Source organism: Aquarana catesbeiana, linkage group LG07 (genome assembly GCF_042186555.1).
Source record: "Aquarana catesbeiana isolate 2022-GZ linkage group LG07, ASM4218655v1, whole genome shotgun sequence".
Taxonomy (NCBI): Eukaryota; Metazoa; Chordata; class Amphibia; order Anura; family Ranidae; genus Aquarana; species Aquarana catesbeiana.
In genome coordinates this window covers 336,985,607-337,128,742 of record NC_133330.1, presented here as the reverse complement: position 1 = coordinate 337,128,742, position 143,136 = coordinate 336,985,607, and the positions used below count along the sequence as shown (strand labels likewise).

At 44.7% G+C, this 143,136-nt stretch overlaps 3 protein-coding genes across 3 annotated transcripts; all 3 read right to left on the bottom strand.

The window, feature by feature from the left end:
- Positions 1–23,926: 23,926 nt before the first annotated feature.
- Positions 23,927–35,021, bottom strand: CDC20 (cell division cycle 20). The gene is given in 11 exon segments (XM_073593913.1): positions 23,927–24,369; positions 26,383–26,500; positions 26,575–26,700; positions 28,034–28,265; positions 28,982–29,076; positions 29,773–29,969; positions 30,043–30,171; positions 30,867–30,963; positions 31,833–31,978; positions 34,813–34,951; positions 34,953–35,021. Coding segments are annotated over 11 exon segments (1,527 nt in total). The 3' UTR covers positions 23,927–24,190.
- Positions 35,022–59,621: 24,600 nt separating this feature from the next.
- Positions 59,622–88,304, bottom strand: LOC141102995 (uncharacterized). The gene is made up of 9 exons (XM_073592086.1): positions 88,224–88,304; positions 86,385–86,446; positions 80,175–80,323; positions 78,312–79,846; positions 74,347–74,408; positions 65,943–66,091; positions 64,769–64,857; positions 60,349–60,409; positions 59,622–60,238 (listed from the first exon to the last, which is right to left on the bottom strand). Exons 1-8 carry the CDS (start codon positions 88,302–88,304, stop codon positions 60,362–60,364), a joined length of 2,175 nt encoding a protein of 724 aa, XP_073448187.1. The 3' UTR covers positions 59,622–60,238; positions 60,349–60,361.
- An 11,866-nt stretch (positions 88,305–100,170) lies between these two features.
- On the bottom strand, positions 100,171–136,389 carry LOC141102994 (uncharacterized). Its single transcript, XM_073592084.1, has 13 exons — positions 136,293–136,389; positions 118,148–119,488; positions 113,208–114,649; positions 112,956–113,029; positions 112,416–112,567; positions 107,460–108,112; positions 107,244–107,353; positions 106,488–106,669; positions 103,152–103,294; positions 103,042–103,045; positions 100,872–102,562; positions 100,692–100,771; positions 100,171–100,333 (listed from the first exon to the last, which is right to left on the bottom strand). The coding sequence occupies exons 1-13, from the start codon at positions 136,387–136,389 to the stop codon at positions 100,171–100,173; spliced, it is 6,132 nt and encodes a 2,043-aa protein (XP_073448185.1).
- Positions 136,390–143,136: the final 6,747 nt, after the last annotated feature.

Genomic DNA, 143,136 nt, shown 5'->3' with positions numbered 1-143,136 from the left:
ACAAATCTTAATGCTAAGCACAACTTTTTGTAACTTTGACATGTGTTGGTAAAACCGTACATAACATCACAACTACTTTGTGCATCCAGTTGGCTTATGCCATGGTTTTTTTTTTTTTTTTTTTTTTTTTGATATCTCCTGATTTTATTATCAAAACTGGCCCAAAATAGTAAAAAAAAAAATAATATATAGATTTTTTTTTAATTTAGCTGTATCTTTCTTGTTACTAGTATAACCTACCACCACAGAATAACCCCCAAAAAAACTCCTGCCTGACGATTGGAGTGATACTACATGTGGGTTATGTGTTGTATGTACCCATTGTACAGCCCAGAAACAATAGTGCGCATTTTGCTCTTTCTTTATTTTTTTTTTTTTTCTGTGTCCTACCTAAAACAAAACATACTGATACTAAATTTACAAAATGTTAAAAAAAAAAAAAACCCTGCCCAAAATATATTGACCTTGAACTCTTGACCCAAACACTAACCCTAACCTAGAAAAAAAGACAAGTTTATTATTTTAACCAATAAAAGGGGAATATATATATATATATTAATTTTATATTTTTTTTTCTCACAAAAAGTGTGGTGGCACCGCCCTCACATTTTTGGTAAATATTTTATTATAGTGATAAAGTAGTGAGTGTAGAGTTTGTATAACAGTGTACATTTGCTGTCCCCATCAAAATAACTCAACACACAGCCATTAATGTCTAAACTGCTGGCAACAAAAGTGAGTACACCCCTAAGAAAAAAATGTCCAAATTGGGCCCAATTAGCCATTTTGCCCTCCCCGATGTCATGTGACTCATTAGTGGTTACATGTTCTCAAGTGTGAATGGGGAGGCAGGTGTGTTAAATTTGGTGTTATCGCTCTCACTCTCTCATACTGGTCACTGGAAGTTCAACATGGCACCTCCATGGCAAAGAACTCTCTGAGGATCTGAAAAAAAAAAAAAGAATTGTTGCTCTACATAAAGATGGCCTAGGCTATAAGAAGATTGCCAAGACCCTGAAACTGAGCTGCAGCACGGTGGCCAAGACCATACAGCGTTTAACAGGACAGGTTCCACTCAGAACAGGCCTCGCCATGGTCCGCCAAAGAAGTTGAGAGCACGTGCTCAGCGTCATATCCAGAGGTTGTCTTTGGGAAATAGACATACAGTATGAGTGTTGCCAGCATTGCTGCAGGGGTTGAAGGGGTGGGGTGGGTGGTCAGCCTGTCAGTGCTCAGACCATACGCCGCCTGCTGCATCAGATTAGTCTACATGGCTGTCATCCCAGAAGGAAGCCTCTTCTAAAGATGATGTACAAGGAAAGCCTGCAGTTTGCTGAAGACAAGCGGACTAAGGACATGGATTACTGGAACCATTTCCTGTGGTCTGATCAAACCAAGATAAAATTTGGTTTCAGATGGTGTCAAGCGTGTATGGTGGGAGCCAGGTGAGGAGTACAAAGACAAGTGTGTCTTGTCTACGGTCAAGCAATGGTGGTGGGAGTGTCGTGGTCTGGGGCTGCATGAGTGCTGCCGGCACTGAGGAGCTACAGTTCATGAATGCCAACATGTACTGTGACATACTGAAGCAGAGCATGATCCCCTCACTTCAGAGACTGGGCCGCAGGGCAGTATTCCAACATGATAACGACCCCAAACACACCTCCAAGATGACCACTGCCTTGCTAAAGAAGCTGAGGGTAAAGGTGATGGACTGGCCAAGCATGTCTCCAGACCTAAACCCTATTGATCATCTGTGGGACATCCTCAAATGGAAGGTGGAGGAGCGCAAGGTCTCTAAAATCCACCAGCTCTGTGATGTCATCATGCAGGAGTGGAAGAGGACACCAGTGACAACCTGTGAAGCTCTGGTGACCTCCATGCCCAAGAGGGTTAAGGCAGTGCTGGAAAATAATGGTGGCCACACAAAATATTGACACTTTGGGCCCAATTGGGACATTTTCACTTAGGGGTGTACTCACTTTTGTTGCCAGCGGTTTAGACATTAATGGCTGTGTGTTGAGTTATTTTGAGGGGACAGCAAATTTACACTGTTATACAATGCTGTACACTCACTACTTTACATTGTAGACAAGTGTCAGTTCTTCAGTGTTGTCACATGAAAAGATAGAAGAAAATATTTACAAAAATGTGAGGTGTGTGTGTGTGTGTATATATATATATATATATATATATAGTCCTATACAGTAAGGGGTCTAAAAGACTCCAAATCTCTCATAAAGAGGACCTGTCATGGCCTATGCTATCACAAGGGATATTGTTCATCCTTTGTGAAAGCAAAAAAAAATGTAAAGATACAGTGTAAGATTTTGTTAATTTTAATAAAACAAAATACAATTTAAACTGCCCCCACTCCTTTGTGCTTATGTGCAATTGCAAACCAACACATATATGTAAATGGCAACAATCCTGCATTTTGTTTAGAGCCGGGGTCAGGTCCGAGGGTGTGGTTGAAAGGGGCCCCGTCAAGTAGGCTGTATGGGGCCCCATGGATTTTCCCCCGCCCCCCCCCCCCCCCCCCCCCCCCCCAATGATTTCTAACAGCGGGCCCTGGTGACTCGGCTCGGGTGCCCCATAGATACTGTTTGCTGTGGGGGGACTCAACCGGAGGGAGGGGCCAGGAGCACCGAAGAGGGACCCAATTGCACAGAGCAGGTAAGTGTAACATGTTTAGTTTTTTTTTTTTTTTTGTTTTAATAAAAACAACAGACTTTACAATCACTTTAAGGCCCCTTTCTCACGGGTTGGACTCCGCCAGGACTTGTGCTTGCTGAGCTAGGGATCTGAGCACTGCGCAGAGGAGCAGGAGGGATGACCGGTCCGTGACGGCTCTGTTTCTGCAGAGGCGGACATGGACATGGCCCACTCTCCTCCTATGGGTGGGTCCTATGTAAACAGACCAGCTGTCCCGTTTACCGCCCGACTGCCATCTGATCCACCCAGATGGAGCGGGAATTGACCCCTATCCCTCATTAGCAGATCGGATTCGCTTCATTGAAAGAGAATGGAGGGCCGGCCTGAAAAATGGACGGGCGGACCTGATCGTACCACTGGTATTAAAGGGGCCTAGAGCAGTGTTTCTCAACTCCAGTCCTCAAGGCTCCCCAACAGGTCATGTTTTCAGGCCTACCATTATTTTGCACAAGTGATTTGATTAGTTTCACTGCCTTAGTAATTATCACAGCTGTTTCATCTGAGGGAAATCCTGAAAACACGACCTGTTGGTGCGCCTTGAGGACTGGAGTTGAGAAACACTGGCCTACAGCAAGCGGAGAGAAGGTGATACGACGCCTCCTCACTGCCTGTCTAATGTTCTCTGAAGAGCGATCTGAATGTGGTTTGCTCTTCAGAGAGCAAAGCCAGTGTGAATGAGCTGTAAGGGTTAAAGATGAAGCAAGCAGAGGGTGGAAAGGCACAGATCCTGCATTCTTTTCTATTCATGACTTCTGCTGGTAGAAAGGAATGCGTGAAGCCTGTGCTCTGTCCCTCCGTCACTGTCACCGAGGATCACTAGCTGACCGCCCTATAGAAGATTTACTGCTACAGGGTGGCCATTCTGTGCAGAATACCCTATATATACCTGATTCTGCACTTCCGGGTAGAGGGTGCACTGGCTGTTCTGTGATTAGTCACGGGTGCCGGCCAATGGATGTCCTCCGCCACCCACTGATCAGCAAGGAGAGACACAGAACATAGCTCTGCCTATGTAAACAAAGCAGGGCCCTGTCCTCTCAGCGCGGATGTGCTGGATTTTGTTTCCATGCAAAGCACTTCCCTTAGTGAAAGCAGCACACACAGTACACATAAACACTGGATAGGAACACATTTAACCCTTTGATTGCCCCTAGATGTTTAACTACTTATCCTTAAGTGGATGTTATGACATCCTGGACTTTCAAGTGGAGATATTTGGATGATGGGAGCAGCTACAGGCATCATCCAGAGATCTTTTTTTCTTTTTTCAGCCAGCGATTCTCTACAATGTAAAAGCCATCCTAGCAGCTGTTTAGCCGCTTGATTGATTTTACAGTCCCCTCCCGCCACCCTCTGGGGTTTCTCCCATGCGATCAAAGAGCCGGAAAATAAATCTGCCGGCAGAGGCGGTTTGCCATAGAGCTGGCCGTGCACCAAATGGTCCCCGGTCATCTCTATGAGTCCGTACATCTGCTGCTCCATAGAGGTGAATGGAGCGTCCGATTGGGTCTGAAAAACAGACCGGCAGACCCGATTGGACCGATCGTATGAATGAGGCCTAAGGCTGCTTTCACACTGATGTGCTGCGGTCCCGCTATAAGTCGCTGATCGCCACTGTTTCGTCACATTTGGCTACCCGCAGGAGTGCGCATGTGCGACGCCCCCATATGCGTTCCAACACTTTTAAAACTTTTTTTTTTAAACGCACCGCAGCATCAATCGCCGCGATGCGCGCCCCCCACGGGCGTGTGCCGGCATGTTATCCTACTGGACGTCATATGACACCCAGTCAGGATAACTGAACCACCGCCCGGCCGTCAATCTGCTATAGGCCGGGCGGGAAGTGGTTAAAGTGTTAAAAGTGACAAAAGTGTTGGAACGCATATGGCGGCGTCGCGCATGCGCACTCCAGCGGGTTGCCAAATGTGATGGGTCGCCATATGTGACGAAACACCGCCATTACTAGTATGAATAAATAAATATAAATTCCAGTATATATCGCATAGTTTGTAGACGTGATAACGTTTATGTAAACCAATCAATATACACTTATTGGGATATTTTTACCAAAAACGTATCGCCTAAATTGATGAAGAAATTTGATTTTTTTTACATTTTTTTTATTGGAAATGTTTTATAGCGGGACGTAAAAAAATATATATATTTTTTTTTTTCAAAATTGTCGTTCTTTTCCTGTTTATGGCGCAAAAAAATAAAAAAAGCAGCGAGGGGATGAAATCCCACCATTAGAAAGCGCTATTTGTGGGATAAAACAATAGAAATGAGATTTGTGTACGGCGTCACATGACCGCGTCATTGTCAGGGAAAGTCACACGTGCGCTTCAGGAGGCGATTCTGCCGCCACTCATTATGACACCAAAGGGGGAACTTTGTCCCCAGAGCGCCCCCTGATGGGGGATCTATCAGATCTTATAGGGGGGGTTTAGCTGGGGCCCCCCTGATTCCATTCTGTATGATCAGAGGAGAGCAATACCCCCCCAGGGGATACCCATGGGGCAGTCATAGATTACATACATGATACAAGAGTCAGAGATTACATACATGACACATGGGACAGTCATAGATTACATATATGACACATGGGATGGTCACAGATTACATACATGACACACGGGGCGGTCAGAGATTACATACATGATACACGGGACAGTCACAGATTACATACATGACACAAGGGACAGTCACAGATTACATACATGATCATGGGATGATCACAGATTACATACATGACACACTGGACAGTCACAGATTATATACATGACATACGGGACAGTCAGAGATTACATACGGGACAGTCAGAGATTACATACATGACACACGGGACGGTCAGATTACATACGTGACACACAGGACAGTCACAGATTACATACATGATCATGGGACGGTCAGAGATTACATGACACATGGGACACTCACAGATTATATACATGAAACAAGGGACAGTCACAGATTACATACCTGATCATGGGACGGTCAGAGATTACATACATGACACACGGGACGGTCAGAATACATACATGACACACGGGACAGTCACAGATTACATACATGATCATGGGACGGTCAGAGATTACATACATGACACACGGGACCGTCAGAGATTACATACATGACACAAGGGACGGTCAGATTACATACATGACATACGGGACAGTCAGAGATTACATGACACATGGGACACTCATAGATTATATACATGAAATATGGGACGGTCAGAGATTACATACATGACACACAGGATACATGAGAAGGAGATGGCACCCCATTGGTCAGCATAGAGGAGCCTGAAAAGTAATGCACCTCCAGGAACTCCTCCCTCTTCCAGGCCACACCCCCCCCCCCCCCATCCCACCCACTCAAGCAGCAGCCTGCAGGAGATAGGCTGGGAACCTGCAGGGGGCGGAGACTCCAATGTCTGACATTTATGGGGCTAATGGTTTCCATGGAAATCATCACCTCTGCTTGTTTACCAGCTGGCGTCTCTGAGCCGCACATGCGCAATAGCTGCAGGGAGGATTTCATGCTTCTCCTGTGAAGTCACGTGGCCTCGTTCTGCCCACTACGTGCAACACGTGACTGCTGCAGAGAGCGACCTAACGGCTCACGTGGGAGTGGGCGTGACCAGAGGATGAATAGCCAATCAGGAGCTAGAGGCTGGAGCCGTTACACCTGTGACGTCATGACTTGATCAGATAAAAAGCTGAGCGGGGAAGGGAGCGCGTCAGTGTGAGGAGAGCGGTGAGAAGGAAACATCTCCACTACAGAGCTCCGGAGGGAGGAGCCATTGTCCGGACTACATCCGGGTCACAGCGTGTCTGTGTGTCCGGGGAACCTGCCTCCTCTGCTCAACCTCTGAAGAACTACAACTCCCAGCAATCTCTGTCCACATGAGAAACTACAACTCCCAGCATGTGCTGTGTAAGTAATGGGGGTTCAGCTCCCAGCCTGGAATAGGATGTTACAGGACTACATATCCCAGCATGATTTCTTCTATAGATGTACTACAAGTCCCAGCAATCTCTACATACCCCAGCCTGCTTCCCTCCCCCTCCTCAGGGGTAATTGCACCCCACCATCCTCTCCCACCACAGGTGGTGGGTCCCCTCCCCCCACGATGGGGGAGGGCTGGTCAGGACTGGGGAGGTGCAATTCCCTCTGAGGAGGGGGAGGGGCCGGGGAGCAGACTGGGGTATGTAGAGATCACTGGACCTGTAATATCTCCATAGAGAAAATCATGCTGGGATATGTAGTCCCACAGCATCTTATTCCAGGCTGGGAGCGGAACCCCCATTACTTACACAGTGCATGCTGGGAGTTGTAGTTCCTCATGTGGACAGAGATTGCTGGGACTTGTAGTTCCTTTAGAGCCTGAGCAGAGGAGGCAGATCACACAGACACGCCGTGACCCGGCTGTAGTCCGGACAATGGCTCCTCCCTCCAGAGCTCTGTGTGGGGGATGGTCCCTCCTCCCCCGCTCTCCACACACTGACACCCACATCTCCACTCACCTACCACCGAGGGTGGGGCTCCAATTGCTCGCCCTCCCCCACACACGGGGCCGATCCAGGAAACATCTCCACCACAGAGCTCCGGAGGGTGGAGCCATTGTCCGGACTACATCCGGGTCACAGCGTGTCTGTGTGTCCGGGGAACCTGCCTCCTCTGCTCAGCCTCTGAAGAACTACAACTCCCAGCGATCTCTGTCCACATGAGGAACTACAACTCCCAGCCTGTACTGTGTAAGTAATGGGGGTTCAGCTCCCAGCCTGGAATAGGATGTTACAGGACTACATATCCTAGCATGATTTCTTCTATAGATGTACTACAAGTCCCAGCAATCTCTACATACCCCAGCCTGCTTCCCTCCCCCTCCTCAGGGGTAATTGCACCCCACCATCCTCTCCCACCACAGGTGGTGGGTCCCCCTCCCCCCAGGATGGGGGAGGGCTGGTCGGGACTGGGGAGGTGCAATTCTCCCTGCGGAGGGGGAGGGGCCGGGGAGCAGACTGGGGTATGTAGAGATCACTGGACCTGTAATATCTCCATAGAGAAAATCATGCTGGGATATGTAGTCCCACAGCATCTTATTCCAGGCTGGGAACGGAACCCCCTTCACTTACACAGTGCATGCTGGGAGTTGTAGTTCCTCATGTGGACAGAGATTGCTGGGACTTGTAGTTCCTTTAGAGCCTGAACAGAGGAGGCAGATCACACAGACACGCCGTGACCCGGCTGTAGTCCGGACAATGGCTCCTCCCTCCAGAGCTCTGTGTGGGGGATGGTCCCTCCTCCCCCGCTCTCCACACACTGACACCCACATCTCCACTCACCTACCACCGAGGGTGGGGCTCCAATTGCCCGCCCTCCCCCACACACAGGGCCGATCCAGGAAATATTCGATTGCCTCTCGGGGGATCAGGAAGGAATTTTTTCCCCAGCTGGAGCACATTGGATCATGCTTTGCTGGCGTTTTTCGCCTTCCTCTGGATCAACTGCCTCACAACCCAATACACCCACTCTTCTACCACCAAGAGGGGACGCTACCACCCGGGCATGGGATGAGTGTGGCCAGTGGAACTTCCCCCCAAGTTTCATCTGCCCTCACTCCCCCATGCCCAGCGTAATGGTAATGCCCCCACCTACACCCACTCATCTACCACCAAGAGGGGACGCTACCACCCCAGGTATGGGGTAAGTGTGGCCAGTGGAACTTCCCCCCAAGTTTCATCTGCCCTCACTTCCCTATGCCCAGCATACTGGTAATAGCCCCTGCCCCCACCTATATGCAATCATCTACCACCAAGGGTGACAATGCCTCAGGCTCTGCTACACCCACTCCTCTACCACCAAGAAGGGGCACTACCGCCCTGGGCATGGGGTTAGTGTGGCCAGTGGAACTTCCCCCCAAGTTTCATCTGCCCTCACTCCCCCATGCCCAGCATACTGGTAATACCCCCTGCCCCCACCTACACCCACTCATCTACCACCAAGAGGGGACGCTACCACCCTGGGCATGGGGTGAGTGTGGCCAGTGGAACTTCCCCCCAAGTTTCATCTGCCCTCCCCCCACACCCATCATACTGGTAATACCCCCTGCCCCCACCTATATGCAATCATCTACCACCAAGGGTGACAATGCCTCAGGCTCTGCTACACCCACTCATCTACCACCAACACAGGGCTGATCCAGGAAATATTCGATTACCTCTCAGGGGATCAGGAAGGAATTTGTTCCCCAGCTGGAGCACATTGGATCATGCTTTGCTGGGGTTTTTCGCCATCCTCTGGATCAACTGCCTCACAACCCAATACACCCACTCTTCTACCACCAAGAGGGAACACTACCACCCCGGATATGGGGTGAGTGTGGCCAGTGGAACTTCCCCCCAAGTTTCATCTGCCCTCACTCCCCCATGCCCAGCGTAATGGTAATACCCCCTGCCCCCACCTACACCCACTCATCTACCACCAAGAGGGGACGCTACCACCCCGGGCATGGGGTGAGTGTGGCCAGTGGAACTTCCCCCCAAGTTTCATCTGCCCTCACTCCCCCACACCCAGCATACTGGTAATACCCCCTGCCCCCACCTACACCCACTCATCTACCACCAAGGGTGACAATGCCTCAGGCTCTGCTACACCCACTCATCCTTTTTTTTTTACTAAACTTGAGATATCCATTAAAACAAACTTCATAACATATTTATATGGATCACATCTTTATCCACTTCCCAATCCCCCCCCCCAATAAAAAAAAACTTTCCCTCCACCCCTCCTCCAAATACCTTATATTAAATATGCTCCCAATTCACCCAAACCAAGAGAAAAAAAAAATAAAGAGGCTTCAATGAGCCATGTCCATATCACTGTTAACACCCCCCAAAAAAAAAAATATATGAGGCTTCTATAAGCCATACTCAACCCTTACCTATCTATAGTGAATATACACCTCATCTTCCTTTAACCATATGTACTCCTTCTTGCCCACACCCCCTCATCTACCACCAAGAGGGGACGCTACCACCCTGGGTAGGGGGTGAGTGTGGCCAGTGGAACTTCCCCCAAGTTTCTGCCCTCACTCCCCCATGCCCAGCATACCCCCTGCTCCCATCTACATACACTCATCTACCACCAATGGTGGCAATGCCTCTTAGGTTCCACAGAAAATGGGGTGCCTTGCCGTGGCTCTGTGGCTTACGCATGCATTTGTAAATGTGTGCAACTAAACCCCTGTCTTTGACACATACTGCTCGACAGGACAGTTTGGTTGGTCACAGGCTGGTCGGTAAGTTGAGTGTGGAAATGTCTTATTTTTATGTGTTGCCTTTGTAATGCTCCTTGCTGCAGTGACCAGTTACAGGTGGGGGCGGGCAGTTACCACTTTTTTGTATCAGCAAGGGTGGCAATACCTCTTAGGCTCAGCTACACATATCATCTACCACCAAGGGTGGCAATGCCTTTTACTGTAAAGTGTTTTCTACATTTGCAATATAGCCCCATCTATGGGATTTTTTATTGGATATTGTAATAAAATTTGACTACTTTTACTTAACAATACTGGTGTGGTACTGTTACATTTCTATATAACTGTGTTCTTTAGGGTGTTTGTTTTATGTAAACGGATGGGGATTCCATTTGGTTTTTCCGATCCGCCCACTGCCTGATTGAAAAAAAAAAAACACTTCTATGGCCAACCTTAAGGACTTTAGCAGCCCATAGATTATGCAAATTTCACACAATGGGTGAACGGAAATAAAATTGCTTGATTTCCCCCATCAACACAGATGGGGGAATCCCTCCCATAGCGCTATTGTGTTTTGCCAGCGGGGTGCTTTCCCTGCTGGCAGAACAGAATGATCACTGCCGGCTGTGATTGCCTGAATAAAAATCCCACAGACTGGTTGTACTGAAGTCAATCAATTTCAGTACAATCAGCCTGCCCATGGATAGATTGAATCTCAGGCCTGTCCCTGCTGAACCAGCTGAGGTTCAGGCCTTCTGTGGCCGGCTATAGATTGTAAGATCCGAGAGGGCTGATATGAATGTGCAATATAAATGTGTAAATTGTTGGCATTATAGAAATACTTGTGATAAATAAAGTACATTTATGCTTCAATAAAATTCCGTAAATTGAAAAGTTGTAGCTGGTGACTGGGTCTCTTTATAGGATATTTAGTGAAAGCAATAAAGAGTAACAATCCTATGTAGGGACAAACCTGCTAAACATATATATAGAGTTAGGGACGCACTTTACAGAGGAGCCTTGGTGGGGCGCTGCGGCTTCCACATAGATTTGCAAATGAGTGCAACAAAAGCCTCTGTTTTTACCCTGAATTGTTAGAAATGACAATTTGTTTCTTTTGCTGACTGGCTGGTAAGTCTGCTGGGAATTTTGTTGCCTATATTGTGCAATCTCCTTCCATGTGCAACCATAAAAAGACAGAGAGGGCGCCCAGACCTAGTGCTTTATTCTAAAACCATCCCTTTATTAATATAAAAAGTGGTAAGTATTATACTCACAACATGATAAATGTATCAAGCACATCACATAGTACACAGTCATCTAATCCACATTGCATCATGTGGTAGGTGAAGGTGAAGATCCAATACGCTAACGCATTTCGAGGACTAGCTTCTTCAGGGCTCTGAGGAAACATGTTAGCCTATTGGCTCTTCACCTTCTCCTACCACATGATCTGATGCAATGTGGATTGGATGATGGTGTATTATGTGATGTGCTTGATACATTTGTCATCTTGTGAGTATAATACTTACCACTTTTTATATTAATAAAGTGATGGTTTAAGGATAAGGCTACTTTCACATTGGGGCCACGTTAGCGCTAAAGCGCCGCTCGTTTTAGCGCTTTTTAAATGGCGCTTTTCGGCCGCTAGCGGGGCGCTTTTAACCCCTGCTAGCGGCTGAAGAAGGGGTTAAAAGCGCCCGTGTTGCAAAGTGCTGCCCATTCCTTCCAATGGGCAGAGTGTTTTGGGAGCGCTGTATGATGCTGCTTGCATGACTTTTTGTAACGTCCCACAAGCGCACCGTCCCAGTGTGTAAGCACTCAGGATTTCACATTCGGGCGGCATGGGAGGCAGTTTACAGGTGATATTTCTAGCCCTAAAGTGTCTGAAAACTGCCTCCAGTGTGAAAGGGGTCTACAGCACTAAGTCTTTGTGCCCTCTCTGTTTTTTTTTTTGGTTTCAGTTGTTCCAGACTCCCCCAGTCCTAAGAGGCAGCAAGACGAAGTGCATCTATACAAGCCAGGACGGATATATAGCCAACTTACATTGTGTGGGTTCAGTCCCAAGCACAGGAGGTTTTTGTGTGGATTTTCTTTTTGCTCCTTTCATTTGCACCTTACTGCGAAGGCAAGTTATACATTGGGGTGGTTGCCATCTTTTTGTATGGCTTGCTCACTGGAATTGATGTGGGGACACAATGGATGCCTTCAGCTGCCTTTGCGCTCTTGCTGGGTTTCTAATGTGTCCCTGTACCTTTAACACCTTCCCGCCCGGCCGTAAAATGAGGGCTGGACGGGATATTCACCATTCTGGGTGGACGTCATATGATGTCCTCCCCAGAATGCACCTCGCGCGCCCCACATTCCGTGCTGCAACCGGACACAACGGATGACAGATCAGTGTACTGGCATGCTGCCGGTGTCATGTGATCGCTCTGACCAATCACCGCTGACCACATGACAATTGTACACAATGAATGGCTTCTATTCATACCATTGATTGTGTACTATTGTGTTGCTCTCTGTAATTGGCCTTGCCACAGTGATCACATGGCACAGACAGGGGCAATCACAGCCTATCTGTACCATGTGATTAGCTGTGGCTAATCACAATAGTAAACACGGAATGAATAGATTTCATTCAGCAAAAATGGTTGCTTATACCCGTGAAATATAAGCAAATCATAGTGTGTAAAAAAGAAAAATCCTGATCACCTCCCCAGAGTAGTACAGTGTTACTATGTATGGGAAGACTGTATTGCTCTGGTCACAGTATGAAAAAAAATCATAAAAACAAAACAAATCATTAAAACAACTTTATTAAAAAAGGCAAAAAAATTTAGAACATGTAGAAAATGTAAAAAAAAAAAAAAAAAAAAATGTTTTGTTTTTTTTGCATACTATCACCAGTCAGTGTCCCTGATCACTGCCACACCAGTTATATGAGGACACTGTACTGCACTGGTGACAGTATGTAAACAAAAACAAATGGGGAACATTGTTTTTTCTTCTTCATTTTCCAAAAAATTGCAACTAAAGATTACAACTTCAAAAAACCCCACTGTGCCTCTTACTAAATACCTCAGACTGTCTACGTTCCAAAAAGGGGGTCATTTAGGGGGTATTTGTACTGTCCTGGCATTTTTGTGCCTTAAGAAATGAGATTGGCTGTCAGTACATCAGGATTGATCCATTTTCAGATATACAGTTGTGCTCATAAGTTTATATACCATGGCGGAATTTATGATTTTTTGACCAATTTTCAGAGAATATGAATGATAACACAAACATTTTTCTTTCACTCATGGTTAGTGTTTGGCTGAAGCCCTTTATTATCAAACAGAAACTACCCAAATGACCCTGATCAAAAGTTTACATACCCCAGTTCCTAATACCGTGTATTGCCCCCTTTGATATCAATGACAGCTTTAAGTCTTTTGTGGTATTTGTGGATGAGGCTCTTTATCTGCTCAGATAGTAAAACTGCCCATTCCTCTTGGCAAAAAGCCTCCAGTTCCTGTAAATTCTTGGGCTGTTTTGCATGAACTGCAGGTTTGAGATCTCCCCAGAGGAGCGCAATGATATTGAGGTCAGGAGACTGAGATGTCCACTCCAGAACCTTCACTGTATTCTACTGTAGCCAATGACAGGTCGACTTGGCCTTGTGTTTTGGATCATTGTCATGTTGAAATGTCCAAGTACGTCCCATGCGCAGCTTCCTGGCTGATAAATGCAAATATTTCTCCAGTATTTTTTGATAACCTACTGCATTCATCTTGCCATCAATTTTGACCAAATTTCCTGTGCCTTTGTAGCTCACACATCCCTAAAACATCAGCGATCCACCTCCGTGTTTCACAGTAGGAATGGTGGACCTTTCATCATAGGCCTTGTTGACTCCTCTCCAAATGTAGCATTTATGGTTGTGGCCAAAAAGCTAAATTTTGTTCTCATCACTCCAAATGACTTTGTGCCAGAAGGTTTGAGGCTTGTCTCTGTGCTGTTTGGCGTATTGTAAGCGGGATACTTTGTGGCATTTGTGTAGTAATGGCTTTCTTCTGGCGACTCGACCATGCAGCCCATCTTTCTTCAAGTGCCTCCTTATTGTGCATCTTGAAACAGCCACACCACATGTTTTCAGAGAGTCCTGTATTTCACCTGAAGTTATTTGTGGGTTTTTCTTTGCATCCCGAACAATTTTCCTGGCAGTTGTGGCTGAAATTTTAGTTGGTCTACCTGACCGTGGTTTGTTTTCAACAGAACCCCTCATTTTCCCCTTCTTGATTAGAGTTTGAACACTGCTGATTGGCATTCTTTATTCCTTGGATATCTTTTTATATCCCTTTCCTGTTTTATACAGTTCAACTACCTTTTCCCACAGATCCTTTGACAATTCTTTTGCTTTCCGCAGGACTCAGAATCCAGAAACATCAGTGCAGCACTGGATAAAAGATGCAAGGGTCTGTCAGGAGTCCAGAAACTCATTGACCTTTTATACACACACACTAATTACAAGCAAACAGATCCCAGGTGAGGATGGTTACCTTTAATAGCCATTCAACCCCCTTTGTGTCAACTTGTGTACATGTTATCAGGCCAAAATCACCAGGGTATGTAAACTTTTGATCAGGGTCATTTGAGTAATTTCTGTTGCCATTATGATTTTAAAAAGAGTAAACACAGTTGATTGATAATAAATGGCTTCAGCCAAACACGAACCATGAGTGAAAGAAAAGTTTTTTGTGTTATCATTCATATTCTTTGAAAAATGGCCAAGAAATCATAAATTCTGCAAGGGTATGTAAACTTATGAGCACAACTATATATCCCACAGCTTGTGGACTCTCTAACTTTCCTATGGACTAAATCATATACACTGATTTGGGTTATACTCACCAAAGAAATGTAGCAGAATACATTTTGGGCTAAATTTATGAAGAATTATTATTTATTTGTTCCGTTTCATAACAGAAACCAAGAAAAATGTGTTTTTCAATATTTTCGGTCTTATTTTGTTTATATAATAAAAAATAAAAAACACCAGTGGTGATTATTTACCAGCAAAACCTCTATTTGTGTGAAAAAAAATTATAAAAATTTCATATGGGTACAGTGTTGCATGACCGCGCAATTGTCATTCAAAACGTGAAAATTGGCCTGGGCAGGAAGGGGGTGAAGGTGTCCGGTATTGAAGAGGTTAATGAAAAGAAAAGCAGTAAAATGGATCCCCTGCAGCTGGCAGCAATACCCCCCCAGAAACAATAGACCCCCTCACGATACAATAGACCCCCAGCAACAACAGAACTCCAACAACAATAGACCCCCCAGCAACAATAGATCCCCCAGCAACAATAGGTCTCCCAGGAGCCAGCATCAGTAGACCCCTCCCTCAACAGTAGATCCCTCCCAGCAACAGTTGAACCCCCAGCAACATAAGACCCTCCCAGCAACAACAGTTTCCCCCCAAGAAACAATAGACCCCCCCCCCTGGATAATAGATCCCCCAGCAGCCAGCATCAATAGACCCTCCAGCACCCCATGGAATTACATACATTCATCGCTGGAGGTGCCGGAACTGCGCTTCCCTGTATTAACACTGAATAAAGCCCTGTGCTTCGGGTGGTGTGAAGCCTGCCATCTGGGAGGAGGCGGGGCCCCGATGGCACCATTATTACATTTTATAGACATAGAAAACGTTCTTCTCACTCCGCTTCTTCAGCAAACCATAAATGCGGTTTCTGCTGACCGTCCATTCACCAACCCATCCTTAGACACACACATTGTACTACTCCCCCCAACCACACCAAGATATGATGCATTGCAATATTTAGCCACCTATTTCACGCATTAACCAGTTCCCGACCGCCCCATACCAGTTTTACTGTTACAGGGCAGCCGCACTGCTCTGGATCACGTATATGTACGCGATCTGTGTTCCCGAGCCGTGTGCTCAGCATGTGCCTGTATTTATAAAACACAGGCACAGGAAATGACGGCCTCTTCTCTCCTGGAGCCCTTTTCAGTTCCAGACATAGAAGAGATGGCATCAGACAGTGAGAAACAGCAGCACACTGGACGGGTTGTGGCCAGTGGTAGCAGAAAATGTCCTGGCGTCAGTGGGAATAAACAATGCCCCATCTTTGATATTAGGGGGAACAATAGTGCCCCATCTTTGGTATTAGGGCAGGACGAATCTAGAAGCCAGCTAAAAAAGTTAGGAGCCAGTTTTTTAAATCAGCTGCCCATTGCCCAGAACTGCATGTCTGGGGGCTCGGACACGCCTGATGCCAAGCGAAAAAAGACCAAAGATGTTTGTTATAAGATTTTGCAAATAAGTAATTTTTGTCCTTCACTGATGTGCTCTGATGAGGCTGGACTGATGGGCACTGACGAGGTGGCACTGATGGGCAATTAATGAGGTGGTTCCAATAGGTGGCTCTGATGAGGCTGTGTTAATTGGCACTGATGAGGCGGTGCTGATGGGTACTGATGAGGCTGCGTTGATAGGCACTGATGAGGCTGCATTGATGTGCACTGATGAGGCTGAGTTGATAGGCAATGATGAGGCTGCATTTATAGGCACTGATGAGGCTGCCTTGATGGGCACTGATGAGGCTGCATTGATGTGCACTGATGAGGCTGCGTTGATAGGCACTGATGAGGCTGCACTGATGGGCACTGATGAGGCTGTGTTAATGGGCACTGATGGGTACTGATGAGGCTGCGTTGATAGGCACTGATGAGGCTGCGTTGATAGGCACTGATGAGGCTGCATTGATGGGCACTGATGAGGCTGCATTGATGTGCACTGATGAGGCTGCGTTGATAGGCACTAATGAGGCTGCACTGATGGGCACTGATGAGGCTGTGTTAATGGGCACTGATAGGTACTGATGAGGCTGCGTTGATAGGCACTGATGAGGCTGCGTTGCTAGGCACTGATGAGGCTGCGTTGATAGGCACTGATGAGGCTGCGTTGATAGGCACTGATGAGGCTGCGTTGATAGGCACTGATGAGGCTGCGTTGATAGGCACTGATGAGGCTGCGTTGATAGGCACTAATGAGGCTGCGTTGATAGGCACTGATGAGGCTGTGTTGATAGGCACTGATGAGGCTGCGTTGATAGGCACTGATGAGGCTGCGTTGATAGGCACTGATGAGGCTGCATTGATGGGCACTGATGAGGCTGCATTGATGTGCACTGATGAGGCTGTGTTAATGGGCACTGATGGGTACTGATGAGGCTGCGTTGATAGGCACTAATGAGGCTGCATTGATGTGCACTGATGAGGCTGCGTTAATAGACACTGATGAGGCTGCATTGATGGGCAATGATGAGGCTGCATTGATGGGCAATGATGAGGCTGTGTTAATGGGCACTGATGAGGCGGCGCTGATGGGTACTGATGAGGCTGCGTTGATAGGCACTGATGAGGCTGAGTTGATAGGCACTGATAGGGCTGCATTGATGGGCACTGATGAGGCTGCATTGATATGCACTGATGAGGCTGCGTTGATATGCACTGATGAGGCTGCGTTGATAGGCACTGTTGAGGCTGCGTTGATAGGCACTGATGAGGCTGTGTTGATAGGCACTAATGAGGCTGAGTTGATAGGCACTGATGGGGCTGCATTGATGGGCACTGATGAGGCTGCATTGATGTGCACTGATGAGGCTGTGTTAATGGGCACTGATGGGTACTGATGAGGCTGCGTTGATAGGCACTAATGAGGCTGCATTGATGTGCACTGATGAGGCTGCGTTAATAGACACTGATGAGCCTGCATTGATGGGCAATGATGAGGCTGCATTGATGGGCAATGATGAGGCTGTGTTAATGGGCACTGATGAGGCGGCGCTGATGGGTACTGATGAGGCTGCGTTGATAGGCACTGATGAGGCTGAGTTGATAGGCACTGATAGGGCTGCATTGATGGGCACTGATGAGGCTGCATTGATATGCACTGATGAGGCTGCGTTGATATGCACTGATGAGGCTGCGTTGATAGGCACTGATGAGGCTGCGTTGATAGGCACTGATGAGGCTGTGTTGATAGGCACTAATGAGGCTGAGTTGATAGGCACTGATGGGGCTGCATTGATGGGCACTGATGAGGCTGCATTGATGTGCACTGATGAGGCTGTGTTAATGGGCACTGATGGGTACTGATGAGGCTGCGTTGATAGGCACTAATGAGGCTGCATTGATGTGCACTGATGAGGCTGCGTTAATAGACACTGATGAGGCTGCATTGATGGGCAATGATGAGGCTGCATTGATGGGCAATGATGAGGCTGTGTTAATGGGCACTGATGAGGCGGCGCTGATGGGTACTGATGAGGCTGCGTTGATAGGCACTGATGAGGCTGAGTTGATAGGCACTGATAGGGCTGCATTGATGGGCACTGATGAGGCTGCATTGATATGCACTGATGAGGCTGCGTTGATATGCACTGATGAGGCTGCGTTGATAGGCACTGATGAGGCTGTGTTGATAGGCATTAATGAGGCTGAGTTGAAAGGCACTGATGGGGCTGCATTGATGGGCACTGATGAGGCTGCATTGATATGCACTGATGAGGCTTCACTGATGGGCACTGATGAGGCTGTGTTAAAGGGCACTGATGAGGAGGCACTGATGGGTACTGATGAGGCTGTGTTAAAGGGCACTGATGAGGCGGCACTGACTGGTACTGATGAGGCTGCGTTGATAGGCACTGATGAGGCTGCATTGATGGGCACTGTTGAGGCTGTGCTGATAAGAACTGATAGGCTGCACTGTTGAGGTGGCACTCCCCGTCCACAGTGGCGGTAAGGAAAGGGCGACCGATCAAGCCTCAACCCCAGCTGTTAAACTGGGAAGATAATGTCAGAGGTGGGCAGGCAGTGAGAGCAAGCCCCGCTCATCACAGCACTGCTCACCAGAGGAGGGCGCTGGTTCGCAGAAAGGGGCATGTATCCCACTCCAGTAGGCCGCAAAGCCGCGGCCTCAATGTTGACCAGCCCAACATAAGTCTGCGCACCCGTAGGGGCGGGCACATGGGAGGAATCCAGACCGCTGCTGCGGTGTAGCCCAGGTGCCAGGACACAATTTCCAATCACCATTCTGACCTGGGGCCTGGGTTTTGTTGAGCCCTGTATTAGGGGGAAAAATAGTGCCCCATCATTGGTGTCAGTGGGAGGAATAGTGCCCCATCACTGGTGTCATTGGGAGGAATAGTGCCCTATCATTGGTATCAGTGGGAGGAATAGTGCCCCATCACTGGTGTCAGTGGGAGGAATAATGCCCTATCATTGGTATCAGTGGGAGGAATTGTGCCCCATCACTGGTATCAGTGGGGGGGAATAGTGCCCCATCATTGGTATCAGTGGGGGGAATAGTGCCCCATCATTGGTGTCAGTGGGAGGAATAGTGCCCATCATTGGTGTCAGTGGGAGGAATAGTGTCCTATCGTGGGTGTCAGTGAGCAGACTAGTGCCTCATTGTCAGTAGCAGGAATTATGCCCCACTGTTGCTGATAGAGGGAGAAAAAAAGCCACAAGAGCCAGGTAAAAGCAAGCAAAGGGCACATTCAGCCCCTGGACCGCAGTTTGGAGACATAGATTGTTTGCTACGACATCCTTATTACTGAATATCTAAACAAACCACCCCAACCAAACAAACTCCAGAACTTTATCAATACCGCAATTCCACATGCATACAAAATATTGTGGGAGGAATACTGCGCCATCTTTGGTGTCAGTGGGAGAAATAGTGCCCCATCATTGGCATCAGTGAGAGGACTAGTGGCCCCATCATTGGTGCGAGTGGGAGGAATAGTGTCCCATCATTGATCAAATTGAGCATCAGAATGGGGAAGAAAGGGGATTGAAGTGACTGTGAACGTGACATGGTTGTTGGTGGCAGACGGGCTGGTCTGAGTATTTCCGGGATTTTCACACACAAACATCTCTCGAGTTTACAGAGAATGGTGGGAAAAAGAGAAAATATCCAGTGAGCGGCAGTTGTGTTGAGGAAAATGCCTTGTTGATGTCAGAGGTCAGAGGAGAATGGGCAGATTGGTTCCAGATGATAGAAAGACAACAGTAACTCAAATAACCACTCGTTACACCCAAGGTATGCAGAATATCATCGCTGAACACACAACACATGCAACCTTGAAGCAGATGGGCTACAGCAGTAGAAGACCACACCGGACGCCACTCCTGTCAGCTAAGAACAGGAAACTGAGGCTACAATTCACACAGATCACCAAAATCATGGAGCAAAATCTCAGAGGAACGTTTCCAACACCTTGTTGTATCTATGCCACCAATAATGAAGGCAAAAGGGGGTCCAACCCGGTATTAGCAAGGTGTACCTAATAATAATAATTTGCATGATAGAATACACCCACCATTCCTGAGGACAATTCCACACTCCGTGACATCTCCAGATAAGAGAGGAACATCGCTCCTCACTGTCATATTCCTCCCACAATGTACAGAATCCACTTCCCTGCAGAAATGATTCCTCTGGGAATGGAAACTTATAATATCTGAACTGGTGATCCAATTGTGAAGCTGGTAGACATGTATGACCTCCATCGGACTGATGGACTCGCTGAGCGATTAGCAATTGGGTTCTGAGTATGAATTCTAACATTGATATTATCCACATGGAGTTTGTATGCTGCGTTTCGTCTTCTATGACAAGGAACACGATTGTTCTATTAAAGCAGTTTTCTGGGTGACATAATACACAAAAGACATTGTCCTGGGTTTTATCTCATTAAGACAGCGGCCAGTACAGAAGGATACCGGATTATCTGATGGGACTCCAGTAAGATCGGGACTTCCTGTTTGAGGTGACAACACATTGGGATTTCAGTACAGCAGAGCCAAGCAGTGGTGTCAGCCCTGCCAGAGTTAATTGTCCCTTTTTTTTTTTTTTTTTTTTTTTTTTTATAAAACATACTGTGCAGCACATGTCCTTATTTAACAGAAGGGATGGCATGATCACTGTCACGAGCTGGGAGGGGGGTGGGGGGGCAGAGAAGAGCTGCAGATAATGGAGGCACATAAACTGACCACGGTGTCAGGGCTCAGCAGCCACGATAAACAATGGTTAGTTTGCAAAGGGGAGGGCAGAGAACTTTAAAATTCACAGACACCTGCTGTAGACAACTAAAAAGGAGGTAAGTTACAAACTGACAGCGGGGATTGCGATCCATTGACAGGCACAATGCATCTGTTTTGGGGAGGAAAAGCTGGAGTCATTTGCTTGCCAGATTACTCGTGCTCTCACACTTCTGTGCTACCAATGGCTCGCTTCCGCTGTGACTTCACACAGTAGAAGCCGATCGGTGGGTGTCGGGTACCCGATGATTGTCAGGCAGAGACACAGAACTGTGATCTTCCTATGTAAACAAGGCAGATCGCGCTGGGGGGGGGGGTGGGATGGAATTTGTGGGAATAAATCCCATCCCTCCACTAGTAAAAGCTCCTCACCCAGTTGACAAATACTTGTTAGGTGCACACAGCTAAACCATTTGCCGATGTTAACCCCTTACTAGCCAGTGTCATTACAGTGTATATTTTTATCACTATTAGCCTAGGTTCAGGTTCACATTGCTGCAGGTTAGAAATCGTGCGAGTTCAGCTGAACGATTTCAGCCCAGCAATACAGTCCGACTTCAGGGGCGATTTGACAGACATCTGTGCTTGTTCCTGCACAGATATCTATTGGAATCGCACCCGAAGTCACCAAAAAGTAGCACAGGAACTACTCTTGGGACTCTAGTGCAGCGCCACAGAGCCAGCATCGCGCTGATTTGGACGGTGCGATTGCTGTTAATAGTCACCGATTTAACATGTCAAATTGTACCAAATGTGAACCTGGGATTGTCACTGGTCTCCAAAAAGTGTCAGATTGTCCGCTGCTATATTGCAGTCATGCTATGAGTTGCTGATCGCCACCATTACTAGGGGGAAAAAAAAAAAAAAAAAAACCCACACAAATTATAGTATATATTGGCCTAAATTCATAAAGAAATGCATTTTGGATGTTTTACAGCAGAAAAAAAAAAAAAAAAAAAAAAAAAACCTAGCAGATATCAAGTGGTTAAAAATAAAAGTTCCTGCCCTACTTTGATGCAACTTGAGTGCCATAGATTGCAATATCAATGTTGCATTTTAGGGTTATAAATGTTGAACTCCAGTCCTGCAATTTCCATTGTGACTTTGACTGTTGCACAAGTGAGAATGCAGCCTTAAGAAGTCCAGCCAAAAGCTCATTTGGCTGTACTCCTATGGATCACAGTTTGTTGTGAACTCCTGTGACCCGTTTTCAGCAGACAGTGGGCTGAAGTCCGTTCTCTGCTGACAAAGAAGTCAGTCCAGGCTCGGGCTTCATAGCCATGAAGTCAGGATCCACAAGATCCCTGGACAGACACCCGGCTCAGCCTCCCTGCGAGCTGCCCCCTCCACAGCCCAGCGCTCCAGTGAGCGAGGAGGGGGCAGAGCAGAAAGCCGCTGACAGTCCCTAGCTCTCTGCTTGGGCAGCTGCCAGAACCGAGCGATCAGCAGCATTTGATCACTTGGTTCTCAGTGCAGAGGCGCTGGGGGAACAGATGCTGCATCCACCTAGGCAAGTTCTAAATCTGCAAAAAAAATAAAAAATAAAAGCCATACCCCATACTTCTTTTAATGTCAACGTTACTAGTGTGAGGGATCTACATTTGATGGTATGAGTGCTTCTATTGTCCAGCACAGATATTGACACTCAAACATTTGAAGTAATTTGGTGACCATCACCAGAAACTAAATTCAAAAGGAGATCATTACTGGTACCAGAAGACACAAGTTGCCCCGATCTGCACAGCAATTGCCAGTGGGCAGCAACCTTAATGCAAACAGTAGGTGCCTGGTCATCTCTGGCTCCAAGTAGCTGGAGATGAAGGCAGATTTATTTAGCTCATGAGAGGCAAAATCTCAAATATAAAAAGGCAACATTGGCAAGAGAAGTCTGCCACTGCAAAGATCGATCTACTCCCAATCTACCTTCCAGCAGTCAGCCTCTTCTAGCTACATACAGATTCTGCAGCAATGATCATACCAAATATTTGCTGTCACAACTTTATTATTAGACAATTTAGTAAAAACCAGTTTACATGAATAAAAAAAAAAAAAAAAAGGAAAATGCCACCATTATGTGCATTGCCTTCACTTTTCAGACACGATTGAACCCCTTTGTCCCTTTAATATGTATGCAAATTTCTCCAGATTGCATCTGCAGATACAGAATACCTGTTGAGATGCCAGAAATCCAGCGAGCTCTCCACTTCCTTCCAATATTGCACCAAAAATCTAAAAGCAGACCTGCCAAGCCCTTTACCTGCAAGTACAGAACACCTCACCCTTGTGTTAAGGGGAGGGGTCCTGTAGTCCAGCAGGAAAGAATTGGGCAGAGCTTGTTGCCGTTTTTTTAAACCATTGCTAATCTTATCCCCTCCCTGACTGACATTTTAGGGGGTCATTTACTAAAACTGGCGTGTGCAAAATCTGGTGCAGCTCTGCATGGAAACCAATCAGCTTTCAATGCCAAAGTTTAATTGAACAAGCTGAAGTTAGAAGCCGATTGGCTACCATGCACAGCTGCTCCAGTTCTAGTAGATCTCCCCCTAGTGTCTGCAGCTGGTGAGGAATGCCAACTTTTCCACAATTGGCTGGGCCCATTCTAACAAGACTACACTTTGAATGCCCATGTACACTAGACCTGTCAGTGCTCTGGCCACGGCCAGGGTTTAAAAGCCAAACCACCTAAAAAGCCTTAAACCCTTCCCTCCCGTTGTCACCCACACATGCATTTTAGGATGGCTTCTTTTATCCCTGAAACTTTAGGAAGCCAATCAGCTTGGATCTGTTAGTCAGAATAAGGCCCCTTTCATGTACAGGAGCTCCCCTGCCAAAGTGCCCCCCCCCCCCCCCCACCACCAGTGTCACAAATTGGGCACATTGTTAAAAAAGGTGTTTAATTGAACATTGTTCATACAAAAGGTGTAGCCAGTTTATAGAAATCCATTAAATCGATTTTTTTTACAGTGGTCAATAAAACAAGTGACAGTGAAATTAAAAGGGCGATTCTCTAACACATTTACAGGCAGATAACAAAAGTTTAATTCAAATATTTACATATGAGCGATTAAAAAAAACCCAAGGGTCGGTCAGCTCTCATCGGATGCTCTGATGGATGATGCTTTTGCTGCTGCTCCTGGCCTTCTCCTTTTCCTTCTTTGTGGCAGGATCCACCTCGAAGCACTTCCATAGTCGCAAAGTCTCATCTGCTGCGGCGGAGGCCACGGTGCAGCCGTCTGGACTCATGGCGAGACTGAGGACCCGTGCGCTGTGACCTGGAGAGGACCACACAAGGCTCATTTGAACAACAATACAAGGATAGGGAGGGTAGGCACTGTGCATGCATTCAAGTTGCTGAATTTTAACCTAAATGCCTTAAGGCTGGGTTCATACATGTGCGGCCGCAGGTTCGTGCCTGGGGTCTGGCGTGAGTTCAGGTCTGAATTTTTGCCAGAATTCGCACCTGAGCCAGACATGCACAAGATCCTTCACGATGACCGCCAGGCGACACACGATTGCAGGTAACAAGAGCCAGAACAGAGGTGTCACACACATCCCTGTTCTGTGAGGAGAGACAGATTGTGTGTTCCTACTAGCTAGGAACAACGATCTTCTGGCTCCTCTAGTCAGTTCCTTCCCCTACAGTTAGAACACACAGTCAGGGAACCCCGTTAACCCCTTGATCGCCCCCTAGTGGTTAACCCCTTCCCTGCCAGTGACATTTACACAGTATTCAGTGCATTTTTATAGCACTGATCTCTGTATAAATGACAATGGTCCCAAAAATTGAGTCAAAAGTGTCCGATCTGTCCGCCAGTATGTTGCAGCCCCCCCCCCCCCCCCCCCCAAAAAAAAAAAAAAAAAAAAAAAAAAACAAATACTGTAGCTGCTGACTCATTAGGGAACTTGCCTGTCCAGGAAACTAGTGGTGTCCTCACCCAAGCTGTCATAACTAGGTACCCACTCCCCCCCCCCCCAAAAGATGCCAAATGTGGCACCTTTTAGATGGAGCGCAGCTTTAAATGTGAATATAGGATGCAGTGGCTCTGGTTGAGCTGCCTCTAAAAGATGGGTGCAATCCCCCCCCCCACCCTCCCCTCTTGATGTGGTGTTCACATTAAGGATACTCACCTAGCCAGCAGATCTTGCATTGTCCTGTTGGGTTCCTACTCTGCAGGAAGGGCCTAATGCTGCCTGCCATATTGCCTTCTGATAGGTGCTGGCTCTCCTAGGTGCAGGTGCTTCCAGGCCTGAATGGAACCAGTATAGTGCCCCAGTGCATCCTGGGATAGGCATGCCATGCATCCCAGGAGGCACCAATGTTTTCCTCAAAGGTCCTGGGCTGCCCCCCTCCTTTGCCCGGGGAGGATAAGGGGAAAAAAAAAAAAAAGTCCCAAGAAGCCCAAACCATTACTTAGGCCTCATTCACATGGCTATAAAAAAAGTGCGTATGGTGTGACTGTGCCGATAATCAGCACATTGGCATTGTTGTGGCACCTCTCATGGGGGCTGCACTGATAATCAGTGCCAACTCAGTGCCCATCACTGAACAACAAAATTTTATAATAAATAAAACTTGTCAAAAATGTCAGTCTTTAGATGTTTAGCAAAAAATAAAAACCCCAAAGGTGATCAAATACCACCAAAAGAAAGCTCCATATGTGGGAAGAAAATGGTAAAAATTTAGTTTGAGTACAGTGTAGCATGACTGCGCAATTGTCATTCAAAGTGCGACAGTGCTGAAAGCTGAAAATTGTTCTGGGCAGGAAGGGGTGGGTGAGAGTGCCTGGTACTTGTAACTACAGGCAAGCTTATAATAAGGCTTACCTGTAGAAACTGAATAACTCCTAAACTTGCAGTTTAGGAGATATTCAGAGTGCATGCAGCCGATTACCTCACCATCTCATGTGCGGGAGTGTCGTCATCGCACCCCCAGCCACTCATGTACTTGGGAGCCATGAACCCAGAAGACCAGGGGAAGATGTCTGGTCACATCATGGTGCTGGAGGGCTTCATTCCAAGTATCATAATGTGTTAGTATGCAAGGCATACTAGAGCACATTACGACATTGCCTTGCAGGGATTTTTTTTTTTATACTACTATTTTGCACCTGCAGCTTACAACTGCTTTAACAAAAGAGTCTGGCTAAGTGCTTCCAAGACCAGGACTGAAAACCAGGGGAATTCTTTACTTTGGCACCTGTGGGACAGGAAGAGAAAGGAAAAACCTCCAAGTTCTGCCCCCCTCCCCCCCCCCCATTGTAAATTCTGGGTATTGCAGCTCTTACCTTTCAGCTCTGAAACCCGGGTCATTGTGGGATACTTCCAGATGACAAGCTGGTTCTGTGCAAACCCATGGCCGGAGATAAGTTCTTTGTACATTGTGGACCACAGTATAGAGCAGACCTAGAGAGATTTGAGATTTTAGCAAGACCAAGCCATGTCAAGACACAGAAGACAAACCAGCTGCAATCACTTACCTGGGAGTGGGTGTCCACAGAGTTTAGACATGTTCCAGAGCAAACATTCCAGATTCTGATGTGTCTGTCACTTGTTCCCCCACCAGTTGCCAGCACATTGGACTGCCATGGGCACCAGGCCACAGCCTGAGAAAGGACACGAGCGCGTTAGTATCCTCCCTACAATCCAGCTCACTCTGCAGAAAGATGCAAAACCCCTCCCCAACCCCCCCATTTTAGATAGCACAGGAGTTTGTGATGCAACACTAGGGGAGATTTCTCCTCATCCTGTCTTGAAAACAAGAGGACATTTCTCCAACAAAGGAATTCCTTTCTGCCCAGGTGTCCAACTTTGAAAGGTTCCCCTTTTATTCCTGTTCCAGCAATAGCTGGAAAAAGTACTGGATCTCTTATGACTTTTGAAAACCATCAGGACAGAGGGACAATGCAACCCAGTGGGGAGCAATAAACCCAACAGAAGGTCCAATTCCCTCCACATGCCATATAAAAATCCAAAAAAAAAAAAAAGTGTAAATTTTAAGTTGCTAAAAACTGTTGTAGAAGGCTGGAACCATTGGTATTTATTAAAGTCTCACTTCTGGGGTACTTAAATTTAAAGGGGGTTTAACCTCCATGCATTAAAGTAAAATGCAAAAAAATAAAATAAAAACTTGCACTAGTTGTCCCCCCAAATCCTAAACACTTACCCGAGTCCTCCCAATGCAGCACAGCTCTCCTCTACACAGGCAGCATTAGGAAAACCATTGGCTCCTGCTGCTGTCAGCCAAATCCTGTGAGGAGGGAGTGGGGGTGTGACTGAGCTGTGTGCATCTATGGATGCATGCAGCCCACCTCACAAGAGCGCCCCCATGGCACAAGACTTGCGGGGGGTGCACACGTAGGGGAGGAGCAGATTGTGTCAGTGGGGGAACCCCAGAAGAGGCAGCAAGGGACTGATCTGCAAAATCCTTGCACAGTTTATGAACAAAACCCACCAACACCCCATACACTTTAAAAATCAGTGGGTTCCCCTGCACGAGTGTGCTGATTACCAATTAAATGTGGTGGTTGCATTTGTTTAAGGCTTTCCTATTTTCACCTGGTGATCTGGCCAGTAATACCACCTCCACTCTGGATGAAGGAGCACAGGAGACACCTTTGGACAGCAGCATTCTCGGATGAACTACATACAACACTCCCTCCCCCCAGACTTAAAATTGAAGCCGAACACCAGCTCACACTGCAGTTACAGCAAACTGTTTTTCCCTGTTGGGATATAGGTTTTACGAGATAAATAAAAGCTGACCATTGTAAGCACCCATTAGTGGTAAATCGTCTACACTTAGTTGATACACAAGCATGAGAAATTGTTCTGTTGGAGAAAAAAAAAAAAAACAAAACCTACAGAAAGCAAAGCCAGGGTGTAAAGGGGCCATCATGCCATGCAAAATCCACCATGTTATCTGTAGGACAGGCTCACCTTGACCGCCCCCTGGTGTTGTGTGAAGGTTTGCACCGGTGTGAACTCTCCAGAATCTCCCTGGACACAAGGCCAGATGTTCACCAGGTTGTCGTTTGCCCCGCTGGCCAGGTAGCGGCCATCTGGAGACCATTTCAGGCCACAAACTTCCTGCGAGTGTCCAGACAGCGTGGCGACATGATGCTGAGCGACCCGCACATCGTGATGATGGATTTGACCAGTCCGAGAACCGCTGGGATACCAAAGTAGAACAAGTGTCAGAAGGATCACACATCCACTTGTACACATGGCAAAAATATATTCCAAATGCGTAAAGCTTGAGTTATCCGCTTATCCATTTTCCTTCTCCCCTCCCCCCTGCAAGTAAAACTTGATTACCTTATTTTAGATAAATCGTGCAAAACCCTGCAACATTGGTAAATTTAATGCATTCTAGTCATGGCTTCATTTAAAGTGCCAAAAAACCCCTCCACTTTATCATTCTATGCATTAAGGTGAGAAACCTTGTGCCGCAGCAGCCTGCCCTTTACTTACCTGAACCCGGTCTTTCCAGCACTGAAGACGAGCCCAGCAGCCATTGGCTTCCGCTGCTGTCAACTAAATCCTGTGACATGGGGGCAGGGCAGAGTCCTGCTGTCAATGGACGCAGCAGCAGGAATCAGGAATGCCTGCATGAGTGCCCCCCATGGAATGCAGCTCTCCATGGGGGCACTGGAGGAGGAGCCAGGAGCGCTGCCCAGGCACCCCAGAAAAGGACTGGTGCCACTCTGTGCAAGGGTTTTGCACACAGGTGGCAAGTATAACATGTTAAAAATAAAAACAAACCTTTACAGTCACTTTAAGTGCCTTAATTTTCATACCAAATGATTCCAGAAATGACATTCCATCAAAACAAACTATTGCTGTCGATCAAGGCTGTAAATAAAGTTACATTTTGAACAAACTCACCTGGACAGGATATGGTTGTTCCAGCTCAAAGCACCGACACGCGATGAATGGCTGGCCATATTACGCAGACGCTTCTGCTGCTGAACATCCCAGAGCTGGAGAAGGAAGATAAGCAATGGTTGAAATACTCAAATACCATATCTGCAGGACAACATGTGATAGGGCCTCATAGCAAGATCATTTGGGCCCCACCCCGACTCTAGACTATGTGCAATTCCTCTAGTGATACACAATACCATCTGCCCTCAGCAGTTATCTGTTCCAAAGAGGAGTTTTTTATCCAAGCCGATTTGCCAAATGCTATTACAGGTATGGCTATTTTATAGTTACATTGTTGCGTTGATCAATAACTATGTACACACACACCACAATACCTGGCCAATGCCCCTGGAAGCTGAAAATCACTGAAACACTACAATGACTTCTACTTGCTTTTGGGTGGCCTGGTGCATTTTCAACACCGGAGGTTGGCCGCTCAGCACATACACTGTACAGAGAATGCTTAGCATTTTCTGAATAAATGCAAAAGTGTTCTGATCGGATGAGCCATTAGCCTGACATCAAGCAGACCAAGTAGTGGTGTCTACTTTGGTGAATTTCAGCTTCCAGGGGCATCAGCCAGGTATGGTGTATACATGGTGGCTTTGTGCAGCTTGGACCAAAAGTTACTATGTACACGATACACATACCTGGAATCCTTAAGCTTGCTACGTATTCAGTTATGGGCTCTACAGCAGGTGCCTGGTCTATGGTTTTAGTTATACCTCCCAGGATACACAAATGAAACCCACCTGCACTTCAGCATTGCTGGTTCCTACAGCCAGATAGTTCCCCTCTTTGATCCAGGAGACGGATGAAATGTACTCCTCCGAGTGCTCTATCTGCAGTAGGAGGATGATGTCTCCACTCAGGTAGTTCCAGAGGTAGACCGAGTCATTCAGAGCTACAGCCAGCAGGTTCTGTGAGCTCCAGTCGATCAGATTCAGATCTGAAAATCAGGACAAGTATTAGAGCCTGAGGTACGACACAGGAAATAGAGGACCATCTAAGACACGACTTACAATAATCATTTCTGATCTCAGGAGCATCGAGGACTCTGTCAGGCATCGATGGGATGTATCGGCCGGGTTTTTTGCTGGACCCAGGGGTTGCTTTTTGGCTGTATAAAACCTTCAAGTTGTTTTGATAGCCTGCAAGATAAAATACTGTGAGGACTATTCACATCAAGCTACGCAATCCTACATCTGATGTGTAAGCAGCCATTAGATTAAAAGCAAACATAGCCCCTGATTGCACTGGACATCATGCTCACCCCTCAGACAAAAATGAGCATTTTATACCCACCCCATAGCTGCCAGTCTCACCTAGACAACAAGAGCTGTGAAGGCTCCTCCCTGAGATATGCAGTTCATATCCCAGGATGCTTCACTTTCACAGAAGCTGGGAGGGCAGACCTGGTGCACATTGTCAGGGGGCTGCCTAAATCAGAAGAGGCACCCAAAGACATCAGGACCAAGGATGGCAGCACAATGCTGGATCCACTGGGTAGGCCAGTAACTAATACAACACTGTAAAACCAGGCGCAACTTGGCGGGGGGGGGGGTTTGGAGACTGAGATTAGAGGGCGGACAGTCCTACAGATCCAAACTCACCACTGGCCCCCCCAAGGTTGTACATCTCTCTCCACCCCCCTTACACCTGAGGAGCTTTATTCAGTTCACTTCCAGAGCCCAGATCTATACTAGTGAAGCCTTCTACCCCCTAGGGTGTGCAGAAACACTGGGGACAAAAGTTTGCCGTCAGGAGTACAGACTGAGCATTGTAGTGAACCTACATCAGATGGTCTGCAGTCTGAATACATGTACAGCCTTCTTCCTCTACACACCTTCAGGGGCATTAACGGGTTTGCCTCCAAGCTTTAAGATTTTTGCATCTTCCATGTCAAAGCCATTCAGGTTGACAGCCCAAGCCTTCTGCTGCTCCTGTAAAAAGACATGACAGATCATTACAGTGTCCCAACTGAGGGTGAAAAACAAAGAAAAAAAAATATAAAAAATTTATATCAGCTCATTCTGTAAAAAGGCACAGAGGCCCACTGGACACACAGCAAATAGCATCCAGTGCACCGCCCCCCCCCCCCAACCGTTGCCATTTGTCTATACTATTGGTTATTTTGGGGGTGCACTGGACCCCTAAGCTGCAATTATGCCAGGTGGCAGCCCACTCCTCAAAATGCACAGCGGCAGCTAAGGTGTCCAGTGCACCCCTGTGCTTTTTTTTAGGAGTGAGCTCTCTCCAGGCATAATGGCAGCTTAGGTGTCAAATGCTCCCCCCATCCCAAAAAACAGTATAAACAAAATGGCAACTGTTGGTTATTTGGTGAGGGAGCAAACTGGACACTGTTGCTGCCATTGTGGCATTTGCTGGGTGTTCAGTGCAACCCAATAATTTCTCCTCCCACCCCCACCCCAAATCCCTCCTTCCAGCACAAATTCCAGCCTAATTCCCCCTCTTAGCACAGATCCCCCCCCCCATCCCACCTCCCAACACAAATCCACCTAAATCACCACTCTTAGCATGCTTTTCCTCCAGATTTCTCCCTCCTAGAATACTTATCCCCCTGCCACCCCTAAATTCCCCCTTCCAACACAAACACCCCCCCCCCCCCTCTAAATGCGCTTGTGGTGCCCTCCACCCTACATGATACCATTGCCCAGGGCAGCCTCCCCCTCCTGCCAACTCCTTGTCCCTGCCCTGCAGAGAGCCCATCCCGATGGAACATACAGGACAATGAAAGGACCGTTCTGCAGTACGATGCCAACACAAGTGAATGTAGCAGGCTATACCGTACCCTTTTGGTTGGAGATAGATCTGCAGGCTCGTTCTCTTTACTCAGCAGGAAGCTGGCCACATCCATCTGCATTGCACTCCGGTTAGGTATGAAGCGATCTCCTCCGGCTCTGGAAGGAGTACCTTGTATTTTACCCTGCGACTTCCCTGAAAGTCAAAAATATCACCTTTAATAATGTCAACTCACCAGATGACCACCCAAGAGCCCGCTTAAAGTGGGAGTCAACTCCCTAGTATCATCTTAAGATATAGGTAAGCTTATAATAAGACTTTCCTATAGGTACAGTAACCATCTCCTAAACATGCACTGTTTAGAAGATATTTAAATTAGATGCAGCCAGTGACGTCAACTGCCCATGAGCTCTGAAGGAACGGAATACCCGTTTGTAACCAGCGGCGCAAATCCAGGAGTGACGTTATCATAGCTTGTCCAGAGGACCAGAGCCACCAACCTGGAAGGAAGACCAGGTGAGGACGGAAGCCCTGGCAGCACATCGCTTGAGCTTTGTTTTAAGGAAAGTTTCACATAATGTGATAAGCCAGCAGGTTTACCATCGCTTTAAGAGAACTGGTAAACCAAACTCACCTCCCCCCCCCCCCCGATATTTTTGGCTGCCTTTAAGGCCAATATTCTGTAGATCTAAAGTTTGTTTTTTTTTTACACTTTCCTTTGACTTTATCACTTTTATTGCTGTCACAAGGAATGTAAACATCCCTTGTGACAGTAATAGGCAGCGACAGGTACTCTGTATGGAGGGATCGGGGAGTCTATAAGACCCCAAACCCCTCCACTTAAAAAAAGTATTCAAAGACACCAAGATTTGCGCTTTTGAATACTTTATTTTTTAAAACTGGCGCCTTTAGGATGAGAGTAATCTGGAAATGTGATGTCATGACATGGCCTCTGGGTTACTAGATCTGAGGGCTGAACAAAGCAAACGGCTTTGTTCGGGTCTCTGGCAAGCCGGTTACCAATATATATAAAAAAAAAAAAAAAAAAAAAAAAAAAAAAACGGCCGTGCCAATAAAATCGGTCGACTCCTACTTGATAGCCGTAGTAAACCATTGGGTGCCTCTTAACCATGAAATAATGTGCTAGTATGCATCACATGCTAGCACAATATGTGAAGCCTACCAGAAAATGGCTTTGTGAGCGGCCGGAGCCACAATGTCGTCATTCCAGTGCATGGGAGCCACCGTTTGCGGCACAGGGCTCTGAACGAACGATGTGAGTATGCCGGTTCCTTCAGAGCACATGCACTGGTGATGTCACCGGCTGAATGTACAATAAATCTCCTAAACAGTACATGATTAGGAGATGCTTTCTGTACCTATAGGTAAGCTTTTAATGAGGCTTGCCTATAGGTAAAATGAACGCATGGGAGTTTACTCCCACTAACATTATCCAAAATCAAGAGTTGACTTTAATGCCCAACTCCACAATATATAAAAAAAAAAAAAAAAAAAAGCGCCCCACACTTGAAGTGGCCCCACAGCACTGCAGGGGTTAATAGCCCTTTCACTTTAGGGGCAGAGGAGTAAATACTTTGAGAGCTGGAAGGTTCAGCTCTTGATCATGTGATCACTTGCAGCCAATCACAGCAGACACAAGACTGCTGATTCTTTTCACCTCCCTGGGTGTTCAGAGCTTTTTCTAAACACCGGGGAAAGCAGGACGGGGTTAGATAAATGAGAAGTTGCTCCATCATCCCCTCCCTCAACTGGACATCCATGGCATTTCTTAATTTCTCACCTAGATAGGCGATAATGGCATCTGCCCATCTCAGGAATGTGCACAGATGTGCTGCAGGGCTTCGGGTCCCCCAGTGAGCTCCGCAGAACATCTGTACACAGGTCCAGTGCGATGCATGCACAGAGTCTCCTAAAGGCAAATATGAAGTTCTGAACTTGGCACATGCCTGGGAGATTTCTTGCAAAAGGTGCAGATGTGCCAAATGCCCTGCCAATAGCCGAAGACCAGGCGAAGCACTGTGGTACCTCTGTGTAGGTACCAGAAAAGCAGCCCCAGAGTTGGGCGGAGCAAATAGAGGAGTGAAGTGTCTCTATAATTGGTCCAGCTTGGATCAGACTATGTATAAATATCATACCGGTGGCAGCAAAGATGTAATAGTCACCGTTACCACAGCGATGTCACCATTGTCCGAGACCTGTGCTAAGCTGCCCTGTGTTCAGCGAACGCCTTGTACTTTACCCAGTGATTGCAAAACATTCTCCGATTGGACAAAGTGGTGATGTCTAGGCCGCGCTTGCTGCCATGTCACCGATTGTTGGATACCAATGTCAGCTCTTCTGCCAGAGCGGTGACAGTTCCCAACTATGATACAGTGCTGGTTTAGCATCATGTAGCCAAATCCCCTTTACTCTGTTCATAGGATGTAAGACATTCTGTGAATGGACAAAGGGAGATCCCTTTACTTACCCCTCCTTCCCCTTTACAAAGCTGTGTAAAGTCTAAGGACTGGAGAAAAAAAAAAAAAAAAAAACACACGCATCTAAGGGGACATATGTACAGGGGTCACCATTGCAACCCAGCCCCATGGTCCAAACCGGCCCCCTGTACAGCTGGATAGAAGGGCGGCATGTAGAGGAACCGATCCTCCATGTAGCCTCTGAATACCCGCTTCTCGTCCTCTGACATTCAGCAGCTCCCCCCCCCCCTATCGCTGTTTCCCAAAAGTGACACAACAGGGGTCTCCTTAGGGGAGAAGGGACTGACAGAGGCGGAACTACCAGGACTGCAAAGGTCTTACTTGTGACTGGGCTCTGAAATTCCACCACCATGTGGGGGACACCAAGACAGCAGGAAGGTGGCCCACTGCAGGACTGTAAAAAAAGGGTCCCACAATGGGAGTAAAGGGCCCCGGGATCAGGGGAAAGGGCCCTCCATGGTTTCTTGCACCAGGGCCCTGAAGGTTGTAGTCACGCCTCTGACACACATCCTGTTACACTGATCATCACACCTGGGGTCTTGGATGGGGTCTTGCTGGAGCTGTGGGAGCGGTTTGCGGCCTTCATCGGTGACAGGACACTGGTGTTAACGGAGGTGTTGGCGGACGAGCAGTTCCCTTCCTTCGCCTTCCGCTGCCATCGGGCCGGGGGGGGCGTTGGTGATGGGGGCGTCCAGCTTCAGGATGCTGTTCAGGTCGTTTTCAAAGACAAAGTGAGCCATTATCACCGATCTGCAGGAGAGAGAATGAGGGACAATGAGGGACCGACTTCCAACTAGATAACACCATACCGGCCTCCCCCCTTGGGATAAATCCACCACACACCGGCCTCCCCTTATACCACTACGCCATAGAAGCCTCACCCCACACCGGCCTCCCCTTATACCACTACGCCATAGAAGCCTCACCCCACACCGGCCTCCCCTTATACCACTACGCCATAGAAGCCTCACCCCACACCGGCCTCCCCTTATACCACTACGCCATAGAAGCCTCACCCCACACCGGCCTCCCCTTATACCACTACGCCATAGAAGCCTCACCCCACACCGGCCTCCCCTTATACCACTACGCCACAGAGGCCTCACCCCACACCGGCCTCCCCTTATACCACTACGCCACAGAGGCCTCACCCCAAACCAGCCTCCCCTTATACCACTACGCCACAGAAGCCTCACCCCACACCAGCCTCCCCTTATACCACTACGCCACAGAAGCCTCACCCCACACAAGCCTCCCCTTATACCACTACGCCACAGAAGCCTCACCCCACACCAGCCTCCCCTTATACCACTACGCCACAGAAGCCTCACCCCACACCAGCCTCCCCTTATACCACTACGCCACAGAGGCCTCACCCCACACCAGCCTCCCCTTATACCACTACGCCACAGAAGCCTCACCCCACACCAGCCTCCCCTTATACCACTACGCCACAGAAGCCTCACCCCACACCAGCCTCCCCTTATACCACTACGCCATAGAGGCCTCACCCCACACCAGCCTCCCCTTATACCACTACGCCATAGAAGCCTCACCCCACACCAGCCTCCCCTTATACCACTACGCCATAGAGGCCTCACCCCACACCAGCCTCCCCTTATACCACTACGCCACAGAAGCCTCACCCCACACCAGCCTCCCCTTATACCACTACGCCACAGAAGCCTCACCCCACACCAGCCTCCCCTTATACCACTACGCCACAGAAGCCTCACCCCACACCAGCCTCCCCTTATACCACTACGCCACAGAAGCCTCACCCCACACCAGCCTCCCCTTATACCACTACGCCACAGAAGCCTCACCCCACACCAGCCTCCCCTTATACCACTACACTATAGAGGCCTCACCCCACACCAGCCTCCCCTTATACCACTACGCCATAGAGGCCTCACCCCACACCAGCCTCCCCTTATACCACTACGCCATAGAGGCCTCAACCCATACAAGTCTTCCCTCCATTATACCAGCCTACCCTTATAAGAAGGGAAGCAGGGAGGTCAGCATTGTATATCAGGAGAGGGTGGCAGTATAATATAACAATGAGAGGGGAGGCTGATGTAATATGAGGGGGGAGAGCATTTTATTCATATAATATGGGCAGGCCAATATAAATATAATGGGGGGGGGGGGAAGAGTATTACATAAGAGGGGATGTCAGTGCAATATAAGGGGGGGGTGAGGCTGATATATTATAATGCAATATATAACATAAGAGTGGAGGCCGGTATAGAATAATGAAGGGAGGCCGGTATAGCATAATGAAGGGAGGCCGGTATAGAATAATGAAGGGAGGCCGGTATGAATACACACAGTATACAGATGGAATGGAGGTCGGTGTGATCTCCTCCAGCCTCCCCTCCTATAGTCACATCCAGAGAGCAGAACCATCAATAATAATAATAGAACCCCGGTCAATCCTCTCCCATAAGCTCGGCGTGTAGTGTGAGCTCCATCCCTCTCCCACCCCGCTCACCTCCGTCCTCTCCGCTCTCCTTCTCACACCCAGTAACGGTCCCTCTCCGCCACGCCGTGGGGGTTTTTAAACGCCAGCCGCCGCTGCTCCTGATTGGCTGTCGGAGAGCAGGCGTGCCGTGGTAACCAAGACACCGGACGCCGGAAACCGTCGGCGCTGTCCTCTGATTGGATACCTCCCTCCAAGCAGCGGGCGGGGCTACATTCGAAGCAGCCAGCTGGTTTTTTAACCGGACGTGACGTATAGGAAGAGCCTGTGTGTATAGACGCCATGATTGTTCAGGGCAGATGTGTGGGAGTGATGTAAAGAGAGTTTATGTCAGCTTTTGATTTATTTTGTTATTCTACAGCAAGAGCATGGAGAGCAGAGAGAGGAGGGATACTGACATCTTCCTTATGTTCTCTTCTGACGCATACAATAAAACGCAAACTACAAGAAATTGAAAGTGACAGTTTACACATAATGATCAAATACATAACAAACGGACAAATACAGAGAGAGCACTGAGTGAAAGAAATTAAACTAGAATAAATATCCAATACCCCCCCACCCACCAAAAACTAACCCGTATCTCCCACCAAAAATACCCCTCCCCTCATTCCACCACCAAAAAATACCCCATACCTCCCCCCAAAAAACATACCATACCCCCCCACCGAAAAACTAACCCTTATCTCCCACCAAAAATACCCCCCCACCTAAAAATACCCCATACCTCCCCCCAAAAAACATACCATACCCCCCCCACCGAAAAACTAACCCTTATCTCCCACCAAAAATACCCCCCCACCAAAAAATACCCCATACCTCCCCCCAAAAAACAATCCGTACCCCCTATCAAAAATTACCCCATACCCCCTACCAAAAACTATTCTTCCCACCAAATATACTTCATACCCCCTACCAAAAATGCCCTAACCCCTCCTAACTATTGTGCTGAGGTTTGTGTGTGTCTGTGGGACTCTTGCTTGAGGCACAGCAATGAAAACATAATTTATAAGTACTCGGGTTGTGTTTAACCATGCTGGGAGGGGATGAGGAATTAAAGAAGGGGGATATGTGTTGGAAGGTTTGGGGAGTGGAGAAGGATTTGTGCTGGGGTGTATTCTTGGGGTTGGGGGGGAGGATTTGTCCTGGGAGGGGTAAGCGTACAACTTAGTGCTGGATATTTTGGGAGGGGGGAGTGATGATCGTTGCTGAAAGTGGCAGAGAGTATTGCTTGCCGGGGGTAGTGGAGGATATTGGGGAGTTATGGGGAATTTTGCAATCCCATCCCCTAACCCCTCCTAATTATTGTGCTGAGGTTTATATGTGTCTGTGGCAGAGCAGCCAAAGCATATTTTAAAGGTAAATGGTGGACATGTGCAATTCGTTTTGTTCTGACTTCGTTTTTGGACAAAATTCAGCATATTTATTCGTTCGGAAGCATCCGAATGAACGAAAGACTCTTTTGACGAATGCATACGAAAACGCATTTGTAGAAAGAACGAAAATTTGAAATCAGAAAATCAGAAAGAAAGAAAATAAGAAAGAAAATCCGAAATAACGAAAAAACGATTCAACCTACGAGTTTAACAAATCCATTACATTCGTATAATTTCGTTTTTCGTATTTTCTATTATAATTAAATTATTAACTATCATTATAGTTTTATTATTATTAATATTATTTATTATTATTAATAATAATAAAAAATAATTATAATAAAAACTATAATAAACTATAAACTATTAAATTATAGGTATTGGAATTTCCTTTAAAATTTGCCTAACTGTTAGTGAACGTAGCGAATGCATCCGAATTTATGAATTATCCGAAGTAACGAATACCACTTCTAAACTAATGGAATGGAATGAATACGAATGCATCCGAATTTATGAATTATCCCAAGTAACAAATACCGCATCTAAACAAATAGAAAGGAACAAATACAAATGCATCCGAATTTACAAATTATCCCAAGTAACGAATACAGCATCTAAACGAATGGAACAGAACGAATATGAATGCATTCCGAAGTTACGAATTATCTAAAGTAAAGAATACCGCATCTAAACAAATAGAAAGGAACAAATACAAAAGCATCCGAATTTACGAATTATCCGAAGTAATGAATACTGCATCTAAACAAATAGAATGGAAAGAATACGGACACATTCCAAAGTAACGAATGATCCGAACTAACGAAAGGCGATCATAACGAATGATTGGATAAACCGAAAAAAAAAAACCAAACAAATGAAACGGAAACTAAAAAAATGAATTTTTCTGTCGTTCACATGTCTAGTAAACGGTGGCTCAAGTTATGTTTAACCATGTTGGGAGGGGATGAGGAGTTGAAGAAGGAGAAGAAGGAGGGATATGTTTTGGGGGTTTGTGGAGAAGGATTTGTTCTGAGGTGGGTTATGGGGGGGGGGGGTTTGTCCTGGGAGGGGTAAGCGTACAACTTAGTGATGGACATTTTTGAAGGGGGAGTGATGATCATAGCTGAAAGTGGCAGAGGGTATTGCTTGTCAGGGGTAGGAAGGTAGTTGGGGGTATTAGGGGGTTGAGGGGATTTTTACAATCCCTTAACCTCTCCTAATTATTGTGCTGAGGTTTATGTGTGTCTGTGGGACTCTTGCTTGTGGCACAGCAATGAAAGCATATTTTATAGGTACACGGTGGCTCGGGTTATGTTTAACAATGTCCCTTATGCTCCTCCCACAGTTAACAGTTTAGCCACACCCACCGTTCACCACCATGTGCTGTGCGCACCTCATTACTACTCTCGCCGGGGTGCCAAAAGGTGCCTCACTTTTTTTTTTTGCCATCTGTGGTCTGTGTCTCCCTAAAGTGTCCCTCATTCTCAATTTTTAAAGCAGGGAGGTATGATATACTGCAGGTTTTTTTTTTAGGATATGGCATAGATCTGCTTCTCTTTTCACTGTCCAGTCACAGGAAGGGGGATGTGCAAGACCTGTAAGTGTTACTGATCAGCAACAAGATCGGGTCTCTTGTCCTAGCAGACAGGGCTGTGCTGTGCAGAAGAGCTGTGTGAATCACAGGACTGGATAGACAGAAATACAAATCCTTTGGCTGGTAAAGTAGTCCCTGTAAATGTATTACACGGATGCAGTGCCATGGCTCTTGTTGAGATTAGAGTGGCGTCCCCCGACAGCTCACCATTCAGGTAACTCTAGAATTAAAAAAAATTTTTTTTTTGCAAGCTGCATTCCAAAAAGAGATAATTGTGGCAGCACGAGGAACAAAGGGATTTAGGATAACAAGGTCTTCGTGCAAGATTATTTTGTTTGGCAAAACCTCATCATATACTTTTGGTGATCTAATCCATACTAATCCTCTTTGATGACACATATCTACATTAATCTGCCTTCATTCCCTAATGACACATACTTTATAAATAGTGTCATGTATTTACAAATATTATAAATTGGGCATTTTAACCACTTCAATACCGGGCACTTATACCCCCTTCCTGCCCAGAACCAATTTTCAGCTTTCAGCGCTCAGCGATAATTCCCTTCACTGGAACTAAGGGGCCAAGCCCAACCCCTGGAAACCAATCCCCACACCATAATCCCCCCTCCACCACATGATTTGGACCAGTGCACAAAGCAAGGTCCATAAAGGCATGGATGAGGGCGTTTGGGGTGGAGGAACTTGACTGGCCTGCACAGAGTCCTGACCTTAACCCAATAGAATACCTTTGGGATGAATTAGAGCGGAATCTAACCCATTACCCACTTGAAGACCAGGCCTTTTCTGGCACTTTTTGTTTACAAGTGTAAATCAGTATTTTTTGCTAAAAAATTACTTACAAACATTACATATTTTTTTTTTAACAGACACTAGGGAATAAAATTGCGATTGTGGCGATTTTTTGTCACATGGTATTTGCGCAGTGGTTTTTCAAACGCAGTTTTTTTGAGAAAGTACACTTTAATGAACCTTAAAAAAAAAAAACGCAATATATAACACAGTTTGTTTAGAAAATATGAAATATGATGTTGCGCCCAATAAAATGGATACCTAACACGTCACGCTTTAAAATTGCGCAAGCTCGTGGAATGGCAACAAACTACAGTACATAAAAATGTCCATAGGGGACACTTTAACATTTTTTTATAGGTTACAGAGGAAGTCTAATGCCCTGTACACACGACCGGATTTGCCATCGGAATAAACTCTGAAGGTTTTTACGTCGGAGTTCCGACGGAATTCCTTTCAAGCTGTCTTGCATACACACGGTCAAACCAAATTCCGACCGCCCAGAACATGGTGACGTACAACACGTATGACGGGACTAGAAAATGGAAGTTTAATAGCCAGTAGCCAATAGCTTCCGTCTCGTACTTGCTTCAGAGCATGCGCCGTTTTTGGTACGTCGGAACAGCATACACACGATCGGTTTTCAAATAGGAATTGGTTCCGTCGGAAAAATATAGAACATGTTCTCTATCTAAGTCCGTCTGAATTTTCGACAGAAAAAGTCCGATGGGGCATACACACGATCGGAATATACGATGAAAAGCTCCCATCGGACTCTTTCTGTCGGAAATTCCACTCGTGTGTACGCGGCATAACGCTATAATAATTGCTCTCGCTCTAAAATTCATGGTGATACCTCACATATGTGGTGTAAACACCATTTAAATATGCGTGACTTACGTATGCATTTGCTTCTGCTCGTGAGCACGGAGGGATAGGGGTGCTTTATTTATTTTTTTCTAATTATTTTTTTTGTATACCGTTCGTTTAACTTTTTTTTCTTTTGTATTCCTATTACAAAGAATGTAAACATCCCTTGTAATAGAAATAAGGATAACGGGTCCTCTTTATGAAGAGATCTGGGGTCAAAAGGCCCTAAATCTCTCCTTTATCTTTAAAAGCAAAAGATAAAAAAAAAAAAAAAAGTATCTTTTGTTAAAAAAAAAAAAAATGTTTGCTTCCACCATTGACCAGAAGTGACATCATGATGTCTCTCTGGTTCTCCAAGGCCATGGAGGTGTTCAAAGATGACCTGGTCTTTTATCGACTGTGACCGGCTGGCTGCACTGTCAGATTATTTCTTGGGCGCACCAGTAAAAAGGGTAAGCGACGCTCCCCCTGCATCTGAAAGCATTTCAGAGGATCATGAGCCGCTCGGAACGCTTTCATGAGAAAGCCAGCAGCTGTCTGAAAAAAAAATTTATCAGAGTTATGGATGATAGCTTCAGCCATAACCCCGGTAAACTACTTCAAAGCCACAACATATATATATATATACGTATTGCGGTCTTGAAGTGGACATACATCTCAGTCTCCGGGCCTTCATAGAACTGTTGAACGTTCCGGCTTGAGTAACTAGAAGCTTCACAGGCTCTTCCCGATGGTATCAGATTTATCACCTGCCGTAAATAGTTTAGCTGGAGTAGGTGGTGAATACACATTGCTCGCTATCTTTTCTGGTAGAACCAAAAACTTAATTGTATTACATAATTCCTGAGAAAATAACAGTACAGCTATAAAAAGAACATATTCACTTGTATCAGTTAATTAGCAGAAATGTAAGCCCAAACACCAAGATCCTAGGAGGTACCAGGGACAGATTAGGCCCATTACATCTCCTAAGTGACATAGACATAGGGATACTACCCATCATATTTATATTCATTTAAAAGGTAATTCCTTGCTGGACAATAATATACAAGTTACCAGACTGTAACCTTTATGCATTCAAAGATATTAATACCTAAAGAAAACTGGAAGGCAGCTGCATGGTCATAAGCCTGTGACAGCCCATCGGCCACCCTTCAGACCTCTTGATTGGTCGGACCATTTCTGTAAACACCCTCCTCTTGGACAAGAAAAGAGGAGCTACATCAGCAGTGTGGAGCTCTTTTTTTACCATTAAAAACACCAGAAGGAATATCAGCCAAGATTTATGAGAGCCACTGATCCATCTTACTTATTGACGGGACTTTGCTGATCTCAGACCCAAGGCTTGCTAAGTATTTTCACTTTCAATCCACTTTTGATTTCTGTTGTATTGTTTTCTTTGTAAAACTCCCTTTATGTAACTATTTTATTTGTACCATTTTACCTTTTCCATTATTAAACGATCTTTTGAAAAGTGTTTTGTAGTCCCCTTGTCCTAAACAGGGGCTACTATGTAAATTTAGTTGTTGGCTGGGCTGTGGTTAGCTCAGACTGATTGTATAGTTTTTCACCTGGTTTTTCCCTAAGCTTAAAGTGGTAGTTAAGTCGTTTTTTGGACTTGTACCTGCCGGTAAGTCTATAATAAGGCTTACTTGTAGGTACAGTGAATATCTCCTAAACTTGCGGTGTTTAGGAGATGTTCTCACTAGATACATCAGTGACGTCAATGGCGCATGTGCTCTGAAGGTCTGGCATACCGTGCTGGACCTTAAGAGCTCTGTGCCACAGCTGACGGCTCTTGCATGCATGCGACTTGGAGGACACACTGATATTTGGGAACGTGCTTACAGTGTTGCTGGGCTGGCTTAAAGATTCTGACACTGTGAAACTGGACATTGGTCTGGAGAGTCTGTAAAGGATCTGCTATGGTATCTGGGACCCCTAACCCTCACCTCCTTAACTGTTCTGCATCTGCAATAAAACTTTAAAAGGACAAAAGTGACTGGCCCCCCAATATCCTTTCTCAGTCACCCCATTTTAGCCATGGACTCGGCCCTGGGGGGAAATGCTGGCCCATCCCTGCCTCTGGAGGTGCCATCCTGCCTTTGGGGTGTCAGAGGGGTGCTACAATTAAACCTGTCTCTAATGCACCAACATAGAACTTAAAGTGGGCGTTAACTCCCACTGATGATTTTTACCTATAGGTACTTTAAATATCTCCTAAACCTGTATTCTTTAGGAGATATTTACTTGTGACATCACCGAGCCATGTGCTCTGAAGGAACTGCATACTGTGCCGTTCCTCCAGAGTCCTGTGCCGTGAACAGTGGCTCTCGAGCATGCGCGGGAGTGAGGTCATCGCGGCTCGTCCAATCAAAGGACCAGAGCCAGCCAACCCAGACGGAAGACAGAGTAATGATGAAAGCCCTGTCAGCGGTAACAGTGCGTCGCTGGAGGGCTCTGTTCTAAAGTAAGTTTCACATAATGTGCTAGTGACGCATACTAGCACATTATAACTTTACCTTGCAGATTTCAAAAAAAGGAAAAAAAAAAGTTTTAAAGAATCCCTGTCTCTTGAAGAGCGCTACTATAGTGTAAATCTCTGGATATCCTGTCTGTGGTGACAGTGTGTGTTATAGATGTTTATTTTAGGTCATAAGAGTTATCGCTAATATTGTGAACGGGTGATGGGCCGAACCCTCACTGGGGGCAGTTTGATAAATCTAAACCCAGTGATGATCGCTCTAAGTCTGCTGGCAATTTGCATTGTGGTTCAGCGAGCTGGAAAATCTTTGTGCAGGATGGGGTTAATGCCCTGTACACAGGACCGGTTTTGCCGTCAGAATAAACTCTGAAAGTTTTTCTGACGGAGTTCAATTCCATTAAAGCTGTCTTGCATACACACGGTCACACCAAATTCCGACCGTCCAGAACGCGGTGACGTACAGCACGTACGACAGGACTAGAAAAAGGAAGTTCAATAGCCAGTAGCCAATAGCTTCCGTCTCGTACTTGCTTCAGAGCATGCGTCGTTTTTGGTGCGTCGAAACAGCATACAGACGAGCGGTTTTCCCGATAGTAATTTGTTCCGTCAGAAAAATATAGAACATGTTCTCTATCTAAGTCCGTCTGAATTTTCGACAGAAAAAGTCAGATGGGGCATACACACGATCGGAATATACGATGAAAAGCTCCCATCGGACTCTTTCTGTCAGAAATTCAACTCGTGTGTACGCGGCATAAGAGTGCCATTGTTGTGTAATGCCCCGTACACACGATCGGACATTGATCGGACATTCCGACAACAAAATCCTAGGATTTTTTCCGACGGACGTTGGCTCAAACTTGTCTTGCATACACACGGTCACACAAAGTTGTCGAAAAATCCGATCGTTTTGAATGTGGTGACGTAAAACACGTACGTCGGGACTATAAACGGGGCAGTAGCCAATAGCTTTGATCTCTTTATTTATTCTGAGCATGCGTGACACTTTGTGCGTCGGATTTGTGTACACACGATGGGAAATTCCGACAACGGATTTTGTTGTCGGAAAATTTTCTAGCCTGCTCTCAAACTTTGTGTGCCGGAAAATCAGATGAAAAATGTGTGATGGAGCCCACACATGGTCGGAATTTCCGACAACAAGGTCCTATCACACGTATTCCGTCGGAAAATCCGACCGTGTGTACGGGGCATTACAGTGACAGCGCGGTGTGCGTTCCACCTGCCATTTGTCACAAGTTGGTGAAGGTGGCCGGGGGGTGGATGTCATGTCCGTCACACCCAGGATGGATTTTATTGCATGGTTACATTGTTCCAACTTGGACCCATGTAACTATATATATATATATTATACCTGTTGGATCCATCTAGAAGCTGGAAATCATTGTAGTACTTCACTAAAAATTGCATTGTATATTATTATGCAGTCTCTATGTGATAGCATCTGCAGGTGACAGGTCCTCTTTATGGAGACATTAGGGTTCCATTAGACCCCCAATGTATCTCTGGTTCTCTTTGGCCTATTACACTTGGATTTCTCAATTCTAGTGAATGTCCTGTCCTGGGGGGTCTTTGTAGTGAGCTGCCGAATACAGGCCAATTGGGCTCCAGTAATGACTTTGTCCACATTTTGATAACCTGTGAAAGTCCATGTCTTGCGCCCCCTACTGCTACCTCTTGAATACAACAGCCAGCAGAGCATCCATCCATGCTCCATGTTAAACAAGTGAAATCTATCAATGTATGGCTAGTTGTTTCGATAGTAAAAATAGATAAAGTTTCGATAGTAAAACAGTAGCTATGCAATTAAGTATGTGTCATTGAGTAATGAATCCTACTTACAGTAAATACATGTCAGGATGAATTAAAAAGCTGTCAATGTCTGATAAGGGTGCGTCTGGCTAATAAATCTTCTGCTATCGCCAAATCCCTTTGTTCTTTATTTCGTTACTATTGTCTTGTAGGTGTGATGTATTTGATCTGTATATTACATGCCTGCAATGCCTCCATTGTTCTTATCTTGATACCAGAGTCCACCCTTTAAGTGATTATATTTTATGCAAAGGGTGGTTATTTGACCCTTGGTCATCTATTGAATGTTTAATTTTATTTTAGACCAGGCTCTAGAAACTCACTAGAACTTCCTATGGCCAGCACAACAGCTGAAACAAGCATTGTGATGACGGCAGATCCCACCACTGCCACCAGAATGTGACAATTGCACTTCTCAGCCTCCCCCTGTTTAGACATTTTTCAGCTCTAAGGACAACAACCTAGGGGACAGTAGATTGAGAGTGATCGTCACTGGGGTTGTTTAACTCCATAGTTAATCTTTTACACACACCCATGATGACCACCACCACCACACACCATTTGCAGCATTTGCAGATAAAAAATGCCTGTGACACTCGCTGCCACACACAGACAGGAATGTTACAGAGTTTGAAAATATGGTGAGTCTCATGGGGGAAGCATTCTGTAGTTTTTGATTTAGAAGATTGGAATGAAAACTGAAATGTACTTAGCAATGTTTACCTGGTCGTGGGTTCCTGTGCAGAGTTCAATTTGTTTTAGCAACTCCACTGGCTTTCTCATAATTGACTCTTCCAGTATCCTTATGCCCCATGAACATCAGGCATTTATCTCCGATTTATGACACTTCGGTGTTTAGGTGCAGGTAAAGGGTACATCGTCCAGCCCTTGTCAAACTCTGCAAGAGACTTGTGGGCAGGTAGCCTATTGTATGTGTAGTTAGCACCCAGCTGCCCAGGTCAGGGGAAAGGGGTTAATGTTTTTGCTTCCTTTCCCCAGTATGCTAGAGGGCTTTCGCTGGGGCCTAAAATCCCTCCCGTGTCCTATAAAAGAGGAAGAGGTCCAGATCCTAGGGGGCTCTGGGGAACACTTAGGGGATATACATGGGGAACGTACACTAAAGACTTGTTGTGACCTATGGTCTGCTTTGGAAAGCCGATTTGCCAGGAGAACCCTGGAACATGGATTTCTCTGCCAAGTTTGGACTTTCCTCTAAGAGACTGCACAGGTAACCTGGGAAAGCCACAATTAGGAACAGAATGTTATTGAATGTTATACATGTTTGTCAAGTTACAGTAAACCTTGATTCAACTCAGAGCCTGGTCTGAAGTTATTCAAAGGGGTGCATGTGAGGTGCATGTGAGGTCCTCAACCACAATATGGGGTATATGAAGCATAACTGCAGCAAAGGTTCATAAGTAGCTACAAGAAGAAACAGCAACCAGTCGTTGGCGTGGTACTGATAGGTGACAGGGTCTCCGGTAAGCGAGGGGGTTGGTGCTTGGACTTCCTCTCTAGCTGTCTGTCTCTGTTGGTCACTGGGAGTGGACTAGCATTACGGAGATCTATGCCTGGTCACTTGGTACGGAAAGGGAAGAGTTAATTGAGAGCATAAATGAGGTCAGCTTTTTGTGCTCAGCAGGACACCATTCTGTTACTGGGAATGAGGTAACAGAGGTATGCTGACCGGTGGTGGGGGCAGCGGGTCAGCCTGTCCCTCTGAATGCAACATATACATCAGAGCAAGTGTGTAGAACATTGGACGAAGAAGCCTAAAGAGGAACTCTGTATCTTGGGTAATGCACACATGTGGCTTATCATGGAGTCAGGAGACTGGCCAATTAGCAGCACTCCGAGTCACACAGGATACCCTCACTACACAACTGTAGCTCTCCTGTTAGGCAGAAAAGCTGCTATGTTTCACTTTTCACATTACCGCAGATTCTGCCAAGTCCCCTGGCATTGGGGAGCACACTCATTGCGTGAAGTACCCAACCCGAGGGGGAACCTCTCATGTGAATCTTGCTTAGCGCCCAATGAGAGGGGGAAACATGGAGGATGTGACAGACTACCAGTTTACCCCCCCTTACAGACTCACAGCTGCTGCAGCTGGAAGTAGCACCTAGCAGTACTTACATTTAGGGTACTTAGGCTATTTACCCAGGGATGAATGCCGGAATGGGGACTGATTGCATTACGGGTATTCATACCTGGACGCATACTGCCCTAACCATAAGCACCATTAGGTGCACTGTCCAGCCATTAGGTGGACCATCCGTGTCAAGCAGCAGCAGCTCTCAGCCTATCATGGAGTTTGACAGGTTGTCGGCAGTGGGGCTGGATGGTACAACTGTGCCTTCCACCCACAGCTAAATGCTCAACGCCCAGTGGACATGGGGCCTTGGTAATTTCAACGTCAAACAAGAGCTGTCAGTTACCAATAGTAGCAGCCTTTTGTTGGTCTTCTAGAGAGTGTTGCTAGACCAACCCTTCCCAATCTATTATGAATGCTGCTGCCAATCCATGACTGCTGCCCCCCTCTGCCAACCCCTTCACTGGCTTCCACTAGCCTTACGTATTAAATTGAAAATACTAACCACAATGTACAAAGGCAACAACACCACCCCCTGCATCATCACCAACCTCATTTCGAGATATCGCCCAAATCATCCATCCTGCTACTCCCAAGACCTCCTGTAGGAGAACTGCTGTGATACGTCGGACACAGTGTGACACAGTACTTTCCTGTCTCAAGACTGCGGGGAGCTCCGGCAAGCCACGTATACTGAATCTGCAAGCCCGGTGGAGTGTTCTTTAACCTACCGTGATCTACCCGGCATCATCGCAGTTCCTGACCTGATGTTCTGCCTGAGCTTGTGGCAGAGTCTGCAACTCCTGCCTTAAGCTCTGCCATAGGCATGTGCAATTCGTTTCGTTCCAAATTCGTTTTTTAACGAATTTCGACAAATTCGTTAATTCGGGAATATCCGAATTAACGAAAACCCATTTAACAAATTTTTTCAGAATATTCGTAAATTCGATAAAATTGGCCATTCGTAAATTCGGGCATTCGTACATTAATAAATTAGTGAATTTGTAAATTTGAAATAATAGTTAACTAATAATAACTTAACTATTAGTAATTACTAGTAACTTTTAAATTATAGGTATTGTAATTTCCTTTCAAATTTGGCTGTTAGTGAATGTAACACATACAAATTTATCCGAAGTTATGAATGATCCAAAAAAACGTAATGGAACGTAATGAATTGATAATAATAAATAACAATAATAATAATAACAACATTATATTATTATTATTTATTATTAATTTGTTCCGTTCCATTTGTTTAGATGCAGCATTTGTTTTGAATAATTCGTAACTTCGGATAAATTCGTATTTGTTACGTTCACTGACAGCCAAATTTGAAAGGAAATTACAATACCTATAATTTAATAGTTAGTTACTATTTCAGATTTGTGAATTTTCGGGTTTTTGGATTTTCAAACTTCGAATTTACAAATTTCCGAATTTTCTAATTTACAAATGTACGAATTTACGAATTTACGAATTTACGAATGTACAAATGTAAAAATGTACGAATGTACGAATGAACGCATTTACGAATTTGCAAATGAACGATTTTACGAATCGCGATCATAACGAATGACCCGAAAAACGAAAAAAATATTAAACTAATGAAACAAAAATGAAAATGAACTAATTTTTTGGCTGTGCACATGTCTACTCTGCCATCAACACCTACAGGCACTCGTGTTCCTCCTGTCCCTTGGCACCATCTGTTCCACTCTCAGTGGGGCCTGGGCTGGAGATATAAGAGAGGCCGACCTCATCATTTCAGTCTCCTACCAGGTACGGGACACCTCCTGCTCTCCAGCTCCCTTGTTACCTCCTCCCATGCTCGCCTCCAGGACTTTTCCAGAACCTCTCCCATCTCATTTATTCAGGGAAGCCTATCCCACCTCCACCTAACAACTGTACTGTCACCTCCATCAGATCATCCCCACAGCTATTACCTTTTGTATGACCTCCCCCTTCCTTTAGATTGTAAGCTCCATGAGCAGGGCCCTCCTATTCCTTCTGTATCAAACTGTATTTTAATTGTACTGTCTCCCTTTATATTGTAAAGTGCTGCTGTTGGCGCTATATAAATCCTGTATAATAAAAATAATAATAATCAAAAGAGCTCAGCGGTGTGTTGCAGGAGTCCTGAAGTGTTTTATTATTTTATCCCCAGCCTACAGTGCTGTCAGGACTGCAGCTGCATGGACCGGGCTGTCACTGTTGCCGCCATGCACTTCAGCTTCTATCCTTCTCCCCGGCCGCAGGCGAACAGAGGAAAGGCTGTATGGGGGGTGCGGAGGAGGGACAGAGAGTCGGCTGGAGGACATTATGAAAGGCTGCCTTGAAGCCATGGACTGTGAGAGCCCCCAAACCGACCAGGATAGAGAGACAAAGAGAATGGCTGCAGTGCAGCTTGGGAATGGAGAAAGCCTGTCCAGGTAGCTGTAAAAGACTTCTGGGAGCAGGGGCGGCCCATCCATTAAGGGCGCACGGGCGCCTCCTCCCTTTTCCATTGCCGCCACCGCCCTCTATTCATTCGTCCAGCCCCTTTCCGGCCCTGGCGCATGAATTAGACCCCTTTCACACTTGGGGGGTTTGCAGGCGCTACAGCGCTAAAAATAGCGCCTGCAAAGCGCCGCTGCTGTGTCTCCAATGTGAAAGCCCCGAGGGCTTTCACACTGGAGCGGTGCGCTGGCACGACGGTAAAAAAAGTCCTGCTAGCAGCATCTTTGGAGCGGTGAAGGAGCGGTGTATACACCGCTCCTTCACCGCTCCTGCCCATTGAAATCAATGGAGCAGCGCGGCTATACCGCTGGCATAGCGCTGCTGCAGCAGCGCTTTGCGGTGGTTTTAACCCTTTCTCGGCCGCTAGCAGGGGGGTAAAACCGCCCCCGCTAGCGGCTGAATACCACCGCTAAAACGACGGTAAAGCGGCGCCATTTTACCGCTGGCGCCCGCACCGCCCCGGTGTGAAAGGGGCCTACCCGTGGCAGCTCTAATAGGCTTCATAATAGGGTGGGCTCCAGACGCAGAGCATTGCACTCAGGTGTGTTAGAATAGCGAATGAATATTCGCTACTCTAACACTGAACCACCTCTCCTCTCCACCAATCAGGAAGCGCGAGTGTGAGATGCGTTTCCCGCTTGGCTGAAAAAGAGAAGCGTTTTGATTGAGCGCCAAGCAGGGGAAGGAGATGCCTGCTTGTGATGCTCGCAGAGGAGAGCCGGGGAAGCTGCCTGTGGTTGAGTTAAGTGCACCGACCGACTGACCTGGGGGTGGCGGTTGCGATGTTTGGCGCCCTCCCAAAAAAATTAACACCAGCCGCCACTGTCTGGGAGCCATTTAGAACTGTGGGGATGTAGTCCCCAGAGGACAGCCTCTATTAGGTATGATTAAAGGTCCCAGAAGGACAGTGTGCTGCAAAGAGGAGAAAATGAAAGGAGTCTCACAGGGAGAGACTTATTGTGCTGTAGACTCGGGGATGCTACTTGTTGCCAGAGTTTTCTTACCACAATGTTGGAGTGGGCCAGCTATCAGAAGGACCCAGTGAGCTGAAGGATAGGGGTGTTACTGGCTTCATAAGAGATCGTTGCTACAGAATCCAGGGTTGCCACAACCTTATTACCCTCCTACTTGGGATTTCGTTTGGGAACCTGCACCTTTCACCTTGGCATTGACTTGAGCACTCCAACGCAGGACTCTGGGCCCCAACACTAGCCAACGTCCAGAGCCACACTGGCCAGTGGGAGGGGTTGTGGTGAGACTCTAAGCCTTTTTAGGTGAGTATCGCCTTTAGTTATAGGCCCCTTTCTGAATTTAGAACTCAAGCACCCAGAGGGTTTTGGGTCCAGAAATACTTGCTTCCTGTATTATCATTGTTTTGTTGTACACATTTGTGACTGTTTACTGCCATTTTTTCTCAGGCGTGTGCCCAAATGAATTTTCCTTCTTCGGCCTTGGAGTGTCAGGGGGTTGTGGCATTGCCGGAAGTTCTCATTGCCATTTTGGAATCAGGGAACCCATACATAATCGCATAAGCATGTTCGGTATCTACTTGATTGTTATTCTCTTATACATTAGGGTAGCCACATTTTATGAAGATTTTTTTTTACATTTTTATTGTAATATATTGTTTTTTTTTGTACCATTTAACATAAACATGGTGTTAGGTTCAACTTTTAAATAAGTTGCTTATAGTTTATATTGCTTTGTCTAATTATTGCTTCATATAGGAATTAAGACACAGAGTCAGGTATGTCTGTATCAAAGTTCTGAGCATCCAAAAAAAGGACTGCTCCCTTTACTTCTTTTATAGGCAGTTACAAAAGCAGTAATCTTATCGGCATTACCAAATGAGGTTAAGGTACAAAGAGTTTCTCATCAGCGAACATGTAATGATTATTCAGCAGTTCCAAATTCCATCTAGATACAGATTGATAGAACAATTGATACGTACACAGGTAAGAAAGGAGCACAAACAATTTAAATAGAACAATTGATACGTACACAGGTAAGAAAAAACAGAAACAATTAAAGTGGAACTCTAAGTCATTATTTCAACCCTATCAATTTCCCCCTTTGACATCATCCTCTCCTTCCCCCTGGGTCCTCATGAATAAGTTCTAGTCAGTTTTTCCCCAGAGTCCTTTCCCTGACCGCGAGTTGTCAGAGGGGTAGAACCCATCCCCCTAGGTATTACCAACATCTTAAAATTCAAGAAGAGGAGTTTTATAGGAGTAGGGTGATGTCAATACACACTTATCAGTATACCCTGTCTATTCTCCTAATTTTCCTATTTATTTTCCTGTATACACATGTATTCGTGATTGTAAGTGATATTAATATTAGAATAATAATTACCATTGGACTTAACAACCAGTGAAAGGTATTGGTTGCTGTAGAAGACATTCCACTAAATATATCCCACCAATGTGGTGCAGTATCCTGTTGTATCTGTGAGGAAAGATGTACTAGTCTACCTTTGTCAATAATAATTTGCTACTTTAGGATCATCTATAGCCCATTCGAAAGTTGTTGTTTCCTCTACTTCAAGTACATTAATACCAGGAGTCCATGCATATATTTGTAAAACAACAATCTTCAACAAAAAATATGTAAGTAGATATTTCATCATGTTGTTTTCTCGGGTTGTTTCTTGCAATGTGATGCGTGTATCCAGGTAGGTTTTCCTTCCAGCTTTACTGAGGTGGCTGTGGTCAAGAGTACTTGGTAAGGACCTTCAAACCTGGGTTCCAATGTCTTTCTGGTGTGTTTCTTCACATATACATAATCCCCTGGTAGCAGAGTATGTGTACCTGTTATTGAATTAGGGTCTGGAAGAGAAGAATACACACTTTTGTGGATCTTAGTTAGACGTTGTTGTAATTGTATCACATATGCAGTCAAACTATCACATTGCAATTGCATACTCTATGGAAAGTATAAACCCAATCTAGGTGCATTCCCAAAAAGTATCTCATATGGGGATAATCCTGTCTTTCCTGTTGGAGTGTACCTTATAGAGAACAAAGCCAAAGGCAGGCATTCTGGCCAAGGCTTGTTTAACTCTTGCATGGCTTTTTGTATTTTTAACTTTATTGTCCCATTTACTCTCTCCACTGATCCTGAACTCTGTGGGTGGTAAGGGGTGTGAAAACTTTGTTGAACCCCTAACATGGTCATCACATTCTGCATGATTTCTCCTGTAAAGTGTGTCCCCCTATCTGATTCTATGGTTTCAGGAAGACCAAACCTAGGTATTAACTCAGTGATCAGTTTCTTAGCTGTGGCTTTAGCTGTAGCCGATTTTACTGGATAACTTTCGGGCCAACCTGAGAATAAATCGATACACACGAGGACAAATTCAAAAGGGCCGCTCTTAGGCATTTGTATGTAATCAATTTGCAGTCTCTGGAAGGGGTATTGGGCCCTGACCTGGTGTTTTCGTGGGGTTTTTACTCTCTGTCCTGGGTTATTCAGGAGACAGATTTGGCAGGCTGCACAGTAGTTTCTTGCAGTGCTACTGAATCCAGGGGCGAGCCATCCTTGGTTCACAATCCTATACATGGAATTGGAACTGACGTGTGTGGGTAGGTGAACTGCCGCTGCCATTTCTGGGTACAGAGAGGCAGGCAGGCATATTTTGCCTCCTTCCCTCCATACATTGTCAAGGTCTGGTGCTGCTCCCATCCTGACCCACTTATCTTTCTCGCTCTCCCCTGCTTGCTCCTGTAATTTACTCAGCTGCTGCCATGTTGGTTCTGGGATACTCACCTCTACCGCTGCTAAGGTCTCAGGGCTTCCTTCCCCTAGAGCTGCCTGTTTTGCAGTCAAATCTGCAAATGCATTTCCTTTTGCCTCAATTGTTTTTGCGCTCGTGTGTGCCGCTATCTTCATAATGGCCACTCGTTTAACCTTTTGAAGATTGTTCAGGACTCTCTTAATCCCTTCTCCATGTTTTACAGGTGTACCTGCTGCTGTCAGATAACCTCTAGCCTTCCATATATGGCCATAATCATGCGCTACGCCATAAGCGTAGGCAGAGTCAGTGTAAATATTCCCTTCTCGTTCTTTTAAGTATTCTAGGGCTTGTTCTAAAGCTTTTAATTCTGCTTCTTGTGCTGACATGTGGGCTGGTAAGGCCTGTGCTTCAATTACCTGCGTATCAGTCACTACAGCATACCCTGTGTGATATTTACCCTTGTCATCAGCAAACCTACTACCATCTATATACAAGGTGTGCTCAGCATTTAAAATCGGTGTATCTGTAACATGTGGGAATCCCATTGTCTCCTGTTCCATGAGCTGAAAACAATCGTGCTGATCTACTTCTTTAAACAAAAGAGTGTCAGTGTCCTCATTTCTTTTCTCACTTGTACTATTAGTACTATCATTCCCCCTTGCCAAATCTGGTGACTGAAGAGGCAAAAAGGTGGCCAAATTTAAGGTTGTACAGCGCTGAAAAGTAACATTTGGAGGTAAGAGTAAAGTACACTGTAATCTTAATTGCCTAGCCATTGAAATGTGTTTGGGCTGTACCTGAGACAAGATTGCATGTATGTCATGTGTGGTATGCACTACGACTGGATTGTCTAGAACAATCTCTGATGACTTATCTATGATAATTGACACTGCAGCTACCGCCCGTACACCAGACGGTGAACCTCTAGATACTGGATCTAATGCTGCTGAAAAGTAAGCGACTGGTCTTTGTTTTACATGTGCCTGTGTCAGAACACCTGTGGCGTGTCCAGTGATCTCAGCAATGTACAGATTAAATATCTTGGTGTAATCTGGTATACCAATAGCCGGGGCAGAAATCAACAACTTTTTCAAAGTGATAAACGACTCATAAGCTATTTCTGTAAGCATATACGGTACAATTTTCAAACAATCGTATAATGGCTGCATCAAAGCGCTAGCATGTGGTATCCACTGTCTACAATATGACACGATACCTAAAAACATACGCAATTGTTTGAAATTCCGTGGGGGTAACATTCCCTTTATCACTTGAACCCTCTCCTCAGTGAGATGTCTCGTACCCTGTGATATACAATGTCCCAAAAAGATAACTTTTTCCTGACACACTTGTAACTTTTTCTTATTAACCTTGCAACCTTTTTCTGCCAAAAATCGCAACAAATTAAGGGTGGTGGCCAAACAAGTTTCTTTGTCAGGGCAGCATAACAATAAATCATCCACATATTGTAACAATACACAGGAATCTGGTGGTACCCATTCTCCCAACACCGTTTGCAATGCTTGCGAATACAAGGTAGGTGAATGCGCCATACCCTGAGGTAGGCGTGTCCAGGTTAGTTGCCGATTTTTTATTGAAAATGCGAACCAAAGTTGGCATTCTTCAGCAAGCGGGACGGAAAAGAAAGCATTCGCTAAATCTATAACCGTAAAGTACATACTGGTTGATGGTATTTGTGACAGTAATGTATGTGGATTGGGTACTAAAGGTGTCATCGGGGCTAGTATTTTGTTGACCGCTCTAAGGTCTTGGACCATTCTATACTTAACCGGACTACCGGCTACTGATTTCTTTTTAACCGGGTACAAGGGAGTGTTTGCCGGTGATTTTACCTCTTTTAGAACTCCACTTTTTAAGAAGGATTGGACCTGCATTTCTATGGCCGTCTCTTGGGGTGCACTAAGTGGATACTGCTTTTGTTGGGGAAGCACTGCTCCTGGAATCAGCTGTAGGGTAACCGGAGGTATGGGCAAAAGTCCAACATCAGCTGGATGTTTTTCCCATAGTTCTCCTGGAAGGGACGACAAAATCTGATCTGAGTCTGAAGGAGGTGTGCCGGACAATTCCGATTCCTCCTCTAGGTATTGTATCAGGTTACACATCTCCATGTGTTCTTGATTATCCCCTATAGCTAAGGTGACAGTGCCATCTGGGTGATAGGTAATGTTAGCTCCTATTTTCTGCAAAATGTCAGCTCCTAACAAATTAGTGGGGGCTCCTCTGGATACCAGAAAGCGTGAAAGGAACATGTGGTTTCCTACTTTAACTTTCAGAGGTTTTGTAAGCGGGGCGTCGGCTAAAATGCCATCATATCCAGTTATTAGTAAAGCGTCAGGTGATTTTTGGCCAGGGAGTAGTTCAGAGTCAGAAAGTAACGAGCGTGAAGCTCCTGTATCGACTAAACAAGAGATTTTCTTATTACCAACCGTTATATTTGTCTTAAGCATTGTTGTTTTGGATTTTTCTAAAACCGGGGTGAGTCATGCTCGTGGACCATCTCCCTGCTGCCTGATATGACTATTTTTGTTGTCCCTGGGCTGGTTCCTTCTCTGATTAACTGGAGAATCAACCCCTTCCTCTCCTTCATCCCTTATTCTTTTCTTACAGTTGCGTCTGATGTGACCAATCTTGTTACAGTAGTGACAGGTAAGGGGTTTGCGAAAGGAACCTCTACCTTGCTCTTGGGGACCCCCGAGTGCGTTGATAGCATGAGATTTCCTCCCTTTGGTTTCTGCTAAGTCCGCCTCTATGCCTTGCGCTTTTTGTAACAACGTCCCTCTATCTCTAGTTGCCCTCCACTCTGGTGTGCAGGCTTTCAGTCTCTCACTTATCTGTGGAATTAATCCCTCCATAAATTGTCTATTGAAGGCTCGGATTGTGACTGGCAGGGCCAAGTCCAATCCCTCATCTGCCATCATACTTTCCATAGATAAGTAAAATTCCGATACAGTCTGTCCTGGCATTTGCTTCATGGGTGATATGGACCCCCTCTCCTGTTGTTTTGCCTGACAAAAAGCTTCTAATCTAGCAATAAAAGGGGCCCTTGAGTCTATATGTCTGACATGTCCTGTCTCTAAATTGCCATCCCCATCAACTTGTCCTGCAGGTCTGTGTGGACCTATTTCTGTCATAAACTGGTTAAACAGGGTCAGAGTCATTTTGTGTCTGCATAGATCCTCCCCATCCTGCCAGGTCGCTTCATGTGTATTCATTAACTGTGTCACAAATCTACAAAAAGCAGCTGGCTTTGCTACCGGGTCTGGGGCGCTCTGTATTAATGCCATAAGGGTGTCTGCCGACCATGGTGCCCAAGTCCTTATTTGCATTCTACGAGTGACAGTAGGCGGGGCATTTGGATGGGCTGCTTGTCCAAATTCTGGATTGTTTACCTGAACAATGCGTGTATCAGTGCGTACGGGAGCTACAGTTTCTGGATGAGGTTTTTGTGCCCCACAATGCACACATTCTACTGCCCATTCTGGGTTTTGTGCTCCACAATCCTGACAAACCCATCCTCTCCCCTCAAGTACCGGATATATCTTGTGTGGTTTGCGTTCTACGTCAGTGTATGGGGGTGGGATGGCTGAGCTGGGAGCCTCGACATTTTTTGTTCTTCTATCTTTCATATCCCAACCATCACAATCTGGATTATACTTCCACCCCTCTTCTTTCGCTCTATTTGAGACCTTAATTAAGCATTGAACCTGACGCATCCATTGCTTCTCTAACACCTCTCCTTGTCTGTCCCTTTTTATCTCACTCCATACATCCGGGTCTAAGCCCGCTGCTCCTTTCACCTTAAATTTACGAAGGACATCCTTTAAGTCCTGTGCTTCGGTTTTCCCATAAATGTTTTTAATTATCTGTGGCACCGTATAGTGTGCCACAATTCCCTGACGGGGTTTTGTGTTCCTCTGGCCCATTCTAACAGTCCTGCCTAGGTAGCGTGTGGGACACTTAGTGTACAATATAATGCGGCTACAACATATACAAGAATGAATAATTACTTTATATGCTAGCCCAATAGCAAACCAGCTAAGTTACACTAGTTCCTCGTTGCCTTCCTCCTAGGGTGCTAGAATTCTAGAAACCTCTCCGGAATGAGATTTCTGAAACCGAATTACTTTATATGCTAGCCCAAAAATAAATAATTACTTTATATGCTAGCCCAATAACAAACCAGAATGCGGCTACAACATATACAAAAATGCGGCTACAACATATACAAGCATTTCTTTAAGTGGCCAGGTATCCGACTAGATCTCGGGACTTTGTTGAGACCTTATTCCCTCCCCGTATCTGGGAATCCCTCTCATACACTCTTATCCCTGCTTTATGGAGCAGACAGGGCTTATACTCTCAACCCGTCTATGGTTTATGAGTTAGATGTGAGGTTAAGCATAAGCGTCAGCAGGGCTGGACTGGGACAAAAATTTGGCCCTGGACTTCATCCAGACTGGCCCACTTTGACAGGTCTCTCCCATGCCGGCTTGCCACCCAAGCCCCCCCCCCCACTAGCCATTAGCCGTTCTACATTATTTCTCTTATAGGCAGTACCAGTGGGGAAGCTAGACATTATTTCACCTGGGGCAAAGAATCAGTTTGGCGCCCCCCCCCCCCAATGGGAAAAGATTAGGCAGGAAAGTGAGGCCGCCCTCCTTCCAGATCGTATGATGAGCTTCTCAGTGTTGACTCCTGAGCATCATGTCTGTATTCAGGCGCGCTGCATAACTAGCCAGGGAGAGGAGGTGAGCACTGCGGGGGGGGGGGGACAGAGGACCGGAGGGAGGCAGCGGTCCACTGTCACTGAAATCGGCCCACTGAGCCATCGGCCCACCGGGAAACTCCCTGTAGTCCCAATGGCCAGTACATGCCTGAGCGTCAGACCCCCAAGCTCACAAGCCCTCAGGTTCCCAATCGTGTGAGGTAAGGCGCATTCCGTTGCTTAGTTCGGCAATCCCCTTCTAACTCATACCATCCTTGACAAGGCTCATTCACTTTCTCAACAAGACAGACAAGACAAACACAGATAACAAAACAAACAAATAATTCCAACACTAGTCAACGTCCAGAGCCACACTGGCCAGTGGGAGGGGTTGTGGTGAGACTCTAAGCCTTTTTAGGTGAGTATCGCCTTTAGTTATAGGCCCCTTTCTGAATTTAGAACTCAAGCACCCAGAGGGTTTTGGGTCCAGAAATACTTGCTTCCTGCATTATCATTGTTTTGTTGTACACATTTGTGACTGTTTACTGCCATTTTTTCTCAGGCGTGTGCCCAAATGAATTTTCCTTCTTCGGCCTTGGAGTGTCAGGGGGTTGTGGCATTGCCGGAAGTTCTCATTGCCATTTTGGAATCAGGGAACCCATACATAATCGCATAAGCATGTTCGGTATCTACTTGATTGTTATTCTCTTATACATTAGGGTAGCCACATTTTATGAAGATTTTTTTTTACATTTTTATTGTAATATATTGTTTATTTTTGTACCATTTAACATAAACATGGACTGTAAAATGATATGGTAATATGTGTGGCCAGCTTTATAGGTATCAGTGCAAACGAACTATCTGTACGGTATTTTTCTGATATTTATGGTCAATGGATAGATAATTGCTGACAGCAAAAATGGGGCTTGGATAATCAACAAAAATAAATAATGTTTTATTGTAATGTTATAATACATTTCTCATTAGTTACATATCAATACAGCAGAAATTTCTGGATATCGAAAAATAAAATACTGATATTCTTACAGTAATTATAAAATAAATAATTGTCATATAAATATTTTTTCTTTAAACCCGGTCTTTAAAATGTAACAAATTAGCGACTGCGGTCCTGTAACATCTAGCCCTGGTTGTATTCAATGTGGTCTCTAGGAGTAGATGTCATCGGCGTTTCCTTTATTTTGTAGCAGACACTTGGCCTCTGGTTATACCGTTATACTGGTTTCCAATGTCCTGGGATGTAGCTCATCTATGGATCCGTCCATCTCTTGTGTTTTCCTGGGGTATCCAGAGATGATAACTGGAACTCAGTATAGTTGGCACGGGCTGCAGTATATATATGAGATAGTTCTCCACCATGGGGTCTTCACAGCGACGTCCAGCAGGTGTCCCTTATATCTTTTCACATCTAAACCTTGAAGGCCAACCTGTAAAAGAATCAGATCGAAGATCTTCTTTCACATTTCTCATATTTTCTTCCATTGCTACGCTATTGACAGAGCCATTGAATTGGCAAACTTTAGAGGTTCATATTCACCCCAATGGAAGGTTTAGAATCCGGTGTTAAACGAGTATGAAAAGGATCTGGTGTACGCCACCTGGAGAAAGAAGACACCCATCAGCCATCTAATATAAAAGTAAACATTTTTCAAATGCCTTTAAAAGCAGTGGCAGCACGTCCATTAGGGGCACCCGGGCATCGCCCCCCCTTCCCTCGCCACCCCCTATATGCAATGGATAGATTCATGCATAGCATGAATCTTTCCGCAGGCCACCCCCTATTCATGTGTCCGGCCCCTTTCAGGGCACCAGGCGCATGAATTACAGCGGCTTTTTTTTTAAGCACCCGATTGAAGCCAGAGACTCTAATAGGCTTCAAAACAGGCTTCAAAATAGGGTGGGCACAGGTCGCAGAGAATGCGCACTGATTCCACCCATTTGTGTTACAACAGCGAATGAAGACTCGCTGTTGAAACACTGATCCTCAATCCGGCCAAACAGAAGCGGGTGTGAGACCCGTTTTCTGATTGGCCAAAAAGAGAAGACTCCCGAATGGCTGCCAAGGAAGGAGGGAGGAAACAGAAGCTGCCGCTGCCGTGATGACCTGTGGAGAGCAGGAGAATGGGAGGTCACCGAGCAGGGGAAGGTGACGAGGTAAGTGCTACCGACCGATCGGGGGGGGGGGGGGGGCAAACAGTATGCCAACCCCCAAAAAAAAAAATTCCCACCGTCCGCCACATGTTATTTTGCAGTGAGGCCGTGCCTGCACTGAAAGGGTTAATTGCTTCGGTGGTCTAAGGTCCTGACATCATCAAGACCAATGTAGGATCCATAGCTCTGCACAATAGCGTGATGACGCTGAGGAACAGTCCACCGCAGAGCATAGGGGAGTGCCATCTGTCAGTGAAGCGGAGGATCAGGTACATAAAACTGCTTCTCCTCCTCCCAAGACAAAATGAGCTATTAACCTCTGCAGTGCAGGTGCAGCCCCACTGAAAGGGATAATTTATCATTTTCCTGGAGTTGAGCTTTAAAGTGATACTGAAGCTAAAAAACGTTTTTACCTTAAAGTGGTTGTAAACCTTTAATGTCTATTCGTACCTGCTCTGTGCAATTGTTTTGCATAGAGCAGCCCCGATCCTCTTCTTATGGGGTCCCCCCACTGGCGTTCCTGGCTCCTCCTCTTCATCAGGTGCCCCCACGGAAAGACGCTTTCCCTGGCGGTCACCCATGCAGGCGCACTCTTGAGTCCTGCTGCAGCATCTATGGACTTGGCCCCACCACCCAGCTCCCATGTCACAGGATTTGATTGCAATTTTTATCGTGACTGTGAAATTGCGGTGGACAGATTGGACACTTTTATTTATTTTTATTTTATTTATTTCAGGTACTTATATAGCGCCGTCAATTTACGCAACGCTTTTACATATACATTGTACATTCACATCAGTCCCTACCCTCAAGGAGCTTACAATCTAAGGTCCCTAACTCACATTCATACATACTAGGGACAATTTAGACAGGATCCAATTAACCTACCAGCATGTCTTTAGAGTGTAGGAGGAAACCGGAGTACCCGGAGGAAACCCACGCAGGCACAGGGAGAACATGCAAACTCCAGACAGGTAGTGTCGTGGTTGGGATTCGAACCGGCGACCCTTCTTACTGCTAGGCGAGAGTGCTACCCACTACACCACTGTGCCGCCCGTTTTGACACTATTTCGGGACCATTGACATTTATACAGCGATCAGTGCTATAAAAATGCACTGATTACAGTATAAATGTCACTGGCAGGGAAGGAGTTAACACTAGGGGACGATCAAGGGGGTTAAATGTCCTCTCCCCCTGACAGGACGTGGATCTGTGTGTTTACACACACAGATCCACCTTCCTGCTCTGCCATGAGCGATCGCGGGTTCCCGGCGGACATCGCAGCCCCCGGGCATGCGCATCGGCTCCTAGGTGACGCGGCGGGCGCGCATGCCCCCTATGCCGCGGAGGACATCATATGACACCCACCCAGGATGGGAGATCCCGTCTGCGGACGTCATATGACTATGGGCGGGTAAAGAAGTGTTTAAATACCTTGGGTCAGCCCAGCTGGGGAGGAGTTGTTTGGGTGGAAGAACTGGAGATGGAGTATTAGGATGTCGGGGCCTTGGAGGGAGCCCCCCAGTCTGGGGGGGGGGTGAACCTTGCCCAGGGGCTTGGAGCTGAACAGGAACCCCATACAACCCAAGGGTTGTCCTGAACAGGAGCAGGAGAGGACAGCAGGCAGTACTGCCGGGCAAGTCTCCAGGAGGGATCCATCAGGTGTTGGTGAGTGGCAGGCACAGTCGGGAGAGCTGGGAGAGGCATGCAGGAGCGCACTGGGAGTGTGCAGTCAGAGATGGATGTGGAGCCAGTGGGAGAGACTGTGATGTTACTGGCAGTGAAGTCGGGCCGCTGCAGTCAAGAGGGCTGTCAGGGCTGACAAAGGGCTGACTGGGAACAGTAGTCCACCAGGGTCAGCTAGCACTAAAGACTTTCCTATTTTTGTTACTACACTAGAGGGGCCCACAGTTCCTGCCTGTAATAAGGAACTTTGCTAAGGCCTGGCTGAAACCAGAGTTGGGCCTAACATACATAGTAGGTGAGGTTGAAAAAAGACACAAGTCCATCAAGTCCAACCTATGTGTGTGATTATGTGTCAGTATTACATTGTATATCCCTGTATGTTGCGGTCATTCAGGTGATTATCTAATAGTTTCTTGAAACTATCAATGCTCCCCGCTGAGACCACCGCCTGTGGAAGGGAATTCCACATCCTTGCCGCTCTTACAGTAAAGAATCCTCTACGTAGTTTAAGGTTAAACCTCTTTTCTTCTAATTTTAATGAGTGGCCACGAGTCTTGTTAAACTCTCTTCTGCGAAAAAGTTTTAACCCTATTGTGGGGTCACCAGTACAGTATTTGTAAATTGAAATCATATCCCCTCTCAAGCGTCTCTTCTCCAGAGAGAATAAGTTCAGTGCTTGCAACCTTTCCTCATAACTAATGTCCTCCAGACCCTTTATTAGCTTTGTTGCCCTTCTTTGTACTTGCTCCATTTCCAGTACATCCTTCCTGAGGACTGGTGCCCAGAACTGGACAGCATACTCCAGGTGCGGCTGGACCAGAGTCTTGCAGAGCGGGAGAATTATCGTTTTATCTCTGGAGTTGATCCCCTTTTAATGCCAATATTCTGTTTGCTTTGTTAGCAGCAGCTTGGCATTGCATGTCATTGCTGAGCCTATCATCTACTAGGACCCCCAGGTCCTTTTCCATCCTAGATTCCCCCAGAGGTTCTCCCCCCAGTGTATAGATTGCATTCATATTTTTGCCACCCAAATACATTATTTTACATTTTTCTACATTGAACCTCATTTGCCATGTAGTCGCCCACCCCATTAATTTGTTCAGGTCTTTTTGCAAGATTTCCACATCCTGCGGAGAAGTTATTGCCCTGCTTAGCTTAGTATTGTCTGCAAATACAGAGATTGAACTGTTTCTCCCATCCTCCAGGTTGTTTATGAACAAATTAAATAGTATTGGTCCCAGCACAGAACCCTGGGGAACCCCATGTGCTAGCTGCGCCTGAAGAATTGTGCTGGAGGGAGAAGGAGAGATAGTCTGCAGCAAGCGTTGTGCAGGAAGAGAATATCTAACTTGTCCCAAACCATGCAAGAATCTTTGTCTTCTGGGCATCCCATGAATTCCTTAACCCCATCCAAGTTCTAATCCCTCAATAAAATACAAAAACAAAGCTGATGGACTTGTTCATTGTCTTGGAGTGTCTGGAAGTGAAATGCCGGGCTGGGCAGGGTGACAGTTGGGCCACAATCACTGAGCAGCCCCTACGGGGGGGTAACCACTACATGCAGTGGCGGTGCGTCCATAAGGGCGCATGGGCGCCGCCCCCTCTTTCCAGCCACCCCCTGTATCACCAATAGATAGATCCATGCATTGCATGAATCTATCCATGGCCTCCGCTGCCACCCCCTATTCCTGAATTACAGTGGCGGGGGGTGTATTTGAAGAACCGGATTAGTTTGTGCCCCCCCCCAAAAAATTTTGAGCACCACCCGCCACTGACTACATGTATATTTGTTGTGATGCTGAAGACCCCTGTGAGGGTAAACCTTCTATATGTGAGTTTTTGAACTTTAATTCTGAATAAAAGTGGGCTGAAAGCTCTGAAATATACTTCAATGGCTGGACTAAAGTTCATGAAAGGCTCTACACTTCTGTAAACCCCACAGACCTTATTATTAGTGAAATCATTTGGTGAATAATCTGTCTGTACCATATAGTTCCCCTATAACCCCTTTAATATTCTAGTAGTGCAAAACTGCATCAGAAACAAATTCATGCTTGTAGTGATATCAGTGTATTTGATTATCCAATATTTCACCTTCATATACTCAATAGATACTTACAAAATAGGTGACAAGAACAATAGTAACCACTACTACACTCATGATGACCAGAATGGCGATGGCGTAGCCCGGGATTGTGCCGTCCATACCTGTAAAAGGAAACAATATGACATAAAAGTCTCTTCTTATTATCGCTTCATCTTCTCCTCCACCTTCTCCTGCTGCATCCTAACTCTAAGGCCCTTTCACACGGGGCGGATCCGCTCAGAGGACTCCGCTAGCTAAGCGGGGCAATCATTCCGCCAATCTGCCATCCAGCCACCACACCCCCTGCCAACCAAGCACCCCCCGGCGCTCGCTTGCTCAAACGATTGCCGCTTCCCTCATCTGTCGCCCACCAGGCCCCCCGCCAGCCCCACACTTACCCCACTTACCCAGGTCGCGGCTCCCCCCCCCCCCACATCTTCTCCCAAGTCCTGGTGGTCGCTTCCCCTCCCGTCCAAGCAGGACTTAGGACTCGCGAGCCAATCAGGTCTCAGGACCCACTTCCTGATTGGCCGGGAGGAGAAACAGGAAAGCAAATATTCATTCGCTAATATCACACAGCTGGGTGGACTCCAGGCGCAGTGCTCTGCGCCCCGAGAACTACCCTTTTTGAAGCCAATTAGAGCCTCGGGCTCTAATCATGTGCTTCAAAAAAATAAAAAAACCCCACTGGAATGCATGTGTCCGGCGGCCCGCATGTAGATTAGGGTCCGGTCGCATGGATTAGGGGGGTGGTGCCACCTGCGCCCTGCATCCTGCATGAGTGCTCGCCACTGGACACTTTTCTTTGAAAAATTTGGAAAGAACAACGATATTATTGCAATAATCCACTGGACTTTTATTAGTCTTTTTTATTATATATTTTCATTTTTTAATTTTTTTTTTTTTGTGCAAATGATAACGCGGTTTATTTACGGTGATCTAACAATTACTAAGAAAATGTTCCTGTAACGTCCATGCTGGTAGGATTGCTATTCAGGAATTCTCCTGAAGTGTTGCAGACAGTGGAGCCCGGTCTGTAGAGAACAGACACATGGAAAACACGCCTTTTTATGATGCTTTATTGTACAAATACTTACAGGGGCTCAGCCTTTAATAGATGTTGATATCTGCCCCCCCCATATTTTGTATGATAATAGTTCCTTTTCTTGCTACTCATAAACTTTATTCCTTTAATGATTTCACCTACCTGGAGTTGTTGTGTTATCAGCAATGAGAGGGATGTCCCCCAAGGTGCCATTATCTCGTCTATTCCGTTCAAAAATTCTCTGTAATTCTGCGCTACTAGAAATATTATCCGGGAATTCTGCTGAAGTGTTGGCGATGGTGGAACCTGGACTGTAGAGAAAACACACAGAAATATCTCAGCTTTAAAAATAAAAATAAATGTACTTCTGTGCTACTAATATAAAGTAAGTGCTATATATTAAATCTAAGAGGTTGCTGCTTAACACCAACAACTGTTATTAGCAGACCAGAGTAAAAGGAAAAATATGTAAAGCGCTCCCTCTTTTCCAAAAAAATAAAAATAAAAAATACTATCTGGCGTAGATACAAAAAAACGATACAACCACAATGAAAGAGGTATGTGCAATTTTTATACCCACCAGAGGTCACTGGTTGCACATACCACCTTCGTTGTGATAGATCTAAATATATTTTTGGTGTCATATTCAATACTCCCACTAGAGGTCACCACTTTATTTTAGATTTTTTTGTATCTACACCACATAGTATTTTTTTGGGAAAAAAGAGGGAGCGTGTCACATATTTTTCCTTTTAACCTCTTAAAGTCCGAGCCTCTTTCTGAGATTCGGTGTTTACAAGTCAAAAACAGTTTTTTTTTGCTAGAAAATTACTTAGAACCCCCAAACATTATTTATATATATATATAATTTTTTTTTTTTCTAACACCCTAGAGCAGTGATGGCGAACCAGATGTTTTGGAACTACATTTCCCATGATGCTCATGCACTCCACAGTGTATTTAAGCATCATGGGAAATGTATTTCCAAAACATCTGGGGTGCCAAGGTTCGCCATCACTGCCCTAGAGAATAAAATGGCGGTCATTGCAATACCTTTCTGTCACACTGTATTTGCGCAGCGTTCTTACAAGCGCACTTTTTTGGGGGAAAAAATACACTTTCCTGACAGACTCCATGGCAGCCTACGTGTGGGGTTAACCCCGCCTCCTCTCCAATGCTATAGGACCCCCTACCCTATAAGAATGAGCTCACCTGTACAGACTGTGTTCCTTTTTTGTCCTCCTCCATGGACCTACATCACAATTGTTCCTGTTGGCGTCCGGTCGGATTGTTCCAGAATCTAGCATACCATGGTACGGTGTGGCTCAGGGCCCAGCTATGAGCGGGCGAGTAGCTTTCATGGCACTAAAATACCCCACTCGTGGAGGGTGGATGCCTCATTATACTTGAAGGTGGACGCATCATCGGCTGGCAAGGTCTGCAAATTTTTTACTTCTTCCATGGCAGTCGTTTCTTTGTATATACTATTATGTTGTTTGTCTCCCGGTTCTCCGCGGTACTCCCCGGTACCTCTGTGTCCCCTCATGGCATTCGGAACGCTTCTGCGTTCCAGGCCGCTGCGGTGCTTCCGGGTAGCGGCCGCCGCAGTCGTTCTGCGCATGCGCGGGGCCTTCGTGAAAACGAGGCTTGGCTCGCGCATGCGCGGAGTGGCGAATCTTCCGGCGGCCGCACAGGCACCGTATGGCTGTCTCCCACGGCGCAGGCGCGTGGTGGAGGAGCGGTGACGTCACTCAGGCGGGGGACTTGATTGTCTGTCATCGCCTGTCAAGGACGGGATTTCCCGCAGACAGTAGGCGGCAACTTCCCCCAGCCTGGTCAGTGTTGGTCTAACTGAGTTTTCTCCCCTTAAGGGTTAAATTGAAGATAAAATAAATACAAATTTATAAACATATATGCATATATTGAAGAAATAAAAGTGGACTTTATACTTCTATGTACTCGTCCTTACTTTATACAGCATGTATCTACACTCCTGTTTGGATTGTGAGTAAAAAAAAAAAAAAAAAATAGATATATATATATATAATAATAATCATAAATAAAATATGTATGTAAATATATATATATCTTATATAATATTTCCGGTTGGCTCGGTTTGTGTAGCATTTCCGGGTCATCTGTAGACCATCAGTGTCATGGTGACGTTCTGTCCAGCGGTTATGGATAGGTCACTGCCTTCATACAGCCAGCCCTTATGCACAAGGTGCGTGCAGGCGAGGGGAGGGGCCGAGGTTGAAGTCTCAAAGGATTGAGATTGCGTTTTGTCCCCCCCCCATTCTTTTTTCAGCCCTTTTTGAGATCAGATGACAGAGACCTTGCCAGGCCACAACATTTACAAGAGGAGATGTCACCATTCCTCCTCCAACTAGAGGATATGTTGCCATTCCTCCTACAACTAGAGGAGACGTTGCCATTCCTCCTCCATCTAGAGGAGACGTTGCCATTCCTCCTCCATCCAGAGGAGATGTTGCCATTCCTCCTCCATCTAGAGGAGATGTTGCCATTCCTCCTCCATCCAGAGGAGATGTTGCCATTCCTCCTCCATCCAGAGGAGATGTTGCCATTCCTCCTCCATCCAGAGGAGATGTTGCCATTCCTCCTCCATCCAGAGTGCCATTCCTCCTCCATCCAGAGGAGATGTTGCCATACCTCCTCCATCCAGAGGAGATGTTGCCATTCCTCCTCCATCCAGAGGAGATGTTGCCATTTCTCCTCCATCCAGAGGAGATGTTGCCATTCCTCCTCCATCTAGAGGAGATGTTGCCATTCCTCCTCCATCCAGAGGAGAGGTTGCCATTCCTCCTCCATCCAGAGGAGATGTTGCCATTCCTCCTCCATCCAGAGGAGATGTTGCCATTCCTCCTCCATCTAGAGGAGATGTTGCCATTCCTCCTCCATCCAGAGGAGAGGTTGCCATTCCTCCTCCATCCAGAGGAGATGTTGCCATTCCTCCTCCATCTAGAGGAGATGTTGCCATTCCTCCTTCATCTAGAGGAGATGGTGCCATTCCTCCTCCAGTCACCGTACCCACCGCCCTATCAGCCGCTCGGATGGCAGAGCCTGCTGGAGATGTGGGACACGAGTCTCGGAAGGCGAGTCTGTATGTGTCCACTGTTGTGCCTGGGCGGTTGGGGATAAGAAACAGAAAACAAGATTATGGAGGCTCTTGTGAAAGAGGTGAGGAAGCAATCCCTAGGAGATGGGAGACATCCCTCACATGGAGCCAGTTGTCCATTCCACCCGGCTCCTTGACTGGTATAGCCCAAGGGTTTCAGGTCCTTCCCAGCCCTACCCTGCTTCTCCGGATTCTTCTGACATCAAGTTGGAAGGGGATGAATGTGTCGGAAGCTCTGATGTCTCTCTGATTCCTTCACGAGTCAAAGCGATTTAAGGAAGCCCTTAAGTGAGTAGACCCTTCCTCCCCCCCTAAGCATAGTAGTTCTTTAAGCACCTGGGGGAAGGGCGCTCTCTCTCTCTCTCTTTCTGCTCCTCACGGATGAAAGGATGAGGAGTGCAACTAAGTGGACGAGAAAACTTCCACATCAAACTATACCTCCAGAGTGTATCCCTTCAAGTCAGAAGAAGTGGAGTGTCGGGGAAACACTCCCCTTATAGATGCAGCGTTGTTGCGTCTGACATTACAGGTTGCTCTACCTTAGAAGATGCCGTGTCCTGCAGGACAGGCTCGAGAGAAGTCAGATCAAGATCTCAAGGAAGCTTACAGGTTTGCCAGTATGGCTTGTAACCCTGCCCTAGCAGCTATGTCCAAAGGTTATGGAAGCCTGGACAGAGATTGCAGTCTTCGTACTCAGGGAGCTTCGGAAGAGTTCTCCAGAAGATTAGCAGTAAAGGAGCTGAAGCCGGCGACAATCTGCTTCACCTGTTGGCCTGGACTAAATGATCCTCGGTCATGGTTCAACGGGCCTTATAGTTACGTCTTCCCCAGATTAAGCGTCTGCTCGGTCAGAAGAATCCCCAGTACGGGAGGTGTTGAACGCTCGTGAGAAGCTTGTGTTTGAAGTCCCGGCTGGGTCTTCATAAAGAACTGGAGCAGAGTGCAAGCATCCTTCCGTAAAACCCGCTAAGAGTAGGGCGTCTGTTGGTCGGGAACCAGCCGAAACTTTTGGGTTACACCCGCCCACGGGTGCCTGGGTGGGGAGGCTCGTCTGCTCCTCTTCCGGCATGTCTGGGTGGCCTCCATCACTGGTTACTGGACTGTCAAGATGGTTTTATCGATCCACACATGGTCCTTCACTAATACCCCTTTCCCCAGATTTATTCCACTCTGCTAACTCAGTTGGAAGAGCAGGAGCAGGTGTTACTGTACACGCCCCGAGGGACGTAGAATTCCAGGGGCATACTTTCCTCTCTTCTCAAACACAAAAGTAACAGTTTTGGTGTCTAGTATTAGATCTATCTTACCTATACAAGTATATAAAATTTGTAGATACGTTGGAAGGCTCTGTCGACCTTCTATACGGCCAGGACATTGGCTAATCCCAATTGACTTAAAAGATGTTACCTCTGGTTCCAAATTGGGCGAGACCATCTACAGTTCTTCTTCTTCCTTATCGGGCTGATGACCTCACACGTGTCTTCTTAAATTTTCTCCGGCCATAGTGGCCCTCATTTAAACGAGAGGGGTACGTCTTTATCACTATTTCGGTGACCTCGCCTTGCTATCCTAACACAAAGACCAGTTGCTGGTTCTCAGGGAACTGGTTATCTCCACCCTGACCAGCTTCAGGTGGCTCCTAAAAAAAAAAAAAAAAAAAAAAGAACTACCGCCTCGACGGTCTTCACGACCCCTATGGTCAAGTGGTCTCTGCAGAGGTTATACCCGCTCCAGTCAGGTTTTCTGCAGCGAGGGAGATCAAGGGGCAACAGTCAACCTATTTACATATCAACGGCGTGGAGCAGCCTCTTCTGGTGTCTTCAGCGCAAAATCTGCTCAATTGCCACTTCATTGCCCCATCTCATGGTTCACGACTGATGCCAGCGGTTCCGGTTGGGGAGCCATCTGCAGTTAGGATCTGGCTTAGGGCAAGTTGGGTACGCGTCTTCTCATCCCGGGCTAGAATGCCCCGGATCTTCGGACAGCCTAGTGTGCCCTTCAGTTCCTCGCCCATCTCCGGAAGGGAGAGTCAGTATTATAAAGAATGAATGACACAATGGCGATCTTCTATGTGAAGAGTCATAGGGGCACTCGAAGCTCCACACTATGCCGGAAGATCAAGCCCATCATATCTTGGGCCCAGCCTGACTGGCTTTTCAATGGCCTATATTCCTCGAATCTAGATCGTCCGATCGTATTTCTATACGCAAACACTAAAGAATGGTCTTCTCGTGTGCAGACATTCAAGCGGATTCTGTTCCTAGGAGTCAATCTCGAAGTGGATCTTTTTCTTTTTCTTCACAGGCAACCTCAAGCTGGTGAGGTGTTACAACCCGGGGTCATTACAGCTAGGCCTCTGGAGTGGATGCCCTGACAGATCGTTTTTAGCTTCAAGAGGGCATACGCCTTTTCTATCAATCCCAATAATTCTCAGGTTCTTACGAAGATCTCATGAGGAAGCAGTCAAAGTGGTGGCAGTAGCCCCTTACTGGCCAATCGCCCTTGACTCCCCCTCCTGAGCCAGCTCAGCTTCCGGGATCCGGTGTCTCTCCCTCTCAGGCTGGTCCTTCTTTCTCAAGGGACAGTTCGGCACCCTTGTCCGGCTCGGATGCGCTTCAAGGGTGATTGCCACTCTCATGAACTCTACTGGGACGAGCATGAATTAGGTCGACAGGAGAATTCAGGACAAGTCGGTTGAGTTCTCATTCTCTGAGCAGGTCATGTAGAAATCCAAAAGCTCAGGATATCTTCAGCTTTTTCGGCCTAGATTTATCTCTATCCATCAGCTCTCTTAGGGTCCAAGTCTCAGCCTTGTTGGCCTTCTCCAGAACTTCGTGGGCTGTTTACCCTTTAGTCCACCAACCATCCCATGGGCAGCTAAAGCTTAGCCCTCAAAAGGAAACCAAGATTTCCCAATTGAGACCTTCCCCTTGTCATTGGCTCACTGTCTGAGCTCAGTAATACGGGGTCCTCCCCGCTTTCTATTGGAAGCCTTTTTAACTAAAATTAATGTCATAGTAGCCATTACCTTGGCTAGAGGGTCTCGGAGGTCACGTCCATAGGTTACGAAGAATCTTTTTTCTGTCCTTCTTCCCGGACCAGATGGTCCTTTTTCCCATGCTCAGCTCAAATCCAAGAATTACCTCAAGGTTCCATAGGATCCAGGAAATCGTCCTATACTCTGGTCATAGACGAAATTCTGAAGGTATACCTGCAAGCTACTTCCTTCCTTCTGGACATTCTGTCTACCTGTCCATCCTGCATTTCGGCAGTAACAAACTGAATCAAGCCTCGTCCAGAACTGTACAGTTTGTTCATCAGCCTTATAGAGATAGGATCCTGACTCCTCCGGAGGCGATGACGGCACGTTCCACCAAGGGTATAGCGGCCTCATGGGCAGCAGCCCGGTACGTGTGTTCAGGCGTTATCTGCAAGCGACCTCAAGGGCCCCTATTAAAACCTTAATGTCAGATTACTTTACTGAGCCTGCTTCGCTTTCTTCTGTGAGCTTTGGTTTATAAATGCTGTCGGTTGACGGGTCAAATTATATTATTGCTGTTCAGCATACCCACCCGTGTGGAATGGCTAGTTATTTCCCACACGTAGGCTGCCATGGAGTCTGTCAGGAAAAAGGAAAATTTATTATCAAATACTTACCGTAATTTTCCTTTCCTGATGGACTCCATGGCAGACGAAGTTCCCACCCATCGGTCAATGAGTAGGCTAGTTACGGAACACAGTCTGTACAGGTGAGCTCATTCTTATAGGGTAGGGGGTCCTATAGCATTGGAGAGGAGGCGGGGTTAACCCCACACGTAGGCTGCCATGGAGTCCATCAGGAAAGGAAAATTACGGTAAGTATTTGATAATAAATTTTCCTTTTTTTTCGCTTCTGCACACGAGCTCGGCGGGACGGGGCACATTTAAAAATTTTTTTTTTCTTATTTATTTTACCTTTTATTTTTTATTTTTACACTGTTCTTTTTAAAAAGAAAAAAAAATGTATCACTTTTCTTCGTATTACAAGGAATGTAAACATCCCTTGTAATAGAAAAAAAGCATGACAGGACCTCTTAAATATGAGATGGGGGGGTCAAAAAAACCTCAGATCTCATATTTACTCTAAAATGCAATAAAAAATAAAATTAAAAAAATGAAATGTCATTTAAAAAATAAAATTAAAAAATTAAAATGTTGCTTTAAGAGCTATGGACGGAAGGGACGTTTTGATGTTGCTTCCACCCTGCAATGGTATGGAGACGGGTCGGGGCCGTCTTCCCCTCACTCATCTCCATACCAAGCCAGGGAGAGGACCCGATCGCCTCCGCTGATATCAACAGCTCCGGAGGAGGGCACCGGAGAGCAGTGGGGGGGTGTACTCTCCCGCTGCTGATAAAAGTGATCTTGCGGCGAATCCGCCGCAGAGACCACTTTTATCTGAAACCGGACCGCTCACTGAAGAAGAGGACACTGGGGGTTATGGTAGATAGCTGCTGTCATAACAACAATATCCTTCTTCAAAGTGCCGACGTATATCGGCGTGAGCCGGTCCGGAAGTGGTTAATATCTCAACTTTGCTGTCTTCTTCCTGGTCAGATCTTCCACTCACACAGACACAATGGGGTTCATTTACTAAACCTGGAGAGTGCAAAATTTGGTGCAGCTCTGCATAGAAACCAATCGGCTTCCAGAGTTTTTTTTTGTAAAAGCTTAATTGAAGAAGCTGAAGTTAGAAGCTGATTGGCTCCCATGCACAGTTGCACTAGATTTTGCACTCTCCAGTTTTAGTAAATCTACCCCATTGCTCTCTCTATACACCCAGTACTATGTATAATGCGTGAACAGAGAAACAATGTGCATTAGAATCTTTATAGCAAATCAGATGGAGCCCAGCTTGTTTCCTGGAGGACATCCATCATCATCCAGTGCCGGCTGGTGGTAATTATTTTTTTTGGGGGGGGGGGGGCGGAAAACAGTGCACCCACAGCCACCCCCCACCCCAGTCAGTCGGTCCGGCGGAACACTTACCCCATCTATGGCGGGCAGCTCTTTACCCCAGAGGGGGGAATCACGGCCGGCGGGCATTATGGGCAGCTTCCTTTTCCCCTACGGGCATCAGGGCAGCATCCGTCTCCTCCCTCCTCCTTGGAATGCTTCTCCTTTCGGGCCAATCGCGAAACGGGTCTCAGACCTACTTCCTGATTGGCCAGGAGGAGGATCAGCATTTCAATAGCGAATATTCATCTTTCCATGCACACAGGTTTTCAGTGTTTAAGTTGGTTTAGCCTCCTCCCTATAGGGGCCCCTTCCCCCCCCCCAGGCCCCAGAGCAGTTGCATGGGCTGCTATAGCTATTGTTTGGCCTTTGGGCCTTCTCCAGAATCCTGTGCACCGTCCACTCCCCTCATATGATAACATTGGGACAACTTACCTGAAGCCGTGTACGGTGACACCTATACAGTCAAACAAGGTTTGACGAATGAGTATGAGCGCCTGCAAAAGAGAACATAAATAATTAGGTTATTGATTTGTCATGTTAACATTTGAAGGCCGAGAATTCAGAAGTCAGAAAATGTGATTAAAGTGTTAGACCTGATTCACACCTATACATAGCTCCCAACTGTCCCTGATTTTGAAGGACTTGTCCCTCTGTCCCTTTTTCCTCCTCATTTGTCCCTCATTTTGGTCTGATCTATATAAATGTATATAAAATGCACTTTTTATCTATCAAAAAGTGTTTTCCATCACTAAACCTTTCATCTGATTTCTAAATTGCTGCATTTGTAAATCCCAAAAGCCAATATAAAGGAATAATAGTGGTAAAAAAAAAGCACTTGTGGGTTTAACCAATCTTGTTTTTTGTACAATTCTCCTTTAACCACTTGCCGACCGCCGCACGCCGATGTACGTCCAAAGTTTGGCGGCGGATATCTTTGTTATGGCAGCAGCTAGCTGCCATAACCCCGGTATCCCCGTTTTCGTGCGGCGGTCGGCCTTCAGATAAAGGTGGTCTCTGCGCCGGATTTGCCGCTAAATCACTTTTAACGGTGGCAGGAGAGGGGCCCACCCCCCCTCCCGCCGCGATCCGGTGCCCTGCGCCGCTTACCGGAGCCGTCGGTAGCGGCGGAGGCGATCGCGTCTGTCTCCCTGCTGTGCCTGGAGACGAGTGAGGCTAAGATGGCGTCCACTCGTCTCCATGACACTGCTGGACGGAAGCGACAGGCACATTTTTTTCAATGTCATTTTTTTAAACGACGAATTATGTTTTTTTTTATTGCATTTTAGTGTTAAATATGAGATCTGAGGTCTTTTTGACTCCCAGATCTCATATTTAAGAGGTCCTGTCATGCTTTTTTCTATTACAAGGGATGTTTACATTCCTTGTAATAGGAATAAAAGTGACACAATTTTTTTTTTTAAACAGTGTAAAAATAAATAAAATCATGTAAAATAAATAATAAAAATAAAAATTGTCCCGACGAGCTCACGCGCAGAAGCGAACGCATATGTGAGTAGCGCCCGCATATGAAAACGGGTGTCGAACCACACATGTGAGGTATCGCCGCAATCGTTAGAGCGAGAGCAATAATTCTAGCCCTAAACCTCCTCTGTAACGCAAAACATGCAGCCTGTAGAATTTTTTTAAACGTCGCCTATGGAGATTTTTAAGGGTAAAAGTTTGACGCCATTCCACGAGCGGGCGCAATTTTGAAGCGTGACATGTTGGGTATCAATTTACTTGGCATAACATTATCTTTCCAAATGTAAAAAAAAAATTGGGATAACTTTACTGTTGTCCTATTTTTTTTGTTCAAAAAAGTGAATTTTTTCCAAAAAAAGCGCACTTGTAAGACCACTGCGCAAATACGGTGTGACAGAAAGTATTGCAATGACCGCCATTTTGTTCTCTAGGGTGTTAGAAAAAAATATATAATGTTTGGGGGTTCTAAGTAATTTTCTAGCAAAAAAACCCTGTTTTAAACATGTAAACACCTACATTCCAAAACGAGGCTGGTCCTTAAGTGGTTAAGGGGGCGTGGCAAGGGGCGTGTCCTATGCCTGCATATTTTTGCTGATAGGTGTCCCTCATTCCCATCTCAAAAAGTTGCAGTTTGCACATTGCAGGTGCATTTTGTGGGATTTTTTTTCAATACACATTTTTGATCCATTGAAGTCTATGGAACCAAAAACAAAAAAAAACAATCCCTGGCCCTTTCCATAAAATGCACAGATGTGAACTACATCCATAGGAAACCATGTTAAATGGACTGAAGTGTGTTTCTGCAAAAACTGAAAATGCACTAAAAATAATGCATAGGTGTGAACCAGGCCTAAGTCCAGCTAAATTGTTCTGTGAATGGAAAGATTAGAACCTCTGTCAGGTTTTTACTGTTATCCAGGGCGATAGGGAGATTTCCCCCTCACTTCCTGTTCCTGCTGGCAATGGTTCCACTAGATAGGAAGTGATGGAAAATCTCCAACATCAACACAGACAGAAATTAAAATGCCTTTTTTTAGTAGAATTAAGAAAGATTAGACCCCCCGTCCAATTTTTACTGCTGTCTGTGCCTCCTTTTTGCAGATTTTCCCCTCACTTCCAGTTTGTTAGTACAGTTGTCACCAGGACAGGAATTCAGGGGAAATCAAAAACAGACTGACAGAGGTTCCAATCCTTCTCCACTCCTTTCAAAAAAAAAAAAAAAAAGGGTTTTGGTTGGGTATACACTTTAACTACTTCAGCTCCGGAAGGTTTACTCCCCCTTAATGACCAGGCCATTTTTTGCGATACGGCACTGCGTTACTTTAACTGACAATTGCGCGGTCATGCGACACTGTACCCAAATAAAATTGATGTCCTTTTTTTCCCACAAATAGAGCTTTTTGGTGGTATTTGATCACCTCTGCGTTTTTAATTTTTTGCGCTATAAACAAAAAAGACCAAAAATTTTGAAAAAAAAAAAAAAATTTTTACTTTCTGCCATAAAACACATCCAATAAAAAAGATGTAAAAAAATCGAATTTCTTCATAAATATAGGCCAATATGTATTCTGCTACAAATTTACAAATTTTAAAATTATTATTATTATTATTATTAAAAAAAATATCCCAATAAGTGTATATTGATTGGTTTGCACAAAAGTTATAGCATCTACAAAATAGGGGATAGATTTATGAAATTAGAAATTTTTATTTATTTTTTACTAGTAATGGCAGGGATCAGTGACGGTGACATTGCGGATGACATATCTCACCCTAAGTGACACTTTTTGGTGACCAGTGAAACCAATACAGTGATAAGTGCTAAAAAAAATAGACTGTCACTGTACTAAGGACACTGGCAGGCAAGGGGTTAACATCGGGGGGGGGGGTGATCAAAGGCTTAAATGTGTTCCCTGGGAGTGCTTACTAAATGTGGGGGAGGTGCTTTGACTGGGGGAAGACAGAGATCCGAGTTCCTGTTTAGCAGAAACACAAAGATCTCCATCTTCCCCTCTGATAGAACGATGATCTGCCTTGTTTACATAGGCCGACAGAATGGCGGTCTGCCTGCCTCGGGAACGATCGGCCTGGTCCCGGCAGACATCAGGTCCCCTGGACCTGCTGATTGGCTCCCGTTGTGTCCAATCCCAGCGGGAGCGGGCCGCCGGCGTCGTGCATGCGCGCCTCCGACCCGAAGGAAAAAAAAGAATCACGTACAGGTACGCGATTTCGCGCTGAAGGGCTGCCCTGCCGCAGTATATATGCGTGGGGTGGCCCGGAAGCGGTGAAAGAAAACGGCTTCTAAGAGAATTTGGCTCCCATTGCTACCGTTCTGAAAATGCTCTGTGCCTGGCTGTCATATTTTGAGTGACTGAGCAAGAACAGCAGAGTGAAGTCAGAACACCTTCAGGGGGAAGCAAATGCCGACCTCCAGCTGTTGTGTCCCATGAAGCATTCGAAATTTCGGAAATTCAAAAATTCGAAAATTTGGAAATTTGAAAATTCGGAGATTTGGAAATCTGAATTTTTGGATTTCTGAAAAAAACAAAAAAAATAAATGAAACGGGAAAAAAAAAAAACACATTTTTTTGTCAGTGCACATGTCTAGTCAGGTCCATGACAGCCTGGGCTCATAGGAAGTGCATTAAGTGAAGCTAGCAGCCATTCAACCTGAAAGAGGTCTGGAGAGTCTGCGGGGACAGAGCCGGCGATAAGGTGAGAATTGCAGCGAGAGTTGAAAAAAAAAAAAAAAAGTAGCCTATGTTTTAAAAAAAAAGCTGTGCTAAAAAAAAAAAAAAAATGAAATGACTCAATGCCATTATAGTTCCCTTCAGACTATCTAAAAAAAATGTAACAATTTATGTCAAGAAACTCTGAATAATATTTAGGCCAATAAGAAGAGTTCATATACTCACATATATCCTAATCCTGTCACTAAGTTCCTTGTATGGTTTGGATGAAGAATTCCTATATTCCACTCTGAAGGGGAGATCCATTCTTATAATAAAGAAATAACTATAGGTTCTCTGTGCTGTGATTGTGGGCTTAATTGTTGTTGTAGTTGTGCTCTGTACTGCTGTAGTACTTGGTTCTGCAGTTGTTGTTGGTGTTGCTGTAGTACTGGTTGTTACAATTGCTGTTAGTAATGATGTGGTTGCAGTGGGTGTAGTTTTAGCTGTGGGTGTTGCATTTTTCAATCCTGCTGTAGTTGTAGCTAGTGCGGTGGTAGTCAGTGTTGCTGTAGCTATAGTTGGTGCATTTGCCGTTGATGCTGCCGTTATAGACGATACCGCTGTCGTTTTACCCGGTGCAGTTGTATTCAGTTCTGCTGTGCTTGTAGTCAGTGCAGCTGTAGCTGCAGCTTCTGTAGCAGTGCTTGTTGCAGTTGTTAGTAATACTGTAGTTGTTGGTGCAGCTGGTGTCACTGTAGTTGTAGCTGGCGCTGCTGTAGTTGTAGTTAGTGCATCTTTAGTTGTTGGTGCAGCTGGTGTCACTGTAGTTGTAGCTGGCGCTGCTGTAGTTGTAGCTGGTGCGGTTGTAGTTAGTGCATCTTTAGTTGTTGGTGCAGCTGGTGTCACTGTAGTTGTAGCTGGCGCTGCTGTAGTTGTAGCTGGTGCGGTTGTAGTTAGTGCATCTTTAGTTGTTGGTGCAGCTGGTGTCACTGTAGTTGTAGCTGGTGCGGTTGTAGTTAGTGCACCTTTAGTTGTTGGTGCAGCTGGTGTCACTGTAGTTGTAGCTGGTGCGGTTGTAGTTAGTGCACCTTTAGTTGTTGGTGCAGCTGGTGTCACTGTAGTTGTAGCTGGTGTAGTTCTAGTAAGTGCTGCCAAGGATGTGAGTCCTGCATCTGTTTTCAGCGTTGCTCTAGTTGTAGCATTTGTAGTTGGCGATGTTGTAGTTGTGGGGGGACCCGCGGTTGTAGTTGGTTCAGTTATGGATGGTACCGCTGTAGATTTATCTGATGCAGCTGTAGTCAATTCGGTTCTAGTTGTAGCTAGTGAAGATGTAGACGGTGCTGTTGAAGTTGTAGGCGATGCGGTTGTTGTCAGTGATGTTGCAGTGGGAGACACTGTAGTAGCTGGTGCTGCAGTGTTCGTCAGTGCTGCAGTAGTGGTTTTAGCTGGTGCAGCTGTACTTGTTGCTCCAGCGGTTGTAGTTAGTGCTCCTGTAGTACTTGCTGTTAGTAATGATGTAGTTGTAGCTGGTGCAGTTTTAGTTGTGGGTGTTGCAGTTGTCAGGACCGCTGTAGTTGTAGCTGGTACAGTGGCAGTTAGTGCTGAAGGTGTAGTTGCCGCTCCTATTGTTGTAGCTGGTGCAGTTTTACTTGGTGGTGCGGAAGTTGTTGTCATTGCTTCTTTAGTTGTACTTGGTGTATTTGTAGCTGGTGTAGTTGGTGCCGCTGCAATTGTAGTCAGTGGTGTAGTCGTGTCGGGCTCTGCTGTAGTTGTGGGTGCTGGAGGAACCAGGAAAGACAAAATATAAGCAGATTAATCTTCAGCTTTAACTGGAGGTGTAATTATGCACAGATGATTTTTTTTTAATTGTGATCTGGCCCCACATGCTCCACACCATCAACTGTGCACTGCCGTCTATTGTGAAGACTCATATAAAACACGCCTTTTACTACGCCTTATAGCAACACATAAGGGTGAAGCCGGCCTTATAGGAGGGCTCAGCATTTAATACATGTGGATATCTGCCCCCCCCCCCCCCATATTTTGTATGATGATAGTTTCTTATCTTGCTACTCATAAACTTTATTCCTCTATGGTTTCACCTACCTGGAGTTGTTGTGTTTTCAGTAATGAGAGGGATGCCCCCCAGGGTGCCATTCTCTTGCCTATTTGTATCAAAAATTCTCTGCACTTCTACGTTACTATAATTATTAGCCGGGAATTCTGCTGAAGTGTTGGCGATGGTGGAACCTGGACTGTAGAGAAAACACACAGAAATATTTCTGGTCAGATCTGCCACTCACACAGACATTTTCCTCTTCCAATAAACCCAGCATATGTATAATGTGCCACATACAAAAGGGCCATGTACACGGATATCCTTTAAAACAGCATTTCCAAGCCAGGGTTCCTCCAGAGGTTGCTAAAGGTTCTTTCTGCCACCCAGAGGAAACCACTGACCCCCATGATCTTTTTAGTTATCTGTAAGTGGCAGCTGTTTCCACTGACCACTAATAGAAGAAACATTCTTGTAAGGGACTATCTGACCATCAATGTAGGGAACATTCTTCTCACTGATCACCAATGTAAGGAACATTCTTCTCACTGATCACCAATGTAAGGAACATTCTTCTCACTGATCACCAATGTAAGGACCATTCTTCTCACTGATCACCAATGTAAGGAACATTCTTCTCACTGATCACCAATGTAAGGAACATTCTTCTCACTGATCACCAATGTAAGGAACATTCTTCTCACTGATCACCAATGTAAGGAACATTCTTCTCACTGATCACCAATGTAAGGGACATTCTTCCCACTGATCACCAATGTAAGGAGCATTCTTCTCACTGATCACCAATGTAAGGAACATTCTTCTCACTGATCACCAATGTAAGGAGCATTCTTCTCACTGATTACCAATGTAAGGAACATTCTTCTCACTGATCACCAATGTAAGGAACATTCTTCTCACTGATCACCAATGTAAGGAACATTCTTCTCACTGATCACCAATGTAAGGGACATTCTTCTCATTGACCACCAATGTAAGGAACATTCTTCTCACTGATCACCAATGTAAGGAACATTCTTCCCACTGATCACCAATGTAAGGAACATTCTTCTCATTGACCACCAATGTAAGGAACATTCTTCTCACTGATCACCAATGTAAGGAGCATTCTTCCCACTGATCACCAATGTAAGGGACATTCTTCTCATTGACCACCAATGTAAGGAACATTCTTCTCACTGATCACCAATGTAAGGAACATTCTTCCCACTGATCACCAATGTAAGGAACATTCTTCCCACTGATCACCAATGTAAGGAACATTCTTCTCACTGATCACCAATGTAAGGAGCATTCTTCTCACTGATTACCAATGTAAGGAACATTCTTCACACTGATCACCAATGTAAGGAACATTCTTCTCACTGATCACCAATGTAAGGAACATTCTTCTCACTGATTACCAATGTAAGGAACATTCTTCACACTGACCTCCAATGTAAGGAACATTCTTCACACTGACCTCCAATGTAAGGAACATTCTTCCCACTGATCACCAATGTAAGGAACATTCTTCCCACTGATCACCAATGTAAGGAACATTCTTCCCACTGATCACTAATGTAAGGAACATTCTTCTCACTGATTACCAATGTAAGGAACATTCTTCACACTGACCTCCAATGTAAGGAACATTCTTCACACTGACCTCCAATGTAAGGAACATTCTTCCCACTGATCACCAATGTAAGGAACATTCTTCCCACTGATCACTAATGTAAGGAACATTCTTCTCACTGATTACCAATGTAAGGAACATTCTTCCCACTGATCACCAATGTAAGGAACATTCTTCCCACTGATCACTAATGTAAGGAACATTCTTCTCACTGATTACCAATGTAAGGAACATTCTTCCCACTGATCACCAATGTAAGGAACATTCTTCCCACTGATCACCAATGTAAGGAACATTCTTCTCACTGATCACCAATGTAAGGAACATTCTTCTCACCGACCACCAATGTAAGGAACATTCTTCCCACTGATCACCAATGTAAGGAACATTCTTCCCACTGATCACCAATGTAAGGAACATTCCTCCTACTGATCACCAATGTAGGGAACATTCTTCCCACTGATCACCAATGTAAGGAACATTCTTCTCACTGATCACCAATGTAAGGAACATTCTTCTCACTGATCACCAATGTAGGGAACATTCTTCCCACTGATCACCAATGTAAGGAACATTCTTCTCACTGATCACCAATGTAAGGAACATTCTTCCCACTGATCACCAATGTAAGGAACATTCTTCTCACTGATCACCAATGTAAAAAAAATTCCATCGCACTAATGTACTGTGAGCTGTAGACATAGCAATTAATATCAGGGGATCCCTGAATTTATTTCAATTGTTCCTCCATGATTAAGCGGTTGAGGAAGAATGCTTTAAAGTGTATTAGTAGCCAAAATGGGGAAGAGTGAAAATCCTTGTCAGTGTATGTTTTCTGTGTCCTGTTGGGGAGATTTCGCTTTATTTTCTGTCAACACAAGAGAAAATATCTCAAATGTGGTAACAGTGGCCCCCATTGCAAGATGTCCCCTCACCTCTCATTCAAAATTTTGGATTTCCCATCATTTTCTCTCTTGGTGACACTGGTCACCAGGACCAATAGAGAAAGCCACTAGTGGTGACCAAGACAGCAAAAAAGCTTAAACCGGAATTAACCACTGAAGGACTGAGCCTTTTTCTGAGATTTGTTGTTTACAAGTTAAAAACAGTTTTTTTTTGCTAGAAAATTACTTAGAACCCCCAAACATTATACATTTTTTTTTCTAACACCCTAGAGAATAAAATGGCGGTTGTTGCAATACTTTCTGTCACACTGTATTTTTGCAGCGGTCTTACAAGCGCACTTTTTTTGGAAAAAATACACTTTTTTTAATAAAAAAATAAGACAACAGTAAAGTTAGCGCAATTTTTTAAAACATTGTGAAAGATAATATTATGCCTGAGTAAATTGATACCCAGCATGTCACGCTTCAAAATTGCGCCCGCTCCTAAAATGGTGACAAACTTTTACCCTTAAAAATCTCCATAGTTACAGAGGAGGTCTAGGGCTAGAATCATTGCTCTCGCTCTACCGATCGCGCCGATACCTCACATGTGTGGTTTGAACACCATTTTCATAAGCAGGCGCTACTCGCGTATGCATTCGCCTTCTGCACGCGAGCTCGTCGGGACGGGGCACGTTTAAATTTTTCTTTTTTTTTTCTTATTTATTTTACTTTTTATTTATTTTATTTTTTTTACACTGTTCTTTTTAAAAAAAAAAAAAATGTGTCACTTTTATTGGAATGTAAACATCCCTTGTAATAAAAAAAAAAAAAAAAAAGCATGACAGGACCTCTTATATATGAGATCAGGAGTCAAAAAGATATCAGATCTCATATTTACACTAAAATGCAATAAAAAAAAAAAAAAGATTTTTTGTCATTTAAAAAAAAAAAAGGCTCTTTAAGAGCTATGGGTGGAAGTGACGTTTTGACGTCGCTTCCGGCCTGCAATGATATGGAGACGGGTGGGGGCCATCTTCCCCTCACTCATCTCCATGTCACACAAGGGGAAACATCCGATCGACTCCGCCGCTGCCAACGGCTCCGGTAATCGGCGGAGGGCACCGGAGCACGGCGGGAGGAGGGGGGGCGAATCCGCCGCAGAGACCACTTTTATCTTGAAGCGGACTGCCCGCTGAAGAAGAGGATACTGGGGTTATGGCAGCTGGCTGCCATTACCACGATAGTCCTCTTCAAAGTACCGACGTATAACGACGGTGGGCGGTCCGGAAGTGGTTAAACTCCCTCATCCATCCATGTCTCCATGCGTTATTTTGTTGAGAAATCACTTTGAAAAAAACCCCCAAAAACTTCTAGCATTTCTAGCCATCTTAAGTAAGGGAAGATGATTCATGTAGCATTTACTTCCTGGAAACCATCTGCCCTTAGCTCAGGCATGCAGGCAGGAGGATGTGTTTAACTGAGAAAACGCCTCCCCGATCACCGGCTTATGTTAAAGGGACATCGGTCCGAAGAGGAAGGAGGCACATATGCCTCATCTGTGCCTGCAAGTGCCACCTGCCAGTGCCAGCAGTGCCACCTATCAATTCCCAAAAGTGCCACCTATCAATGCCCACAAGTGCCACCTATCAATGCCAACAAGTGCCAGCTATCAATGCCCACCAGTGGTGCCAATCAGTGCCACCTAGCAGTGCTGCCATCAGTGTAACCCATCAGTGCCCATCACTGCCACCCATCAGTGCCCTTCAGTGCCACCTATCGGTGCCCATCAGTGTAGCCTCATCAGCGTACATCAATGAAGGAGGAAAGAGAAAAGAAAAATTACCTGTTTGCAAAATATAAACAAAATAAATTTTTTTTTTTTTTTTTAAATTCGGTCTTTTTCAATTTTTTTAATAAAAACTAAAAACCGCAGAGGTGATCAAATACCACCAAAAGAAAGCTCCATTTGTGGGAAAAAAAATGATAAAAATTTCATATGGGTACAGTGTTGTATGACCGCGCAATTGTCATTCAAAGTGTGACAGCGCTAAAAGCTGAAAATTGGTCTGGATAGGAGGGGGGTTTAAGTGCCCAGTAAGCAAGAGGTTAAACAGATCCTAACCCTTCCCTACTGTATAGAAAAGTCAATAAACAAAAATATCTATACGTACAACTTTACATTTAGTTAACCACACCTCCCAACATTTTGAGATGGGAATGAGGGACACCTACTAACAAACGTAGGTAGGCATAGGACACGCCCCCTGCCACACCCCTTTAAAGGAGAATTAACCAAAAAAAAGGTTACTTAAATCCACAAGGACTTTTTTTTTTTTTTACCACTACTATTCCTTTATATTGGCTTTTGGAATTTACAAATGCAGCAATTTAGAAATCAGATGAAAGGTTTAGCGCTGGGGAACACTTTTTTAAAGATAAAAAGTGCATTTTATATACATCTATATAGATCAGACCAAAATGAGGGACAAATGAGGAGGGACATAGGGACATTGCTCCAAATCAGGGACAGTCCCTCCAAATCGGGGACAGTTGGGAGGTATGGTAACCACTTGCGGACCGCCCACCATACATTTACTGCAGCACTGTGCCGGATCACGGACCTAGTCCATGATCTGACACTTCTGGGTCTGGTGGGTGCGACCCGCTCCAATCGCACACAGCCGAAGCCCAGGGGCGGGTACCGCGGACTCGATGTCCGCCGACACCCGCCGATTACACAGGACACAGGCAGAACGACAATCTGCCTATGTAAACAAGGCAGATTGTCGTTTTGTCACAGGGGAAGGTACTGATCCTGTGTTTCTGCTAATCAGGAACCACAGATCTTTGCCTTCCCCTAGTCAAATCCCCTCCCACACTCCCTAGGCACACAGTTACCCTTTTTATCCCCCCCTGGATGTTAACCCCTTCCCTGCAAGTGTCATTAGTACAGTGACAGTGCATATTTTTAGCACTGATCACTGTATTAGTGTCACTGGCTCCCGAAAAGTGTCAAAAGTGTCAGTTAGGTGTCCAATCTGCCTACCGCAATATCGCAGTCCCGTTATAATTCGCTGATCGCTGTCATTACTAGTAAAAAAAAAAAAAAGCCCATAGTTTGTAGACGCTATAACTTTTCTGCAAACCAATCAATATACGATTATTGTTTTTTTTTTTTTTTTTTTTTTACCAAAAATATGTAGCTGAATACATATTGGTCTAAATTGATGAAGAAATTAGATTTTTTTTACATTTTTTTTATTGGATATGTTTTATAGCAGAAAGTAAAAAAAAATATATTTTTTTTTAATTTTTTTATTTTTTATTTTTAGGTTTATAGCGCAAAATATAAAAAACACAGAGGTGATCAAATACCGCCAAAAGAAAGTTCTATTTGTGCGAAAAAAAGGACACAAATTTTATTTGGATACAGCGTCGCACGACCGCGCAACTGTCAGTTACGCCGCGCCGTATCGCAAAATAAAATGGTCATGAAGGGGGGTAAATCTTCCGGAGGTCAAGTGGTTAAAATAAAACCCCCTAAAATGAATTTGTGAGTACAGAATTCACATAGATTTTATTTGGCTCTGCACCAAAGGAGCTGACAGTCTATTGTCCATATGACAAGAATTTATATGCACATAAGTCTTGGTGGAAGCCAAGTGCTGGACGTTCGGAAGACCTTACCCAGAACCCCGTAACACCACCACCCCCTCCCCCATATAATAACTCACCTGAAACCATGTACAGTGACACCAATACAGTCCAACAAGGATTGATAAATGAAAGTGTATGCCTGCAAAGAAAATATACAGAATTACTTATATTGATTTATAATAAAACCATTCAAAGGCCTAGAATTCAGAAGTTAGAAAAATGTAAAAAAACAAAACAAAAAGAGAGTATGGAAGGATTAAGAACCTCTGTCAGGTCTTACTGCTATCCCAGGTGATTGGGAGATTTCCCCTCACTTCCTGTCCTGCTGACAATGGTTTCACCAGACAGGAAGTGAGGGAAAATCTCCAACATCAGCACAGATAACAATAAAAACTTTTTAGTAGAGTAGAGGAAGAAAGGAAGCAAATGTATTAACATGACAGCTAAAAAAACAAACTAAGCATAGTCAGGAGTCAGCAACCACAGCCCACATCTCTCCCTATGACAGATTTCCTTTTTTAAATAAATTATAAAGTTTCTTTTATTTCATTAATTTTTTTTTTTTTTATAGGATGATTTATTTTATTATTTGTATACAAGCATTATTTTACAAGATACCTTGATAAGATCAGTTTGCAGCACACTTGTTGTAGATGCAGCACATGGTCAGCAGGGCCAGCATGCTTTTTGACTGCCTCTGTCTAACTGAAAATCCAGATGGGTACTGACACTGCTAGGAGAGACGGAGTCTCTCTGTCTCTGTTTTCAGATTCATTTAGCCATGTGTATGTATGTACTGCAGGGAGCTGTACTGGTGGGAGGGGGGGCTATATGTACTGGGGGAGCCTTACTGGTGGGGGGAGATCTGTACTGAGTGGAGCTTTACTAGGGGGAGCTGTACTGGTGGGGGGGGGGGGGCTATATGTACTGGGGGAGCCTTACTGGTGGGGGGAGATCTGTACTAGGGGGAGCTGTACTGGTGGGGGGGGGGGCTATATGTACTGGGGGAGCCTTACTGGTGGGGGGAGATCTGTACTAGGGGGAGCTGTACTGGTGGGAGGGGGGGCTATATGTACTAGGGGGAGCCTTACTGGTAGGGGGAGATCTGTACTGCAGGGAGCTGTACTGGTGGGAGGGGGGCTATATGTACTGGGGGGAGCCTTACTGGTGGGGGGAGATCTGTACTAGGGGGAGCTGTACTGGTGGGAGGGGGGGCTATATGTACTAGGGGGAGCCTTACTGGTAGGGGGAGATCTGTACTAGGGGGAGCTGTACTGGTGGGAGGGGGGCTATATGTACTGGGGGAGCCTTACTGGTGGGGGGGGGAGATCTGTACTGTAGGGAGCTGTACTGGTGGGAGGGGGGGATATATGTACTGGGGGAGCCTTACTGGTGTGGGGAGATCTGTACTGAGTGGAGCTTTACTAGGGGGAGCTGTACTGGTGGGAGGAGGGCTATATGTACTGGGGGGAGCCTTACTGGTAGGGGGAGATCTGTACTGCAGGGAGCTGTACTGGTGGGAGGGGGGCTATATGTACTGGGGGGAGCCTTACTGGTAGGGGGAGATCTGTACTGCAGGGAGCTGTACTGGTGGGAGGGGGGCTATATGTACTGGGGGGAGCCTTACTGGTAGGGGGAGACTGTACTAGGGGAGCTGTACTGGTGGGGGGGGGGGCTATATGTACTGGGTGACCCTTACTGGTGGGTGAAGATCTGTACTGAGTGGAGCTTTACTAGGGGGAGCTGTACTGGTGGGAGGGGGGGGGCTATATGTACTGGGGGGAGCCTTACTGGTGGGGGAGATCTGTACTGCAGGGAGCTGTACTGGTGGGAGGGGGGCTATATGTACTGGGCTATATGAACATCAAGAAACTCCTAACAATATTTAGGCCAATAACAATAGTTCTTATACTTACATAAATCTTGATCTTTTCACTAAGTTCCATGTATTTTGCAGATGAAGGATTCCTATAATCTACTATGAATGGCAGATTCATTCTTATAATGAAGAAGTAACTAACAGTTTCCTGTCTAGTGATGGTGGGCTTAATTGCTGTTGTAGTTGTTGGTATTGCAGTTGTGGTCATTTTTGCTGTCGATGTGATTAGTGCTGTTGTATTTGGTACTGCTGTAGTTGTAGTCCAGACAGCTGTAGATGGCACTAATGTAGTTATAGGTGGTGCAGTTATAGATGGTACTGTTGTAGTTGTAGGTGGGACAGTTGTAGTTGGTACTTCTGTAGTTGTAGGTGGGGCAGTTAGTACTGTTGTAGTTGTAGCAGATGTAGCTGGTACTTCTGTAGTTGTAGATAGAGCCGTTGTAGCTGGTACATCTGTAGTTGTAGGTGGTGGAGTTGTAGTCAGTACTTGCGTAGTTGTAGGTGGGGCAGTTGTAGTTGGTACTATTGTAGATGTCGGTGGTTCAGTTGTAGAAGGTACCTCTGCAGTTGTAGATGGTGCAGTTGAAATTTGTACTTCTGTAGTTGTAGGTGGGGCAGTTATAGTTGGTACTTCTGTAGTTGTAGGTGGTTCAGTTGTAGTTAGTACTGTTGTACTTATAGGTGGTTCAGTTGTAGTTGGTACCTCTGTAGATCTAGGTGGGAGAGTTGTAGTTGAAATTGTTGTAGTTGTAGGTGGTGCAGTTGTAGTTGGTACTTTTGTAGTTGTAGGTGAGGCAAGTGTAGTTAGTACTTCTGTGGTTGTAGGTGGGGCAGTTGTAGTTGATACTATTGTAGTTTTAGGTGGTACAGTTGTAGAAGATACTTCTGTAGTTGTAGGTGGTTCACTTGTAGAAGGTACTACTGTATTTATAGATGGGGCAGTTGTAGTTGGTACTTCTGTAGTTGTAGGTGAGGCAGTGAAAGATGGTGCTTCTGTAGTTGTAGGTGGTTCAGTTGTAGTTGGTACTTCTGTAGTTGTAGGTGGGACAGTTGTAGTTGGTACTTCTGTAGTTGTAGGTGAGGCAGTTGTAGTTGGTACTTCTGTAGTTGTAGGTGAGGCAGTTGTAGTTGGTACTTCTGTAGTTGTAGGTGGGACAGTTGTAGTTGGTACTTCTGTAGTTGTAGGTGGTGCAGTTGTAGTTGGTACTTCTGTAGTTGTAGGTGGGACCGTTTTAGTTAGTACTTCTGTAGTTGTAGGTGAAGCAGTTGTAGTTGGCACTTCTGTAAATGTAGGCAAGGCAGTTGTAGAAGGTACTGCTGAAGTTGCAGGTGAGGCAGTTGTAGTTGGTACTTCTGTAGCTGTAGGTGGGGCAGTTGTAGTAGAAACTGCTGTAGTTGTAGGTGGTGCAGTTGTAGTTGGTACTTCTGTAGTTGTAGATGTGACAGTAGTAGTTGGTACATCTGTAGTTTTAGGTGATTCAGTTGTAGAAGGTACTTCTGTAGTTGTAGGTGCATCAGTTGTAGAAGATACTTCTGTAGTTGTAGGAGGTGCAGTTGTAGTTGGTATTACTGTAGTTGTAGGTGGTGCAGTTGTAGAAGGTACTTCTGCAGTTGTAGGTGATTCCATTGTAGAAGGTTTCTCTGTAGTTGTAGGTGAGGCAGTTGTAGTTGGTACTACTGTAGATGTAGGTGGTTCAGTTGTAGAAGGAACTTCTGTAGTTGTTGGTGGTTCAGTTGTAGAAGGTACTTCTGTAGTTGTGGGTGAGGCAGTTGTAGTTGGTACTTCTGTAGTTGTGGGTGAGGCAGTTGTAATTGGTACTTCAGTAGTTGTAGGTGAGGCAGTTGTAGTTGGTACTTCAGTAGTTGTAGGTTGTTCAGTTGTAGAAGGTACTTCTGTAGTTGTAGATGGGGCAGTTGTAGAAGATATTTCTGTAGTTGTAGGTGGTACAGTTGTAGAAGGAACTTCTGTAGTTGTAGGTGATTCAGTTGTAGAAGGTATGTCTGTAGTTGTAAGTGGTTCGGTTGTAGAAGGTACTTCTGTAGTTGTAGGTGAGACAGTTGTAGTTGGTACTTCTGTAGTTGTAGGTGGTGCAGTTGTAGAAGGTATGTCTGTAATTGTAGGTGGGGCAGTTGTAGTTGGTACTTCTGTAGTTGTAGGTGGGACAGTTGTAGTTGGTACTTCTGCAGTCCTAGGTGGAACAGTTGTAGAAGGTACTTCTGTAGTTATAGGTGAGGTAGTTGTAGTTGGTACTTCTGTAGTTGTAGGTGGTTCAGTTGTAGAAGGTACATCTGTAGTTGTAGGTGAGGCAGTTGTAGTTGGTACTTCTGTAGTTGCAGGTGAAGCAGTTGTAGTAGCTACTTCTGTAGTTGTATGTGGTGCAGTTGTAGAAAGAACTTCTGTAGTTGTAGGTGGTAAAATTAAAGAAGACACTTCTATAGTTGTAGGTGGTTCCGTTGTAGAAGGTACTTCTGTAGTTGTAGGTGAGGCAGTTGTAGAAGGTTCTTCTGTAGTTGTAGGTGAGGCAGTTGTAGATGGTACTTTTGTAGATGTAGGTGGTGCAGTTGTGGAAGGTACTTCAGTAGTTGTAGGTAGTTCAGTTGTAGAAGGTACTTCTGTAGTTGTAGATGGTTCAGTTGTAGTTAGTGCTTCTGTAGTTGTAGGTGAGGCAGTTGCAGAAGTTACTTCTGTAGTTGTAGGTGGGACGGTTGTAGAAGGTACTTCTGTAGTTGTAGGGGAGGCACGTGTCGTTTGTACTTCTGTAGTTGTAGGTGGTTCAGTTGTAGTTAGTACTTCTGTAGTTGTAGGTGGGACTGTTGTAGTTGGTACTTCTGTAGTTGTAGGAGGGACTTCTGTAGTTGTAGGTGGTTCAGTTGTAGAAGGGACTTCTGTAGTTGTAGGTGGTTCAGTTGTAGAAGGGACTTCTGTAGTTGTAGGTGGTTCAGTTGTAGAAGGGACTTCTGTAGTAGTAGGTGGTTCAGTTGTAGAAGGTACTTCTGTAGTTGTAGGTGGGACAGTTGTAGTCGGTACTTCTGTAGTTGTAGGTGGTGCAGTTGTAGAAGGTACTTCTGTAGTTGTAGGTTGGGCAGTTGAAGTTGGTACTTTTGTAGTTGTAGGTGGGACAGTTGTAGTTGGTACTTCTGTAGTTGTAGGTGGTGCAGTTGTAGTTGGTACTTCTGTAGTTGTAGGTGAGGCAGTTGCAGTTAGTACTTCTGTAGTTGTAGGTGAGGCAGTGGTAGTTGGTACTTCTGTAGTTGTAGGTGGGATAGTTGTAGTTGGTACTTCTGTAGTTGTAGGTGAGACAGTTGTAGTTGGTACTGCTGTAGATGTAGGAGGTTCAGTTGTAGAAGGAACTTCTGTAGTTGTTGGTGATTCAGTTGTAGAAGGTACTTCTGTAGTTGTAGGTGAGGCAGTTGTAGTTGATACTTCTGTACTTATAGGTGGGGCAGGTGTAGTTGCTACTTCTGTAGTTGTAGGTGGGACAGTTGTAGTTGATACTTCTATAGTTGTAGGTGAGGAAGTTGTAGTTGGTACTTCTGTAGTTGTAAGTGGTGCAGTTGTAGAAGGTACTTCAGTTGTAGGGGAGGCACTTTTAGTTTGTACTTCTGTAGTTGTAGGTGGTTCAGTTGTACTTGGTACTTCTATAGTTGTAGGTGGGGCAGTTGTAGATGGTACTTCTGTAGTTGTAGGTGGGACAGTTGTAGTTGGTACTTCTGTAGTTGTAGGTGAGGCAGTTGTAGTTGATACTACTGTAGATGTAGGTGGTGTAGTTGTAGAAGGAACTTCTGCTGTAGTTGTAGGTGGTGCAGTTGTAGAAGGTACGTCTGTAGTTGTTGGTGAGGCAGTTGTAGTTGGTTCTTCTGCAGTTGTAGGTGGTGCAGTTGTAGAAGGTACTTCTGTAGATGTAGGTGAGGGAGTTGTAGTTGGTTCTTCTGTAGTTGTAGGTGGGACAGTTGTAGAAGGAACTTCTGTAGCTGTAGTTGGTACAGTTGTAGAAGGTACTTCTGTAGATGTAAGTGGTTCAGTTGTAGAAGGTATTTCTGCAGTTGTAGGTGAGGCAGTTGTAGTTGGTACTTCTGTAGTTGTAGGTGGGACAGTTGTAAATGGTACTTCTGTAGTTGTAGGTGGTGCAGTTGTAGATGGTACTTCTGTAGTTATAGGGGAGGCAGTTGTGGTTGGTACTTCTGTAGATGTAGGTGGTGCAGTTGTAAAAGGCACTTCTGTAGTTGTAGGTGTTTCAGTTGTAGAAAATACTTCTGCAGCAGTAGGTGGTGCAGTTGTAGAAGGTACTTCTGCAGTTGTAGGTGGTTCAGTTGTAGAAGGTACTTCTGCAGTTGTAGGTGGTTCAGTTGTAGAAGGTACTTCTGTAGTTGTGGGTGAGGCAGTTGTAGTTGGTACTTCTGTAGTTGTGGGTGAGGCAGTTGTAATTGGTACTTCAGTAGTTGTAGGTGAGGCAGTTGTAGTTGGTACTTCAGTAGTTGTAGGTTGTTCAGTTGTAGAAGGTACTTCTGTAGTTGTAGATGGGGCAGTTGTAGAAGATATTTCTGTAGTTGTAGGTGGTACAGTTGTAGAAGGAACTTCTGTAGTTGTAGGTGATTCAGTTGTAGAAGGTATGTCTGTAGTTGTAAGTGGTTCGGTTGTAGAAGGTACTTCTGTAGTTGTAGGTGAGACAGCTGTAGTTGGTACTTCTGTAGTTGTAGGTGGTGCAGTTGTAGAAGGTATGTCTGTAATTGTAGGTGGGGCAGTTGTAGTTGGTACTTCTGTAGTTGTAGGTGGGACAGTTGTAGTTGGTACTTCTGCAGTCCTAGGTGGAACAGTTGTAGAAGGTACTTCTGTAGTTATAGGTGAGGTAGTTGTAGTTGGTACTTCTGTAGTTGTAGGTGGTTCAGTTGTAGAAGGTACATCTGTAGTTGTAGGTGAGGCAGTTGTAGTTGGTACTTCTGTAGTTGCAGGTGAAGCAGTTGTAGTAGCTACTTCTGTAGTTGTATGTGGTGCAGTTGTAGAAAGAACTTCTGTAGTTGTAGGTGGTAAAATTAAAGAAGACACTTCTATAGTTGTAGGTGGTTCCGTTGTAGAAGGTACTTCTGTAGTTGTAGGTGAGGCAGTTGTAGAAGGTTCTTCTGTAGTTGTAGGTGAGGCAGTTGTAGATGGTACTTTTGTAGATGTAGGTGGTGCAGTTGTGGAAGGTACTTCAGTAGTTGTAGGTAGTTCAGTTGTAGAAGGTACTTCTGTAGTTGTAGATGGTTCAGTTGTAGTTAGTGCTTCTGTAGTTGTAGGTGAGGCAGTTGCAGAAGTTACTTCTGTAGTTGTAGGTGGGACGGTTGTAGAAGGTACTTCTGTAGTTGTAGGGGAGGCACGTGTCGTTTGTACTTCTGTAGTTGTAGGTGGTTCAGTTGTAGTTAGTACTTCTGTAGTTGTAGGTGGGACTGTTGTAGTTGGTACTTCTGTAGTTGTAGGAGGGACTTCTGTAGTTGTAGGTGGTTCAGTTGTAGAAGGGACTTCTGTAGTTGTAGGTGGTTCAGTTGTAGAAGGGACTTCTGTAGTTGTAGGTGGTTCAGTTGTAGAAGGGACTTCTGTAGTAGTAGGTGGTTCAGTTGTAGAAGGTACTTCTGTAGTTGTAGGTGGGACAGTTGTAGTCGGTACTTCTGTAGTTGTAGGTGGTGCAGTTGTAGAAGGTACTTCTGTAGTTGTAGGTTGGGCAGTTGAAGTTGGTACTTTTGTAGTTGTAGGTGGGACAGTTGTAGTTGGTACTTCTGTAGTTGTAGGTGGTGCAGTTGTAGTTGGTACTTCTGTAGTTGTAGGTGAGGCAGTTGCAGTTAGTACTTCTGTAGTTGTAGGTGAGGCAGTGGTAGTTGGTACTTCTGTAGTTGTAGGTGGGATAGTTGTAGTTGGTACTTCTGTAGTTGTAGGTGAGACAGTTGTAGTTGGTACTGCTGTAGATGTAGGAGGTTCAGTTGTAGAAGGAACTTCTGTAGTTGTTGGTGATTCAGTTGTAGAAGGTACTTCTGTAGTTGTAGGTGAGGCAGTTGTAGTTGATACTTCTGTACTTATAGGTGGGGCAGGTGTAGTTGCTACTTCTGTAGTTGTAGGTGGGACAGTTGTAGTTGATACTTCTATAGTTGTAGGTGAGGAAGTTGTAGTTGGTACTTCTGTAGTTGTAAGTGGTGCAGTTGTAGAAGGTACTTCAGTTGTAGGGGAGGCACTTTTAGTTTGTACTTCTGTAGTTGTAGGTGGTTCAGTTGTACTTGGTACTTCTATAGTTGTAGGTGGGGCAGTTGTAGATGGTACTTCTGTAGTTGTAGGTGGGACAGTTGTAGTTGGTACTTCTGTAGTTGTAGGTGAGGCAGTTGTAGTTGATACTACTGTAGATGTAGGTGGTGTAGTTGTAGAAGGAACTTCTGCTGTAGTTGTAGGTGGTGCAGTTGTAGAAGGTACGTCTGTAGTTGTTGGTGAGGCAGTTGTAGTTGGTTCTTCTGCAGTTGTAGGTGGTGCAGTTGTAGAAGGTACTTCTGTAGATGTAGGTGAGGGAGTTGTAGTTGGTTCTTCTGTAGTTGTAGGTGGGACAGTTGTAGAAGGAACTTCTGTAGCTGTAGTTGGTACAGTTGTAGAAGGTACTTCTGTAGATGTAAGTGGTTCAGTTGTAGAAGGTATTTCTGCAGTTGTAGGTGAGGCAGTTGTAGTTGGTACTTCTGTAGTTGTAGGTGGGACAGTTGTAATTGGTACTTCTGTAGTTGTAGGTGGTGCAGTTGTAGATGGTACTTCTGTAGTTATAGGGGAGGCAGTTGTGGTTGGTACTTCTGTAGATGTAGGTGGTGCAGTTGTAAAAGGCACTTCTGTAGTTGTAGGTGTTTCAGTTGTAGAAAATACTTCTGCAGCAGTAGGTGGTGCAGTTGTAGAAGGTACTTCTGCAGTTGTAGGTGGTTCAGTTGTAGAAGGTACTTCTGTAGTTGTAGGTGGTGCAGTTGTAGTTGGTACTTCTGTAGTTGTAGATGAGGCAGTTGCAGTTAGTACTTCTGTAGTTGTAGGGGAGGCAGTTGTAGTTGGTACTTCTGTAGATGTATGTAAGGCAGTTGTAGAAGGTACTTCTCTAGTTGTAGGTGGTGCAGTGGTAGTTGGTACTTCTGTAGTTGTAGGTGGGATAGTTGTAGTTGGTACTTCTGCAGTTGTAGGTGAGACAGTTGTAGTTGGTACTACTGTAGATGTAGATGGTTCAGTTGTAGAAGGAACTTCTGTAGTTGTTGGTGGTTCATTTGTAGAAGGTACTTCTGTAGTTGTAGGTGAGGCAGTTGTAGTTGATACTTCTGTAGTTATAGGTGGGGCAGTTGTAGTTGGTACTTCTGTAGTTGTAGGTGGGACAGTTGTAGTTGGTACTTCTGTAGTCGTAGGTGGGGCAGTTGTAGTTTGTACTTTTGTAGCTGTAGGTGGTGCAGTGTTAGATGGCACTTCTGTAGCTGTAGGTGGTGCAGTTGTAGAAAGAACTTCTGTAGTTGTTGTTGGTTTAGTTGTAGAAGGTACTTCTGTAGTTGTAGGTGGTGCAGTTGTAGAAGGTACGTCTGTAGTTGTTGGTGAAGCAGTTGTAGTTGGTTCTTCTGTAGTTGTAGGTGGGACAGTTGTAGTTGGTACTTCTGTAGCTGTAGGTGAGGCAATGGTAGTTGGTACTTCTGTAGCTGTAGGTGGTGCAGTGTTAGAAGGCACTTCTGTAGCTGTAGGTTGTGCAGTTGTAGAAGATACTTCTGTAGTTTTAGGTGGGGCAGTTGTAGAAGGTACTTCTGTAGTTGTAGGTGGTTCAGTTGTAGAAGGTTCTTCTGTAGTTGTAGGTGGGACAGTTGTAGTTGGTACTTCTGTAGTCGTAGGTGGGGCAGTTGTAGTTTGTACTTCTGTAGTTGTAGGTGGTTCAGTTGTAGAGGGTACTTCTGTAGTTGTAGGTGGTACAGTTGTAGTTGGTACTTCTGTAGTTGTAGGTGAGGCAGTTGTAGTCGGCACTTCTGTAGTTGTAGGTGGTACAGTTGTAGAAGGAACGTCAGTAGTTGTAGCTGGTTCAGTTGTAGAATGTACTTCTGTAGTTGTAAGAGAGGCACTTGTAGTTTGTACTTCTGTAGTTGTAGGTGCTTCAGTTGTAGTTGGTACTTCTATAGTTGTAGGTGGGGTAGTTGTAGTTGGTACTTCTGTAGTTGTAGGTGGAACAGTTGTAGTTGGTACTTCTGTAGTTGTAGGTGAGGCAGTTGTAGTTGATACTACTGTAGATGTAGATGGTGTAGTTGTAGAAGGAACTTCGGTATTTGTTGGTTTAGTTGTAGAAGGTACTTTTGTAGTTGTAGGTGGTGCAGTTGTAGAAGGTACGTCTGTAGTCGTTGGTGAGGCAGTTGTAGTTTGTTCTTCTGTAGTTGTAGGTGGGACAGTTGTAGTTGGTACTTCTGTAATTGTAAGTGAGGCAGTTGTAGTTGATACTACTGTAGATGTAGGTGGTGTAGTTGTAGAAGGAACTTCTGTAGTTGTAGGTGGTGCAGTTGTAGAAGGTACGTCTGTAGTTGTTGGTGAAGCAGTTGTAGTTGGTACTTCTCTAGCTGTAGGTGGTGTAGTTGTAGAAAGCACTTCAGTAGTTGTAGGTAGTGTAATTGTAGAAGGTATTTCTGTAGTTGTAGGTGGTTCAGTTGTAGAAGGTTCTTCTGTAGTTGTAGGTGGGACAGTTGTAGTTGGTACATCTGTAGTAGTAGGTGGGGCAGTTGTAGTTTGTACTTCTGTAGTTTTAGGTGGTTCAGTTGTAGAGGGTACTTCTGTAGTTGTAGGTGGTACAGTTGTAGTTGGTACTTCTGTAGTTGTAGGGGAGGCAGTTGTAGTTGGTACTTCTGTAGTTGTAGGTTGTACAGTTGTAGAAGGAACGTCAGTAGTTGTAGCGGGTTCAGTTGTAGAAGGTACTTCTGTAGTTGTAAGGGAGGCACTTGTAGTTTGTACTTCTGTAGTTGTAGGTGGTTCAGTTGTTGTTGGTACTTCTATAGTTGTAGGTGGGGTAGTTGTAGAAGGTACTTCTGTAGTTGTAGGTGAGGCACTTGTAGTTTGTACTTCTGTAGCTGTAGGTGGTTCAGTTGTAGTTGGTACTTGTATAGTTGTAGGTTGTGCAGTTGTAGAAGGTACGTCTGTAGTTGTAGGTGGTTCAGTTGTAGAAGGTACTTCTGTAGTTGTAGGTGGGACAGTTGTAGTTGGTACTTCTGTAGTCGTAGGTGGGGCAGTTGTAGTTTGTACTTCTGTAGTTGTAGGTGGTTCAGTTGTAGAGGGTACTTCTGTAGTTGTAGGTGGTACAGTTGTAGTTTGTACTTCTGTAGTTGTAGCTGAGGGAGTTGTAGTTGGTACTTCTGTAGTTGTAGGTGGTACAGTTGTAGAAGAAACGTCAGTAGTTGTAGCTGGTTCAGTTGTAGAAGGTACTTCTGTAGTTGTAAGGGAGGCACTTGTAGTTTGTACTTCTGTAGTTGTAGGTGGTTCAGTTGTAGATGGTACTTCTATAGTTGTAGGTGGTTCAGATGTAGAGGGTACTTCTGTAGTTGTAGGTGGAACAGTTGTAGTTGGTACTTCTGTAGTTGTAGGTGAGGCAGTTGTAGTTGATACTACTGTAGATGTAGATGGTGTAGTTGTAGAAGGAACTTCTGTAGTTGTTGGTTTAGTTGTAGAAGGCACTTCTGTAGTTGTAGGTGGTGCAGTTGTAGTAGGTACTTCTGTAGTTGTTGGTGAGGCAGTTGTAATTTGTTCTTCTGTAGTTGTAGGTGGGACAGTTGTAGTTGGTACTTCTGTAGTTGTAAGTGAGGCAGTTGTAGTTGATACTACTGTAGATGTAGGTGGTGTAGTTGTAGAAGGAACTTCTGTAGTTGTTGTTGGTTTAGTTGTAGAAGGTACTTCTGTAGTTGTAGGTGGTGCAGTTGTAGAAGGTACGTCTGTAGTTGTTGGTGAGGCAGTTGTAGTTGTTACTTCTGTAGTTGTAGGTGGTTCAGTTGTAGAAGGTACTTCTGTAGTTGTAGGTGAGGCAGTTGTAGTTGGTACTTCTGTAGCTGTAGGTGGCACAGTTGTAGAAGGCACTTCTGTAGCTGTAGGTGGTGCAGTTGTAGAAGGTAAATCTGTAGTTTTAGATGGGGCAGTTGTAGAAGGTACTTCTGTAGCTGTAGGTGGTTCAGTTGTAGAAGGTTCTTCTGTAGTTGTAGGTGAGGGAGTTGTAGTTGGTTCTTCAGTAGTTGTAGGTTGTGCAGTTGTAGAAGGTACGTCTGTAGTTGTAGGTCGTTCAGTTGTAGAAGGTACTTCTGTAGTTGTAGGTGGGACAGTTGTAGTTGGTACTTCTGTAGTCGTAGGTTCGGCAGTTGTAGTTTGTACTTCTGTAGTTGTAGGTGGTTCAGCTGTAGAGGGTACTTCTGTAGTTGTAGGTGGTACAGTTGTAGTTGGTACTTCTGTAGTTGTAGGTGAGGCAGTTGTAGTTGGTACTTCTGTAGTTGTAGGTGGTACAGTTGTAGAAGTAACGTCAGTAGTTGTAGCTGGTTCAGTTGTAGAAGGTACTTCTGTAGTTTTAAGGGAGGCACTTGAAGTTTGTACATCTTTAGTTGTAGGTGCTTCAGTTGTAGTTGGTACTTCTATAGTTGTAGGTGGGGTAGTTGTAGTTGGTACTTCTGTAGTTGTAGGTGGAACAGTTGTAGTTGGTACTTCTGTAGTTGTAGGTGAGGCAGTTGTAGTTGATACTACTGTAGATGTAGATGGTGTAGTTGTAAAAGGAAATTCTGTAGTTGTTGGTTTAGTTGTAGAAGGTACTTCTGTAGTTGTAGGTGGTGCAGTTGTAGAAGGTACGTCTGTAGTCGTTGGTGAGGCAGTTGTAGTTTGTTCTTCTGTAGTTGTAGGTGGGACAGTTGTAGTTGGTACTTCTGTAGTTGTAAGTGAGGCAGTTGTAGTTGATACTATTGTAGATGTAGGTGGTGTAGTTGTAAAAGGAACTTCGGTAGTTGTTGTTGGTTTAGTTGTAGAAGGTACTTCTGTAGTTGTAGGTGGTGCAGTTGTAGAAGGGATGTCTGTAGTTGTTGGTGAAGCAGTTGTAGTTTGTTCTTCTGTAGTTGTAGGTGGTGCAGTTGTAGAAGGCACTTCTGTAGCTGTAGGTGGTGCAGTTGTAGAAGGTACTTCTGTAGTTTTAGGTGGGGCAGTTGTAGAAGGTTCTTCTGTAATTGTAGGTGAGGGAGTTGTAGTTGGTACTTCAGTAGTTGTAGGTTGTGCAGTTGTAGAAGGTACGTCTGTAGTTGTAGGTGGTTCAGTTGTAGAAGGTACTTCTGTAGCTGTAGGTGGGACAGTTGTAGTTAGTACTTCTGTAGTCGTAGGTGGGGCAGTTATAGTTTGTACTTCTGTAGTTGTAGGTGGTTCAGCTGTAGAGGGTACTTCTGTAGTTGTAGGTGGTACAGTTATAGTTGGTACTTCTGTAGTTGTAGGTGAGGCAGTTGTAGTTGGTACTTCTGTAGTTGTAGGTGGTACAGTTGTAGAAGTAACGTCAGTAGTTGTAGCTGGTTCAGTTGTAGAAGGTACTTCTGTAGTTTTAAGGGAGGCACTTGAAGTTTGTACTTCTGTAGTTGTAGGTGGTTCAGTTGTAGTTGGTACTTCTATAGTTGTAGGTGGAGTAGTTGTAGTTAGTACTTCTGTAGTTGTAGGTGGAACAGTTGTAGTTGGTACTTCTGTAGTTGTAGGTGAGGCAGTTGTAGTTGATACTACTGTAGATGTAGATGGTGTAGTTGTAAAAGGAACTTCTGTAGTTGTTGGTTTAGTTGTAGAAGGTACTTCTGTAGTTGTAGGTGGTGCAGTTGTAGAAGGTACGTCTGTAGTCGTTGGTGAGGCAGTTGTAGTTTGTTCTTCTGTAGTTGTAGGTGGGACAGTTGTAGTTGGTACTTCTGTAGTTGTAAGTGAGGTAGTTGTAGTTGATACTATTGTAGATGTAGGTGGTGTAGTTGTAGAAGGAACTTCGGTAGTTGTTGTTGGTTTAGTTGTAGAAGGTACTTCTGTAGTTGTAGGTGGTGCAGTTGTAGAAGGAACGTCTGTAGTTGTTGGTGAAGCAGTTGTAGTTTGTTCTTCTGTAGTTGTAGGTGGTGCAGTTGTAGAAGGCACTTCTGTAGCTGTAGGTGGTGCAGTTGTAGAAGGTACTTCTGTAGTTTTAGGTGGGGCAGTTGTAGAAGGTACTTCTGTAGTTTTAGGTGGGGCAGTTGTAGAAGGTTCTTCTGTAGTTGTAGGTGAGGGAGTTGTAGTTGGTACTTCAGTAGTTGTAGGTTGTGCAGTTGTAGAAGGTACGTCTGTAGTTGTAGGTGGTTCAGTTGTAGAAGGTACTTCTGTAGTTGTAGGTGGGACAGTTGTAGTTAGTACTTCTGTAGTCGTAGGTGGGGCAGTTGTAGTTTGTACTTCTGTAGTTGTAGGTGGTTCAGATGTAGAGGGTACTTCTGTAGTTGTAGGTGGTACAGTTGTAGTTGGTACTTCTGTAGTTGTAGGTGAGGCATTTGTAGTTGGTACTTCTGTAGTTGTAGGTGGTACAGTTGTAGAAGGAACGTCAGTACTTGTAGCTGGTTCAGTTGTAGAAGGTACTTCTGTAGCTGTAAGGGAGGTACTTGTAGTTTGTACTTCTGTAGTTGTAGGTGGTTCAGTTGTAGTTGGTACTTCTATAGTTGTAGGTGGGGTAGTTGTAGTTGTTACTTCTGTAGTTGTAGGTGGGGCAGTTGTAGTTGGTACTTCTGTAGTTGTAGGTGGTTCAGTTGTAGAGGGTACTTCTGTAGTTGTAGGTGGTAAAGTTGTAGTTTGTACTTCTGTAGTTGTAGGTGAGGCAGTTGTAGTCGGCACTTCTGTAGTTGTAGTTGGTACAGTTGTAGAAGTAACGTCAGTAGTTGTAGCTGTTTTAGTTGTAGAAGGTACTTTTGTAGTTGTAAGGGAGGCACTTGTAGTTTGTACTTCTGTAGTTGTTGGTGCTTCAGTTGTAGTTGGTACTTCTATAGTTGTAGGTGGGGTAGTTGTAGTTGGTACTTCTGTAGTTGTAGGTGAGGCAGTTGTAGTTGATACTACTGTAGATGTAGATGGTGTAGTTGTAGAAGGAACTTCTGTAGTTGTTGGTTTAGTTGTAGAAGGTACTTTTGTAGTTGTAGGTGGTGCAGTTGTAGAAGGTACGTCTTTAGTCGTTGGTGAGGCAGTTGTAGTTTGTTCTTCTGTAGTTGTAGGTGGGACAGTTGTAGTTGGTACTTCTGTAGTTGTAAGTGAGGCAGTTGTAGTTGATACTACTGTAGATGTAGGTAATGTAGTTGTAGAAGGAACTTCTGTAGTTGTTGTTGGTTTAGTTGTAGAAGGTACTTCTGTAGTTGTAGGTGGTGCAGTTGTAGAAGGTACGTCTGTAGTTGTTGGTGAAGCAGTTGTTGTTGGTTCTTCTGTAGTTGTAGGTGAGACAGTTGTAGTGGGTACTTCTGTAGTTGTAGGTGAGGCAGTTGTAGTTGATACTAATGTAGATGTAGATGGTGTAGTTGTAGAAGGAACTTCTGTAGTTGTTGGTTTAGTTGTAGAAGGTACTTTTGTAGTTGTAGGTGGTGCAGTTGTAGAAGGTACGTCTGTAGTCGTTGGTGAGGCAGTTGTAGTTTGTTCTTCTGTAGTTGAAGGTGGGACAGTTGTAGTTGCTACTTCTGTAGTTGTAAGTGAGGCAGTTGTAGTTGATACTACTGTAGATGTAGGTAGTGTAGTTGTAGAAGGAACTTCTGTAGTTGTAGGTGGTGCAGTTGTAGAAGGTACATCTGTAGTTGTAGGTGGAACAGTTGTAGTTGGTACTTCTGTAGTTGTAGGTGAGACAGTTGTAGAGGGTAATTCTGTAGTTGTAGGTGGAACAGTTGTAGTTGGTACTTCTGTAGTTGTAGGTGAGGCAGTTGTAGTTGATACTACTGTAGATGTAGATGGTGTAGTTGTAGAAGGAACTTCTGTAGTTGTTGGTTTAGTTGTAGAAGGTACTTCTGTAGTTGTAGGTGGTGCAGTTGTAGAAGGTACGTCTGTAGTTGTTGGTGAGGCAGTTGTAGTTTGTTCTTCTGTAGTTGTAGGTGGGACAGTTGTAGTTGGCACTTCTGTTGTTGTAAGTGAGGCAGTTGTAGTTGATACTACTGTAGATGTATTTGGTGTAGTTGTAGAAGGAACTTCTGTAGTTGTTGTTGGTTTAGTTGTAGAAGGTATTTCTGTAGTTGTAGGTGGTGCAGTTGTAGAAGGTGCGTCTGTAGTTGTTGGTGAGGCAATTGTAGTTGGTTCTTCTGTAGTTGAAGTTGGGATTGTTGTAGTTGGCACTTCTGTAGTTGTAGGTGAGGCAGTTGTAGTTGGTACGTCTGTAGCTGTAGGTGGTGCAGTTGTAGAAGGCACTTCTGTAGCTGTAGGTGGTGCAGTTGTAGAAGGTACTTCTGTAGTTTTAGGTGGTTCAGTTGTAGAAGGTTCTTCTGTAGTTGTAGGTGAGGGAGTTGTAGTTTGTACTTCAGTAGTTGTAGGTTGTGCAGTTGTAGAAGGTACGACTGTAGTTGTAGGTGGTTCAGTTGTAGAAGGTACTTCTGTAGTTGTAGGTGGGACAGTTGTAGTTGGTACTTCTGTAGTCGTAGGTGGGGCAGTTGTAGTTTGTACTTCTGTAGTTGTAGGTGGTTCAGTTGTAGAGGGTACTTCCGTAGTTGTACGTGGTACAGTTGTAGTTGGTACTTCTGTAGTTGTAGTTGGTACTTCTGTAGTTGTAGGTGGTACAGTTGTAGAAGGAACGTCAGTAGTTGTAGCTGGTTCAGTTGTAGAAGGTACTTCTGTAGTTGTAAGGGAGGCACTTGTAGTTTGTACTTCTGTAGTTGTAGGTGGTTCCGTTGTAGTTAGCACTTCTATAGTTGTAGGTGGGGTAGTTGTAGTTGGTACTTCTGTAGTTGTAGGTGGTTCAGTTGTAGAGGGTACTTCTGTAGTTGTAGGTAGAACAGTAGTAGTTGGTACTTCTGTAATTGTAGGTGAGGCAGTTGTAGTTGATACTACTGTAGATGTAGATGGTGTAGTTGTAGAAGGAAATTCTGTAGTTGTTGGTTTAGTTGTAGAAGGTACTTCTGTAGTTGTAGGTGGTGCAGTTGTAGAAGGTACGTCTGTAATTGTTGGTGAGGCAGTTGTAGTTTGTTCTTCTGTAGTTGTAGGTGGGACAGTTGTAGTTGGTACTTCTGTAGTTGTAAGTGAGGCAGTTGTAGTTGATACTACTGTAGATGTAATTGGTGTAGTTGTAGAAGGAACTTCTGTAGTTGTTGTTGGTTTAGTTGTAGAAAGTACTTCAGTAGTTGTAAGGGAGGCACTTGTAGTTTGTACTTCTGTAGTTGTAGGTGGTTCAGTTGTAGTTGGTACTTCTATAGTTGTAGGTGGGGTAGTTGTAGTTTGTACTTCTGTAGTTGTAGGTGGTTCAGTTGTAGTTGGTACATCTATAGTTGTAGGTGGGGTAGTTGTAGTTGATACTTCTGTAGTTGTAGGTGGCTCAGTTGTAGATGGTACCTCTGTAGTTGTAGGTGGCTCAGTTGTAGTTGGTACTTCTGTAGTTGTAGGTGAGGCAATTGTAGTTGATACTACTGTAGATGTAGATGGTGTAGTTGTAGAAGGAACTTCTGTAGTTGTTGGTTTAGTTGTAGAAGGTACTTCTGTAGTTGTAGGTGGTGCAGTTGTAGAAGGTATGTCTGTAGTTGTTGGTGAGGCAGTTGTAGTTTGTTCTTCTGTAGTTGTAGGTGGGACAGTTGTAGTTGGTACTTCTGTAGTTGTAAGTGAGGCAGTTGTAGTTGATACTACTGTAGATATTTTTGGTGTAGTTGTAGAAGGAACTTCTGTAGTTGTTGTTGGTTTAGTTGTAGAAGGTACTTCAGTAGTTGTAGGTTGTGCAGTTGTAGAAGGTACGTCTGTAGTTGTAGGTGGTTCAGTTGTAGAAGGTACTTCTGTAGTTGTAGGTGGGACAGTTGTAGTTGGTACTTCTGTAGTCGTAGGTGGTGCAGTTGTAGTTTGTACTTCTGTAGTTGTAGGTGGTTCAGTTGTAGAGGGTACTTCTGTAGTTGTAGGTGGTACAGTTGTGGTTGGTACTTCTGTAGTTGTAAGTGAGGCAGTTTTAGTTGGTACTTCTGTAGTTGTAGGTGGTACAGTTGTAGAAGGAACGTCAGTAGTTGTAGCTGGTTCAGTTATAGAAGGTACTTCTGTAGTTGTTAGGGAGGCACTTGTAGTTCGTACTTCTGTAGTTGTAGGTGGTTCAGTTCTAGTTGGTACTTCTATAGTTGTAGGTGGGGTAGTTGTAGTTGGTATTTCTGTAGTTGCAGGTGGTTCAATTGTAAAGGGTACTTCTGTAGTTGTAGGTGAAACAGTTGTAGTTGGTACTTCTGTAGTTGTGGGTGAGGCAGTTGTAGTTGATACTACTGTAGATGTAGATGGTGTAGTTGTAGAAGGAACTTCTGTAGTTGTTGGTTTAGTTGTAGAAGGCACTTCTGTAGTTGTAGGTGGTGCAGTTGTAGAAGGTATGTCTGTAGTTGTTGGTGAGGCAGTTGCAGTTTGTTCTTCTGTAGTTGTAGGTTTGACAGTTGTAGTTGGTACTTCTGTAGTTGTAAGTGAGGCAGTTGTAGTTGATACTATTGTAGATGTATTTGGTGTAGTTGTAGAAGGAACTTCTGTAGTTGTTGTTGGTTTAGCTGTAGAAGGCACTTCAGTAGTTGTAGGTGGTGCAGTTGTAGAAGGTACGTCTGTAGTTGTTAGTGAGGCAGTTGTAGTTGGTTCTTCTGTAGTTGAAGTTGGGACTGTTGTAGTTTGCACTTCTGTAGTTGTAGGTGAGGCAGTTGTAGTTGGTACTTCTGTAGTTGTAGGTGGTTCAGTTGTAGAAGGTACTTCTGTAGTTGTTGTTGGTTTAGTTGTAGATGGTACTTCTGTAGTTGTAGGTGGTGCAATTGTAGTTGTTAGTTCTGTAGTTGTAGGTGGTTCAGTTGTAGAAGGTACTTCTGTAGTTGTAGGGGAGGCACTTATAGTTTGTACTTCTGTAGTTCTAGGTGGTTCAGTTGTAGTCGGTACTTCTATAGTTGTAGGTGGGGCAGATGTAGTTGGTACTTCTTTAGTTGTAGGTGGGACAGTTGTAGTTGGTACTTCTGTAGTTGTAGGTGAGGCAGTTGTAGTTGATACTACTGTAAATGTAGGTGGTGTAGTTGTAGAAGGAACTTCTGTAGTTGTTGTTGGTTTAGTTGTAGAAGGTACTTCTGTAGTTGTAGGTGGTGCAGTTGTAGAAGGTACGTCTGTAGTTGTTGGTGAGGCAGTTGTAGTTGTTACTTCTGTAGTTGTAGGTGGTTCAGTTGTAGAAGGTACTTCTGTAGTTGTAGGTGAGGCAGTTGTAGTTGGTACTTCTGTAGCTGTAGGTGGCGCAGTTGTAGAAGGCACTTCTGTAGCTGCAGGTGGTGCAGTTGTAGAAGGTAAATCTGTAGTTTTAGATGGGGCAGTTGTAGAAGGTACTTCTGTAGCTGTAGGTGGTTTAGTTGTAGAAGGTTCTTCTGTAGTTGTAGGTGAGGGAGTTATAGCTGGTACTTCAGTAGTTGTAGGTTGTGCAGTTGTAGAAGGTACGTCTGTAGTTGTAGGTCGTTCAGTTGTAGAAGGTACTTCTGTAGTTGTAGGTGGGACAGTTGTAGTTGGTACTTCTGTAGTCGTAGGTTGGGCAGTTGTAGTTTGTACTTCTGTAGTTGTAGGTGGTTCAGCTGTAGAGGGTACTTCTGTAGTTGTAGGTGGTACAGTTGTAGTTGGTACTTCTGTAGTTGTAGGTGAGGCAGTTGTAGTTGGTACTTCTGTAGTTGTAGGTGGTACAGTTGTAGAAGTAATGTCAGTAGTTTTAGCTGGTTCAGTTGTAGAAGGTACTTCTGTAGTTTTAAGGGAGGCACTTGTAGTTTGTACTTCTGTAGTTGTAGGTGCGGTAGTTGTAGTTGGTACTTCTGTAGTTGTAGGTGGAACAGTTGTAGTTGGTACTTCTGTAGTTGTAGGTGAGGCAGTTGTAGTTGATACTACTGTAGATGTAGATGGTGTAGTTGTAAAAGTAACTTCTGTAGTTGTTGGTTTAGTTGTAGAAGGTACTTCTGTAGTTGTAGGTGGTGCAGTTTTAGAAGGTACGTCTGTAGTCGTTGGTGAGGCAGTTGTAGTTTGTTCCTCTGTAGTTGTAGGTGGGACAGTTGTAGTTGGTACTTCTGTAGTTGTAAGTGAGGCAGTTGTAGTTAAAACTACTGTAGATGTAGGTGGTGTAGTTGTAGAAGGAACTTCGGTAGTTGTTGTTGGTTTAGTTGTAGAAGGTACTTCTGTAGTTGTAGGTGGTGCAGTTGTAGAAGGAACGTCTGTAGTTGTTGGTGAAGCAGTTGTAGTCGGTTCTTCTGTAGTTGTAGGTGGGACAGTTGTAGTTGGTACATTTGTAGCTGTAGGTGGTGCAGTTGTAGAAGGCACTTCTGTAGCTGTTGGTGGTGCAGTTGTAGAAGGTACTTCTGTAATTTTAGGTGGGGCAGTTGTAGAAGGTACTTCTGTAGTTGTAGGTGGTTCAGTTGTAGAAGGTTCTTCTGTAGTTGTAGGTGAGGGAGTTGTAGTTGGTACTTCAGTAGTTGTAGGTTGTGCAGTTGTAGAAGGTACGTCTGTAGTTGTAGGTGGTTCCCTTGTAGAAGGTACTTCTGTAGTTGTAGGTGGGACAGTTGTAGTTGGTACTTCTATAGTTGTAGGTGGGGCAGTTGTAGTTTGTACTTCTGTAGTTGTAGGTGGTTCAGTTGTAGAGGGTACTTCTGTAGTTGTAGGTGGTACAGTTGTAGTTGGTACTTCTGTAGTTGTAGGTGAGGCAGTTGTAGTCGGCACTTCTGTAGTTGTAGTTGGTATAGTTGTAGAAGTAACGTCAGTAGTTGTAGCTTGTTCAGTTGTAGAAGGTACTTCTGTAGTTGTAAGGGAGGCACTTGTAGTTTGTACTTCTGTAGTTGTAGGTGCTTCAGTTGTAGTTGGTACTTCTATAGTTGTAGGTGGGGTAGTTGTAGTTGGTACTTCTGTAGTTGTAGGTGGAACAGTTGTAGTTGGTACTTCTGTAGTTGTAGGTGAGGCCGTTGTAGTCGGCACTTCTGTAGTTGTAGTTGGTACAGTTGTAGAAGTAACGTCAGTAGTTGTAGCTTGTTCAGTTGTAGAAGGTACTTCTGTAGTTGTAAGGGAGGCACTTGTAGTTTGTACTTCTGTAGTTGTAGGTGCTTCAGTTGTAGTTGGTACTTCTATAGTTGTAGGTGAGGCAGTTGTAGTCGGCACTTCTGTAGTTGTAGTTGGTACAGTTGTAGAAGTAACGTCAGTAGTTGTAGCTTGTTCAGTTGTAGAAGGTACTTCTGTAGTTGTAAGGGAGGCACTTGTAGTTTGTACTTCTGTAGTTGTAGGTGCTTCAGTTGTAGTTGGTACTTCTATAGTTGTAGGTGAGGCAGTTGTAGTTGATACTACTGTAGATGTAGATGGTGTATTTGTAGAAGGAACTTCTGTAGTTGTTGGTTTAGTTGTAGAAGGTACTTTTGTAGTTGTAGGTGGTGCAGTTGTAGAAGGTATGTCTGTAGTCGTTGGTGAGGCAGTTGTAGTTTGTTCTTCTGTAGTTGTAGGTGGGACAGTTGTAGTTGGTACTTCTGTAGTTGTAAGTGAGGCAGTTGTAGTTGATACTACTGTAGATGTAGGTAGTGTAGTTGTAGAAGGAACTTCTGTAGTTGTTGTTGGTTTAGTTGTAGAAGGTACTTCTGTAGTTGTAGGTGGTGCAGTTGTAGAAGGTACGTCTGTAGTTGTTGGTGAAGCCGTTGTAGTTGGTTCTTCTGTAGTTGTAGGTGGGACAGTTGTAGTTGGTACTTCTGTAGTTGTAGGTGAGGCAGTTGTAGTTGGTACTTCTGTAGCTGTAGGTGGTGCAGTTGTAGTAGGCACTTCTGTAGCTGTAGGTAGTGCAGTTGTAGAAGGTACTTCTGTAGTTTCAGGTGGGGCAGTTGTGGAAGGTACTTCTTTAGTTGTAGGTGGTTCAGTTGTAGAAGGTTCTTCTGTAGTTGTAGGTGAGGGAGTTGTAGTTGGTACTTCAGTAGTTGTAGGTTGTGCAGTTGTAGAAGGTACATCTGTAGTTGTAGGTGGTTCAGTTGTAGAAGATACTTCTGTAGTTGTAGGTGGGACAGTTGTAGTTGGTACTTCTGTAGTCGTAGGTGGGGCAGTTGTAGTTTGTCCTTCTGTAGTTGTAGGTGGTTCAGTTGTAGAGGGTACTTCTGTAGTTGTAGGTGGTACAGTTGTAGTTGGTACTTCTGTAGTTGTAGGTGAGGCAGTTGTAGTTGGTACTTCTGTAGTTGTAGGTGGTACAGTTGTAGAAGGAACGTCAGTACTTGTAGCTGGTTCAGTTGTAGAAGGTACTTCTGTAGTTGTAAGGGAGGCACTTGTAGTTTGTACTTCTGTAGTTGTAGGTGGTTCAGTTGTAGTTGGTACTTCTATAGTTGTAGGTGGAGTAGTTGTAGTTGGTACTTCTGTAGTTGTAGGTAGGGCAGTTGTAGTTTGTACTTCTGTAGTTGTAGGTGGTTCAGTTGTAGAGGGTACTTCTGTAGTTGTAGGTGGTACAGTTGTAGTTGGTTCTCCTGTAGTTGTAGGTGGTACAGTTGTAGAAGGAATGTCAGTAGTTGTAGCTGGTTCAGTTGTAGAAGGTACTTCTGTAGTTGTAAGGGAGGCACTTGTAGTTTGTACTTCTGTAGTTGTAGGTGGTTCCGTTGTAGTTGGCACTTCTATCGTTGTAGGTGGGGTAGTTGTACTTGGTACTTCTGTAGTTGTAGGTGGTTCAGTTGTAGAGGGTACTTCTGTAGTTGTAGGTGGAACAGTTGTAGTTGGTACTTCTGTAGTTGTAGGTGAGGCAGTTGTAGTTGATACTACTGTAGATGTAGATGGTGTAGTTGTAGAAGGAACTTCTGTAGTTGTTGGTTTAGTTGTAGAAGGTACTTCTGTAGTTGTAGGTGGTGCAGTTGTAGAAGGTACGTCTGTAATTGTTGGTGAGGCAGTTGTAGTTTGTTCTTCTGTAGTTGTAGGTGGGACAGTTGTAGTTGGTACTTCTGTAGTTGTAAGTGAGTCAGTTGTAGTTGATACTACTGTAGATGTAATTGGTGTAGTTGTAGAAGGTACTTCTGTAGTTGTTGTTGGTTTAGTTGTAGAAAGTACTTCAATAGTTGTAAGGGAGGCACTTGTAGTTTGTACTTCTGTAGTTGTAGGTGGTTCAGTTGTAGTTGGTACTTCTATAGTTGTAGGTTGGGTAGTTGTAGTTTGTACTTCTGTAGTTGTAGGTGGTTCAGTTGTAGTTGGTACATCTATAGTTGTAGGTGGGGTAGTTGTAGTTGGTACTTCTGTAGTTGTAGGTGGCTCAGTTGTAGATGGTACCTCTGTAGTTGTAGGTGGAACAGTTGTAGTTGGTACTTCTGTAGTTGTAGGTGAGGCAGTTGTAGTTGATACTACTGTAGATGTAGATGGTGTAGTTGTAGAAGGAACTTCTGTAGTTGTTGGTTTAGTTGTAGAAGGTACTTCTGTAGCTGTAGGTGGTGCAGTTGTAGAAGGTATGTCTGTAGTTGTTGGTGAGTCAGTTGTAGTTTGTTCTTCTGTAGTTGTAGGTGGGACAGTTGTAGTTGGTACTTCTGTAGTTGTAAGTGAGGCAGTTGTAGTTGATACTACTGTAGATGTTTTTGGTGTAGTTGTAGAAGGAACTTCTGTAGTTGTTGTTGGTTTAGTTGTAGAAGGTACTTCAGTAGTTGTAGGTTGTGCAGTTGTAGAAGGTACGTCTGTAGTTGTAGGTAGTTCCGTTGTAGAAGGTACTTCTGTAGTTGTAGGTGGGACAGTTGTAGTTGGTACTTCTGTAGTCGTAGGTGGGGCAGTTGTAGTTTGTACTTCTGTAGTTGTAGGTGGTTCAGTTGTAGAGGGTACTTCTGTAGTTGTAGGTGGTACAGTTGTAGTTGGTACTTCTGTAGTTGTAGGTGAGGCAGTTGTAGTTGGTTCTTCTGTAGTTGAAGTTGGGACTGTTGTAGTTGGCACTTCTGTAGTTGTAGGTGAGGCAGTTGTAGTTGGTACTTCTGTAGTTGTAGGTGGTTCAGTTGTAGAAGGTACTTCTGTAGTTGTTGTTGGTTTAGTTGTAGAAGGTACTTCTGTAGTTGTAGGTGGTGCAGTTGTAGAAGGTACTTCTGTAGTTGTAGGGGAGGCACTTGTAGTTTGTACTTCTGTAGTTCTAGGTGGTTCAGTTGTAGTCAGTACTTCTATAGTTGTAGGTGGGGCAGTTGTAGTTGGTACTTCTTTCGTTGTAGGTGGGACAGTTGTAGTTGGTACTTCTGTAGTTGTAGGTGAGGCAGTTGTAGTTGATACTACTGTAGATGTAGGTGGTGTAGTTGTAGATGGAACTTCTGTAGTTGTTGTTGGTTTAGTTGTAGAAGGTACTTCTGTAGTTGTAGGTGGTGCAGTTGTAGAAGGTACGTCTGTAGTTGTTGGTGAGGCAGTTGTAGTTGTTACTTCTGTAGTTGTAGGTGGTTCAGTTGTAGAAGGTACTTCTGTAGTTGTAGGTGAGGCAATTGTAGTTGGTACTTCTGTAGCTGTAGGTGGCACAGTTGTAGAAGGCACTTCTGTAGCTGTAGGTGGTGCAGTTGTAGAAGGTAAATCTGTAGTTTTAGATGGGGCAGTTGTAGAAGGTACTTCTGTAGCTTTAGGTGGTGCAGTTGTAGAAGGTAAATCTGTAGTTTTAGATGGGGCAGTTGTAGAAGGTTCTTCTGTAGCTGTAGGTCAGGGAGTTGTAGTTGGTACTTCAGTAGTTGTAGGTTGTGCAGTTGTAGAATCTACGTCTGTAGTTGTAGGTAGTTCCGTTGTAGAAGGTACTTCTGTAGTTGTAGGTGGGACAGTTGTAGTTGGTACTTCTGTAGTCGTAGGTGGGGCAGTTGTAGTTTGTACTTCTGTAGTTGTAGGTGGTTCAGTTGTAGAGGGTACTTCTGTAGTTGTAGGTGGTACAGTTGTAGTTGGTACTTCTGTAGTTGTAGGTGAGGCAGTTGTAGTTGGTACTTCTGTAGTTGTAGGTGGTACAGTTGTAGAAGGAACGTCAGTAGTTGTAGCTGGTTCAGTTATAGGAGGTACTTCTGTAGTTGTTAGGGAGGCACTTGTAGTTTGTACTTCTGTAGTTGTAGGTGGTTCAGTTGTAGTTGGTACTTCTATAGTTGTAGGTGGGGTAGTTGTAGTTGGTACTTCTGTAGTTGCAGGTGGTTCAGTTGTAGAGGGTACTTCTGTAGTTGTAGGTGGAACAGTTGTAGTTGGTACTTCTGTAGTTGTAGGTGAGGCAGTTGTAGTTGATACTGCTGTAGATGTAGATGGTGTAGTTGTAGAAGGAACTTCTGTAGTTGTTGGTTTAGTTGTAGAAGGCACTTCTGTAGTTGTAGGTGGTGCAGTTGTAGAAGGTATGTCTGTAGTTGTTGGTGAGGCAGTTGTAGTTTGTTCTTCTGTAGTTGTAGGTGGGACAGTTGTAGTTGGTACTTCTGTAGTTGTAAGTGAGGCAGTTGTAGTTGATACTACTGTAGATGTATTTGGTGTAGTTGTAGAAGGAACGTCTGTAGTTGTTGTTGGTTTAGTTGTAGAAGGTACTTCAGTAGTTGTAGGTGGTGCAGTTGTAGAAGGTACGTCTGTAGTTGTTGGTGAGGCAGTTGTAGTTGGTTCTTCTGTAGTAGAAGTTGGGACTGTTGTAGTTGGCACTTCTGTAGTTGTAGGTGAGGCAGTTGTAGTTGGTACTTCTGTAGTTGTAGGTGGTTCAGTTGTAGAAGGTACTTCTGTGGTTGTTGTTGGTTTCGTTGTAGAAGGTACTTCTGTAGTTGTAGGTGGTGCAGTTGTAGTTGGTACTTCTGTAGTTGTAGGTGAGGCAGTTGTAGTTGGTACTTCTGTAGTTGTAGGTGGTACAGTTGTAGAAGTAACGTCAGTAGTTGTAGCTGGTTCAATTGTAGAAGGTACTTCTGTAGTTTGAAGGGAGGCACTTGTAGTTTGTATTTCTGTAGTTGTAGGTGGGGTAGTTGTAGTTGGTACTTCTATAGTTGTAGGTGGGGTAGTTGTAGTTTGTACTTCTGTAGTTGTAGGTGGAACAGTTGTAGTTGGTACTTCTGTAGTTGTAGGTGAGGCAGTTGTAGTTGACACTACTGTAGATGTAGGTGGTGTAGTTGTAGAAGGAACTTCGGTAGTTGTTGTTGCTTTAGTTGTAGAAGGTACTTCTGTAGTTGTAGGTGGTGCAGTTGTAGAAGGAACGTCTGTAGTTGTTGGTGAAGCAGTTGTAGTTGGTTCTTCTGTAGTTGTAGGTGGGACAGTTGTAGTTGGTACTTTTGTAGCTGTAGGTGGTGCAGTTGTAGAAGGCACTTCTGTAGCTGTAAGTGGTACAGTTGTAGAAGGTACTTCTGTAGTTCTAGGTGGGGCAGTTGTAGAAGGTACTTCTGTAGTTGTAGGTGGTTCAGTTGTAGAAGGTTCTTCTGTAGTTGTAGGTGAGGGAGTTGTAGTTGGTACTTCAGTAGTTGTAGGTTGTGCAGTTGTAGAAGGTACGTCTGTAGTTGTAGGTGGTTCACTTGTAGAAGGTACTTCTGTAGTTGTAGGTGGGACAGTTGTAGTTGGTACTTCTGTAGTTGTAGGTGGGGCAGTTGTAGTTTGTACTTCTGTAGTTGTAGGTGGTTCAGTTGTAGAGGGTACTTCTGTAGTTGTAGGTGGTACAGTTGTAGTTGGTACTTCTGTAGTTGTAGGTGAGGCAGTTGTAGTTGGTACTTCTGTAGTTGTAGGTGGTACAGTTGTAGAAGGAACGTCCGTAGTTGTAGCTGGTTCAGTTGTAGAAGGTACTTCTGTAGTTGTAAGGGAGGCACTTGTAGTTTGTACTTCTGTAGTTGTAGGTGGTTCAGTTGTAGTTGGTACTTCTACAGTTGTAGGTGGGGTAGTTGTAGTTGGTACTTCTATAGTTGTAGGTGGGGCAGTTGTAGTTTGTACTTCTGTAGTTGTAGGTGGTTCAGTTGTAGAGGGTACTTCTGTAGTTGTAGGTGGTACAGTTGTATTTGGTACTTCTGTAGTTGTAGGTGAGGCAGTTGTAGTCGGCACTTCTGTAGTTGTAGTTGGTACAGTTGTAGAAGGAACGTCCGTAGTTGTAGCTGGTTCAGTTGTAGAAGGTACTTCTGTAGTTGTAAGGGAGGCACTTGTAGTTTGTACTTCTGTAGTTGTAGGTGGTTCAGTTGTAGTTGGTACTTCTATAGTTGTAGGTGGGGTAGTTGTAGTTGGTACTTCTGTAGTTGTAGATGGTGTAGTTGTAGAAGGAACTTCTGTAGTTGTTGTTGGTTTAGTTGTAGAAGGTACTTCTGTAGTTGTAGGTGGTGCAGTTGTAGAAGGTACGTCTGTAGTTGTTGGTGAGGCAGTTGTAGTTTGTTCTTCTGTAGTTGTAGGTGGGACAGTTGTAGTTGGTACTTCTGTAGTTGTAGGTGAGGCAGTTGTAGTTGATACTACTGTAGATGTAGATGGTGTAGTTGTAGAAGGAACTTCTGTAGTTGTTGGTTTAGTTGTAGAAGGTACTTTTGTAGTTGTAGGTGGAGCAGTTGTAGAAGGTACGTCTGTAGTCTTTGGTGAGGCAGTTGTAGTTTGTTCTTCTGTAGTTGTAGGTGGGACAGTTGTAGTTGGTACTTCTGTAGTTGTAAGTGAGGCAGTTGTAGTTGATACTACTGTAGATGTAGGTAGTGTAGTTGTAGAAGGAACTTCTGTAGTTGTTGTTGGTTTAGTTGTAGAAGGTACTTCTGTAGTTGTAGGTGGTGCAGTTGTAGAAGGTATGTCTGTAGTTGTTGGTGAAGCAGTTGTAGTTGGTTCTTCTGTAGTTGTAGGTGGGACAGTTGTAGTTGGTACTTCTGTAGTTGTAGGTCGTTCAGTTGTAGAGGGTACTTCTGTAGTTGTAGGTGGAACAGTTGTAGTTGGTTCTTCTGTAGTTGTAGGTGAGGCAGTTGTAGTTGATACTACTGTAGATGTAGATGGTGTAGTTGTAGAAGGAACTTCTGTAGTTGTTGGTTTAGTTGTAGAAGGTACTTCTGTAGTTGTAGGTGGTGCATTTGTAGAAGGTACGTCTGTAGTTGTTGGTGAGGCAGTTGTAGTTTGTTCTTCTGTAGTTGTAGGTGGGACAGTTGTAGTTGGCACTTCTGTTGTTGTAAGTGAGGCAGTTGTAGTTGATACTACTGTAGATGAAGGTGGTGTAGTTGTAGAAGGAACTTCTGTAGTTCTTGTTGGTTTAGTTGTAGAAGGTACTTGTGTAGTTGTAGGTGGTGCAGTTGTAGAAGGTTCGTCTGTAGTTGTTGGTGAGGCAATTGTAGTTGGTTCTTCTGTAGTTGAAGTTGGGACTGTTGTAGTTGGCACTTCTGTAGTTGTAGGTGAGGCAGTTGTAGTTGGTACGTCTGTAGCTGTAGGTGGTGCAGTTGTAGAAGGCACTCCTGTAGCTGTAGGTGGTGCAGTTGTAGAAGGTACTTCTGTAGTTTTAGGTGGTTCAGTTGTAGAAGGTTCTTCTGTAGTTGTAGGTGAGGGAGTTGTAGTTGGTACTTCAGTAGTTGTAGGTTGTGCAGTTGTAGAAGGTACGACTGTAGTTGTAGGTGGTTCAGTTGTAGAAGGTATTTCTGTAGTTGTAGGTGGGACAGTTGTAGTTGGTACTTCTGTAGTCGTAGGTGGGGCAGTTGTAGTTTGTACTTCTGTAGTTGTAGGTGGTTCAGTTGTAGAGGGTACTTCTGTAGTTGTAGGTGGTACAATTGTAGTTGGTTCTTCTGTAGTTGTAGGTGGTACAGTTGTAGAAGGAACGTCAGTAGTTGTAGCTGGTTCAGTTGTAGAAGGTACTTCTGTAGTTGTAAGGGAGGCACTTGTAGTTTGTACTTCTGTAGTTGTAGGTGGTTCCGTTGTAGTTGGCACTTCTATAGTTGTAGGTGGGGTAGTTGTAGTTGGTACTTCTGTAGTTGTAGGTGGTTCAGTTGTAGAGGGTACTTCTGTAGTTGTAGGTGGAACAGTTGTAGTTGGTACTTCTGTAGTTGTAGGTGAGGCAGTTGTAGTTGATACTACTGTAGATGTAGATGGTGTAGTTGTAGAAGGAACTTCTGTAGTTGTTGGTTTAGTTGTAGAAGGTACTTCTGTAGTTGTAGGTGGTGCAGTTGTAGAAGGCACGTCTGTAATTGTTGGTGAGGCAGTTGTAGTTTGTTCTTCTGTAGTTGTAGGTGGGACAGTTGTAGTTGGTACTTCTGTAGTTGTAAGTGAGGCAGTTGTAGTTGATACTACTGTAGATGTAATTGGTGTAGTTGTAGAAGGAACTTCTGTAGTTGTTGTTGGTTTAGTTGTAGAAAGTACTTCAGTAGTTGTAAGGGAGGCACTTGTAGTTTGTACTTCTGTAGTTGTAGGTGGTTCAGTTGTAGTTGGTACTTCTATAGTTGTAGGTGGGGTAGTTGTAGTTTGTACTTCTGTAGTTGTAGGTGGTTCAGTTGTAGTTGGTACATCTATAGTTGTAGGTGGGGTAGTTGTAGTTGGTACTTCTGTAGTTGTAGGTGGCTCAGTTGTAGATGGTACCTCTGTAGTTGTAGGTGGAACAGTTGTAGTTGGTACTTCTGTAGTTGTAGGTGAGGCAGTTGTAGTTGATACTACTGTAGATGTAGATGGTGTAGTTGTAGAAGGAACTTCTGTAGTTGTTGGTTTAGTTGTAGAAGGTACTTCTGTAGTTGTAGGTGGTGCAGTTGTAGAAGGTATGTCTGTAGTTGTTGGTGAGGCAGTTGTAGTTTGTTCTTCTGTAGTTGTAGGTGGGACAGTTGTAGTTGGTACTTCTGTAGTTGTAAGTGAGGCAGTTGTAGTTGATACTACTGTAGATGTTTTTGGTGTAGTTGTAGAAGGAACTTCTGTAGTTGTTGTTGGTTTAGTTGTAGAAGGTACTTCAGTAGTTATAGGTTGTGCAGTTGTAGAAGGTACGTCTGTAGTTGTAGGTAGTTCCGTTGTAGAAGGTACTTCTGTAGTTGTAGGTGGGACAGTTGTAGTTGGTACTTCTGTAGTCGTAGGTGGGGCAGTTGTAGTTTGTACTTCTGTAGTTGTAGGTGGTTCAGTTGTAGAGGGTACTTCTGTAGTTGTAGGTGGTACAGTTGTAGTTGGTACTTCTGTAGTTGTAGGTGAGGCAGTTGTAGTTGGTACTTCTGTAGTTGTAGGTGGTACAGTTGTAGAAGGAACGTCAGTAGTTTTAGCTGGTTCAGTTATAGAAGGTACTTCTGTAGTTGTTAGGGAGGCACTTGTAGTTTGTACTTCTGTAGTTGTAGGTGGTTCAGTTGTAGTTGGTACTTCTATAGTTGTAGGTGGGGTAGTTGTAGTTGGTACTTCTGTAGTTGCAGGTGGTTCAGTTGTAGAGGGTACTTCTGTAGTTGTAGGTGGAACAGTTGTAGTTGGTACTTCTGTAGTTGTAGGTGAGGCAGTTGTAGTTGATACTACTGTAGATGTAGATGGTGTAGTTGTAGAAGGAACTTCTGTAGTTGTTGGTTTAGTTGTAGAAGGCACTTCTGTAGTTGTAGGTGGTGCAGTTGTAGAAGGTATGTCTGTAGTTGTTGGTGAGGCAGTTGTAGTTTGTTCTTCTGTAGTTGTAGGTGGGACAGTTGTAGTTGGTACTTCTGTAGTTGTAAGTGAGGCAGTTGTAGTTGATACTACTGTAGATGTATTTGGCGTAGTTGTAGAAGGAACGTCTGTAGTTGTTGTTGGTTTAGTTGTAGAAGGTACTTCAGTAGTTGTAGGTGGTGCAGTTGTAGAAGGTACGTCTGTAGTTGTTGGTGAGGCAGTTGTAGTTGGTTCTTCTGTAGTTGAAGTTGGGACTGTTGTAGTTGGCACTTCTGTAGTTGTAGGTGAGGCAGTTGTAGTTGGTACTTCTGTAGTTGTAGGTGGTTCAGTTGTAGAAGATACTTCTGTAGTTGTTGTTGGTTTAGTTGTAGAAGGTACTTCTGTAGTTGTAGGTGGTGCAGTTGTAGTTGTTAGTTCTGTAGTTGTTGGTAATTCAGTTGTAGAAGGTACTTCTGTAGTTGTAGGGGAGGCACTTGTAGTTTGTACTTCTGTAGTTCTAGGTGGTTCAGTTGTAGTCGGTACTTCTATAGTTGTAGGTGGGGCAGTTGTAGTTGGTACTTCTTTAGTTGTAGGTGGGACAGTTGTAGTTGGTACTTCTGTAGTTGTAGGTGAGGCAGTTGTAGTTGATACTACTGTAGATGTAGGTGGTGTAGTTGTAGAAGGAACTTCTGTAGTTTTTGTTGGTTTAGTTGTAGAAGGTACTTCTGTAGTTGTAGGTGGTGCAGTTGTAGAAGGTACGTCTGTAGTTGTTGGTGAGGCAGTTGTAGTTGTTACTTCTGTAGTTGTAGGTGGTTCAGTTGTAGAAGGTACTTCTGTAGTTGTAGGTGAGGCAGTTGTAGTTGGTACTTCTGTAGCTGTAGGTGGCGCAGTTGTAGAAGGTAAATCTGTAGTTTTAGATGGGGCAGTTGTAGAAGGTACTTCTGTAGCTGTAGGTGGTGCAGTTGTAGAAGGTAAATCTGTAGTTTTAGATGGGGCAGTTGTAGAAGGTTCTTCTGTAGCTGTAGGTGAGGGAGTTGTAGTTGGTACTTCAGTAGTTGTAGGTTGTGCAGTTGTAGAATCTACGTCTGTAGTTGTAGGTCGTTCAGTTGTAGAAGGTACTTCTGTAGTTGTAGGTGGTACAGTTGTAGTTGGTACTTCTGTAGTCGTAGGTTGGGCAGTTGTAGTTGGTACTTCTGTAGTTGTAGGTGGTTCAGCTGTAGAGGGTACTTCTGTAGTTGTAGGTGGTACAGTTGTAGTTGGTACTTCTGTAGTTGTAGGTGAGGCAGTTGTAGTTGGTACTTCTGTAGTTGTAGGTGGTACTGTTGTAGAAGTAACGTCAGTAGTTGTAGCTGGTTCAGTTGTAGAAGGTACTTCTGTAGTTTTAAGGGAGGCACTTGTAGTTTGTACTTCTGTAGTTGTAGGTGGGGTAGTTGTAGTTGGTACTTCTATAGTTGTAGGTGGGGTAGTTGTAGTTTGTACTTCTGTAGTTGTAGGTGGAACAGTTGTAGTTGGTACTTCTGTAGTTGTAGGTGAGGCAGTTGTAGTTGATACTACTGTAGCTGTAGATGGTGTAGTTGTAAAAGTAACTTCTGTAGTTGTTGGTTTAGTTGTAGAAGGTACTTCTGTAGTTTTAAGGGAGGCACTTGTAGTTTGTACTTCTGTAGTTGTAGGTGGGGTAGTTGTAGTTGGTACTTCTATAGTTGTAGGTGGGGTAGTTGTAGTTTGTACTTCTGTAGTTGTAGGTGGAACAGTTGTAGTTGGTACTTCTGTAGTTGTAGGTGAGGCAGTTGTAGTTGATACTACTGTAGCTGTAGATGGTGTAGTTGTAAAAGTAACTTCTGTAGTTGTTGGTTTAGTTGTAGAAGGTACTTCTGTAGTTTTAAGGGAGGCACTTGTAGTTTGTACTTCTGTAGTTGTAGGTGGGGTAGTTGTAGTTGGTACTTCTATAGTTGTAGGTGGGGTAGTTGTAGTTTGTTCTTCTGTAGTTGTAGGTGGGACAGTTGTAGTTGGTACTTCTGTAGTTGTAAGTGAGGCAGTTGTAGTTGATACTACTGTAGATGTAGGTGGTGTAGTTGTAGAAGGAACTTTGGTAGTTGTTGTTGCTTTAGTTGTAGAAGGTACTTCTGTAGTTGTAGGTGGTGCAGTTGTAGAAGGAACGTCTGTAGTTGTTGGTGAAGCAGTTGTAGTTGGTTCTTCTGTAGTTGTAGGTGGGACAATTGTAGTTGGTACTTTTGTAGCTGTAGGTGGTGCAGTTGTAGAAGGCACTTCTGTAGCTGTAAGTGGTGCAGTTGTAGAAGGTACTTCTGTAGTTCTAGGTGGGGCAGTTGTAGAAGGTACTTCTGTAGTTGTAGGTGGTTCAGTTGTAGAAGGTTCTTCTGTAGTTGTAGGTGAGGGAGTTGTAGTTGGTACTTCAGTAGTTGTAGGTTGTGCAGTTGTAGAAGGTACGTCTGTAGTTGTAGGTGGTTCACTTGTAGAAGGTACTTCTGTAGTTGTAGGTGGGACAGTTGTAGTTGGTACTTCTGTAGTCGTAGGTGGGGCAGTTGTAGTTTGTACTTCTGTAGTTGTAGGTGGTTCAGTTGTAGAGGGTACTTCTGTAGTTGTAGGTGGTACAGTTGTAGTTGGTACTTCTGTAGTTGTAGGTGAGGCAGTTGTAGTTGGTACTTCTGTAGTTGTAGGTGGTACGGTTGTAGAAGGAACGTCCGTAGTTGTAGCTGGTTCAGTTGTAGAAGGTACTTCTGAGGTTGTAAGGGAGGCACTTGTAGTTTGTACTTCTGTAGTTGTAGGTGGTTCAGTTGTAGTTGGTACTTTTACAGTTGTAGGTGGGGTAGTTGTAGTTGGTACTTCTATAGTTGTAGGTGGGGCAGTTGTAGTTTGTACTTCTGTAGTTGTAGGTGGTTCAGTTGTAGAGGGTACTTCTGTAGTTGTAGGTGGTACAGTTGTAGTTGGTACTTCTGTAGTTGTAGGTGAGGCAGTTGTAGTCGGCACTTCTGTAGTTGTAGTTGGTACAGTTGTAGAAGGAACGTCCGTAGTTGTAGCTGGTTCAGTTGTAGAAGGTACTTCTGTAGTTGTAAGGGAGGCACTTGTAGTTTGTACTTCTGTAGTTGTAGGTGCTTCAGTTGTAGTTGGTACTTGTATAGTTGTAGGTGGGGTAGTTGTAGTTGGTACTTCTGTAGTTGTAGGTGGAACAGTTGTAGTTGGTACTTCTGTAGTTGTAGGTGGGGCAGTTGAAGTTGCTACTACTGTAGTCGTAGGTGGTTCAGTTGTAGAAAGCACTTTTGTAGTTGTAGGTGGTAAAGTTGAAGAAGATACTTTTGTAGTTGTAGGTGGTTCAGTTGTAGTAGGTACTTCTGTAGTTGTAGGTGAGGCAGTTGTAGAAGGTACTTCTGTAGTTGTAGATGAGACATTTGTAGAAGGTTCTTCTGTAGTTGTAGGTGGTTCAGTTGTATTTGGTACTTCTGTAGTTGTACTTAGAGAAATTTTAGTTGCCGTTGTTGTTGGCGTTTGATCTATTGTTGAAGCTGTTGATTCTGCAGTTGTTTGTGGTGCAGTTATTGTCACGGTTACAGTTGTTGTTAGAGCTGCAATTACATGTAAGGCATTTTTATTTTTCATATTTTAAGTGTTTTTTAAAACGATTGCCATTCCCATTTTATCACCCCTCTAGTGATACTCTGATTTTACCAGATTCCTTGCATATTGAAATTATATTTAAATTATGTTTAAGTATTAATATCCCCAGCAGGTTTGAGTGCTAATAAAGAGGTAAAATGGTTTAAACTGTATAAATATGCCAACTCACAAGTCAGTGCTGTCCCTGCAGCATACAGTATGTATTAATACAAAAGAAAAAAGGGGAAGCTGCTTTCCCAGGACACACATGGTGTATCAAAAACAACTAAGTTCAATGTAGTAAATAGAAAATATCTTTATAAATGTCAAATATTGAAGGAAACAAGTGTAGCAAGGTCTCCGGCCTCCTTCAGTCTAATGAGAACCCCCAGGGCCAGAGGTAGCTGACATCCTTCTGTATGTAGTAGGTTTTGATGCATAGTAGGTGCAAGGTGGATTGGGCACCAGACATGTCTTGTATGCAAAAGAGATATTTATTTCTCTTACAAACTTTTTGGGGAAAAGAAGGTTAGGGCCAGGAAACCCTTGAGTAGCTGCAAGTTCAATTAGCAGACTCCAATACCTCAATACTTCAATAGGAGGACAGCCGTGCAGGAAAAGGTCTCCAGTAAGAAGCCACATCTGCACGTGCAGGAATGCTGTCTCCTATGGTAACAGTCTTTACCAGTTCCTAACACAAAGGGTAACAGTTCTGTCACCTTCACTACAACTTCTTCTTGTAGTTCTTCTGCCCACTGAGCTCCCGGTCTCTTACTAGTAGGGGTGCAACGGATCAAAAATCTCACGGATCGGATCGATCCTCGGGTCAGAGTCACGGATCGGATCGATCCTCGGATCAGCATAAAAAACAAAAAAAAAAAAACACACAAATCTTGTTACACCCACCGGAGTTTTAGATTTAAAAGCCATTTTCAACACAAAACCGAGCTTATATGCATAAATACAGTATTTGTGCATATAAGCTCAGTTTTGTGTTGAAAATGGCTTTTAAATTTAAAACTCCGGTGGGTGTAACAAGATGTCCACTTGCCCCCTTCTCACTCTATCATTATTGTAGTGTGCAGGAGTGTGGGGTGTAGCAAGATGGCGGCGACGAAATGTCACTTCCTGTCGAGACAGCGGCCACTTCCGGGTGTACCAAGATGGCCGCCGCTCCGGAGCTAGGCCGAAGCCGGGGCCTTTCCTATGGCTGAGGCCCGAAAAGTGCTCCGCGGATCGCGGGTGTGCCGATCCGCGGAGGGTGATCCGTACGGATCACGGATCGGCAACGATCCGTTGCACCCCTACTTACTAGACCCACTGATTCACTGCCACTGAATCCCTTGAGCTCCTCCAATCTTCACGGGGGTATCTTCCTCAAGTGTCACCCCCACCTCTCTGCTGGGTCCCTAGCTTGGCACTCCTGATATTTCTCAAGCTTCGCCCCACTGGCCTGCTCGGTCCCTGGCTTGGCACACAAGGCTCCTCTGCAAGCGTCACCTCTGCTGGCTGGGTCCCTGTTTTGATCACCGCCTGAAGTTTCCCGATTCTCCACTGTGCCCGTTCGATGAGAATACTGCTCCGCTACTTGCTTCAGTTACTCACTGAGGTCCCTGGTAATAAGGTGGTTGGTCCCTTAATGGCGACAGCTTTCCTTCTACCTTCGATCACTGACAGGTACTCTGGCCAGCAGAACCGTCACTTCTGGTTGGACAGCAAGCCGCAATACCAACCCTGCACCACGCTCTTGCTTCTGGATAGGCCCTCAGACAACCTAGCAGCCAGATGCCCCCAGGATAGGCCCAATCTCCGGCCTAGCAGTCCGGGGAAACACGACACATGTCCACCCAGACAGCCGTCCAAGTAGAACAGAACACAGATCACCTGATTACACCCGAATATATAGGCTCTCCCAGCAGGCCACAGGATTTAAGAAAACCCCTGCCCATTGGCTGAGATACCCCATATACCCATAACCTGACCTTGAGATGCTCTTCTCATATCTAATACCACCAAGTAACTGGCTATATAGTGGTAGAAGAGAAAAGTGCAACAAGGCCAAACTTAGGGAGAAATCAATAGATCTCTAACAATCAACCAGGATAACTACTCCTAGCAAGCAAATTTGTGAGGAGCACCCTGCCTAAACTCCAGGGTTCTACATCAGCATACAAAATTACACACATATATAAATACCCTTCTTCCACCAATTAAAAATACAAAATTTTCTTAGGGGAGATTTCCCTTCACTTCCTGTCCCATAGCCAAAACAGGAAGTGAGAGAAAAGCCCTACAAATTAAAAGAATGCCATGGGGACCCCCTATCACCAGAACTAGTGTCCCCATTGGAAGATTTCCACTCTATTACTTCTCTGGGGACAACCCAAAATGTGGATTTTCTTTCACTTTTAGTGCTAATGGTAAACAGGACAAATAGAGAGTGTGAATTTCCCTAACGGGGAAATTCTAATCCATCTGCACTCTATCCAAAACTAAAAAAAAAAAAAAAGTTTTGCCTTTAGTTATACTTTAAAGAGGAACTTCAGTCACTCCTCAAATTTTGAGAAAAAAATACAGGCAGTATCTAAACCCTGTGGTGATGTCACTTATGTACTCACGTTTCTTAATGCTCCATTCTGCAATGTAGACAACAGTTTGTAACTCCGGTGACCACATTCGTCACGGTGGTCATTTTAACTGAGGGCAGCAGAAGCCAGCACCATCAGTTTCCGGGCAATTCATGCGGCTTCTCCGCCCTCAGCAAAATGAATCAACGAATACGCAGTACATAGCCAATCCATGCATGTAGCATGCAGCACAACAGCACATAGCGAGTCTGCGCATGCCCAGTAAACATCAGAGTCCTTCCTGCGATTGTCTCCTCCCATCCCCACCTGTCCTCCGCCATCTTCAGCTTTTCTCCACCCTCCTTCAGCTCTTCTCCACCCTCCTCCAGCACCCCTCTGCTCATAAAAAAAAAGTCTAAAGACTCCTTGGGTTTCTGATGAAAATGTCCCAGGAGTCAAGAGGAGCAGATGTTTTACGTCATTCGCCTAGGCAGGGGAAGCAGGGAGAGGGCAGGAACTGTGGAGAAAAAAAAAGGTATTTGCAGCTAGAAATTTAATATTTGTCATCCATTCGTATTTTAGTAGGGGGAGACAATGTTGTTGGAAGGAAGTTTGAAAAGAGACTGAAGTGCTGCTTTAAAGCGGAGTTTCACCCTAAAGTGGAACTTCCGCTCATCGGATTCCTCCCCCCCTCCGGTGCCACAATTGGCACCTTTCAGGGGGGAGGGGGTGCAGATACCTGTCTAATACAGGTATCTGCAGCCACTTCCGGGCTTAGACAGCTGCAGAATATCCGCCAATCCCCCCCCCCCCCCGTTGTGTTCTGGGAAACACACAGTTCCCAGAACACAACGGGGACCAGTGTAGAGGCGCAGCGCGACTCACGCATGTGCAGTAGGGAACCGGGCAGTGAAGCCGCATCACTTCACTTCCCGATTCCCTGACCGAGGATGGCGGCCGAGAGCCGAGCGATTGATCGGCTTCGACTGCCGACATCGCTGGACCCTGGGACAGGTAAGTGTCCATTTATTAAAAGTCAGCAGCTGCAGTATTTGTAGCTGCTGGCTTTTAATAATTTTTTTTAAGGTGGAGCTCCTCTTTAAGTAAATTAGCCCCAATGACTCTGTGTTTTTCCATATTTAGGTTTCTATGCATTACTTAAATTAGCATTAAAAATAGTCACACTACCAAAATAGTGAGAACAATAATATTGATATGACGGACGACGTCACCTGTGACAACATGCGCATGTACGGAGCGACGTGCTGACGTCATCGCGTGTCTCTGTTCCCGGAAGTGCGGGTTGTCTGCTGTATGCCGGCCAACGAGGATTTCTTTTAAGGCGTTATTTGCATTATATGAATGCAATCTTATATTTTTAATAAAGTTAATTAAAGGTTTTACACTATGTGGAGCATTTTCTTCCATGTTTTGGGACTGAGCCTTTGGGAATGACACAGGGGTGATCACTACTGCTCAAACATTTGCCTCCAGGGGGAACCTGAAGGAATACTGCTGATTGACCCTGGCCCCGTTGTTTGGCCACACGCTCTTTTCACCTGTCTTTTATGAAGGGTCCTGCGAAGCTAGTAAGCCTCCATTTTTTCCACATTGAGGTGGTGGTGTCACAGCCTGAATTTCACAATGGTGATGGAAGCTCACTATACAAATGGAATTCTTTGAATATGATATACTGTATACTTTGTTATTTATCCCTCTGGGGGGGGGGGGGGGGGATCAGGGATTTTTTTTCCTTTTTTTTTTTACGCTTTGTTTGCAACACTTTGTTTGCTAATACAATGAAGAATATTGTAATAGCAAAGTTTTCAGCTGTCATAGATGGGTAAACCATTCATGACAGCTGTGATCACTAGTGATCTGTGATTGGCTACAGCTAATCACATGGTACAGGGTGCTGTGTTTGGACCAGGTACCAGGTGATAACTAAGCAATCACAGCTTAGTCAACACAGCTGTTATGAATGAATTTGCATAGCGATCGCATGATCACCGAGCCCCAAATACCGGGTTGTGGGGTGGGGGGGTTGTGTGTGCACTGCGCCGCCCCCCCCCCCCCCCCCCCCCTTAGCCTGAGCAGAGCAGGCAAAATGACGTACATATACGAAGGTTTTGTCTGCACGTGCCAACCTGCTGCAGTATAAGTGCTGTGGCTGGTCAGCAAGTAGTTAATATGAATGTGTTGTGTACAAGTCCATCAAGTTCAACAAATAGAGAAAACTTTACAAATAGAATGGCTCCATACACAATCCTATATCCACAGTTAATCCAGAGGAAGGAAAAATTCAATTGGCTCCAGTGGGGGGAAGTAAAACCTTTCTGATCCCACAGAAGGCAATCAGATATTCCTTGGACCAACAATCCCTGGTGTTTGAGCAACTCAAGTTAAAAGAGAGAGTGAAATAAAGTCACGTTCCTCCGCCCCAAACTCGCTCATCCATGTCTTTATGGACCTTGCTTTGTGCACTGGTCCAAATCATTTGGTGGAGGGGGGGGGGATTATGGTGTGGGGGGTTGTTTTTCAGGGCTTGTGCTTGGCCCCTTAGTTCCAGTGAAGAGAACTCTTAAGGCGTCAGCATACCAAGACATTTTAGACAATTTCAGGCTCCCAACTTTGTGGGAACAGTTTGGGTACCGCACATTCCTGTTCCAACATGACTGCACACCAGCGCACAAAGCAAGGTCCATAAAGACATGGAGGAGCGAGTTTGGGGTGGAGGGACTTGACTGGCCTGCACCTGACCTCAACCTGACAGAACACCTTTGGGATGAATTAGAGCGGAGACTGCGAACCAGGCCTTCTCGTCCAACGTCAGTGTCTGACCTCACAAACGCGCTTCTGGAAGAATGGTCAAACATTCTCATAGACACACTCCTAAACCTTGTGGAGAACCTTCCCGGAAGAGTTGAAGCTGTTATAGATGGATGAGGGAGTTTGGGGTGGAGGAACTTGATGAGTCCTGACCTCAACCCCATAGAAGACCTTTGGGATGAATTAGAGGGGAGACTGTGAGCCAGGCCTTCTCGTCCAACATCAGTGCCTGACCTCACAAATGCGCTTCTAGAAGAATGGTCAAACATTCCCATAGACACACTCCTAAACCTTGTGGACGGCCTTCCCAGAAGAGTTGAAGCTGTTATAGCTGCAAAGGGTGGGCCAACTCAATATTGAACCCTACGGACTAAGACTGAATGCCATTAAAGTTCAAGTCCGTGTTAAGGCAGGTGTCCAAATACTTTTTGGTAATATAGTGTATGTTTTTTTTTTATCATAATGGTATTCCCATCAACTACATCTTGAGTATGAAAGTTGTATGTAACTGGCCTATGTGTGTTTTTCCTTATACTTTTTAAATGCGCAAAGCAATAACTCCCCTGTGGACTGCAGTTTGTAACCAATAAAAGCCCTGAATGAAAAATAAAAAAACAAATAATTGATATTTAATTAAAATCTCATATAAACATATACAGTCATGCGAAAAAATAGGTATGTTCAATTGAAATTGTTGAATTTTCCACCATATTGGAACAGGCAAACATTAGAACTTGATTCAAACAGTGCCTACAAATAAAGATACTCTACTTGAACCAAATGGCACATAAAAATTGACATGGCGTATTCTTTCTAATAATAAAAAAAAATGAAAGGCAGAAATGTCATATGGATTAGGTAAGTACCTTTTGATCCATGAAACTGTAGTCCGGTGTTTCAGATTAGGCACCAATGATTAGAACCTCCATAGGGAGTATTGGGGTGGAACTTGTCTAATTTAAAAATTAGACGTCTATGGTCTGATGTTCTCATTAATATTAAAGCGGAGTTCCAACTATGTAAATTTTTTTTTTTACAAATATATTATTTAAATGCTATTATTTATATGACTCACTGTTTAGCGATCGACGTCCGCTCGATTGCCGATTTAGAGCAAACGATGTCTTTGATTTTTTTTAATCCCTGGCGTGTTCCATTTTGCTTGTGGGCATGTGAAGCCCACAAGCACTATCTTCCTGGTTACGGTGCTGCTGGTGGACGAGCATGCATCGCCCCGTTCTCACACATGCGCACTAATGCGCCGTAGCGGCGCTGTAAAGTATACAGGTTGCCATAACAAAGGGCGTCGTCGTCGGAAGTGCCCGCCCCATTGTTATGGCAACCTAGCCCTCGGCGCAGCCCACTGACTCCTGGGAAATGATGACACACCTCTCCCAGGAGCAGTAGCGAGCGGAGGTGCCGAGGGAAGTGACATCAGGAGCCCAGGTGATGAAGGAGGCAGATTTAGACGGACCACATAGCAACAGGCATAAAAAGGTAAGTAAAAAAAAAATTTGTCTCCAAATGTTTTTTTTTATTTATTTCATGCACATTAATGACTTTTTTTTTTGGGGTGGAACTCCACTTTAATGTGCTTGATGTTATAATGACAAGATCAACAGGGCTCTACAAGGCCCTCAGAAAGAAAATCGGGGATGCCTATGAGTCTGGCAAGGGTTTTAAAAAGATTGCCAAATCAAATGTGGAGTGAACCTACCCAATTTCTTGGCAAATTTGGGAACTCTGTGCCTGAAAGTGAACAGCAAATGTGCTTTAAAAATGAAACTATTCTTTAGAGATGGCAGAACAGGAGGGAAAGATCAATGAATTAATATGGAACTTACAATCTAAGTATCATTGGAAGATCACACAACCTGATTTCTTACCTGTCAAGAGCAGAAGGCGGAACCCCCCTGCCATTCTACTGCTCCTGCTGAGATCTCTTCTCACTCCGACTCAGCTCCTAGAATCCTGCCGGAAAATAAAATATGTATACAATATCTTTAAGATAAGAAAGTTTCCACCTGACATTACCATAAGACTTTTCTATCCGTGTTTCAATATTTGTTGCTGATGTATAAAAACATTTATATTGAAAAAAAAAAAAAAAAAGATGGCTTCTTGCATTTTAACGTATGGCTATGGCCTAAGAAAGACAGTGTGATTTATTTTTTTAGTAAATTCTTTTTATTAAGTTGTAAACTTACAGTATATAGTACAAAAAAAAGGACAGTTCACAAATACTAAAATTGGCAACGACAATTAAAAAAAATTTTGCTCCTCTCTCACAATGCATTATCTTAGTTCATTACTGCCAATAGAGGTACAGTATGAACAACAGAGGTATGAAAAGAATACATAGAAATTGTAGCTTATAAATGCTTTTCAAATAGAACCGTCCTCTAGACCAGGGATTCTCAACCAGGGTTCTGTGGAACCCTGATGTTCCTCTAGAAGTTGCTGAGGGTTCTTTGGGCATTTCTAACTTCCAGCAACCACTGATATCAATGACCTTTTTAGCTGTGTTTAAGGGGGGGGGGGGGGGTATTATTCCCAATGGCCAACAATGTAGGTGTGTCCTTCTCCCACTGACCATTAATATAAGGGTCAAAAATATGGACAGAGGTCAGCTCCAAAATACTTCAACATAATATGGGACCAACATCCCTATGTTATATAAGATAGATAGATGGAGGATATGGGACTCTAAAGGTACAATTGATGTGAAGAGAATAAGAATAATAATATAATACTCAATTCTAAAAAGTTAAATTATTTATTACAAAAAAAATTAATAAAAAGTAGGGAATACAGTATACAGTATACACAGTCATAGGTACATACACATTTGCCTATCATGGACAGCGAAAAGAACTGTAACCACATACAAATGGATATTACGTCCACACATTTCAACATGTTTCGCCTGTGTGGCTTCATCAGGAAAGGGACGTAACAATTTATTTAATGAATATAAAGGAGTACATATTTCTCAGCTCATAAGGGGCATGAGAGTGTGTGTTCAAATGGAGATTCTTACGGTCAGCCTAACATCCCCAAGCTCTACTCAGTCCAAACATAGCCAGATCTCCCATAGGGAGGGATGTAGCTCATTATTCAAAACCTCATAGTAATGCCTCCTATTGAAAAAATATATGTACACTGGGAGCTCAGGTGGACGAAGCGGGTACAAGATCCTTTGGTTAGCACTAATGTGTTTAAAGATTTCACATATTTAGGAAATACTTAAATAGGTCTGATGCCCCCATTTGTGAAGAACCCCCCGCCACCCAGCGGTCACCTGAAACCAAGCAGCGATAGAGGCACACAGGGCAAAGATGGACAGCAGACACAGCCGATGACCAGATGATAAGGCATCAAACCTATGTCTACCTGTAAACTAATCACCTTGTCTCCTGAGCTCCCAGAAACTTCTTTTCGCTGTCAATGATAGGTAAATGTGTATGTACCTATGACTGTGATTTATACTGTATTCCCTACTTTTTATTAATTTTTTGTAATAAATAATTTAACTTTTTAGAATTGAGTATATCATTATTCTTATTGTCTTCACATCAGTTGTACGTTTAAAGTTCCATATCCTCCATCTATCTATTTTATTAATATAATGGGTCATTCCATCATTTGCCACCAGTGTATGGGACCACTGGACCAACTACCAATATAAGAAGAAACTTTTCCACTGACCACCAATGTAAAGGGTACTAACATTTTCACCCTTGGGGTCTCTTCTGCTCATTAATATTATTCGTTCCATTTCATGACAGTTACTGAAATGTTTTTTTCTTATAGAGCAGGGGATGTCAAACATGCTAGATACACTACATTCTTTATTCTTTTATGTATTAATATATTTACAGCTTACTGACCATGCAAATGTGCCCTGGACCAGAGATGTAATCATAGGCGTGCACACAGGGCGTGCTGGGTGTGCCTGGGCACGCTCCAACCACCCTGTGCGATGCAGATTTCCCCTGCCGAATTCCCCTACCCCTCTGGCAGCTGAGGCTACAGAGAAAGGGACTGGGGAATCTCTGTTCTCAGTCCCTTTCTCTGCTATTTCACCAATGCCCCTCAATTGGACTCCTAACAAATTGTAAAAAAAATAATAAAAAAAATGATATTGTAAATAGAATTGTAAAAAATAATAACAAAATAAATGGTCACCATTTTCACCATTATGGGGGGACAAGCACTATGAAGAACTTTGTAAATTGGAGGGGTTTGAGTGTTGGCTTTCTAAAGGTATACAATATATTTCTCAGCTTTATGCTCAAAATGTTATGCTGCCTTTTCAGGAGTTACAGGAGTTTTACCAATTGCCTCGTAATAATTTCTATAAATATTTACAATTACGACATGCGGTCACAGTTTAGAAGTTTCGGCATGAATATAAGATCTATGTCACTGCTATCCTTATTGGCAGGGGCTATGAGAAAAAAAGGTCTGATTTAACTAGTCTATAGTCAACTTATGATGAAGTATCAAGATATTTTAGATAGCCCAGGTAGAAAGGGCTGGGAGATAGATCTGGGAGTCATATCAGAGGAGGAGTGGCAACATTTTCTGAAGAGGGCTCCATTGGTATCTGTATCATCTATACAATGCTTATCCCATGTGACAGACCTATCCGGGAGAGAGACTTTTGGAGGGGACTGTATGCTAGCCTCTTGCCGATCGATTGTGGACCCTGGCATTTGGGGAAACGGTGCTCTTTGTGAGCTGTATGCCTGGGGACCCTTGAGGTGGTATTACTGTGGATTTGGGTCCTGGTCCCCCAGGACACACAGACTCTGGGGACCCTGGATTTGCCATATTGCAATAGTGACTGATTCATACCGTTGGGACTCCTACTGTTAAATGCTAATGTCATCAATTCCAGCTACCTGTCTGTTGTCTGCTAAAATGTGTATTGTAAATAAGTCTCTAGTATGGGATCTAAGAGTCATTAGATCCCCATTGTTGTTTGTGTTTAATTAACTCTGCTATTGTGATAATGTTGATTGGGGGTTCTAAGCTACAAGATGGCCAGTCTGGCCTAAAGGTCATGTCTGAGTCATCTAGGCTGTCTAAAGGGATTAGTTAATTAGCTCATGTTAATTAGGTTAATTAGGTTACAGCTGTATTGTTAGAGTAATATGAGCAGGAGGTCGGCACCTCCTCTTTTAGTGTATAAAAGAGCCTGTATTTTTGAATAAAGGAGATTCCTGGTTGAACTTACATACAGCCTGCCTGGTGTTTGTTCTGAGCTATCACAACTGGGTTAGAACAGCACATAGCTGTAGTCCTAATCCCGGAGCATTGGATGACCGAGCAATCAGATGTTGCAATCTGCAGTCTGATTCTATAGCTGCAGAGGAGTGTCGGGAGAGTGGAACCGAGCGAGCAAGGGGCTCGTTACATTGGTTGACAGCCGTGGGATTTGCTCTCCAGTTACTGGGACACTCCAAACCAGCCTGCAGGAGAGCCACGCTGACAGACTTACTTGAGAGCCGTGGAGGGAATGATGGCATCGTGCTTCCTTGCCGTGAACACATCCAAACCATCACCTGGATCCAAGGTCCAGATAGCAGGAGAGGAGAGATACCAGCCACCATGGACGAGGAATTCAGAAGGAGGTTGCGAGAGATGCAGATACAGCACAGAGGACCAGTATCAGAGCAGGTCCTGCTAGGATGGTTTGATTCTATCCGCTGTGAACTCTGGAAGGAAGCGCTAGCCCGTGAGCAGCGACACCAGGGAAAAGTTCTCCCCTCCATCCATGTAAGGTACTGGTCGCAGTATGAAGTGCGAATGCTGTTATTGGGGGAACAGCCGAACCAGGAGTGGACAGCCGAGTTAAGCAGGCTGATCCGGGCAGAAATGCGGTTGGACGAGAGCTACAGAGCCCTCCAGTAGTATGTAGCCCAAGTGTGCCCGTGGACAGCGGATAACAGCCCCAGGGAAGGCTTTGACTATGATGGCCTGGGATTGTTATACTGGAGGCTGTCCAGGGACCCTGACTTTGGGAGTGATCGGGAGTGGCGTTTGGAGGAAATAATGGAGCACAGAGAGCGAAGACTGAATGTCTCAGAAGTGCACTGGGCACAGGAAGATTTGGAGTTTCTGGCCCTTCAGGAATGGGAGCTGGAGATCGCCTACAAACAGCTGTTAGACTCTGCTCAGCAGCAGGGTGGGGCTCCCTTTGCCTGGGACTATCAGGAAATACCAGTTGACAACTCTGAAATCCTGGCTGAAGAGTTGACAATGTGGCAGAGTAACAGTGTGCTTTGCCAACCCGGCCCCGCAGCTATGGAGGCGGAGGTCTTATGGCGGATGCAGCAAGTGCTGACTGACCTTGCTGAACCTGTTTCTGCATTGGATGATCTTGGATGGAGGAATGTGCCTGTCCAACAGCATGCCAGAGAATCAGCAGTGGAAAATCTGAAGATTGCCGTCCCCAAACCTGAAGTGCTGACAACAGGGCAGAGCTCTGCTAACCTCTGCCCAGCACTGATAGCATCTTCTGGGTTCCACGGAGAGGAGATGGTGAACCTTTATCCCCAGACACCAGTTGCAGAGACAGGGGTTCTGATAGACTTTTCTGCTGAGGAAGAACAACCTGGTGGGCCTCCAGCAGAAGAGGAGCTGTTATTAGGGCCAAACTTCCCTGTGCTCTACCCAGCACCAACAGAAGTATCTGTGAAGTTACAAGGAACTTCCCCAGCTGAAGCGCTGGCAACCGGACAGAGGGTCCAAGATCTCTGCCCTACACCTGCGGCGGTTCCGGAGGCTCAGGGTGAGAAGGAGGTGGTCACTTCCCAGCAGCAGATCAGGATACATTGGGAGAAGGGAGAGCAGGTGTTTGTCGTCCCTCCCCAACAGTTGGCCAGGGTGGAGAAAGTGGTCTTTCCTCCCCAGCAAAGAACCCTGCACCTGGGAGACAGTACCATAGACATATCGTCCCAACATCCAGATGAGGGAATGGAAAAGGAAGCAGCCGGCTCACCTTCCCAATGGCAGCTACACAGTTTGGGAGTGGAGGAAGCCAGTCTCCTGCCCCAACAGTTAGCTGGAGCGGAGGATGCGGAGTCCCCAGCAGAAGTTCTGGCAACAGGGCAGAGTGCTACCAACCTCTGCCCAGCACCGGCAACAACTACAGAGTTCCAGGGAGGCTGGGCAGTCGGCCTCCCTCCCCAACAGTTAGCCGGAGCAGATGGTGTGGGGTTTCCAGCAGAAGGGCTGGCAACAGGGCCGAGTACTGCTGGACTCTGCCCTCAACTAACAGAGGATGGATTTCCTGTGAAGGTGGATGGGACTTCAGTCTCCACCTGTATACCCCAGGGATGCTGGGCAGTCGGCCCAGATCCCCAACAGCATGACGGAGTGAACCCAGACACCCTGTCTTCTCTCCAGCGGCAGAAAGGACTCCAGGGAGAAGGGCCAGTCCACGCCTCTCCCCAGCGGCAGATATGTTCTCTGAGAGAGGCAGAGGTTGGCTGGGTGAGTAATGCTTTGTTTGGAACAATTTGTTTGGGGTACTGTGTGGGTTCAGGCATTAGAGGACTGGAACTACTGACTAACTTCGGAGTCAACCCGTCTGGGGTCTCCTCCTGTGTTAGTCTCCTGTCGAAAGGGGAGAAATGTGACAGACCTAGCCGGGAGAGAGACTTTTGGAGGGGACTTTATGCTAGCCTCTTGCTGATCGATCGTGGGCCCTGGCATTTGGGGGAACGGTGCTCTTTGTGAGCTGTATGCCTGGGGACCTTTGAGGTGGTATTACTGTGGATTCGGGTCCTGGTCCCCCAGGACACACAGACTCTGGGGACCCTGGATTTGCCATATTGGAATAGTGACTGATTCATACCGTTGGGACTCCTACTGTTAAATGCTAATGTCATCAATTCCAGCTACCTGTCTGTTGTCTGCTAAAATGTTTATTGTAAATAAGTCTCTAGAATGGGATCTAAGAGTCATTAGATCCCCATTGTTTGTGTTTAATTAACTCTGCTATTGTGATAATGTTGATTGGGGGTTCTAAGCTACAAGATGGCCAGTCTGGCCTAAAGGTCATGTCTGAGTCATCTAGGCTGTCTAAAGGGATTAGTTAATTAGCTCATGTTAATTAGGTTAATTAGGTTACAGCTGTATTGTTAGAGTAATATGAGCAGGAGGTCGGCACCTCCTCTTTTAGTGTATAAAAGAGCCTGTATTTTTGAATAAAGGAGATTCCTGGTTGAACTTACATTCAGCCTGCCTGGTGTTTGTTCTGAGCTATCACAACTGGGTTAGAACGGCACATAGCTGTAGTTCTAATCCCGGAGCATTGGATGACTGAGCAATCAGATGTTGTGATCTGCAGTCTGATTCTATAGCTGCAGAGGAGTGTCGGGAGAGTGGAACCGAGCGAGCAAGGGGCTCGTTACATCCCAATATTATATATATGAAATATAGGACCCTGGAAAAGCTATATAAGTGGAGGCGCAGGGAAACCCCGGATTGCCCACGGTGTAAGCAATCTCCAGATGACTTGCTCCATATGTTGTGGAAGTGCCCCCAAACTGGTCAGATATTCGCGAGAGGTGGTGACCACAATTAATGGAGCCTATAGTACTCATATTGAAACGGATCCTAAGATCTGTTTACTGGGTTATTTTAATGAAGAGTTATACCCAAGGGAAACTTTAATACCAATTGGAAGATTACTGTTTATAGCCTGCAAGCTAATTGCCAGAAAATGGATGTCCCCCAGGATACCATTATTTGAGGAATGGCCCTCTCAGGTAAATGATTCAATACTAATGGAGCAACAGGTTTATCAGAATAGGGGTACACCAGATACATTAGTTAAACTGTGGGGACCTTGGCTAACAGCCCCAGGACTGGCTTTATTCTCCTTGGCCCCTCTTAGAATAATATAGAATGAACAACGAGGAAATGAACAGGTAAACAATGGCCAGATATGATGCCTTAAACTACATGGGAGGATTGATAGAGGTGTAGAGGTGGCCTGGGGGGGGGGGGGGTGTTGACACTTTTTGGGGGGTTGTTTTTTTTTGTTTTGTTTTTTTCTTGTGGTTATATTGATATTCTGGAGATTTTCTGAAATAAGAGATTGGGATTCAAAAATATACTTTGCAGAATTATCGTTTTGTTTTGATGTAATGTTGCTATGTTGTATTACTGTAAAAGAATTTTAATAAAAAGATAATATAAAAAAAAGGTGAGTATAAAAAGGCAAAAAAAATCCCTATACTTCTCTATTAACATTTTATTTAATAAACTTTTACTTGTACGGTTGCGTTAAATTACTACATATGAAGATCAAAGCTTCCCCCTCTAATCTGCAGATGAATGAACAGAGTAAATACAAAGTAACAATGGTGTTACTTTGTATCTCTGACTCAACTGTTGAACAGAGTTTACAAACATTGATTATTAGAAGGTCTGTTTTTGGAGGCAGTGAATAGATTCCACTTCTGTATTTACACAGCAAGTCCTGGCTGTCATTTCAACAGCAAGGAATTGCTGGTAAAAGTGTCAGGGGGCAGGGCAGTAGGAGAGGAGGAACAGCATGTGCTATGTAAAAAAATATTTGCCCCCTTACTGACATTTTTTTAAATTTTTAAAATTTTGCATATTTGTCACACTTAAATGATTCAGATCATCAAACTAATTTTAATATTACACAAAGACTACCTGAGTAAATACAAAATGAAGTTTTTTAAATGATGAATTTATTTATTAAGGGATAAAAGCTGCTCAAACCTGCCTGGCTCTATGTGAAAAAGTAATTGCCCCCTAAACATAACAACTGGTTATGACACCCTTGGCTGCAAAAACTACAATCCAGCCTGACAATGAGTCTTTCACAGCGCTGTGGAGCAATTTTTGCTCAAACATTTTTTTTTGCAGAATTGTTTTAATTCAGCCACATTTGAGAGTTTTTCAGCATGAACGGCCTGTTGAAGCATCTCAGTTGGATTTAAGTCTGGACTTTGACTAGGCCACTCCAAAACCTTCATTTAGTTTTTTTAAGCTATTCAGAGGTGGACTTGCTGGTGTGTTTTGGATCATTGTCCTGCTGCATACCCCTAGTGCGCTTGAGCTTGAGGCCAGGAACTGATGGCTGGACATTCTTCTTCAGGATTTTCTGGTAGAGCTCAGAATTCATGGTTCCATCAATTATGGTAAGTCGTCCAGATCCTGAAGCTGCAAAGCAGCACGAGATCATCACACTACCACCACCATGTCTGACTGACTGTTGGTATGATGTTCTTTTTAGGAAATGCTGTGTTAGTTTTACGCCAGATGTAACGGGACGCACACCTTCCAAAAAGTTAAATTTTTGCCTCATCAGTTCACAGAATATTTGGCCAAAAGTCTTGGGGATAATTAAGATGTTTTGTGGTAAATGTGAGATGAGCCTTTGTGTTCTTTTTGGTCAGCAGTGGCTTTGGCCTTGGAACTCTCCCATGGATGCCATTTTTGCCCAGTCTCTTTCTCATTGTTGGATCATGAACACTGATCTTACCTGAGCCAAGTGAGGCCTGCAGATCTTTAGATGTTGTTATGGGTTCTTTTATGACCTCCTGGATGAGTCGTTGTGCTCTTGGGGTAATTTTAGCCATGCTGGTCACTCCTGGGAAGGTTCACCACTGTTCAAAGTTTTCTCCATTTGTGGATAAAGGCTCTCCTCGCAGTTCACTGGAGTCGCAAAGCCTTAGAAATGGCTTTGTAGCCCTTTCCAGACTGTTCTCATCTGTTCTTACATTTCTTTAGATTGCAGCATGATATGTTGCTTTTTCAGATCTCTTAGCATGCTTCACTTAGTCATACAGCTTCTATTTATGCTTTCTTGATCCAACAGGTTTGGCAGTAATCCAGGCCTGGGTGAAAATTGAAGTGAAAAGTGAAATTGAACTCAGCTTTTCCAAAAATGTGGTTACTCACAGTTCATTCATGATTTAGCAAGGGGGGGGGGGGGGGGGGGGGCAATTACTTTTTCACATAGGGCCAGGCAGGTTTGGACTGCTTTTTCCCCCTAATACATTAAATCATTGTTTAAAAACTGCATTTTGTATTTACTCAGGTTATCTTTATTATTACAATTTGTTTGATGATCTGAATCATTTAAGTATGACAAATATGCCAAAAAAAAAAAAGGAAGGGGAAAAATACTTTTTCACAGCACTCTATGTGCCCTGTGTAGTTTGGTCAAGTTGTTTTGAGTTCACTCAGCATGTCTAAGGTACATAACTGGATAAAGATGCCCTTTTTTAAGCACTTACCAACCAGCCGCCGTCATTATACAGCGGCAGGTTGGCACGTTCTCTCGAATCTCCATACCTGTACATTGGCTCCTTTAAGAGCCATAGCAGGGTGACTCGATGCACGTGGCAAGCGGGCGCGATGTCCACCGGCCACCCGAGATTGTGGGCACGAGAGCCAGAACGGGGTTGTGTGTGTGTGTAAACACACATCCCTGTTCTGACAGGAGAGGAGAGACAGGTTATCTGTTCCTACTAGTTAGGAACAGTGATCTGGCTCCTCCTCTAGCCAGTGCCATCCCCCACAGTTAGAAACACACCTAGGGAACACACTTAACCCCTTGATTGCCCCCTAGTGTTAACCCCTTCCCTGTCAGTGACATTTACACAGTAATCAGTGCATTTTTATAGCGCTAATCGCTGTATAAATTTCAATGGTCCCAAAAAAGTGTCAAAAGTGTCCGATCTGTCCGTCTCAATGTCGCCGTCCCGCTAAAAATCGCAGATCACCGCCATTACTAGTAAAATATAAATACATAATAAAAATGCCATAAATCTTTTCCCTATTTTGTAGATGCTAATATATACGCGTATTGCGATTTTTTTGTACCAAAAATATGTAGAAGAATACATATTGGTCTAAACTGATGAAAAAATTATTTTTTCTCCATTTTTTTGGGGATATTTATTATAGCAAAAAGTAAAAAATATTGTTTTTTTTTTTTCAAAATTGTCGCTCTTTTTTTGCCTATAGCGCAGAAAAATAAAAACCACAGAGGTGATCAAATACCACCAAAAGAAAGCTCTATTTGTGGGAAAAAAAAGGATGTCGATTTTGTTTGGGTACAACGTCGCACGACCGCGCAATTGTCAGTTAAAGCGACGCAGTGCCGTATCGCAAAAAATGGCCTGGTCATTAAGGGGAGCAAATCCTTCCGGTCCTTAAGTGGTTAAAGGGATCTGTCAGCCTGGAAATATGTGGGTTGCTGATTATGACGTGGTTGTGAACGTGCACATTTCAAGGCTGTCATCTTTATACTTCCTTTACACTTAGTGACCTGGTTTCTGATATGTATGGTTTGTTCCAAGGTTGTGAGTCATGAGACAGTGAAGGAAGGATAAAGAAGACAGGTAATAAAGGTAAAGGATAAAGGATATTAGTGGACTATTAAGGTGGCCCCTGGCACTTTACTAAAGGAACAACGAATGTTGATACAAAGAAAGCAACTGTGGTTTCATACCGCGCTAAAAAAAACATATGTATAACTAAATAAATAAATATTCAATAAACCACCACCAAATCAAATAAACCAAATAATCCCCACAACTGTGCCAGTGGTGTCCTCTAATTCTTCAAAACTTGTGGTTCAAACATTTAATTAACTCATTATTTAATTTTTGAACCACAAGTTTTGAAGAAATAGAGGACACCACTGGCACAGTTGTTTATTTGAGCTAATGGTGGTTGATTGAATATTTATCTATTTAGTTATACATATTTTTTTTAGCGCAATATGAAACCACAGTTGCTTACTTTGCATTTTTGAGGCTTTGTGCCTTACTACCTGCTGCTTGTATTCACCAATATTTATATTTTTCGCATTGCATTCTTTATTACATTATTTAAGTTCCAGGGTGCGCAGGCTGAATGGGGTTGTTGATCCCTTCCTTTTTTGTCAACGATGGTTGATACTCTGGAATTTTGGTTGATAAGCAGAAATTAATAACGAAAACTATATTTGTGTACGTTTTCCGGAGATAACATCTAAAGGATGGCACTCAGCTTGTAAGCCAGTAGTTACATGATTGGCAAATAAAACTTGTGATAATAATAAGGTGTAATGAACTCCAAGCTAAGTGGGAAGAATGGAATTCTATTGAACACAGTGCCGCCCTCAATTAGTTTTTTTTTTAGTTTCCGTCATAAAATTTTGTTTTCTCCTTCACTGACGGGCACTGATGAGGCGGAAGTGATGGGCACTGATGAGTTGGCACTGATAAAGTGGCACTGATGGGCACTGATGGGGAGGCACTGATGTGTAGAATTGATGGGCACCAATAGGTGTTGCATTGATATGCAGCACTGATGGGCACCAAGAGGCGGCACTGATATGCAGCATTGATGGGCACTGATGGGCACTGGAAGGGGGGGTGGAGCAATTACAGGTGTTACTGCTGGGCAGTGATTAGCACTGTGGGGGGGCAGTGATTGGCACTGTGGTGGGCAGTGATTGGCACTGTGGTGGGCACTGGCAGAATTTATTGTTTTTACATTGCTGGGCACTGGTTGGCAGCTGATTGGTACATTTGAGGGGGCTGTGCTGATAATCAATGTGCTGATTATCAGCACAGACCCCCCCTCTCTGACAGGGAGAGCCACCGATTGGCTCTCCCTGTCAGCGAGAACCGAGGAATGACGTTTACTGGCACTTCCTGGTTCACACAATGATCAGCTGTGATTGGTCACAGCTGATCACGTGGTAAGAAGCCTCTGACAGAGGCTTCTTATCACAATCAGAGATGTGGGGTATCAGAATGACACACCGCACTCGCGATTGCCACGCTGCGTGCCCCCCCACGGGCGCGCACCGGCATGTTATCCTGCTGGACGTCATATGACGTCCAGTCAGGATAACAGAACCACTTCCTGCCCATCATTCTGCATACGGCGGGCGGGAAGTGGTTAAAGGAGTTGTAAAGGCAGAGGGTGCATTCTGTGCCTTAATGCCAGACTTCTCGTCGGAAAAAGATATGATGGCACAGTCACACAAAAGTTTGCTGACGTACAACACTATGACGAGCCGGGAAAATGAAGTTCAATGCTTCTGAGCAATGCCTCGAATTGTTTCCGAGCAAGTGTTGGAATTTTGCGCTTCGGAATTGCTACAGACGATCGCATTTTCGGATAGGAACTTTTTCCGACCGAAAAATTGAGAACCTGCTGGCAATCTTTTGCTGGCTGGAATTCGGCCAGCAAAAGTCCGATGGAGCATACACACGGTCGCATTTTCCGACCAAAACCTCTCATTGGTCTTTTGCTGGACGAATTTCCGATCGTGTATACGCGGCATAAGATAAAAAACCTTTTGTGTGTAGCAGCCACCCCAGCATCCACCTAATTACTTACCGGAGCCCCATCTCTCTCCAGCGATGTCCACAAATGTCTGAGCCATCCAGGATACTCCTCCTGATTGGCTGAGACCTGCGTCTGTCAATCAAAGTCTGTCAGCCAATCTGGGGAGAGAGGGGGCGAGGCCGGATCAGGGCTCTGTGTCTGAATGGACACACGGAGCCGTGACTCGGCTCCAGTGCCCCCATAGCAAGCTGTTGGCTGTGGGGGGACTTGATAGGAGGGAGGGGCCAGGAGCAGCAAAGAAGGACCCGAGAAGAGGAGGATCGGGGTTGCTCTGTGCAAAACCAACTGCACAGAGGAGGTAAGTATAACATGTTTGATTTTTTTTTTAAACGAGATTTTACAATCACTTTAAGGGAGTATCCACTGGAACATCATAAAAAAGATCATCATAGAGATGGGGCTCAGGTAAGTATTAGGGGGGCCTGAAGGGGCCTCTGCAGAGGGGAGGTTTTTTAACTTAATGCATAGAATGCATGTAGTAGTGCAATTCACAACACAAGAAGGAGGGGTTGAGAGACCCAACAAGAGAAGTAAGAAGCCAGGAGGAGGAAAGTCAAAGGAAGAGAGGAGGAGAGAGAGAAGAGGTCAGGGGGGACATGGACTCGGAACCGTCAAAGACATGAGTCATAAACGCCAATGCTAGCCTGGTGAAGTGAAGGGAAGGAGTACTCGAGCCAGGGTTCCCAAATCTTGAGAAACCGAGCATGAGAGTCCTTCAAGATACTAGACATTTGTTCATTGAGGATTGAGGCAGTCATGTGGTCTTTTATGCCCTGAAAAGGAACAACACAAGTCAATTCAAAGGTGACTATTACTAATTTTGTCACAACCAAGACTACTCTTGTGCCTTGGTTGGCTTGGAGCCAACAACTTTTTTGTCCATTTTGGCCATGGCAGTTCCCCCAATAAATGAAAGATGACATCCTAATGGTTGGTCAGGGCAATTTCTCCATTTACTCCAGGTTTGCTTGTTCTGGTATACACTGTATATGAGCATCATTAGAATGTAAAGAACAAATACAAATTTTATCCAGGACTTTCTCTGTGACTGATAAGTGTGAATGAATGTTGTGTTTGACTCAGCTGACAGATGTGTTTTCCTATCACTCCCTCATAAAGAGTCTCAAAGAGGTCATCACAAATCTACTGTACATTTCCTCCTGATGCGTGCCGGTAGAATGATAAGTATCACCTGGCAAAATAATATCCAGTTTTATGGCCAATTATATATTTCCTCTTCACGGGATACAATATAATACTCATGTGTAGAAGCACTTTCACAATCCTGCACACGTTTGTTGTTCTTAATATCTGTGTGACAGACACCGTAGGAAATAATCCTACACAATCAGTCTATTTAAAGGGGTTGTAAACCCTCGTGTTTTTTACACCTTAATGCATCCTATGCATTAAGGTGAAAAAACACCTGGCAGTGACCGGCCCCCCCAGCCAGCCCCCCCATTTCACTTACCTGAGCCCCTTCATTCACTCGGCAGGGAACGTTCTGTCCCTCTCTCCACGGGGTCCCGGCTCTTGGTTGGATAGATTTATAGCAGTGCAGCCATTGGCTCCCGCTGCTGTCAATCAAATCCAACGACACAGGTGCCGGGGGGCAGGGCTGAGTCTGGCATTCGTGTCTATGGACCCAAATGCTGGACTCAGGAGCGTGCTCCCCGGGAGAGTGCTCCTCCTAGGGGGTTATCTGATGCGGGGAGGAGCCGCGAGACCTGCCGGGGGACACCAGAAGAGGAGGTTCGGGGGCCACTCCGTGCAAAACGAGCTGCACAGTGAAGGTAAGTAAGATATGTTTGTTATTTAAAAAAAAAAAAATCGAGCCTTTACAATCACTTTAAGGTAACCAGATGGTATACTGTATCTCAGGGATATGCAATTAGCGGACCTCCAGCTGTTGCAGAACTACAACTCCCATGAGGCATAGCAAGACTCTGACATCAACAAGCATGACACCCAGAGGCAAAGGCATGATGGGACTTGTAGTTTTGCAACAGCTGGAGGTCCGCTAATTGCATATCCCTGCTGTATCTGGACATATTAATGTGCTCATGGGAATGGATAGCAAACTTCTACAGCAGCCATTCTCAACCTTTATAACATGAAGGAACCCTTATGTAAGGTTCTTATCTAAGTGGCTCTGCGGGCCGTGTTTTGCGCAGGCACAGCAGCCTATTCATTTGAATGCAAAAAATATAGGAAGATCTTGCGAGCCACTGATGGGTTAATGCCTTCAAATCAAACCTCTAGTGACAACAGCTGCAAACACTAATCACGTTTCATACCAAAATAATATAAACAAAATAAATGTGTCTGCGCTAAAATAACTATATTAAAAGTGACAATCAATATAAAAAGGAAAAATGCATTATTTGAATATTAAGTGAAAAAACAAAAAAATATTTTAAATCATTGCATCAATATACCCAAAATAATGAATTAATATCTGTGACCAAATATTTAGTGAATAATAACAAAGTGCAACATGCATAAAATACCAAAAAACCAAGTGTAAACTCTAGGTTTGAATAGAGTGCTCACTCTTTCAATATGGAGATAAGTATAGTTCATAAATAAAAAAGTTCATAAGCAAAAAAAACTCCAAAGTGTACAAATCTAGTGTCCATTTCCAGTGAAATCCATCATGCTTATCCAGAAGGTGAAAATTAAAACATGCTCCTGTGCTCTCCAGTGACCCCCAAAAGCATATGCGCTCACCTCAGAGCGTGTGACACAGTACCTAAACTATGTCAAACCACGCATGGGAGCCACTCCTGGGCTCTGATAGATAGGATGCTGTTATCCTCCAATTAGCTCAGTTAGTAGCATTCCGTTTCATAAATGGAAAAAAAGGAAAAACCCCATAGTGTAATATTGCAAAGTAAATCTGTTTATTCCAAATTAAAACACTCCCCTTATAGTGGTACTCACATTGTGTGGGTGCGTGAGTGCACCGATCT

What these genes read in the sequence shown, in the direction of transcription:
- LOC141102994 (XM_073592084.1), bottom strand. Translation starts at nt 136,389, where the DNA reads ATGGCTAAAATTACCCCAAGAGCACAACGACTCATCCAGGAGGTCATA. An exon ending in TACAGAAGTACAAACTACAA is followed by an intron (nt 114,650 to 118,147) that starts GTGCCTCCCTTA and finishes CACCACCTACAG; the next exon opens with CTACAGGAGTGCCTTCTACA. An exon ending in CCCCACCTACAACTACAGAA is followed by an intron (nt 100,772 to 100,871) that starts GTAACAACTACA and finishes CCTCCCTTACAG; the next exon opens with CTACAGAAGTACCTTCTACA.
- LOC141102995 (XM_073592086.1), bottom strand. Translation starts at nt 88,304, where the DNA reads ATGAATCTGCCATTCATAGTAGATTATAGGAATCCTTCATCTGCAAAA. An exon ending in TGAAAACACAACAACTCCAG is followed by an intron (nt 79,847 to 80,174) that starts GTAGGTGAAACC and finishes TGGTTCCTCCAG; the next exon opens with CACCCACAACTACAGCAGAG. An exon ending in TTGTTCTTGTCACCTATTTT is followed by an intron (nt 60,410 to 64,768) that starts GTAAGTATCTAT and finishes TTCTTTCTCCAG; the next exon opens with GTGGCGTACACCAGATCCTT.